The sequence below is a fragment of the Bactrocera oleae genome, chromosome 3 (genome assembly GCF_042242935.1).
Source record: "Bactrocera oleae isolate idBacOlea1 chromosome 3, idBacOlea1, whole genome shotgun sequence".
In the NCBI taxonomy this organism is placed as follows: Eukaryota; Metazoa; Arthropoda; class Insecta; order Diptera; family Tephritidae; genus Bactrocera; species Bactrocera oleae.
Window position 1 is genome coordinate 32,893,007 of NC_091537.1, and position 128,382 is coordinate 33,021,388.

At 35.9% G+C, this 128,382-nt stretch overlaps 2 protein-coding genes and 1 long non-coding RNA gene across 4 annotated transcripts; 1 reads left to right on the plus strand and 2 right to left on the minus strand.

The window, feature by feature from the left end:
• The first annotated feature begins 14,612 nt into the window (after positions 1-14,612).
• On the plus strand, positions 14,613-120,563 carry ChLD3 (Chitin and LDLR binding deacetylase 3). Of its 2 annotated transcripts, XM_070106380.1 has the most exons (7): positions 14,613-14,847; positions 79,781-80,026; positions 80,318-80,454; positions 80,521-80,674; positions 119,269-119,449; positions 119,515-120,031; positions 120,085-120,563. In XM_070106380.1, exons 1-7 carry the CDS (start codon positions 14,613-14,615, stop codon positions 120,361-120,363), a joined length of 1,749 nt encoding a protein of 582 aa, XP_069962481.1. In that variant the 3' UTR covers positions 120,364-120,563. The 2 variants fall into 2 exon arrangements, with proteins under 2 accessions (XP_069962481.1, XP_069962482.1); XM_070106381.1 differs by lacking the exons at positions 80,318-80,454; positions 80,521-80,674.
• Positions 34,246-35,594, minus strand: LOC118680963 (uncharacterized). Its single transcript, XR_004976606.2, has 2 exons — positions 35,296-35,594; positions 34,246-35,170 (listed from the first exon to the last, which is right to left on the minus strand). It is a non-coding gene; the product is annotated as an uncharacterized lncRNA (long non-coding RNA).
• On the minus strand, positions 120,451-121,100 carry LSm7 (U6 snRNA-associated Sm-like protein LSm7). Its single transcript, XM_014245632.3, has 2 exons — positions 120,940-121,100; positions 120,451-120,877 (listed from the first exon to the last, which is right to left on the minus strand). The coding sequence occupies exons 1-2, from the start codon at positions 120,955-120,957 to the stop codon at positions 120,557-120,559; spliced, it is 339 nt and encodes a 112-aa protein (XP_014101107.1). The 5' UTR covers positions 120,958-121,100; the 3' UTR covers positions 120,451-120,556.
• Between the last annotated feature and the right edge of the window lie 7,282 nt (positions 121,101-128,382).

A 128,382-nucleotide genomic window follows, 5' to 3' on the forward strand; every position in this document is an offset into this window, starting at 1 on the left:
ATAAGATACCAAATGTGCCTCTCCCCTCTTTCGGGGGTTCACTTCTTCAACCTGCTGAGAAAGTGAAATACCTAGGGCTCATCCTCGACAGAAAACTTTCCTGGAGGCCAAATATTGAGGAGAGAGCTAAGAAGGCTTCGGTCGCCTTTTACTGCTGCAAAGTGGCTATTGGGAAAAGGTGGGGACTCTAACCTAAGGTGGTGTTCTGGCTCTACGAAACCGTAGTTAAGCCAATAATGTTCTATGGTGTGTTCGTCTGGTGGAGGGCGCTCGAGAGGTCCACACTGGCTAAAAAGCTTGAAAGGGTCCAAAGAGCGGCGCTCATCGGAATCTCCGGTGCACTGCGGACCACACCGAAACTAGCTCTTAATGCTATTTTAAACATAGCACCTGTGGGCATTGCCGGTAGGTGCATTGCCGCGAAGTGTGCTCTAAGGCTCAGAGAAGCTGGGCTTTTGAAGAGTTCCGAACAAGGGCACTCCGAAATTCTTTCCTCCTTCAGCGGCATCCCGGAAAATATAGATCACTGCGTCACTGAAGCCACTCGAGGCGGTTCCTTCTCCGCTCATATTCCAACGAGGGACATGTGGATGGGAAGAAGCCGTTGGAAAAGAGGCGCGGTGAGCTTTTTCACGGATGGATCGAGGCTAGGAGGGAAGGTTGGAGGGGGGGTTTTCTGCAAGGGGCTCTCCGTCAGTCTTAGCTTCAGGCTACCGGATCACTGTAGTGTTTTTCAGGCGGAAGTGGCTGCTATCAAGGCGGCGGTAGAAGTACTGCTGTGTAGTGCAGCCTCGTTTGTAGAAGTGAGCATTCACTCTGATAGTAGGGCAGCAATACTAGCTTTGAGCGCGCGTACCGTGCAATCAATGCTAGTGAAGGAGTGTCTGTCCTCTTTAGAGATAGCGTCTGGCTATTTCAACATCAGACTCGTTTGGGTGCCTGGTCACAGCGGAATCGCTGGAAACTGCAAAGCCGATGAGCTAGCCAGGGGGGGCACCTTTGCCCCGCTCACATCGGAATGGGATCGGGTTGGATCTCCGTTAGCGTCTTGCGCTCTAACGTTAGATCAATGGACCTCGCGTGCACTCAGCAGACGCTGGTCGACGACTAGGTCCTGTGCGACCGCGAGATCCTTCTGGCCAAGAGTGGATCGCAGGAGGTCGGCGGAACTTCTCGCCCTGAGCAAAGTGCATCTCGCCGCTATTGTAGGAGTTCTCACTGGACACTGTCCAATGGGCACTCATGCGGTACGGCTTGGTGTACTACCCGATGCCAGTTGACAAAGTTGTATGGAGGAGGGCGAGGTGGAATCATCCCAGCACTTTCTCCTCCAATGTCCGGCATTCGCTAGGCTGCGATTGAAATATCTCGGAAATCACACGTTTCGCGGACCTGAATACTTATCCGAAATGGATATTGGCCGTCTTAACAAGTTTGTAGTCAGCACAAGACGTCTTGTCGACTTGTAAGGGTCTTTTGATCCGGATTATAGGAGTTTGTAGGTATCACAACGGACTGGCGTCTTAAGCTGTCCAAGTGTGTTCCCTTCTGGGATCGACCTCCTAACCTAACCTAACCTACTTTAATTTTTGTTTATGCGCATACCAAAGAACATCTGTGCGTATGTATGTAAACACATTTTGTTTATAGAGTGGTGTAGTTCGTTGCGTAAATTGATAGGTGTGGTGACATTTTATTTTCGAGCTTGCGCGTTTTCGATGTTCCCTCATCATAATTAACATTTTAGTACAGCTAACATTTGCTCCTTCGCTATTCATTGACGTTCTTTGCTTACATAGTTATTAACAAACTCGGCATCACAGCCTCTATTCCAATTGGATCTTCTCCAGAGCAAATAAAAATATTCACTAGGTTACGTCTACGACACACAACAGTCACACATCAACATCTCCTAAGTGGCCCTGCTGCTCCATCTTGCCAAGCATGCAATTGTCCTCTGACAATCAACCACATCCTTGATGCATGCAGAAAGTACTCAAACGAGAGGAACAGCATATTCCAGAACAAAACACCATCGAATCAGCTAACAGAATTTTCTTTAGATAATTTAAAATATTTGCATAAGTTTATATACCAAACTGGATGACTGTATTATATTTAAGCTATATGTATCATACTGACAGACAACTTGTAACTCAAGGACTTTCCTTTTAGATCTTTATCTTTTTATTTTACCTAGTTAATTACCGAATATATTATTATTGTCAGGCCGGTAGCCTTCGTTGCTAGTGCCTTTAAACTGTAATACAATTATTTATAATTATGTTTCTGGTAAATAAATAAATAAATATTACATTATATGCTTTCGGTTTTGACATATGTACAAGTATTTAAATTATTATACACGTTTTGTGTTGAAACGATTACACTTAAAACACGTTCTGCCTTTGTCCTTTTTGACCACAGTTGTAACAGCTTATCTCTTTTTTCTCATTTTTTTGTACATAATTCTTTGTTGTTGTTATACCAAGTTTATTCTCATTACGTTTAAGCATATTTCGTAGCACTTCAATTATTCTTCAAAATTTTTTAGATTTTTTCGTTCGTTCGTTTTTTAGATCGTTTTGTTTACACTCAATTTTGCGACATTTCCTTACGAGGCGATTTCTTTCATAGCATAGAAATATTTTTAAATACTTTTATTATCACGTATTTTCCGTTCACATAGTCGCTTATGTAACACTGCACTATTTGTTGTTGATTTGAATTCACTCATCAATGTGCCTTTGTGATCTCTTCTCTTCTACTAACTGTTTTCGCTTTAACCCTTTCACTCCCACGTATATATATGTATATAACTGCGGTAAATATGTACTTAATGACCCCCACTTTGTAGGGGGTTGGGGTTGTAAGGGGTGACACAATTAAGTGTCCTTTTTATGAATTCGAAGGAATTATCCGTCGGTCACCCCTTAAAAAAAAGTTATGTAGATTACAAATCCGTGAGCGGAAAGTGAATTTTTTCAATAATTTATGTAAATTTTTCAATATTTATTTACACACTTTGCACATATCACATATTCAAGTCACTTAGTTGTTGCTGTTGTTGTAGCGGCAAAATTTTGTAGAATTCAGATCTCTTAGCTGTAATTACCAGTTCAGTGTGTTAAACATTTTCTTAAGAAAAAAATATACTGAAGAAATGTAATAGTCAAAATTTCTTTTGTGCCGCGTTTTTAAGGAATGAATGAATATCGGGAATCGTCGAACTCCTTTTCGCACTGGCGGCCTTCGGCCGCGCTTCAAAAAAATAACCCTGGTCGGTCCAAAACCGGGGTGTTCATAATTCAATTGCGTCAAACTCCTTTCTGCACAAACAGCAGCGAAAAGGATTTTGACCCTAAGAGTGCAGAAAGGAGTTTGACGCGATTGAATTATGAACACCCCGGTTTTTGACCGACCAGGGTTGAATTTGGGATTCTGCTGTATTCACGAAATTTTAACCCTTCATATAATTTTTTTGAAGGGTGGCCGACGGCTATATTCACTGAAATTGTATTTCACAGACTCCCTTCACATACCATCTGCAACCCCAACCCCCTCCGAAGTGGGGGTCATTAAGTACATAATTACCAAAAATATAACCGATATAACACCATTTTCAACTGTATCTGATTCTTTCACTTTCCACTATTCATATCAAGCAACAATGATTATATCGGGGTAAAACTTTGCGTGAATAATACGTTTAAAGTATGTCACCTTGTGACCAAAAATTGTCTAAATTGAACCAAAACTGTTCAAGCCCCTAAGTACTAAATATGTGGACCCCAGTGCATATAGTTGACCTTCTACCGAAAATATCAGTCAATCCACAAAGAAATCTCAAACGAGTATACCATTTGACTTTGCGAGAGTATAAAATGTTCGGTTACATCCGAACTTAGCCCTTCCTTACTTGTTAGCTTTTGCCATTGTAGCAAAAAGACGATTGTTTAAAAACACTTTGTTGTGCTGTTGATGTTGATTGTAGTTTTGCGGGTGACATATTTACATGTGTACACATATACATACTAATGGAAGTTGGTTTGTGTATGCATTATTTGATCGGCAATGTTATATATACTTACATACATATATATGGGGACATATAAATCAATGCGCGCACATATAGTGTATTGATAAGTGCTAAAATTATGATTTAAATTTCTGAATACGTACATTCAAATGCGCACGTCCAGATATACCTACTTATGTACATATGACTACATAAGATTAATATTATAAAAGATATATGTATATGTTTTAATAAATAAACCCACTATAAATAACAAAGATAATACAAAATATTTATTAGGAATGCATATTATGTAAAAACTAAATAAAATTGTTAAATGTCCAAAATGATTCTAAATATTATTTTGAAAATTTCATAATTTAATTAGAGTCTATCAGTTTTCATGCATGCATAAAAATTCGAATAATGAAAATCATATCAATATATACGATTGCATATAAACGTATAAATATATAAGCCAAAAGGCTAACATTCGGCTGTAATATCAATGCAAACTTCTGAGCATAATTTACATTCAATGCTCAGCTCAGTTCACACGCCACTGTTAAAATTTCTCCTTCCGAGCTAGCTGTGGTGAAATCCACTCATTGAATCTTGTTAATTTGTGACAATTCACACGCTGGTCCGCAATTGAACCTTTTCTATAATATACGTTCTCTGTTTAAAGTTTACTTTCTTAAAAAGTTATTTTGTGTATTTTTGTATTTACAATGGATAAAATTCCTGATATAATGAAATTACATAGTGATAATGAGAATTTGGATGACCGTGCTCGATATGAATGATATTTTCTTTAATATCGTAGAACACACTTTTGTTTTATTATCAATAGTTTTCGCAGCGCATGAGACGAAAGATTTTTAAGGGTTTTAGGTTTATTCATTACTTACACACACACACAAATATTTTCTCTTTATAATAGTAGTGTAGATTATCATTGTTTTTGTTAAAAAATGTCTATATGGTAATATAGTAACTCTTAGGATAACAATGTAGGATAACTTAACCCTTAGCTATAAAAATGGCGACTTTTGCTTGGCAAAGCGTAAAAAGATGATAGCTGCCCAACATTTTGCTTGGCTTCGCGTCGAAAACTTTTTATGTAAACGTACTCATACAAAAGCGTAGATCGAACTTTTTTGTCAAAACAAATGTCTGACTCAAAGCGAAACAAAAATTTTTTGTGACTTGGCCTTAAGTGTTAAATGAATGTGTATTGCTTGCATAGATTTCTTTTGTGTTTGTTTATGCTTATATCTTTAGGCCCTGCCCCAATGCTGGCTGGCTTTACTTGTTTTGCTGTGAGAACTGTCAAAATTGAAGAGAACTCTACTAGAACATACATATGAAGAGAGACCAAATGTAACTTTGCTTCAAGCACATGAAGCAAGGATGCGATGATGCGAGACTCTCTCATTTTTTCTAATTTTTCTGTTATTCTCTTTCCCTGATTATTAAGATTAGGGAATTTTGAACAGCTGATATCAAAAAAGGCGGGATGCCAGAAATAAACCCGCTAAAAATAGCTAAAAAAGTAGTGCGAAACGAAATTTCAAGGAACGTGCAACTAAAGTTTTTTTGCTAATATAATTTAAAACGTTAATCATAAAACCATGATATTTTATTATGACTTGTATTGTTTCTAATGTTATAATCTATGTTCTATTTGCCAGCGCTTTTGACAGTAGGTATTGTATGTTAACCATGGTTGCCAGATGGGCGAAATGTTCCAATTAATGTATTTTTTGTTGCTCCATCTGCACACAAAATTTTATGAAATATATTTATTGCTAGTAAGAATGGTAAATAGGTATAATATTTAAAATATTTGATATCTATATGCAGAACATTGACAAATTGTGAATAAAATATTTAATAATAAATTCAGAGAATGTAGATTATAGAGAAAGTTCACAGTGCGGCCATTGTCAAAATATTTCTCTTTTCGCAGGAGAACTGAAAACGATGAGCGTGTTTCACCACTTTTGGGAGGGGTACTGCAAACGATGAGCGTGTTTCACCAAATGGCCACAATTAACATCAGGGGACTGAAAAATAGCAGAATTGAGCATTTTCAATGATTGAGAAAAGTAATGCTAATCTCAATGTTAAGAAATGTACGCTTACAGATTCGTATATTTACAATGCGCAAACGACTTTCAATATAATTTGAAGATATTCTGCCTATACAGGGTGGCTAACGAATCGTGCTACAAAATTATACCGTAATAAGTTTCTTTTTAGTTAATGCATTACATTTTTTTTATTGCATATAAAATTTTATTTTATTTAAACAATTACTTAGTCTTCCATGCTCAACCACGCATATGCGTCACCTAATTCGGGATTGCCTAAATTATCTATTTAATGGACTGCTTCAGTTCAGTCAGATTTCTGGGTTTGATTTTGTATACCTTTTGCATGACATAACCCGATAAGAAAAGACCAAGCGGTTGCAAATATTCTTATACATAATATATGTATAATTATGTGTGCATGTAAACATATATGAAAGTACCCATTATAATTGTTAATTTGTCTATATGCAACGTATGTACGTAAATATGTACACTCATTGTCGAAATCTTCGTTGCCACGGACAACCAATGACCGAAGCTCACGTTGTTTGTTTTCTTGTCAAAGAGTCACTATGTCGAAGGACTGACGCGGCCAAGGATGAAATGATGCGAGACTCTTTGAATCGAGAGAGAGCTGTCAAAACCCACATTTTTTATAACATTTGCCAACCATGCCACTGTCGAAAGAAAATGGATTGGGTATTATAAAAAAAACTTTTGGGTATTTTGTATTTCAATATTATTTTTAGGTGCTCCGTCCCCGAGTAGGCCTTTATAACGCATATACATCCCTATATACGTATATTTATATTATAAAATTTTTTAAAAATCATATAACATAAAAAAAATTGCATATAAATAAAAAAAAATTATAACAAAGAAACAAAACAAGTCATAATAAAAGATCATGGTTTTATAATGAACGTTTTAAATTAAATTAACAAATACAATTTAGTTGCCCGTTATTCAAATGTATTTGTGTCGTTCCTTGAAATTTTGTTTCGCACTGCTTTTGTTAGCTATTTTTAGCTGGTTTGTTTCTGGCATCCCGCCTTTTTTGACATCAGCTGTTCGAAATTCCCTGATTTTAATAATCAGGGAAAGAGAATAACAGAAAAATCAGCGAAAATGAGAGAGTCTCGTATCATGTCATCCTTGACGCGGCGACAAAGCGTCACAACATTGTGTTGTTGGTAGAAAATCCGGGCTATGCCGAAAATATATAACGAACGGCCGCTGATTATCACCGCTTCCCTTGCCGCTCTAACAACTTTGCCCACAAATCATCGTAAATATGTATGTTTATATATGAGCATGCATACATATTGACGCAGATTTTTGTGAGCCACGAAAAAATATTTTAAAATTGTAAAATATTTAAATCGACAAAAGCTTTGTTGCCGGTTTTGTCGATTTTTTCTGTGTTTTGTGGGTTTGCGGGGTTACAACTTTTCCCTTCTAGAGGGAACATCAGAAATTTGTTCAATTTATGATTTTTAGCTTTTGCCATCGTCGCGAAAAGGCGCTTGTATGCAAACGCATGCTCGGGGAGATGAGAGGGTGTCTGTTTTTATGAATGAAGCGAGGTTGCTTGTTGAAGGTACGCCTGCGTTCATGAATGAAAATGTGTTGTCACAACAATGTTGTTTTTGTAGAACAATGTAGTTTTTGCGGGTGACATATTTACATGTGTACGGATATTCATATGTATTGTATGTAGGTTGGTTTGTGTATGCATTATTTGTTCAGCAATGTTATGTATACATACATAGGTATATATATTGACATATAAATCAATGCGCGCACATATAGTGTATTGATAAGTGATAACATTATGATTTGAATTTCTGAATCCGTACATTCAAATGCGCTTGTGCAGATATACATACATATGATTATATAAGATTGATATCATAAAAGATGTATGTAGGCATATGTTTTAATAAATTTAATCACTATTAGTAACAATTATACAAAATATTTATTAGGAATGCATATTATGTAAAAACTATATAATATTATTAAAGCCCAAACTGACCATAAATATTATTTTTAAAATTACATAATTTAATAAAGTTTTATCAATTTTGCATGTCCAAACTGACCATAAATATTATTTTTAAAATTACATAATTTAATAAAGTGGGTTATCCATGTTAAGGTAACCAGAAAAAATGTTAAAATTTCAGTTGTTGACATTTTTTATCCAACAGTACATCCTTAGCCTTCTCGGCGTAGCGCGCCGCACCGGCAGTAAGGAATACAGTTACCGACAGCGTTTTGGCTTGTCGCAGATATTAATGATTTCTTTTAAACGCGGCATACCCAATGTTACGTTGTTCAACGACACACCAGTAATATGGAAAGTGTTGAGTGTCATATAAAAACACATAAAATTGTGTCTTGTTTATTAATAAGTAGTTAATTTAAGCATTACCTAGTGAGTAAAGTGATCCGCTAACGTTATTTAAGAGTTGTTCTATAGGCAATTGTGGCCAAGAATCAGGTGATTCTGTTATCCAACAGGGGCCGGGGTATTTGTGACGTGCGATTTGGTATGTAAGTTTTTCATTTATGTGGTGGGTAGAAACAACGTATTATTTGTGGTATGAGGTTTCTGCCTAATAGAATATCCTTTTGAGCGAGGGTATCGCAGTTATAAGCAGATTTTATTCAAACTTCGGACTTCTTTTCTGCCCATTCCCTTAATTTCATTATTGGCATGTGTTATTGGCAATTTTAACGTAATTTGTGCCTTGGGCGCTATAAAAGATCATTGTGTTCCTTGGTCTATTAAGACTCTACATTTGAACAGTTCTCCTCTGTGTTCCATGGAGACGACTGCAGCGGATAATAATACACTACCTTGAATTTCGATGTGTAGCCTTTGTGTTTTTAATGCTAAATAACCATTGAATTTGTTAAATTTGGTTTCACTCACCGTTAATAATACAGTAAGTTGATGCAAACGAATCGAGTTTTAGTGAAGGCGGTAAGCGAATCGATGCTAAAAAGCGTACGGGATCCTTCGTCAGTCTCTTTTATATCCATTGTCAGGGATAATGGGATGCCCAACTCTTTCCAGTGTGAGAGCGCCTCAAAATTAGCGTTTTTTATAACATTTTCCATTGTAGCCAGATGGTACAAAATAATAATTTTTGGGAATTTAAATTAAAATACCCATCATTTATTAAGATTAAATATTATTATACATGTATCCGTTAAACATATGCAGAAACTTTTTATACTCTTTTTTTTGTGATTTTGTGATTTATTAAACGATTGATCTTTGAACTTTCAATACGGAATCAAAAGAATAAATGTATTAGCTCTCAATTAATAAATGTTTTTAAAAATTTTCAATTGAAAATCAATACCACTTAGCATGACATCACAAAAGATATCATCACATACATTTCAATTTCGCGTTTTCTTTCATTTTCATTGTTTTCTAATTTTTGTTAGTGATCTTCAACAGCAGCACAAATCTCTCTGTTTACATATTTTTCTGTAGGATTTTAATCTGGCCGTCCCTCTTTTTCCAATTGCTAAACGTCAGACCTACTGAACTTTGACAGTTGCTTGAGTTCAGTAGGTTTTGACGTTTATCAATTGCGCTCTCATTTCCAGTGAGAGACGAGTTGGGCATCTCCTTATCTCTGTCCATTGTGATGTCTTCATGGTGGTGTGATCGTGGTGGTGTTGTATTTGTGTGAGTGTTGGTGCATGGTGTAGTGATGTGGAATGTATGGTAAATTATTTATTATTATGTAAGATTGAATAATGTCTTTTGTAGCAATACATGCAATTGAATTTGCTTTCGCAATCTTTAAGAGTATGCGCGTGTGACAAACAATTTGTACAAAGTATTTCTATTCAGACTAAATTGTTTCTTTTATTAATATTTCATTTTTTAAACTTTTTACAAAAACTTGTTATAGGTCATCAGTAATTAATGCATTTGTTATCCAATAGGCATAGTTGCAAAATAAGTGCTTTAAGCACAAGATTTTTGCTATAACAACTTTTACAAATTAAAAAGCCAAAAAACAAAAGTGGTTTAATGCCTTGTGCCTTTTTAAGTGTTTTTTTCTGAACTCATAGATGGTAAATAACATAAGATAATTCGAAATATTTAAAACCGTTGCATGAGCGAGTACTGACTGCGGTGGGTGGAGCAATATTAATTTAATTCAATATGGATTCCTTTTGAAATTTGGCAAAATTTTAATTTTGTCATGAGTTCTTGTTATTAAAATACTCAAATGGCGCATGTTTAGCGCAATGTATACTTTTAGAAAAAATATTCGAAGGCGTTTGTTCCTTCCTTCTGTTAATGCATTGATACACATAAATAACGGTTCAAAAAGAGAAAACTGTTGTTGAGACAATTATAATAAATTCTTTGGCCACAATTTGAAACAGATGAGGAAATAAACTTTGATATTTATTTGTGAGATACATAACTTTATATTTTTAATGTATAATATTAAAGGCTAATTTTTATATAACTTGCTATGAACAAATAAATTGGTTAATGTAGTATATCAGTAAGAAGTTTTTAACAAAATGAACTTGTGTTAAATAAAACTGTTATGAAAACAAATTATTTGTTTTAAAAAAATTTACTGCATTTTTTCCAAAAAACGTTCTTTTTTCCAAGTAATGGGCAACAATGAATACAAGTTCGTGAGAGTTCACTTCGGGCTGACAAATGCACTGTTAACCTTTCAGTGGTTTATACTGTATGAGTCATACAAAAATTATTCTCAGAAATGATAAGAGGTTGGTTTTGGTTTTTTGATTGGGAAAATATTATATATGTATGGGTTGAGTTTATATCACAATGTATATCTCATTTGAGTTAACTATGTTGAATATATATATCTCGTACACAAAGCAAAAAGTAGTAATGAAACTAATGGGCCTACGACTTATAATATTCAGAAGCATATACAGTGTATCACAAAAATAAGTATGCAGCGTGTTTATCTGTTTTGTCTTGCGAAAAATAGCCGTAACACTAATATTATTAACCAATTTTTTTTTATATTTTCAATTATTTCATATATTTATATGTCTGCAATAACAAAAAAGAATAATTTTCCTAATAACAGAAAAGAATGTTCCAATAGCCTAAAATTACGTTACTAAAGTATGTATGCACTAAAAATAAATTGCGAAAAAAAAGTTCTAACGAGTTTATTTTTGAGCTTTGATGGACGGTTAATATTTCGTTGGATAGCCTTTGGATTTTTTAATTGCACTCAACCTGGATGGCATGGACTTCACCAGCTTTTGGGTTACTGAAGGTGGAATCTATCTATATTCTTTGATTAACGCAGCTTTCAAAGATTCTTTGCTGGTTATTTGGTGATTTTTCTTTCTAAATTATCCCACAAATTCTCGATAGGGTTGACATCAGGAGATTGGTCTGGTGTTTTTAATTGTTTGGGTGTTTTGTAAAGAAGCCATTCCTTAACAATGCGAGCGGTGTGTTTTGGATCATTGTCGTGTTGGAATACAAATGATCCTTTAAGTCCCAATCTAGCCGCACTTTCGCTCAAATTTGCTTTTAAAATGTTAAGGTAATCATATTTGTTCATTGTATGCTCAATGAACACAAGATTACCACACCGATGCTGCCATACATAACCACACCATGAGCGACCCACCACCATGTTTTAACGTGGCAGTCATATATACTGTATTTACTTTCGTCCGAGAAAATAACAGAATTCCCAAAATGTTCGTCTTTATTTCCATGCTCTTTCACAAACTTCAATATTTTTTATTTGTTAATGTTGTTTATGAATGGGTTTTACGGACACTACGACCATGGTAGCCAGCATCATACAGTTTGGGGATTGCCGGTTTTACCAATCTCGTTTTCAATATCTGTACTCACTTTTGGTGCACTCTTCTTTGGGTTCACCTGTATCTTGCGTGTTATACTACGCCGCTCGTTTGCCTCAAATATTTTTGGCCGCCTATATCTTTCCTTATTTTGTGTATTTCCCTCTTTTTTTTATATTTTTCTATTATTTTTTGAATAGTAGAACTACTTTTGTTTGTTATTTTTCCAATTTGCCTCTGACTTTTTTTTCCTTTATGTAGTTTTATTATAACATCTTTTAAATCTTATAATAGTTCGCTTCCGCGCGGCGCAATGATCAAAATTTAAATTAATTTACGGTTGAAATATTATTAAAACTTGGAAATCTTTATATCTTAAACAAAAAATAACTATTTATTGATTTTGAAGGGGACAAATACTGTGTACCAGCCGAAAACCTACTGAAATGGTGAATTGCATACATACTTATGTGACATGATTTTTGGTTTTTACTGAGAAAATCCAACGGTTCTTAATAACGGAAAATGTGAATGAAATCGATCTATCATACTCAAGAAGGCGATATTATGTGTAATTTTTATTGTAAAAAACACGAAAAGTTTTATTTTTTTTTTGCAAATGATATGACTTTTTTTACGCATATACAGAGTGCATACTTATTTTTGTGATACACTGTAAGTTACCAAATCTGATTGTAACACATTAATAATTTCGTAGAATAGCGAATACCATATTAAATTCTTATGCAACATGTATGTTTGTATCACCTAAAACTAATTGAGATAGATATGGATAAACGATCTGGATGACGAGACGAGTTGAATTCCAAGTGACTGTCTGCCCATCCGGACGTGTCGAGGATGACATGAAGCGAGACTCTTTCATTTTCCCTAATTTCTCTGTCATTCTCTCCCCCTGATTATGAGATTAGGGAATTTTGAATAGCTGATATCAAAAAAGTGCAGAAATAAAAGAAATTTCAAGGAACGACACAAATATTTTTGAATAACGTGCAACTAAAGTTTTTTTGGTAATATAATTTAAAACGTTAATGCTAGATCATGATATTTTATTATGACTTGTATTGTTTCTTTGTTTATAGTTTATTTTATTATATATTATTTTATTATGTTATATGATTTTTTAAAATTGTATAATATGAATACACGTATTTAGGGATGTATATGCGTTATATAGATTAAAAAATGTTGCGAAAGAATTAAACATCCATTATTCGATTAAAATTAGAGAAAGGGATGGGCTGATTGAATTAATTTTTACATTGCTCAGGTATATTTGAGAATATATTTTGAAGCAATTTTATATATAATATAAATATTACTCACTGACCGACATATTCGGCATAAAACTTGTTAGAATAACGAAAATCATTATAAGTAGTATAAAATAGTTGGGGGTAGTGTTGGCCTGATTTTATAAATTTTTGCCAATACTACTACTAACATGCCAGAGACTAATAAAATGCTCCCAGTGTTTCATTAAGGTACCTCACATACCATCACCAATCAGGATATAAGGATATACCGATATACGCAGTGTAAAGTCACCCGGAAGTTCAAAAAACCTTATTTAGCTTGAATTGTTTGGGAAATATTTACATCAAACTTGTTAGAGGGCGGGGTCACGCCCATTTTTTTTAAATTTTGATGCTAACTACTGCGAACCCTTGTCTTAAATAACAGTTCTATATCTTAATTTAGTGTTTAGTTATGGCTATTTATAGGTGTTCGTTTAATGGCGTTTTGTGGGCGTGGCAGTGGTCCGATTTCGCTCATGTACGAACTCGCCAAGGAACACGTGTACGAAGTTTCATTACGATATCTCAATTCTTACTCAAGGATTTAATTTTTTATTCGGACTTCAACTCGTCTAGTCATGCTGATCATTTATATATATGTATATGTTTAACCTATATTTATCTCGATTCGTTTTGGGTGATACACACAACTGTTAGGTGAACAAAACTATTATACTCCGTAACAACAAGTTGCAAAAGTATAAAAATATTATTATACAATAGTTAAATGAATATTATGAAATTAATATCAATATATTTGCTAATCTGATTTCTAAAAGTTGCTTATAAACAAAATCTGTATACATATATGAACATTTATCAGTTGTCAAAATCTTATTTTTTTTTGAACTGGTAAAATTCTGATGTTCATATTTATCTCCAAAAATGATGATGTCAGAGAAATTATTACTTGTTAAATAGCAACATTGTCCTGATGCGACCATGCAAACTTGACAATATCGCTCTTCGTTTTTCAATGAAAGCAGAAGTGAATTTTATTCACTCTTTCAATTATTTAACACGATAGACCATAGAGAAATTGTGAAAGCTTGATTCACTTACCAATCGAGTAGTTGCTTTCCGAAGGCACATATATAAATATCTAATCGCTGTAACATGCAAGTTTAGTTGTCGCGAGCATCTGTAAGAGATTGGTGTAAATATATTACGCGTCTTCATATACATATGTATATGTTAACATATATGTAATAGTGTCCGGAAGTAACAATTACGGACTTTACCTATTTTTGCCAAAAGTGCTCAAGTTATGCACGAAACAGGCTTAAAATATTGTTTTATTATGGTGGCGCCTTCGTAAAAATGGTGAAACAAAAAAGTTTAACAAATGACAACACAACCAAGGTCGAATTTAACAATAGTGTACAAACCATTGACAAGTCAATTTGTGACGATGTGAATGACACTGTGATAGCTAATGGCATGCATTTGCGACATACAATGCTTACTCTAAATTCCTTCAGGTTCACTACGCAACTGCTGCGTTCATTGTTGATGGGGTTTATTTTGCTAACCAGTTTAAATACCAAACAATTGGGTAATTTCTCCACTACTATAAAATTTGAGGAATCATATCCAATTGCAAAAATTCAAAAGTGTACATACGTGTGTATGATTGTATGCATTCGGTTGGTTCCCCATAATTGCGATCATAATTTAAATGCATTTTGTTTGCATTGACACGAAATACTAATATACATACATATGGTACATACATACAAATGTACGTCTTCAGTTTCATTGCTAATATTATTATTTTTGTATTCTTTTGGGATATTTTTGTTTGCTAGTTTATGTTTGATTTGTTGTTACTTTTATGCAATATGATTTCGTTCATCACTTTGTTCACTAAATACCTACTGTGGTTACCAAATTGTGCAAGTAATTTATTTTTTATTTTCCTAGACCCGACCACACGCTGCTGTGGCTAAGGTACATATTATATTTTATTATTATAAATTATTCAATATAGTAAATGGTATTATGAATAAATACGAAAACATTATAGGCGGTACAATACGTGACAACATGACCATTTTTCCATTAATATTTGCCGTCATAATGGTTGCTTCAATAAATTTCCTATAATCTCTTTAATTATCAAACGTATACCGTTGAATATTTGAGTTGGACTCAAATTACTCTAAATAATAATAGGTGAACCAATTTTCAACCAAGGATTATATGATTACGGGTATATCTTGAGAATTTAGAAACAAAATTTTACATTTTATATATAATTTTCGTTCTCGTTTCCGTCAACGAAATTAGCGATTGTGCGATATACCTATAACATCGCCTCGCAACAACTGTTGTATCTAGAAATAAATGTCGCTAACATCTATGTACGTTTGTGGCCGCTATTGTAGCCCGATTACTGAGCCTATGATCCAAGTAATTAACTTTTATTTCCAAGAAATACTTTTAATAAATAAATTTTAGTCGTGAACAGCAGTGCAGAAATTGTCTGGATATTTTATGCATTGAGTATTTGGTCGCAGTTCTATTATACCATTCCCCATTTCTTTCAATTGTTCGGAATATATTGGTGCTGATTAATTAATTTGCAAATGCATTTATGGTAAATCAAACCGTCTCAATACTGTACAATAAGAACGATTGTTTAAACTTTTGTTAATCTTGAATTAAGAAAAGCGAAGAATGACCGATCTGTCGGAAATCACCAGACAGTAGTAATTTCAACATTGCCGTTTAAATCTTGCATTGTTTTGTGCAATGCTTTGAGAATATTGGTGAGCCATTATGCACTGTTCTCATATTATGATTGAACTTTTTCTCAACACTGGAGCTATTCCGGAAAATTTTTATGTTACACGAGTTTGAGATATTCACATTAAAACCTACAATTCTAACATAATACTATTATTTAACAGAAATTATATACTAACATATGTTAATAAATTTACTAATCCAACTTTAAGAGTAACTATTATATTATTAAACATATATGAAAATGTAACATTCTCAATTTCGAACTGTAATATTTTTTCGGCTTCTTGTGCTGTTCTGATTTCTCGTTCGTTCGTTTCTATAATTCGAGCACATTTTCATTGCAGTACCAGTACGGTTTAAATAATTAACATACTTTTATTCTATCATCAATAGTTTCCGCAGCGCATGCGCCGAAAGACGTTTTAGGACACTTTTTTTACACCTTGGATTACTTTACTTAATTTGTAGGATCCCTAATATTTTCTAACAATTCATATAGCTTATGTGAATGTAGCTTTCAAATGGTGAAGAGATTTTTCAAATCGGCACAGTAGTTTTTGAGTTTATTCATTACAAATATACACCAATCTTCCCTCTTTATAGTAAAATGAAGTAGTTTTCTACTCATTAAATCAGTTTGTGTATCTATTCAAGTTATAACGTATTTAGTCATTTATGTCCATGAGTATTTTTACGTACCTAATTCCGTTGTTGGGAAATTAGAAACTACCAAAATTCTAACACAACTTAAATCAACTGACAATTACTATGCCTAAACCCACCACTTCAATGTGAAAAGTTAACTATGCTTAATAAGAAAAAAAGTTGATTAAGCTAAGAGTCTTACAACAAAAATACATTATTAGCTTTACCAGTTTTACTTTGAAAATTTAGATTTCTATAAAAAAAAGTTTTTGCCGAAATTGCACTATTGCAAATTTTGTAAAAAAGCGCGTAGTTTTACAACTCTTTAAACACATGGAGTTTGGTATCACGCCATCTTTCCTATAAGTAAACACCAAATTAACTTCTGCCTGCCAGAAAGCGTGTAACCAGTAAAATTAGTCCACAACGTTTCTAGAAGTAGATAAGCATAATACTTCTAGTTTTTTTATACTCTCTCAACTTGTTGCTACAGAGTATAATAGTTTTGTTCACCTAACGGTTGTTTGTATCACCTAAAACTAATCGAGTTAGACACACATGTTTCTTGGTACCCTAAGACGGTTGGTATTGCAGATGGGCGTAATCGGACCACTGCCACGCCCACAAAATGCCATTAATCACAAACAAATAAATTGGCATAACCTAAGCTCCGCAATAATATACAAGACTGTTATTTGGTACACGGGAGGTACATCAAGGAGGGGCATCTGTAGTTAAATATTTTTTTTAAGTGGGCGTGGTCCCGCCGCTAAAAGGTTTAATGTGCATATCTCCTAAACTGCTAAAGCTATAATAACAAAATTCACTGGAAGCAAATGTTTTTAGCTCTCTACCTACAGTGTGAAAAGGGGTGAAATCGGGTGACACTCCCCCCACTTCCCATGTAACGGTACTGATAAAAAAATACTAAACCAAGCACTAAACAAGTCAGAGACATTAAATTTTATCTCTAGGATGGTATGAGATGACTTTATAGGAACCACGTTCAAAATTAGACAGTGGGCGTGGCACCGCCCACTTTTAGGTGAAAACCTATATCTTGGGATCCGCTTAACCGATTTAACCAAATTCGGTACATAACATTCTGTTCGTATTTCTATGTTATAGTGCGAAATCGAACTACAACCACGCCTATTTCTCATATAACATCATTTTAAATTCCGTTTTATTCTTTCACTTTCCAGTATGCAAATCAAGCAACAATGATTGTATCGGGATAAAACTTTGCGTGAATAATGCGTTTAAAGTATGCCACCTTGTGACCAACAATTCTTTAAACTGTTCAAGCACCTAGGTACTGAATATGCGGACCCCAGTGCCTATAGTTGACTTTTTACCGAAAATAACGGTCAATGTATATATAATATAATTGAAATTCATATAATAAAATTCTCGATAATGGTATGTTTTTGTGTCAAAAATGGTTTGAATCGGATCAATACTTCCTATAGCCCTCATATACCTAATATAAAGATTTTTGAACTTCCGGGTGACTTTATACCGCGTATATCGGCCAGTATGTGAGTTATCTCTATGAAAATGAGAGAGCGTGTTTTGCTCATAACAAGATATCTTTGTGTCTAAAATGGATCAAATCGGGTGAAAATCTTACCTAGCCCCCATGTAACAAATATCAGGATTTTCGAACATTCGTCTAACTTTACTCCATTTGATTGGTGATGGTATGTGAGGTACCTTAATGAAACAGTGGGAGCATTGTATTAGTCTGTGGCATGTTAGTAGTATGTGGTATTGGAAAAAATTAATAAAATCTGGTTAATACTACCCTCAAATTCCATATACTACTTATAATGCTTTTCGTTATTCTAACCAGTTTTATGCCGAATATGTCGGTCAGTGAGCACTAATATTTTTTTTTATATATATAATATATAAAATTGCTTCAAAATATGTTCTCGAGTATAGCTGAGCAATGTCAAAACTAATATATTTCTCTATCCCCAATATATATATGATTTCCGTCTTTCCACCTGACTTTACACCTTTGCGGCTAATCAACGTGATATTTTAACGAAATTAAGTGGAAAAGATTTCTTAAAAATTATGTGGTTTGACGCTGAATTAGAATGAAATTAGTATATACTAAGTCTAAACCTCACACCTTTATATAATGAATTCCGATTCTCTGGTTGACGTTTGCCACTTAAGCTTATAATATAAAATTTAGCCACTTTGAGGAGGAGGTGGAGTTAATATCACATTCATACTTATGTATATCTCACTTCAAGCAATAAAACTGAGACTAAGTTTATGGCCTTTAATATAAGTCAAGAAGATACCAAATTTGATTGTAATTTAATCACGATATCATTTAATAATGGATGTTTAATTCAATATTTTTTAATATACGGTTTGGAGGAATTTGGTTTGATTTTCCCAGCTCACATGTACTACTTATGGTATAATTTTTTCGTCAATTTGATAATTTAATGAAATTAAATGGACAGTTTTTCTTAAAAATAATGTATATCGCTGCATATGAATGAAATTAGTCTAGACTTTGTTTAATCCTTATAACCCTAATATACTGATTTCCGCTCCTCTGGTACAACAGCAACCTCATATACCCCACATATTAAATCTAACCCCTTTGGTTCAGCTTATATCACATATACCATGTTTGAGTTAAATAGCTTCTTTTTATAAAAGTTACCATTTCGGAGAAAAAAATAGTATTGACACTAAATAAACAAATGATCAATAAGATACCAAACAATAATCGAGTAATGAATGTTGAATTCTTTCGCAACATTTTTATACTTTCGCAACATGTTGCAACAGAGTATAGTTTTGTTCACTAAAGAGTTGTTTGCATCACCTAAAGTGATAGATATAGATTTCTATATAGATATATTTCTTCTAATATTTGGTGATAATCAGTGGTTAGGTATATTTTCTCAGCCATCATGTTGAACTTATTATAAAATATACCAGACAACAATGCTAAAAAAGTTTCTTACAGTGCTGGACTTTGTATAGAGCAAAAAAATCTTTCTAGAAAAAATTCATGAAATAAATACTAGTAATATAGTATCAAAAGGGCTAAAGACCCTTTTTATGTGGTTATAGATAAACTGCGACCCCATCGGTTTACATGCTACTGTCTATGATTTCAGTTTTGCGACACATTTTAATATGAAGGTCATGAGGTGAACTGTAAACTCAAGAAAATTACATTTTTACCTAGCGCCGTTGGCAGCTTATGAAAGGTTTAGATATTAAGACAGAAAGAAGAAAATCTACATACATACATAATTATATGTAAGTTATTGTTAATTTAGCCTTCATGGGTAGACCCTTCAAAATAGGTACCATAGATCCCCCTGTTCTAGAAAGCGTTTAACAAAAGTAATTTACGGAGGGGTTTTCCGAGAACTTAATTTCAATATAATGAAATAAACTACTAATTTCTAAAATATAAATATAACTAAATATTATGTTTTATTATGTTAGTGAATACCTAAGTAATATATAGGTATACAAAAGTACGTAAGCTGCACCAACATGTTGCAAGAGTATAATAAATATCAGTACACTGTGTTTGTAGTTTCAGTTTCACTAGATGGCTTTACCAGCAAAGTGCTTTATTCAAACTAATTTTAGTGTATTAGTTATATAGTGTTTAAAGTATTATTATATACAGTGACGAGCAAAACCGTATTATACACAGTGGCGAGGAAACACATATACATATATGCACCAATATACCATAGTACCTATACACGGAACAGGAAAGGAGTCATAGCAAGGACTTACAAGGAATTACAGTGAAAGAGAGCAGCACCTAGGATCCAACTTTTAACACCCGGACGGACTGAATTATAGAAGTATTATCTATAAGTATTTTATATGTTAATCCATTTATTATTAATTAATTATGCCTAGATTAAGTAGAAAATCTATATTACTAAGTCGTCTTCAGAATAGAAGACGTATGAGAGTTCTTGGTGCAAACTTTTTATATGGAGATAGTGAGCAGTCACAAAATACTGTAAGTCACGCTAATCGTAGATTAGATTCCGATGTACATCTGTCCGAACAAATTATCAATACAAATCAACATAGAACCCGGCGGGAAAATCTCGAGGTACGGTCTTTTGAACAAAATTTAAATACTGTCCAACATAGAACAAAGCGGCAAGATCCGCAAATTCGCTCTGAAGAGAAAATAAGAGATACTCGAGGTCATAGGTATCGGCGTGAAGACCCCGAGGTTCGACCTGTTGAGCAAGTTCCAAATACTGTTCAACATAGAACAAAGCGGCAAGATCCGCAAATTCGCTCTGAAGAGCAAATAAGATATACTCGAGGTCATAGGGTTTGGCGTGAAGACCCCGAGGTTCGATCTGTTGAGCAAGTTGTAAATACTGTTCAATATAGAACAAGGCGGCATGATCCCCAAATTCGCTCTGAAGAGCAAATAAGAAATACTCGTGGTCATAGGTCTCGGCGTGAAGACCCCGAGGTTCGATCTGTTGAGCAAATTGCAAATACTGTTCAACATAGAACAAGGCGGCAAGATCCCCAAATTCGCTCTGAAGAGCAAATAAGAAATACTCGAAGTCATAGGTCTCGGCGTGAAGACCCCGAGGTTCGATCTGTTGAACAAGTTGCAAATACTGTTCAACATAGAACAAGGCGGCAAGATCCCCAAATTCGCTCTGAAGAGCAAATAAGAAATACTCGAAGTCATAGGTCTCGGCGTGAAGACCCCGAGGTTCGATCTGTTGAGCAAATTGCAAATACTGTTCAACATAGGACAAGGCGGCAAGATCCCCAAATTCGAACTGAAGAGCAAATAAGAGATACTCGAGGTCATAGATCTCGGCGTGAAGACCCCGAGTTTCGATTTGTTGAGCAAGTTGCAAATACTGTTCAAGATAGAACAAGGCGGCAAGATCCACAAATTCGCTCTGAAGAGCAAATAAGAAATACTCGAGGTCATAGATCTCGTCGAGAAAATCCTGAGGTACGTTATGGTGAACAAAGTAGGAACACAGAGAACTTCGCGCAAGAAATCCTGAGTATTGGAATTTAGAGCGCATTCGTGATCAAATGCAAAGGGAACATGCAAGAAGAAATCCTGAAATAAGGAGAGAGGAGCGTGATAGAGAAACACAACGTCGACAGCTTAGTAGGAGGGGTATGAGGGAAGAAATTTTGAATCAGAGACGTCTTAGACAAGGTCAAGTTCGGCTTCGTAGAGATAACCCACTCAATAGACAAATTGAAAACCAAAAGCAGTCCCAACGAATCCGATTAACGAGAGAAAATAATGTTATAGAAACTGATAATAGTGGCAATTTAACAGATTTCATAAACATTTATTTTCAAAATATAAATAAGGGCCCTACTAAAATATGTTTTTGCTGCAGCGGCTTATGGTTTTCACACCAAGTTCGCAAATTAAATTTCGAAACTATTATGCAAGGTCACCCGAATGCTGCATCCGCCTTCTTTTTAATGCAAAAATTTCCTTCAGAAGATGGAAATTACAATTTTTGTGCTACTTGCAAAAATGCGATTGTTAAAAACAACGTTCCAAAAATATGTTTAGCTAACGGTCTAGACTTTCCTGAAATACCGGGTTGTTTGAAAGGTTTAACCCCAATTGAAGAACGTCTCATAATGCCTAGATTGCCTTTTATGACAATCCGTCCGTTAGGATATCAAGGTCAGAGTTTGCTTAAAGGTGCTGTTGTTAATATACCAATTTCTGTAAACAATATTGTGACATCTCTACCAAGGTCCTTTGATGAGGCTCATGTTATACAAATTCACTTAAGAAGGTGTTTGGAATACAGTCATGATTACATGATCGATACCATACGCCCCGCAAAGATATTGGAAGCTTTGCAGTTCTTAGTGAATACCCCTCTGTATCGTGAGCACAATATACATATTAATGAAAACTGGATTTCAGAATTTAATAACCAAGAAGAAGTTCCGTTTGTTGCATCTGCAGAGGATTCCCGATTGGTTCAATCTTTTCATGCGGCACAAACTTCTCATGATAACCCCTCAGGTAATAATATTCCCACGGGTCTTTTACCTTCAGAGCTAAGTCCACGCGGTCAAGAAACTCTTTTGGACAATATTCCTGTAGAAAACTTAGACTATAACCGTTTAGTTATAGCGCTAGGTGAAGGACAAAGACCAATTGACATAATTCAAGATAATAATTCAGAAGAGTTGTCATTTGGAACAATATACGTTGGCCAGAAGCGTACATGCTCTGAAACGTATAGCAAGATAATACGTTCTGAAATTCGCCGTTTTGACAGAAGAGCGTGTTCCATTCCAAAGTTGCTACAAATTAAGAATAGTACATCCATTTGTCTTAGAAAGTTTTCAGGTCGCAACCGAGTTACGGCCCAAAATCTATTAAACGAAAACTTTGTTCAAAACTTGATTCAACACGATGATGGTTAAAAGGTTTTGAAAGGCGTTAGATCCTCACCTGCACACTGGGAAGCTGAGAAGAAAAAGGCAATCGCTATGATTCGCCAATTTGGGCTTCCAACCTTCTTTATCACTTTATCGGCTGCAGAATCTCAGTGGGTTGAGCTTTTGGTCATCCTCTCTAAAACTGTTGATTCTGAAGATATTTCGGAAGAGGAAGCCAACAGTTTAACAACCCAAGATAGATATCGCTTAATTCGGTCAGACGCGGTTACTTGTGCTAGATATTTTGACTACCGCTATCGACAAATTCTTAAGGTTTTTAAAGATAACGCCGGCATTTTTGGAGAGCATTTTGTAACAAATTTCTACTGGAGAGTGGAGTTTCAACAGAGAGGTTCCCCGCATGTACATGGCATGTATTGGCTTAATAATGCTTCCAGGATCAACCCTCAAGATCCTCAGACATTCCCTGATGTCATTAGTTTTATTGACAATTATATTTCTACCGATATTTCGATCAGCCACTTAGAAAATTATTTGGGTTAAAGCATAACCACAGTCGGTCTTGTACTACGGAAATAAGAGGACAACAGTTTTGTCGTTTTGGTATACCATATCCACCAATGCCTTCAACGCAAATACTGTTACCTCTTACAGAAACAAGTCAAAATTCAGAAAGACACAAGGAAAACTTTTTCAAAATTCAAAACGATTTAAATTCAAATATGACTACAGAAGACATTTCTAATTTAAACGATTTTGAACACTTCCTGTCTGATAGTAGAATAAATATGTCTTTTGATGACTATTTGTTAGCCCTTAGGTCAAGTTTAACAAAACCCAAAATTTTTCTAAAAAGAAAATTACAGGATCCATAGAGCAAATATGGATCTTCAATATATACTGGATGCATATGCTTGCTGTTCATATATAATTAATTATATTAACAAGTCTAACAAGGGAATTTCTAGGCTCTTAAATGAAGCTATATCAGAGGTAAATGCTGGAAATTATACTATTAAGCAAAAACTTAAACATATAGGTCATACATTGATATCAGGCACAGAAATATCTGCGCAAGAAGCAGTATATTGCTGCATTGGGCTCCATCTTTCGGAAGCAAGTAATAATATTTATAAATACCTCTCGACCTGAGGAACGTGTTCGAATGGTAAAACCTAGAGCGGAACTTCAGAACCTTCCTTTAGGTTAGACTGAAATATTCGTAGCCGGTATTTTAGACCCTTATGTTCACAGATCCGATCAGTTAGAAACTTTTTGTATAAATATTTTAAATCTAGTAGAAGAGCACAAGATAGTGATCATGAAGAAGAAGAGAGGGAAGACGATAATTTACCAGAAAGCGGGGTTGGCATGCCTCTTAAAGACGGTAGCGGTTTTGTAAAAAACGTACCAAACCTTGTATTATTCGGTATAGAATGGGTTTAACCCAGATTTGGCCAGAGTTGAGTATTTCCGCGAAATGTTAATGCTTTACTATCCATGGCGGAATGAACAGCAAGATCTCATTGAAAACGATAATGAGACAGACTTGCATAACACATCGTATTAGAATGGAGGAAAATCAAAAAAAATATGATGTTTTTGAGCAAAGAGAACTTGAAAATGTTCTATAAAGTCTTAATAATGAAAGAGATTTGGAGAAGGGTGCTCAAAATGAACTAACTATCGTGGAAAATGAGTTGAGAGTGTTGGCACTTCCAGAAATAAACCCAAATATAAATTTGCTGGACTTGCATGGCGAAGATTCAACAGATAATGGCACTGAATCTGATTGCAATATTAGACTTATTAAACTACCCCCTTTAATTCTAGTTGAGGAATTATTTTCTTTAGTTCAAAGTCTAAATACTAAGCAAAGAACCTATTTGACACATTTGATGCATCACCTAAAAACAAATCTCCCATTTTATGGGTTCATTGGCGGCGGTGCAGGTGTAGGAAAAAATCGTTTGATATCTGCAATATATCAAGCTCTTAACCATCGTTACAATTCTACACCTGGATCCAATCCAAGTTCCTTAAAAGTTCTTCTTTGCGCACCTACGGTTAAAGCAGCATTCGGAATAGGTGGAATGACCCTTCATTCAATATTCTCTTTACCTGTTAATCAGTTGAATAGAGAGTTGAGGCCACTTAGCAAAGACACAGTTAATTTATTGTATTCCAGACTTATCGATTTAAAATTAATCATAATTGATGAAATATCGATGGTAGGTGCTCGTATGTTTAGCTCTGTTGATGCGAGATTAAAACAAATTTTCAAAACAGACAGCCCCTTCGGTGGTATACCTATCATAGTGTTTGGTGATTTGAAGCAACTCTCACCTGTTGGAGATAGGTGGATATTCTCTCCTAATCCCAATGATGCATACAGCACTTTAGTTGGTTCCCCTTTGTGGGAGTTATTTAAATACTTTGAATTAACAGAGATAATGAGACAACGGGAGGATCAGGTCTTTGCAATTGCATTAAATCATATGGCATCTGGTACTATGACAAATGAGGACATATCACTCATTGAAACTCGAGTAGTTAATTTGGAAGAAGTTCCCGATGATGCCATACATTTATTTTAGTCCAATGAAGTGATAAATAATTTCAATGCCCTTAAGCTCAGTCGAATCCCAACAGAAGCTTTCCTTTCAACTGCAAAAGACTCAGTTAAAGGAATTGGTATAAATGAAAATGATAATATTTTGGAAAGAGTTAAACTTTTCAAAACTTCTGAAACGCAGGGACTGCCCTATGAATGTACACTAGAAACCTCCGCCAAATATAATATATGATTACAGTGAATATAAACACGTGTGATGGCTTGGTTAATGGGGCAGCTGTACAACTTATGCAAATTGATTTCCATTGTTCTTTTCCAACAATTCTGTGGATTAAATTTTTGGAACCTTCTGTTGGTTTGATAGCACGATCAAATAAGCCTCATCCTCTAGAAAGTTCTTAGACACCAATTGAAAAAGTTCTAAAATTTTTTCAGTATAAAAGAAGTGAACAAATTTCAATTGAAAGAAATCAGTTTTCAGTTGTTCCGGCTGAGGGAATAACTATTCATAAAAGTTAGGGTGCCACATATAATAAAGTTGTAGTTCATACTCGACCCAGAATGCCTAGAGCTTCAATATATTATATGTCGCTTGTAGTCAAGCTACTTCTGCAGAAGGTCCATTCATCGTAGGAAATTTTATTCCTCCTAACAAATTTTCTGAATCGGATTCTGTATTTAGGGAACTGAGGGAATTGAACACAAATAAAGAACAAGTTTCAATTTTATGATGTCCCGAACATCAGGACATCAAATTTTATTCCATAATGTTCAGAGTCTTCACGCTCACATTAATGATATAAAAAGCGACTGTTTGATTCTATCTTCAGATATTTTATGTTTTATAGAAACTTGGAGTTATCCGTGCGAAAGTTTTGATATACCAGGTTTTACTCCAATTAACGACCTGAGAATAGAGGACACGGAAACAAGCAAGAGAAATAAACGGGGCATTATAATATATGCAAAGCATAGTATTGCTTGCTCTATAGAATCAAAGGCTGTAAAGAAAATTTATTCAGGCCGCAAAGTTTTGGAAGCGGTTTTGTTTAAATGTTTCAATATTAATATTCTGGTTCTATACAGAAATTCAGCTTTCTCTGTCAGACATTTAATTGTAAAACTTCAGGAAGTCCTTACTTCTGAATTAGGCAATCAAAATGTGCTATTGTAATTGTTGGAGATTTTAACATTTGTTAATTGTCTACAGGGACTGCAATAAGAAAGCTGCTCCAAGAAAAAAACTTTAGTTCCCTGCTTGGTGCAGAATATTCAACTGCACCTGCCGGTACACAAATTGATTGGGCATTTTCAAACCCGTGTTAATGCAATTACTTTTGACACAGTAAACAGCTATCATGACAGTATTTGTGTCTCTATTTCGAACTAAAATTTTCAGACTTATTGCAATAGTTCTTCATTTTTTTCCAAATATAATCGAATTAGAATGGTATAGGAATTTTGATAGAAGTTTTTAAGACAATTTTAAGAAAATTATGTAAATAATCTAATTAAGAAAATTTAAATTATATGTACAATTTGTTATTATAGAAGACATTATTGTAAAGATATATGATAGAAATTAAATAGTATAAGGAGAAAAGAAATATAATTTGGATATATGTATAAGAATCTCTATAAAAATTTATGTTTAATATTGCGAATATTATATACAAATTAATATAATAATATAATTTTTAAAGTTTTTAATATTTATCATTTTTAAGCTAAACATGTATATCGATATAATAAATAAAAAATGTTTTTCATTGTCCAAAAACGATTTCTTTTCATACTTCTCAATACAGTTGTAATGCATTCTATATAAAATCAATTATAAGCATATACAAAAAACACAAGAACGATTTCTCATAATTTAAGTAAATTTAGTGTACAAATTGCTCTAATTATTTTCACTGTGAGTGAAAAGTAAATAACTAAGTCAACAGTTCCTACTTCTAATAACATATAAAGAAATCTCAAACGAGTATACCATTTAACTTTACGAGAGTATAAAATGTTCGGTTTCATACGAACTTAGCCCTTCCTTGCTTGTTTTAATATATTTTTATCTAATGAAAGACTTTTTTCGCTGTCCTCCGGCAATCAAGTCATGTGCACGTAGCATCCATATCACAGTTTCACAGCATTGTATAATTCCTCTAAGGTTGTTTTAAGGTCCGATAGTTTGAAAATTTCTTTTATTTTTTACAAAATAAATCCGTTGTCATTCTTATTGCACTTCAATCTTTATAATATGTTCGTTTTTCTCGATCTAAATGTTAATACCGCTAATTGTGCGACCGGCGGTTGCCACAACGAATACAAACTTTATTAAACCATTAAAATAATTCCCCTTTACAGCTTAGAAATCCATTACATTTTAGTTGAAGTTTTGAAATTCGGTATTATGAATACCTACTCAATCTGTCCAGAAAAGTATATCTTCAACTTCACGTTTTAGTGGTGTTACCGTTTACAAAATTGCCTGTGCGGTTATCTATAATATCAACATTCGACAACTTATACTTACCATATAAATTGTACTGTGGCGTACACGGATGCCAGAACACAATCGAATCAACGATAAATTGCCAGAATTAACCATACGCGAAGTTCGTAGTTGCCAGAATGATCGAGTGGCGATGTTTTAGCAACGAGACTACTATATAAGCACTGCCGGATTGTGCAGCAGACCCAGTTCTAATGCTTCAAACAGTCACCGACATTCCTCCCTCCCGTACTTAAGTAAGCCCGTCTATAAATATTCGACTGTGATTTTGAATTATTTTAAGACTATTTTAAATATGTTCAAGTTTATTTTTAATTACTACAAAATATCGAGACTGGCCACCCTGCATTGCAAGAGGTCGCTCTCTCAATCTCAGCTCACTCGTTTCTACACCAAAAATCCAATTTTCGCGAATATCCTGCCCTGCGGTCTGTGGAAGCGGACGATAGAAGCGGTGGTGAGTGTTCATTTATATTGCGCTCTCATAAGATAGGTCGTATCAGCTGATTCGGTCCACGGTTTTGCGTCGGTGACTGTTTGAAGCATAATTATAGTGCTGCTTAGTAAAGAGCTTTAAGCAGTAAATTGCAAACTCGAATAACGAGTAATATAATAGGTTAGATATAAAGATACGTGTATATCTATTAAATTGGGACTTTTATTTAACAATCCAGTGATCGAACTCCAGACTGAGTTACAAGGTAGACGATTTATCGAGAAGACCGTTACAGTATTGTACAAACTGTATTTCGTACAAATTTACAGAAGAAAAGGTTATAAAATATTAAAAAAATCTATTCGACTCATGGGAAAAATCACGAAAATGGACATTTGGAAGGAGTAAAACTAAAATTAAGAGATTGTGGGAAATGTTTCGAACATAAAGAGTCGATAAAATCTTCTATTTCTGGGAAATCACATTATAAAAAATATTTAAATTTTGAAGCGTTATCTCTTGCTCCTCGTTAGTCATTTGGATTATCAAATTATCAATTATGTATGTCATAGGATGAGTCTACAACACACATTATTAAAAGTTCAGTTGTTACTACAACTTTTGCTTACTTGATGTTTGAAAGTAAACACGAAGTCTTTTTCGTATAATCCGAATGTTACATTGCTTTAAAGTGGCAATATCTTCTTTTTGAACTTGAACGCCATCTTGATATCAATTTTTTTATTGAAGCTTATAGTGCAGAACAAGTAAAGTTGAAAAACAAAATTTAGATTTTGAATATACTCTATAGTTGCTTTCGTACAACGAAATCGCCTTTCTCAACTCATCTCTTTCTTCCCATTCCATCTGTTTCCATGACGATGGCATCTTGAAACTACTATTGATTATGAAATTGCTTGCGGCCTACGTCACGGATGTCAATTTAAATCAATTTTGACAAGTAGTTTGTATAGTCAACTTGAAAGCAAATTCTTAATCGTGTAACTGCAGCGTAGATCAAAACTAATCAATCTTAATACTTATGTACTCTTTCGCATAAAGTAACTTAATTGTATTGTTTTAATTTGAAATACTCTGTCAAACTGCAAATGAAATTATTTGTAATTGATAAAGCTAAACCAGATTTTAGTTATTCTGAATTAGAATTATTTTAACTTTAATTAGATCGAATCAAGTAATATTGCATACATTTCAGTCAATTGTTTTGTCAAATTAAACAGAAAATAAATGAAATGTTCCTGAAAAATGCCATCCTTAAATACACCAGCAAAAATGCAGTGAAAATGATTTTAGCATTGGCGCAATGTAAAAAGGTTCAATAATAGCATTTTGTTCAAAAAGGAAATTCCCGGAACTAAATATTGCATCGACTTATTTTAACATTTCACACAATTCCTTAGTTTGTTTTACTGTTTCTAACTTTTTAGTTTCGGAGTTTTTATCCCCGTTTACAACAAGTTTTTCAATTTATTTTTTTGTTGTAACCTTGTTTTTTTTATGTATTTGTACAAAATAATTTATTATAAATATGTAGATTAAAATTATTAAAAATATTTTATTTTTTTAAATTTTTTATTAATATTTTTTTCGAAATAAACTGTTCGCATGTTCAAATCAAAAATTATGGAATTAGAGATTACACGTCTTTACCGTTACCTTTTGAAGTTTTGGCCGTGACCGATATGACTTCATAGTTTTTGAAGAAAATGCGAGCAAAACAATGAAACCAGAAAAACTGGTCGAAACGTACGAGTTTTTTTATTATAATTACAAGTGACAAATAAATTGAAGACATTTGCAGTGTTGTAAACTGCGCAATATGCATTATGCAACCAATTCGAAAAGGTAAATCCGCCATATTTATCAAAATAAAAAGTTCGAAAATGCAACTGTGTCACAGCTTCTGAACAAAAACGTGCAGAAAGCAAGAAAAAAGCGGTTACTGAAAAAATTACGTAAGTAAAATTCAATTTGGAAGAGCTGCTATGTCATTTTAGGTAATTATTTTTTTATACTGTCACGAAACTATTTTTTATGTAAATTGTACTTTTTTAAAATTTCTCAGAATAGACGACGAAGAAGTTGTGTCAAACACGCTTGCTTGTCCGAGTCCGCCTAGACATAGAAGTTGAATTTAGTGCTGACCGAAAAAAAGTCATTTCAATGGGGTCAGGTACATACATACATACTATAAGAAATAAAAAATGTTCAACTCGAGTTCATCCAAACAAGGGAAAATATTTCCGTGAAGTTTTTAGATTTTCTGACTATTTATAAGAAAATAAAACAGAAATAATTTGACTCCGAGCAACACAACTGCTTGGTCACTCTATGTCCAATTCGACGAGATATACGATTTATAAGAAGCAGGCATGTCATGAGGAAGTTATGGAACTTAAACACCAAAAAATCGAAATTGAGCAGCAACGAATTCAAATGACAATCGATTTAAAATTAGTTTTACAAACTAAAAATAACTAAACTTTTCACCCAATTTTAAGATTTGCAAAAAATGCACATGTACAAAAACAATACAAACTTTGAAATATTGATCTCCAAGCTTAATAATTGTACTTATGAATTGTTTTTTTTATATATACAAGGTGGGTTCCAAAGTAAAGAGGACTTTAAAAAAAAAAGACAGAACAAATGATTTTATCGGCAAAATCAATTAATTTTATTCAAAATAATCTCTTTCTGCTTTAATACAGCTTTTTGCATGGTCCAAAAGCATGTCGAACGAGTGTTTTAGCTCGTTGCCCGGTATGGCCGCCAGTATGTCGGTGCAAGCCTCCACGTCTGCATAACGCTTTCCTTTCATCGGCAAATGCATTTTTCCGAAAAGGTAGAAGTGGCACGGTGCCGTATCAGGTGAATACGGGGAGTGGTTGATTGTTAAAATGTGATTTTTGGTCAAATAATCGGCCACAAGCGTCGATCGATGAGACGGCGCATTATCGTGCAACAAACGCCAACTTCCATCTTCGCGATATTCGGGCCGAACACGTCGAATACGGCACACCAAACGCTTCAAAACTCAAAGGTAGAATACCGCATTAAAGTTTTGGCCGGCTGGGTCAAATTCTTTGTGGACAATACACTTGGAATCAAAACAAAAAAAAAATCAGCATTGTCTTCACTTTTGACTTCTCCAGGCGCGATTTTTTGGGTTCATGTTCATCGTCATTTATGTCCTCACGACCACTTTGAAAACGTTGAAACCACTCGTGCACTCTGCTACTGGATACTTGTTTCATCAATTGAAACGTTTCGGTAAAAGTTGTACCAATTTTAAAACAAAATTTAATGTTGGCTCTTTGTTCGAAGCTCATTTTCGCACCGATGACAAAAACATACTGACACTTAAAACGCAATAACTTCACTTTCAATAAATGATATGTCATGGAATTTTTGCTGGAAGGCGATAAAGGATAGCAGACTCCAACGCACTAGTCGACATATAGATGGCGCCACTAGAGTTTACTTTGTTACTTTTTTACTGTTTACTTAGAACGCACCTTATAGTATATAAAAGAGACGTCATCCGGGTAATTTTGTACGATTTTGAAGTAGTTCGCTACTTTTGGAAACAACAACAGCCATCAATAACTTTCTCACTTTTAAACGTTTAATCCTCTTTTCGTGACTCCGTGCCATGAAGCGTTCGCTTTGGTTTTCCAGCTTTTCAACAATTCCACTGATTGCACGTTCGTTAATGAAAAATTTTCAAAGCGCAACATTTAATTAGTTTTATTTAAGAGCATCACCCAATTTAACATTAGCAGTGACCACTGCACATAATTGCCAGAATTGTCTGTATTACTGAAAATTTGGTTGATAAAGCTTGAGTGGTTTGGGAGATACACGCAATAAAATATTTAGGGGGCGGGACCACGCCCACTTTTTCAAATATTTTCAAACCAGATGCCCATCCTTAATACGAATCGTTGCGCCCAAATACAGTTTTGTATCTTAATTTTCGTCTTAGTTATGGCACTTCATAGGTTTTCGATTAATGAGGTTTTCTCTTCTTATTGTGTCAAAGAATATGTCTCGTCATCCTGATCATTTGCATATACATAACTCTATATCTATCTCGATTAGTTTTAGGATTTACCAAAAACTATTACTCTGTAGCAGCATGTTGTAGTTTAAAAACACTAAAAAAACACGCTTTAAAGCACTTCAAATTAAAAATGAAAAATAATATCTGACATAAACTGACAGTAATGTTGATCGCAAAAAAAAACAAGAAAAAACGTTAACTTCGGTTGCGCCGAAGCTATAATACCCTTCACAAAAACAAAGGCCCCTTACAAGAACTTGATTCCGAACGTTCAATTTGTATGACAGCTATATGATATAGTGATCTGATCTGACCAATTTCTGTGGAGAATAATTTGTTGCCTTAAGCAATAACTCGTGCCTAATTTCGTGAAGATATCTCGTCAAATAAAAAAATGTTCCATGCAAGCACTTTACTCCGATCGTTCAGTTAATATGGCAGCTATATGCTATAGTCATCCGATCCATACAATTTCTTCGGAGATTAGATTAATGCTTTAAATAATAATACATGCCAAATTTCACACAAGCACAAAGCACCCCACGTTTTTTTCACAATAATACAAGTATTCTCCGGTCAATATTTTATACTGATTGAATCCCGAATTTCAAAACTTCGACTAAAATGCAATTGAGTTGTAAACACTAATAGGGACATTAAACTAGAAATATGGAAATTGAATGCAACTAAATCTGATCATATTTTTCCAAAATTGTTGATTAAAATAATAATAAAATCATTATTATTAATTATGTGTACAAATATTTGTATATAATAAAAGAAATTACTGCTGTATGCATCGCAATCACAATCCCTCTCTTCATTCACTTCATTGGCAATTATGTTGTCAATAGATAAAAGTTTTTTTTTTAATTACTCAAGTATTTTCTCGTAATATTGTTCTATTCATCTAACTAAATTTTTTTCACCAAAAACTAATGAGTTAAGTTTGTTTTACGTTTTTGTTTACAATTTGTATGAAATACCTCCTATGCTTCTGTTCAGCATTATCTAGAGCTCGACGCAAAAATCTAGGAGCTTCGCAGTTCAAGAGACTAGATGAAGTATTAGAATTAGGTATAAAGTCGCTCTTAAGGTTCGCAAAAAGCGTTGACGTCCCATCGTACAGGATTATATAGCATCATAGCCACCCTATTTTTCGCAGAAATCAATTAATGCAGGAAATGTCTAATGTTAATAAGATCCATTCAAGCCATCTATCGGTTAAATCAACGGTTAATTGCCTTCAGCCTTACCAGAGGGTTCTGTCAAAGTTTCTAATAGTTTCTTTTTCATTCATTTAATTCAATTCAATGGTCAAGTTCAAGTGTATAAAGAATCAGTTAGTCTAAATCATTTTGAAAATTTTGCCAAATTTCCCCATTCGTTTAATAAGAACACACTGTTTTTGTGACAATTATAACATTCATTTTCGTGCCTCAATCACATTTTTCAGCTCTAGTAATAGCTCATAAGAAGAATACACACACAAGAATATACACATTTTTTAACATATTAATTTATTCGGAAATTATACATCAATAAGTACGTAAAATTAATTAAATGAAAAGAAAATACTTTGCGTGCTAAAATAATTTAAAGATTTCTTATTACAATAATTGAGAATGTAGGCAACGTGCTAGGCTACTAAGACGCTACAAGTCGGTCCACATATGTACGATCACAATAATATCTTCATATATATATAAATACAATTACATCGAGATCTTTTAATCAACTACAAAACTATTATTTTTACTTAATTCTTTGACCTTAATTTTTGTTTGCAATATTTCTGCAAAATAAGAAAAATACAAAACGAGCCAAGAACTTTCGTTATTTAGAGTATAACTTCTTTATTGAATGGAATAAATAATAACTTAAACAAATGAATAATTACGAATTAGTAACATATTTTATAACATACTTATTATGTATGCAGCGGTTCTTTTAAATTCGTTTATTCATATATATGTTGTCAAAATTTTTTAATTTATTTAATATTGACTGAAGTTGAAAAAAAGCAAAAAAATTGGATTTTGAATATACTCTAAAGTTGTTTTCGTACAACGAGTTTGCCTTTCTCAACTCATCTCTATCTTCCCATTCCTGTTGCCGACTATAGATGTGGACAGAGCTGCTCCAAACCAAACATTTTTTTTGTACAAGTAAGCCAGTGTTATATTTATAACAGATGATATAACTTTCACCATAGATAACAAAAACTTTTATTATTACTCGAAATATAACTTCAAGTAAAGTTTATGGGCAAAACTTAAAACTGATGAGAAAATAGAGATTAAAATTAATGTGACATATTCATTTCAAACGTATAAATTCTAATTTTTTTACAGAAAACATATAGCTGAACTGCTTTAATGTCCCTAGTCGTCAGCTGATGCAGGGTTGCATTTTCAGATTCCTAATTTTAAATAAATATTTTAAAAATTTTTAAATTTGAAATGATTTATTTATTACATATATTTTAATTTATATAATAATTGATTTCCTTTAAATTCTAAACAAAATGTGTAATGTACAACTTACATAATGAGTTTATTTAATTTAAGTTTTCATATAATTTTATTGCACTTTTTACACTTCCAATGCTCTATCAGAGAATGTAGATTATAGAGAAGGTTCACAGTGTGGCCATTATCAAAATATTTCACTTTTCGCAGGGGAACTGAAAACGATGAGCGTGTTTCACCACAGAAAATTATTGGCTTGTTTCGCCACAATTAACATCAGGGGACCGAAAAATAGCAGAATTGAGCATTTTCAGTGTTAATTGAAAAAAATTATGCTAATTCCAATGTTAAGAAATGTACGCTTGCAGGTACATGTCCATTGTCCATAAGTGTATGTATGTAATTAATAGACAATTGTTATCAAAGGACATAAGTATATACATGTGTACATGTGTTTAAATTGACCTATTTCATGAATCATGATCAATTCCATAAAATCTTTCGAAATGTACATACATATGTACATATAATAAAGTAAGGATTGCATTATTACTTTAATATTTAATTATTATAAATAGGTTTTATAAATAATATATTTATTTGCTTTAGTCATTTAAAGTTTTGATAACTTTTGAAAAGACCATGCAGTCGCACATATCCTCATACATATATAATTATGTGTGCATGTAAAGAAATAAGTTTGAAAGAATCATACGCATAATGTTTGTTAATTTGTTTACATACAATTTTGTAGAAATGAAAATGCGACAGTTCGGAGTAATTTTAATGTTAATATTAATGTTAGTGTAAATGTTAATGTTAATTCTCTCATTATTCTCTCTAAATTGCCAAAGTAGACTTGACGGACACAGCAGTACAACGAGCGAATATTTTATTATTGTCGGAAACATGGATAAACAATGAAGAAGTTGTGGATGTGCCGAACTTCGATTGTGTCATCCATTTCAAACGTCCCAATGTAAGACCTGGTGGGGTAGCTGTCTACCATAACTCTACTAGCAGAATAAATATTGTCCCTCCACATATGGATATGAATTTACAATAAAAAAGAACTGGTTGGCTGTGAATGCTGCTGCAGTTGGCGATATTTGTGCGACCGAATGTGCCATAGAAAGCGGACAGAGTGTGGCAATGATTGTTCTCTACATCACTCCGAATCAGAGAATTAACGATATAATAAAACTCATACGTAGAGCATTATTGGCATATACTCGCTCTAGTCCAGCAGAATTAGGAAAAGATCATTTACAATTTTACAATTTACAATCACGAGATTTCATTTCATATTTTTCATACCACAAACGAAATGGAATCTTTTCTTGAACATGAAAGTATGAAAATGATGAATAGATTTTTTATAAATGGAGGAAAACATCAACTATCTTTTTCCATTAACCTAACACCCTTAAAAATTTCAGAATAGTGAATAGTGGCTTCTGTTATCGGGGAAATACTTCTATCTTATAACACTTGCTGGCTAGGGTGAGTATTTTCATTTCAAGTGCCCATCGAGATCCATGAAGTTTCACTTCTATCGCCAAGCTTTCTAGGCTGTTTGGTTTTTTTAAATACTGCTTATGTTAGATATTATGATATGCTTTCATATAAGTATATATATTATATTTACACTATATACATAAGTATATAACATACTATCATATCCTAAAAATCTTAACATATTAAAATAGTAATATATGTAAATCACACCTTTCATCATTTGAAGCTTACATTCACATCTATCAAGTAATGCATACAAATGTATGTATGTAAGTAGAGTTCATACGGTGTTTCGACATACACTTGAGGATTAGCTTCATTCCAAATGCGGCAGTTTTGTTTGTTGATGTAGCCATTCAACCAGAAGTGCGCTTCATCATAAAGTGAACGTAGTGCGCGATACGTATTCCGCACGGAACCATTATTTTCGAAATAAAATTGCACTATTTGCAAGTGTTTTTCAGGCTTCAGTCTATTCATGATGAATTTCCAAATCAAATTGAGAATAAATTACTTGACAGCTGTTAATAGCTGCCATCTTGAACAGTAATGCCAACTTAAAATTCTATACCTCGAAAAAAACACCCGTTATAAACATACATATTTACGATGGTTTATAGGCAAAGCTGTTAGAGCGGAAAGGGAAGCGATTACAATCAGCGGCTCTTCGTTAGTTTTTGTTCGGAACATCTCGGATTTTCTACTGAGAACACAATGTTGAGCCGCTTTGTCGTCGCGTCAGTCCTTCGACACAGTGACTCTTTGACATGAAAGTAAAAAACATGAGCTTCGGCCATTAGTATGTAAACAAGTAAACAAATATTATGCGTATGGTTCTTTCGGTGTTTTTGACAAACGGTCACTGACTCTGAGCACTGAAACTGTTACTCCGTTAAGATGCTATGCGAAATACGAAGAACAGCGGTTGATAACGATATTGATAACATTTCCCTCGTTGCTGCTTTTGCTACACTTGAGGTTGATTCCATTTCGTCCTTCCATGTCGTGGATTTTAATGTTAGCTTCCTTCTTGCTGACAGGTCATTCCGACGATTTTTCCATTAGAAAATCTGGGCTAGAGGACCAAATTTAACCTAAAAGATCTTGAGCGCTGCATCTACGTGAAGCAATGTCTGCAGGATTTTGCGTACTTGGTTCAAGTTTCCAGTTAATGCCAGCTGAAATTACCTGAATTTCAGAGACTTGATTGGCAACAAAGCAATTTAATGTGGCCGAATGAGTGTTGAGCCACTTCAGCACTATTTCTGAGTCAGTCCAAATATATATGTTAGTTAATAACATTCATACGCGCGCGTTGATGCGTCTGCGAAACCATGAAATTCAGAATTTGAATTGAATGTTGTTTGTACATGGCGGGGAACTTCGCTTATATTAATGAACTTTAAATCGGCTTTAATCTGCACCCAAATGTTATGTAGATCGAGTGGAAGATATCCAATATTTTGGAGATAATAATTAAAGCAGATCGCTTAGTGACTGACTGCATATCTGGTAACCCATAGCGATAACAAAGGGTGTCAGCTAAAGGATTCCACGACGTAACTAAAGCTTTGGTAGTATTGTTTTAATTATGACTACATTATAAGATGCGTCAGATAATTGTGTAGATTTCGAGTACCATTTAGTAAGAGAAAGACCATGAGAACGAAGAACCTCTATAAGTGCACCAGTTAACTAATCATCAACATAAAAGCTTTGACGAATAGCAGACGATGCTAGTGAAAAGGTAAATATGAAATAAACTGCGAATGGCGCGGAATGTGAGTAATATTGTAGACGAAACCTTAAATGGTAACCGAACTTGTACACGTCCATCACTTCTTACTTGAACGTTTTGAATGAAATGTTGTTCGCCCAAATGTTCCTCTTCGGACAATGTTGCTGTCTTTACAGTGAAATTTTCAGTTTTCCAGAAGCATTGAAGATTCGAATCGATAGTACTTGGAGATAGATTTGAGTTTAGTTTGACATTACAAATAAATGGGCGGGAATTTGAAAGCGTTTCAAAATTACTACCTACAATCCAACCTAGTTTGCTGTTACGAAGGCGTGGCAAACCTTTACGAAATTAAATTAAGCCTTCTTGAATTTTGATCTATATGTTGCGGTTTGTAGAAGTATGGTGCATAAGGTTTTCCGGAATATCCCATTTAGAAGTATTGATAAAACTACTAGGAATTTGTCTTGTCATCTGTTTAGTTAAAGCGAATTGCAACACGAAAGAAAAATATAATACAAGATTTGAATTTCGCATTTACTGCATACTTTGAATTAGAATGAATATCTGAAATACCTGAAATTTCCTGATGAGAGAAAATCCCTTTAAGCGGCAACCGTCTCCCTCTAGGTTCTAACTTTTGTGCAAATGGATAATTCGTAGCTCCAACGGTGGCGAAATGTAGGTGAGAGTGGTGCGATTAATGACATACTTATATGGCAACGAGATTTCAATGGGCATTTAAATACTGTGTGTCCTTTGCGTAAGCAATTGCCTCACCCAATCAAAACGCATCTTAGCTGATAATTGTAGAAATGAAGGGCAATTGGTTAGGCTATGTTCTGCATTATTGCAATGTACACATCGAGTTAACGAATGAATTTGCATTTTTCCTACCGAGTAGCTTACTATCTGGCTGTTTTACCTTTGAGGTTTCCCCGTTTGAACAAATTTTTAAATACTGACAGTGCCGATTTAAACCCACGATGGGTGGTAGTCAACCTCTTGTTTTTGATCATATGCCCATTTTGAATCAGAATCAATTTTAATTAAGACGACATGAACTAGCATTGAATTCATCAAGTCGCTTTCTGAGCCGAACGAGAGTAACGAACCTCGCAGCGCTGCAACAGTGTCGATAATATTGCGTAGTCTTACTGCGTTAGATCTTTTCATAACTGGAGTGTTTAATTCTATACACAATTTGCGTAGGAGCACACACCAGTGATTCAACACTAACACTCGATTCAATATAAAATAAAAGTAAGTGGCTCGGTAAATCAATAATTTTAGTTAATTCCGCATTTACCAACAATATATTTTACATAAACGAAATTAAATATATAATACTTGTATAATAATTTGAGGATGGAATCGAACGCAGTGGGGGTCGTATTGAATTGATGCGGTAGCGAGCAGTCACTGTTGTCTGAACGAATTATTTTAGCGAATGTTATAATGTGGCGCTCAGCCCCGTGGACGATAAGCGAAATGAAGTTGTGAGGGCGATGATCCCGTCCTTTTTGTTAAGTGTACAGGTGCCGTGTTATGGTGTGTTGTGTTGTCCTGTGTGGTGTGGTTTCATCGAGTGGTGAGAACCTGTGAATGTTCTCTGGTGTGGTGTGTTGCATTAGGGTGCGCCAGTTGTTACCGGAGAGAGTGGTGGTACTGAGGCTTAGCATAAGGAGCAAGGCTCGAGGCGGTTGCCAAATCGGATCTCCCGATGCGGCCTCGGGCTCGGGTCTGGCTTCCGGCCGAACCTTCTACCCCGACCGAAATTGAGGAAATGTTGCGGTACTGCGACCCATCTCTCCCCACCCAAGACTGGAGGGTGATCAGGCTGGAGAGGACCGAGGCACCATACCGGCAAGCGCTGATACTCCTAAACAAGGAGTCCCTCCCTCCTCTCAGTGTCACAAAGGGGCCCATAAGCCATGGCTTCGAGAGGGTCGTTCTCAAGACGCTCCCAACAGAAGCCAGGGCGGATGGCCCGCTGCCTCCTGCGGGGGCGGAAGAGAGTGGGAAAGTTCCCCTCTCGAAAATGGATGTCGACCCTGTCCTCTCGGACGCGGTGAGCACGGGGGCCGGATCGTCAGGTGATGATGAATCCGTCTTCAGTCTCGAGCATCTGTTCGAGGAGGCTGGCTTCGATGTTATGGACGATGGTGCGGAACTCGCACTGCTGGAGAGGAGTTTGGGGGATGAAGATCCTCCAAATTAACCTCCAGCACTCAAAGCCGGCCTCCGCCGATCTAGTGCTTCGTCTAGGTAGGGACGAAGCCGACGTTGTCCTTATCCAGGAACCGTGGCTGAGTAGCTATGGGATATCTGGACTAAGGACAAAAACCCATAAGCTCCTGGCGGCAAGCAGCACAGGTAGAACCAGAGCCTGCCTGTTGGTCAGAAATGAACTTAACGTTTTTCTTTTACCTAATTTCAGCAACGAGGACGTCTTCACCGCTAGGCTGGAGGACAGTGTTAGGGAAATCTGGCTTGTCTCAGCCTACATGCCGCACGACGACGAGGTGGAACCACCTCCGAACTTGCTGAGGATGGCTCTGGCAGAGGCCAGGCGAAAAGGGGCGCGGTTATAATAGGCTCGGATGCCAACTCAAGGCACACCGTCTGGGGGAGCTCGGACACAAACGCAAGAGGTGAGTCACTTTTTGGTTTTATTTGCGATTTAGACCTTTTTATCTATAATAGGGGAAACTGCCCTACTTTTGTGACAGCTAGCAGGGCGGAAGTCCTTGACGTCACGCTAGCCTCTAGGGAAATTGCTCCCTTGATCTCGAAATGGAGCGTTCTAGACGACCACTCCTTTTCTGATCATAAATATATTGGGTTCAGCTTGGACGCCTCGCGCCCGAAGCATAGAACCTACAGAAACTTCAGGAATACCAATTGGGTCCTGTATTGCAGAAAGCTTCGATCAGCTCTTCCAACCGCGCCTGGCAGGGATTCGATCCTATCTGCGGACGCGATTGAGGAGCTCGTCGAGGTTTTCAGCTCTGTTAGCAGATCTACTCTTGAAAGCTCCTGTCCTCTGAAAACTAAGAAAAGTAAAGGGAAACCCCCTTGGTGGATTTCGGAGCTAACGGAGTTCAGATCTTCGAGTAGAAGACTCTTCAACAAAGCGTAAAAGTGGCTCTAGCGGCGACTGGGCGTTGTACAAGGCCGGATTGGCCATTTACAAGTCCGACTTGAAGAAAGCCAAGAGGGCTTCGTGAAAAGCCTTCTGCGGCAGTGTAGAGGGTTGTCACGAGTCCTCAAGGTTTAGACGCATTCTTACAAAAAATCCTACTCCGGTGGGGTATCTAAGAAATGCAGATAGCGGGTGGACTACGAGTAGTGAGGAGTCGCTGAGGCTACTCCTAGATGCTCATTTTCCACTAAATCGCTTTGCTGAAGAAGTGCCACTGGGGGAGCTTCAGGAAGGCTGTACAGCCTTCTTGGACCTTCTGGATGAGCGTCACCTTACCTGTGCGCTGAAATCTTTTAAGCCCTTTAAGTCCCCGGGTCCTCATGGCATCATACCGGCGCAACTACAGCGAACGGTTAAGATGTCATATAGCTGGCTGGCCCCTATCTACGCGAACTGTGTTAGATTGGGCCACGTCCCGAAGGCCTGGAGACAGGTTAAGGTTGCGTTTATTCCGAAGGCCGGCAAAAGCTCTCATGTCGGTGCAAAAGATTTCAGACCCATCAGCCTATCCTCGTTTCTGTTGAAAACGCTGGAGAGACTTATGGATCTGTACATTAGGTGCAGAATACCGAGGGGTAAACTATTACGGGCGCAGCATGCCTATATCAAGGGCAGGTCGGTCGACACTGCTTTGCATGATGTAGTGTGGTGGCTGGAGACAGTGCTGATGCACAAGGAATTTGCAGTGGGCACCTTTCTCGACATCGAGGGGGCCTTCAATAACGTGCGGGCAGAGGCAGTGGTTAAAGCCCTCGAAAAGTTTGAGGTCGAACCTCAAACACCTCATTTTCAGTCCTCTTTGCGACAGAACTGTCGTAGCGGAGGCAGTTGTCAAAGCTGTATGGAATAGGGTGAAGTGGAAACATCCCTATTTTGATGACTGGTTATTATAGCAAAGGTATAAACGTTTTTGTGTTTATTATTTTAATTGGCGGTTATTTTAAATTTAATTATTATGGCTTAGTAAGGATAGCGACTTCCCGCCTGGCTCAGATATGGCCAGAATGGGTGCTCCTTTCAAACTTTTGAAGAGGGATCTTGCGAGAGTACAGTGATTAGCCGTAAATGGATAATGGCTTTTTTCGAGTTAGTAATGTGTTAAATTCAATATATTTATGTTTGAAATATCCAGCTACTTTTTTGAAGTAGGATTTGATGCTTTTTATAGCTGATTCCTATTAACCACCCATATGAGGAGCGCTTACATCGATGCGATAACTGTGACCTTTGCTTTCTGTAAGTCTAGGTGCGTCAATGTATCACATTGGGAGTATGGTGATCCCTTACCTTTATTTTATAATTGTTTCATAATTATGAAAATTTAGGCAACTATAAGTGACTATAGTAAGATAGGTGTCGATTTTTCGACTTTATGGGACAACTATGCTGCGAATGATATTATGTATGGACGTGGGCGATTGTGGTCACGAATCGGGAGATTCGAACATCGTTTAGATTGTTTGAGAATTGTGACCAGGATTTTCGCTTGTATCATAATTGGCGAGAGCCAACCCGCGGAGTCAAAAATGTTATTGCGGATAATACGGATATTGACTTAGTAGGATATGAAAGCTGATCAGATATCGCATTCCGTTGGATCCCCTGTATTTTTATGTTGTACTGCCCTTTTTAAATTTAAGGAAATTAGTGTACAACAAATTTTCTTTTCGAATATTTAGTAATATATCTCGATGATTTGGTTGAATCATATTACATATATTTGTGTTTTTAACACTGGGGTTGTCAGAAGAAGCTCTTACATGGTTTTTTGTGCCAATTTGTAGAGTATTGGAAGATTGTGGCTTTGGTGGTAGTCGTACGACGTACCGGCCATTATTTGATCGAGTAGTTGTGTCTTCACAATACTGATCTTCTGGGGTTGTTATGAGGGGGCGTTTTTCTAACTTCCGAAAAAGAAGATTTATTTGAGGGGGAGTGTTGCAGTTGGGATCTGCTAGCTTTAGGTGTGAAACCTTTTGTGATAGCTTGGAAGCATATTTGTAAGTTGCGGTAAGACTATAGCTTCTGCTTTAATTCTCTTATCCGCTTGTGGGGAAATTAAGGCAATGGGACAGATTTTATTAGAGTTTTGCACTACTCTTCCGCCCATTCCTGTAATTTCAAAGTTGGCTTGTTTTGTTGGCAGTTGTAGCCTATTTTGTGCCCTAGACGCTATGATAGATCGTTGTGATCCTTAGTCTATTAAGGCCCTAAGTTTAAACAGCTCTCCTCGGTGTTCGATGGAGATGACTGCTGTGGGTAGTAATACCTTATTTTGTAGTTCGCTGTGTAGCGTTTGAGTTTTTTGTGCTATTGAGCAACATGGTGTCTTTTGGCAATTTTCGGGATTTTGGTTCTTAAGAGTTGTTGTTACAACTAAACCTGTGTTTCTTTTTGTATAAGCGCTTCTTTGGGGTGATATAGGAAATTTACTGTAATGAAGCATTGAGTGCTGTCTTTTGTGGCAATATAAGCAATTTAATTTGCTTTTGCAATTTTTATACTTATGCGCATGTGACAAGCAATTTGTACAAAGTCTTTTTGAACTGACCAAATTATTTCGTTCGTTAACTTTTAAGTTTTTAAACTTCTTGCAAGATTGTAGTTTATATCCTCTTGTGCATAGTTCGCATGACGTATGTTTATTTTGTTCGGATGTGAACGATTGCGTTTTGTAAAAGTTTCTGTTTAATTTGTTTTTGCTACTAGCTTGGGGTCTATTGAAGCTTCTTTTTAGGTCGTGTTGTGCAATTTTTTTTTAAATTAGCTTTTTGGCTACCCTTTCAGCGATTTCGTACTGGGTAGTAAGAAAGTCTTTCATTTGTTGCCACGTGGGGCATTATAGTGCGGTGTATTATAGTGCAAGTTTATTAGTGTCGTTACTTGTTTATCGACCAATATATTTTCATTTTCATATTTTCCCAAGCCAAATTGAAATTGTCGTCATTAAGTGCGAACTGTTTGACTATTACGCCTGCTTGACCTTCTGTTTTGTGTCGGAGGTGATACAATTTTTGTGCTTGTGATAATTTTGGATGGTTGATGTATACGGCTGTAAACATGTCCCGGAAGAACGGCTATTCTTCATAACCTCCATAAAATGTTTCTGTGTCAAATGCGGGCACCTCGAGATGGATGCCTGACGTTGAATTTGTGGCAGCTCTACTCTCGGATGTGAAGTAGGTGCAATCGCTTTTATTAGCTTTAATTGGTCAGAAATCATAGCTTTTGTTTCTTCGTACTGGTCTAAGTAGTTTTCGTATAGTGCGTAAGCCGATGATTTAAAATCGTGTGGTAGATCTGAATTGTCATAATCTACTATGGCGTCATGAGCTGTTTGGAGACGAGTCCAAAAATTGTCAATATTTTGTTTTTTTATTTCCAATAACGATTCAGAGATGTCTTGAATCGGTGAAGATGAAAATCGAGTGCAGTATCATGTTAATCTGTCACTCTCAGAAATGAATTTGGCAACCTATTTTGAGCGTGTAGCTCCTACAGGTGTAGTTTGACTTTTGTCGCCATTAACCATTTTTGTTATGTTATTTATGTAATGTTTCAATGAATTATTAATATATAACCTTTTATTTATTTTCTCAGTGTAAACTGATTTATGTATAATATATGAAGCGATAAATGATAATTTTTGCCGAATACTCTTTTAGGTGAATAAGAGTTTGATATTTCGGATTATAGTTTAAAAACGTGTATTTAGTATTAATAATATCGTTTGTATGTACTTGCGTATATTTTTATTATTTATCCCGATGATAAATTATATTTTCTTTATTTAATTATTAAGAACCGCACATTTAATTGAACAATACTTTTTATGTCCTTATGTTGAGGTATTTTGGTACACCCTAATATACGGACTTGTATGTATATATTTATGTGCTTGTGCAATTGAGAGCTCGTTGAAGAGATCAATGTGCTTTTTTTTTTGGTATGCAATCCTGCTTGTTTGTTACAAGGGGTATTGCCGGATAATTGCCTATGAGGACTTTAAATATATGTAAAATTGTAAATATATATGTAACATACGGAAAAAATGTTTTTTTTTTGTATTTTGTTTTTAATAATTTTAATTTTTAATAAATTCGTTTATCATATATTTGTTTTATCGCCGTTTGATAATATTCGAAATTTATAATAATTGTTTCTTTTTTGAAATGGATATTAAATAACTTTATTAGGTCCCAAAGTAGGGTATAAAGTTACAGATATATTAATCGCCGTTTGTGTATATAAATGTGTATATATACGTATGTATGTAGGCTCGCACAGCGAAGAGAGCACGAAAGCGAAGTGAATAATATGCAGGTCCCTTATGCACTTTGTAAATATATTTTTGTATATATTATATATATATATATATGTTTAATAAAAATATATATTTATCGGTATATATAGATGTAATATGTAAGCGTTAATTCGATATGCATATATGTATGTTGGTTTGTTGTGTTTTTATTTCTTTCTCTGTTTGTTTTATGTTTGATATTTTGCCTTTGCTTACTTATTGAATGCAATCCTGCTTATTGCTTTATTAAGCATAAGGGATATTGCTGGATTAATGTGCAAGTATATACTTGAATTGGTTTTTTGTTTCTTGATGATGTGTTTGAATACACGAAGGTAAGCTATTAATTGGCAGCTAACTGCTTACAGGTATGTTGTATTGTTGTTTTTTGTTTAAAAACTCGCGCCCGTTTCTTCTTATTTATGTTTTGTGCTTCGGTTTCGCGCCCGGTTGTGTGGATTTTTGTTTGTTTAAAATGCTTATTTGTTTGTTGATATATAATGTATATAAGCACTGTAACTTTGGTGAGTTTTGTGTGTTCTCTACATTTTTACATTTATATATTTGTATATAAGTATATATATATTTTGTTTTTATATCAATGTATACTTTTATTTCACTGCACTGGGCCTATATGCATTTATTGTATGTTGTTATTCTTTAATAATTTATATACATATGTATATATGTAAATATATTTATATATATTCACTTTTTTTTTTCTTTTTGAGTCACTGCACCATTTTTGAAATTTTTTGCCTTAGTGCAAAATTTTGTTACTTTTTAGTTGTACCACTGCACTGCACTTTGTTGTTATATGCATATCTTTTGTTAACTCAATTTGTTTTTTTTAACTTCCCGCTAAGAAAATTGAAAATTTTCTAAAAACCGGGAAGATATTGGTTTCACCCCATTTTGCAAAAATCGAGTTCTCAACAGATCTCGACGTTTTGAGGGTCGAGGAAGCTTCCCCGAACATTTCTACGATGATGTCCGTATGTCTGTATGTATGTGTGGATGTATGTGTGTGTGTGTGGATGTATGTGACCCTTTTATAACTTTTAAACGGCTCAACCGATTTGAATAAACTAAACGGCATTCCAAAGGGTTTCATTGCACTTTAATTTCGTGTGAGTTTGGACCCAATCGGACCAGTAGATTTTGAGAAATCTCAAAAATAAAAATTTTGAAAAAACGTTTTTTTTGAAAAAACACATCGTTTGCCGCAAACCGGGTCAAAATCGGTTGATTTACTTGCGAGATATCGAAAACGAAAAAAGCGAAATTTGAACGTTAGCGTATGAAATTAGCGGGAAGTTGCAGGGATGGCCCTTGAGGCCAACCGTTTTCCACATTTTTTTTTGTGTGTTTCTGTTTCTTTGTCACCACTATAAGTATCTTAACACAGTTTTTTGTAAAAATCCGCTGATATTCCTGTAGCTTTTGTTGTTTATATTTTTGTGGATAAATTTGTTCGCGCCCGAATATGTGTTTTTGTTGTATGGTGCTTTAGTTTCGCGCTCAATTTATGTATGCTTTTAGTTTATTGTTTTTTATACTCTCGCAACCTGTTGCTACAGAGTATAATAGTTTTGTTCACCGAACGGTTGTTTGTATCACCTAAACTAATCGAGTTAGATATAGGGTTATATATAAGTTATATTTTTATTATCTTTAAACTGTTCCTTTATTCGGTAGCGACGGTGTTGTCGACTACCACGAACTATTTAAATAATAGTTATTTTTTTATTATCACTACTTTTACTATAAGTAGTTTGAATATTTATGTGTGTTGTGATTGGTAGCGACGGTGTTGTCGACTACCCACTAACTATTTAAATAATATTTCCGATTATGCGATAGCGACGGTGTTGTCGACTACCACGGAATTATGTTATTTTAAATAAACACAAGTTGAGTTCCGTTCTTAAACTGTTTTATTAAAATTACATTTCTCTTATTTATAACCTACTATTACTATCGCGGCTACTGCCATTGACGCTGCTTTTCTAAGTTTCTGCTGACACCTAAGCCTGTGTAAGGCATTGCGTTACATCCGCCGGTCGCACGGTCGGTGGCTACTGCAAGGTGTTGAATTGCGGCTGTCGGTCATTCAGAAATCCAAACTGCATAGGTTGCAATTTTGGCCGCTCAAGAGACTGACTTAGTTAACTATTGTTAACTACTCCCTCTTCCAAAACATGGGCGTCCTCGGTCATACCCAACCTTTCCAGTACTCGCCGCACAGCCTCCGAAGTTTCATTTCGTCGCCGAAGCATCAATAAAACGATTAATCCAATTGTGGTTACGGAGATGATGGCATAGATTACGGCGGAAGCGACTGGTGTAGCAATTCTTCGTATGCGTAGTTCGAAGATGCGTTGCAAGTTCTTTTCACTCAACTTGTGAAAGAATGGTATGCTTAGCAGGGCATGATGGTAGGTTACGTTGAGTCGCCAGTTGGGGACTCTCTCTTATCTCTTCGGATAGTCATTGAAGTTGACATATTTTGTACTATTGATAAAGGCGGTGCGTTTAAACGTAACAAGGTAAGTGCCGTTCACAAACACTTCAGGGCCATTATCTATGCTAACCTCGACCAGCGCATCAGCGGGGGCTAAATCAGTGGACCTGGTGGCACAGTGGGCTACGATAACAGAGTGCATCTCTACAGAACGTTATCATTGGCTTGTCAACGCAAGAAGTAACAGCGGTGATGCTACCTTCACAGTCAGCTATGATGTTATCTAACAAGTGCAATATACGGCCAGCATGCGATACGGGAAAAAAATAGTAATATGTTTACATAATAACTTAAGTCTAGGGAAGCTGATTACAAAAATTATTATTTCTTTATTCGCTAAAACCTTAACTCTAGCTATCCTAAGCAATTGGGTTATTGTAACTCTCGTAATACCCTCCTTCATAACCGCCTCTGTAATAACTGTGTCAAACTAACTGTATCGGAAGTTTTCATTTGAGGTTGTCCTTGTGAACCACCCTCCCCTTAATAAGAACGGTTGTTCCTAAATCAGCGTCAACCTTCTCTTCAATATACAATGGGATGACCTTATCGCCCAACCTCTTGTTTGATTTTTCTCCCACTTCGAAGACCATATTCTGGCGATAAGCGTTGCTCCGATCTATTTGCCTCGCAGCAATATTCGAGAAAATATGTGAACTGGCATGGAGGATCCCAATCGCCTTCTCCGCTAACAAATTAAGAGTATCTGTTTCATAGCCGGCTACATTTTCAGCTTCTATTTCTGCCGCTGCATCGTAAACAGCTTGATCGTATTGATTTTTGTATTGGGATACATCATTTTTTTCTTGTGTCAAATAATTTACGCTCTGGCGTCTGTAATCAGACATTCTTTGAGATGCTGCCTCCCGCCAGGACACATATAGTTCCTGTGAGCCATCGAACTCTGGGACCGACTTAACTGCATCCAGCCCTTCATGACATTCGACACCGTCTATAATTTTTATTGGCTCGTAGGCCTTGATTTCGAGGGCTGTCACAGTTGTGAATTGGTTTTTAAGCTGCTCTATACTGGCTTCGAATTCTTTTCTTTGAACCTGCAGTGCGGCACTAACGGCCGCATAGATAATACCTTGCAACTGCTGTTCATTCATATCTTGCCCGCGTTTGATTCGTTAGTTTAAGTCGACAGTTACAAAGTCATACAGTTACAGTCAATACAAATACTACTAAAGAGTCGATATATGGCGGATATGAAAAGGGGTTTCACTTACATAATTATATTGAGATTTTCTTTCTTCTACGTTGATTGTGATCTTCTTTCTTCCTCCTTGGTTCCGATCTTCCTTCTTGCACGTTGCTTGTAATCTTTCTTCCACGTTGGAATGGCAATTTGCGGATTAAATTCAGTACTTTTCTCGTAACGACGAATTTCATGTACCGCGAAAATGACGATGGGGTTTTGTTATTATTATTTTTTTTTTTTGACAGCACTTTTCACGAGCCCCACGTTGGGCGCCAGTTATATTTTTATTATCTTTAAACTGTTCCTTTATTCGGTAGCGACGGTGTTGTCGACTACCACGAACTATTTAAATAATAGTTATTTATTTATTATCACTACTTTTACTATAAGTAGTTTGAATATTTATGTGTGTTGTGATTGGTAGCGACGGTGTTGTCGACTACCACGGAATTATGTTATTTTAAATAAACACAAGTTGAGTTCTGTTCTTAAACTGTTTTATTAAAATTACATTTCCCTTATTTATAACCTACTATTACTATCGCGGCTACTGCCATTGACGCTGCTTTTCTAAGTTTCTGTTGATACCTAAGCTTGTGTAAGGCATTGCGTTACATCCGCCGGTCACACGGTCGGTGGCTACTGCAAGGTGTTGAATTGCGGCTGTCGGTCATTCAGAAATCCAAACTGCATAGGTTGCAATTTTGGCAGCTCAAGAGACTGACTTAGTTAACTATTGTTAATTTATATATAAATGGTCAGGATGAAGAGACGAATTGAAATCCGGGTGACTGTCTGTCCGTCCGTCCGTGTAAGCTGTAACTTGAGTAAAAATTGAGATATCTTTATGAAACTTGGTAGACATATTTCTTGATACCATGAGACGGCTGGTATTGCAGATGGGCGTAATCGAAACACTGGCACGCCCACAAAACGCCATTAATCAAAAACAAATAAATTGCCATAACTAAGCTCCGCAATAAGATACAAGACTGTTATTTGGTACACAGGATCACATTAGGGAGTGGCATCTGCAGTTAAAACCTTTTTTTAAAAAGTGGGCGTGGTCCCGCCTCTAATAGGTTTAATGTGCATATCTCCTAAACCGCTAATGCTATAATAACAAAATTCACTGGAAGCAAATGCCTTTAGCACTTCTATTGACGGTGTGAAAATAGTTGAAGTCGGGTGGCAACTCCGCCCACTCCCCATATAACGGTACTGTTAAAAACTACTAAAAGCGCGATAAATCAAGCACTAAACACGCCAGAGACATTAAATTTTATCTCTGGGATGGTATGAGATGAATTTATGGGAACCGCGTTCAAAATTAGACAGTGGGTGTGGCACAGCCCACTTTTAGGTGAAAACCCATATCTTGAGATCTACTTAACCAATTTCAACAAAATTCGGTACATAACGTTATTTTCATATTTCTCTGTTATAGCGAAAATGGGCGAAATCGGACTACAACCACGCCTATTTCCCATATAACACCATTTTCAGTTCCATCTGATTCTTTCACTTTCCACTATGCATATCAAGCAACAATGATTATATCGGGGTAAAACTTTGCGTGAATAATACGTTTAAAGTATGCCACCTTATGACCAAAAATTGTCTAAACCGAACCAAAACTGTTCAAGCCCCTAAGTACTAAATGTGTGGACCCCAGTGCCTATAGTTGACCTTCTACCGAAAATATCAGTCAATCCACAAAGAAATCTCAAACGAGTGTACCATTTGACTTTGCGAATGTTCGGTTACATCCGAACTTAGCACTTCCTTACTTGTTTAATTTTTGTTTTAGGTTCCGCACCCGCTTGTGTGGGTTTTTGTTTGTTTTTATTACATATCCATATTTATGTAACATATAATGGTAGGTTTGTATTATTTTTGTATTTCTTTTCACAATTTAAACTTTTTGTTCTAGCTCTTCTCTAGTGCCTTTGCTCTTTTTTAGTTTTGACTTATTTTTGGTAATTTTGGTTACATGTATGTATGTGTGAATATTAGACTGCTTTTTTTTTTGAACTATTTTTTTTTTCGATCCCATGGTGAAATTTTGTTGGAAATACCATAACAAAAATTCCCTAAAAATTTGGGACTTTAATTTTAATATTAAGTACTAGACCAAGGCCTGTAAAGATTTCCCATACAAAATACACGTAAAACTTGATTTTTTTTCTTATTAATTTTATAACTCAGCGGCAGTTGATGGGATTATCTCACCCGTCATTAGGTATTCCTCAGAATTGAACGCTCTACAAAAGTCTCCATTGCGGTAAAGTTATAACTTGCACCTGGGGGTAGTACGGGCCCCCAAACCTAATTTTTCCATGAAATTCGCGTTTTTTTGGAATTATCTCGTAAACAACACTAGATACAGAAAAATTGTTAATAACAAAATTGTAGGAAATTTAATTTCTTACAAAAAAGTCTTTGGCACGAAATCGATAATATTAATACTCTTTGAGATACAGAGATTTTAAGTTGAAGTTGTATGGAATTTTTATGGATTTCTGAAACTCAGGTGAGGTTTTCTGTATCTAGTGTTGTTTACGAGATAATTCCAAAAAAACGCGAATTTCATGGAAAAATTAGGTTTGGGGGCCCGTACTACCCCGCAGGTGCAAGTTATAACTTTACCGCAATGGAGACTTTTGTAGAGCGTTCAATTCTGAGGAATACCTAATGATGGGTGAGATAATCCCATCAACTGCCGCTGAGTTATAAAACTAAAAAGAAAAAAAAATCAAATTTTACGTGTATTTTATATGGGAAATCTTTACAGGCCTAGGTCTAGTACTTAATATTAAAATTAAAGTCCCAAATTTTTAGGGAATTTTTTTTATGGTATTTCCAACAAAATTTCACCATGGGATCGCAAAAAAAAATTAGTTAAAAAAAAAGCAGTCTAGTGAATATATTATATTTTTCGAGCCACTGCACTTTCTTTGTTTTTAACTCCACTGCACTCTTTTGGGGTTTTTTTCACAAAAGTGTTTTAATTTTTTCCTAGGACGTAAAATTATAGTGCCTTTCGTTTAGGCTCGAAGGACCATGTTTAATTCTAAACACAATTTGCGTAGGAGCACACACCAGTGATCCAACACTAACACTCGATTCAATATAAAATAAAAGTAAGTGGATCGGTAAATCAATAATTTTAGTTTATTCCGCATTTACCAACAATATATTTTACATAAACGAATTTAAATATATAATATAATAATTTGAGGATGGAATCGAACGCAGTGGAGGTCGTATTGAATTGATGCGGTAGCGAGCAGGAACTGTTGTCTGAACGAATTATTTTAGCGAATGTTATGATGTGGCGCTCAGCCCCGTGGACGATAAGCCAAATGAAGGTCTTTTTGTTCGGTGTACAGGTGTCGTGTTATGGTGTGTTGTGTTGTCCTGTGTTGTGCGGTTTCATCGAGTGGTGTGGTTTCATCGAGTGGTTAGAACCTGTGAAAGTTCTCTGGTGTGGTGTGTTGCATTAGGGTGCGCCAGTTGTTACCGGAGAGAGTGGTGGTACTGAGGCTTAGCTCATTTAAACATGGAGTATTAAAAAGCGATATAATGTGATTTAAAAAATTACGATTACGTTAAGGGCTAGTCCTAAATGACAGTTTAAAAGATATTTACATTTATCCACTTTTGGCATTGGCCTAACCACGTGCACCACGATTATGATAACTAATATTTCCAAATGCCGTTGCGGTTAAAATGCTGATGTTCAACTCAGAAACGCGGTTTTTGGGGTTGATAAGCGAAAGTATTTTATATTTTGTTGAAATATATGTACATTTTTTCAATTTCTGCTCTCCATTAGTCTGATGAAGAAAGAGCTTCAATATTATTTTGGACGTCGCAAATATGTTCAAAATATGACTCAACAATTTCTAATCGACATTCGAAAGCATACGCTCCACATAAATGCTGTTCTAAATGTAACAACACGACAACCCTTACGTTTTGTTGAAAAGGATGAACTACGGCGAGTGCCGTTGCCGTGTAACTTTCAACCAATTGCGACTCAATAATTTTAATTTTTTCTTTTTTGTTTTAAATAGTAACATAACTTTGCTATTGTGACAGTTGAGAAATGAAATCGTTCTACTACGCCTTCGTTGTGAATTAGTGAAATAAATTGAACTTATATGAAATTTAGTTGTTTTGCGATTTATTGTTTAAAAAAATGCTTAATAAAGAAGTCATAACGACTCTAATGGGCGCGTAGTCATCGTACGTAACCACACTTTGGTGAGATTTCAGCGAACTTCTGGGCTAGTGGACATACGCTTTGTCGCTTAGCTAAACGAGTCGAATTCAAATTTGTAGATTCGCATCGTTACCTTTTTATTTATTTATTTACATAAGTATCTTCTTTTACCACATTTGAAGATTTTACGAACAGAATAATTTATCTGTTTGTTACTCGATTCCATACAACTATTCCCTGAAATACTGTACTTAAAATAATATGAACCTAGAAAAAAGATGTCAAGTACAAAGTTTGAAAGAATAAAGAAATTCCAACAAAGATTAAAAAGTAATACTTGTATAACGAAACTGTCAGTGAAAATGGCCGTGACGAAACAATAATACAACGTTTTCTCTTGAGAAAACAATTGAGAGTCTAGGTAACATGCATACACAAACAAATACGCGACAAAAAAACAATGTGCAAATAATGTTCCTGTCGAACTTTCAACCAACGTCTACGTCATCAGCCGGGCAGACAATGTATAAATTAGGTTATCTTCTACTAAAACCCGTAAAAAAATATAAAGGTATATTTTTTTAGTGGAGCATAACTTTATTGGTTTTAATAATTTACACTCGATCTTAATTCTATTTTTACTTAACATTAAGCTTAACTTCTAAAGCAGAGCTGCCGCTGTTGTTTACGGGAAACGGTTGACATTCCGTTCCCGCAGGAAACAAGTGTTCGCTCAGCACTTTTTAATTGCGCGTGCAATATAGCCTTCAGGTGAAGAGTCGTATTGCACTTTACGTTTAGTTTGCGAGTTTGATATTATTAGGGAGGGATAGCTTATTTGGTGCTAACTCCTCCGCCCTTAAATTCGAACGTCCTCGTTCGACGCTCTTACAAAAAATCTTGACAAATTTTTTGTATTGGTTTCAGTTATATTAGAATTATTTTTAATTTTCATTTTTTTGAACATTAATATTATTAAAATTAATATTACAAACATTGATAATATATTTATCGAGAAAAATACATTATTTTGTTTTTTTAATAGATTCAAATGTATAGTTTCGTTAGTTTGAAATTTTTTTTATTGATTCTAATGACAATATTTTTTCTAAATTATTATATTTAGATAGTGGCTGTAATATTGCTGGTAATGGCTTTTTTCCTGTTATCATATTTGAGTTGTACAATATTCCATCTATTTCTAAGCTAGCATTATGATATTTTATTAAATATAAGGTTGTCAAATATCTCCCTTCCGCTTTTTTGCTCTTCATTCAATGCTTTATAAAAAGTGTTACAGTGATCGGATTTAGTTAAAATATGCGCCGTTTTGTTCGATGATCTGTTTCCATCTAGACGGCAAATTCATAATTCCTTACTCGTAGAAGCCCCCCTCCTTATTTGCGAAGAATTCGGACAGCCACTTTTCACAAGCCTCTTTTGAGTTCAACTTCACACCACCAAGGGCATTCGCCATGGACAGGAGCAGGTGGTAATCACTTGGCGCTACGTCCCGGCTATATGGTGGATGCGATAAAACCTCCCATCCGAGCTCCCGTAGCTTCTGACGAGTCATCAACGAAGTGTGTGGTCTGGCGTTGTCCTGGTGGAACACTACACCCTTCCTGTTGGCCAATTCTGGACGCTTCTGGTCGATCGCCTGCTTCAAGCGGTCCAGTTGTTCGCAGTAGATGGTAGAATTAAGCGTCTGGCCATATGGGAGCAGCTCATAGTGGAGGATCCCTTCCAATCCCACCAAACACACAGCAAAACCTTCCTGGCCGTCAATCCCGGCTTGGCCACTGTTTGGGACGATTCACCGGCCTTCGACCACGACCGTTTTCGCTTGATATTGTCGTATGTGATCCATTTTTCGTCGCCAGTCACCATCCGCTTCAAGAATGGGACGAGTTCGTTCCGTTTCAGCAGCATATCGCAGGCGTTGATTCGGTCCAGAAGATTTTTTTGCGTCAAATTATGCGGCACCCAAACATCAACCTTTTTTTTGTATCCAGCCTTCTGCAGATGGTTCAAAATCGTTTGGTGACTAACTCCCATCTCCTGGGCGATGTCACGAGATGCCATATGCCGGTCTAACTCGATGTATTCCATGATTTGATCGGTATTTGTCGTCACAGGTCTTCCGCCGGCTGGCTTATCCATGGTGTCGTTTTCACCGGCTCTGAATCGTCGAAACCATTCCTCCGCAGTTCGAAGTGATAGAGTACCATCTTCCAAAACACCATTAATCTCACGGAACGTTTCTCTAGCGGATTGGCCTTTAACGAAGGAAAACTTTAAAATAGCGCGAATTTTGGCGTTAGTGAACTCCATGTTTACACGTCTATAACTGTTGAACGCAATATCCAAACTAATCATGCATAGCGTTGTTTTGTAGGTTATGTCAAGACCTTTCAAATTATGTATAGTGTTGCCAGATACGAGCTCTGTAGCGCTTTGTACATAGCCGCGAAATTCAAAAGGCAAAAAAGCGGAAGGGAGATATTTGACAACCTTTATGTGCCATTTATCATTAAACTTTCATTATTAATTTTTATTACATCATTAAATTAATTTAAAAATATTAAGTCGCTTGAAATTTCTTCGACCGATTTTATATGTTCGTTATTTATTTTCGTACAATTTTTCGTTTTACTATTTAATAAATGTGTGATACATGCATCATCCGATATATCTTTTACTGCGTTTTTAGCGCAAATTGATATGCTGTTATATGATTTACAATTGGTATATATGCCATAAACTTTGTTTGGACATAATAATATTAGTTTAATCATTATTTTATTTATTACTTCGTTTTTCTTTATTGGTCGTATTTCTGTAGACCTACATTCTTCAGTTCCCGTTGTCGGTAAACTTATTATATAAATTAAGCAATTTTCGTTTGCTGCTAATTTGACTTCAGCGAATTCTAACGCTTCGTCTATATTAAAACATGGTATATTTTCATTTTCTATAAATTTTTTTGTTATATTCATTTCTTTATCTGACAATATAAATGAATTTACTATATTGGCTTTGGCCCAATGAATTGCGTAAGCCGTATTGATTAATTCTTCTATTATAATTTCTAATTTGAATTTGATGGTTAGAACTAAGTCATATTCCACCTTTTTGTCTTCTTTAATTGTTTTTGTTAATTTATTTATGATATTAATTAATTAATTTATTTTATTATTCATTAATTTATTTATAATAACTTGTTGGTTATTATTTTCTAAAACATTATTCATTTTGTTAGTTAAGATGTTATCGTCGCTGTGGTCAGGGTTTCCTGCTATCCATTTCCACGCGGTACCTATAAAATCTAGTGATCTATTTTGTAATTATACTCTCGCAACCTGTTGCTACAGAGTATAATAGTTTTGTTCACCTAACGGTTGTTTGTATCACCTAAAACTAATCGAGTTAGGTATAGGGTTATATATATATAAATGATCAGGATGAAGAGACGAGTTGAAATCCGGGTGACTGTCTGTCCGTCCGTCCGTCTGTCCGTCCGTCCGTCCGTGCAAGCTCTAACTTGAGTAAAAATTGAGATATCTTTATGAAACTTGGTAGACATGTTTCTTGGTACCGTGAGACGGTTGGTATTGCAGATGGGCGTAATCGGACCACTGCCACGCCCACAAAACGCCATTAATCAAAAACAAATAACTTGCCATAACTAAGCTCCGCAATAAGATACAAGACTGTTATTTGGTACACAGGATCACATTAGGGAGGGGCATCTGCAGTTAGAACTTTTTTTTAAAAAGTGGGCGTGGTCCCGCCTCTAATAGGTTTAATGTGCATATCTCCTAAACCGCTAATGCTATAACAACAAAATTCACTAGAAGCAAATGTTTTTATCACTTCTATTGACGGTGTGAAAATAGTTGAAATCGGGTGGCAACTCCGCCCACTCCCCATATAACGGTACTGTTAAAAACTACTAAAAGCGCGATAAATCAAGCACTAAACACGCCAGAGACATTAAATTTTATCTCTGAGATGGTATAAATTGGCTTTATAGGAACCGCGTTCCAAATTAGACAGTGGGCGTGGCACAGCCCACTTTAAGGTGAAAACCCATATCTTGAGATCTGCTCAACCGATTTCAACCAAATTAGGTGCATAACGTTCTTTTCATGTTTCTATGTCATAGTGCGAAAATGGGTGAAATCGGATTACAACCACGCCTATTTTCTATATGACACCATTTTAAATACCACTTGATTCTTTCACTTTCCACTATGCAAATCAACCAACAATGATTATATCGGCGTAAAACTTTGCGTGAATAATACGTTTAAAGTATGCCACCTTGTGACCAAAAGTTTTCTAAATCGAACCAAAACTGTTCAAGCCCCTAAGTACTAAATATGTGGACCCCAGTGCCTATAGTTGACCTTCTACCGAATATATCAGTCAATCCACAAAGAAATCTCAAACGAGTATACTATTTGACTTTGCGAGAGTATAAAATGTTCGGTTACATCCGAACTTAGCCCTTCCTTACTTGTTTTTTATTAATTTTAATTGAATTTAAGTAGGTTTTGGATTGGTTTAGCAGGGATGATAAAATGGGATGAAGAGGGTGTGCCATTAATTATACTCTCGCAACCTGTTGCTACAGAGTATAATAGTTTTGTTCACCTAACGGTTGTTTGTATCACCTAAAACTAATCGAGTGAGATATAGGGTTATATATATATAAATGATCAGGATGAAGAGACGAGTTGAAATCCGGGTGACTGTCTGTCCGTCCGTCCGTCTGTCCGTCCGTCCGTCTGTCCGTCCGTCCGTCCGTCCGTGCAAGCTCTAACTTGAGTAAAAATTGAGATATATTTATGAAACTTGGTAGACATGTTTCTTGGTACCGTGAAACGGTTGGTATTGCAGATGGGCGTAATCGGACCACTGCCACGCCCACAAAACGCCATTAATCAAAAACAAATAACTTGCCATAACTAAGCTCCGCAATAAGATACAAGACTGTTATTTGGTACACGGGATCACATTAGGGAGGGGCATCTGCAGTTAAAGCTTTTTTTTTAAAAGTGGGCGTGGTTCCGCCTCTAATAGGTTTAATGTGCATATCTCCTAAACCGCTAATGCTATAATAACAAAATTCACTAGAAGCAAATGTTTTTAGCACTTCTATTGACGGTGTGAAAATAGTTGAAATCGGGTGGCAACTCCGCCCACTCCCCATATAACGGTACTGTTAAAAACTACTAAAAGCGTGATAAATCAAGCACTAAACACGCCAGAGACATTAAATTTTATCTCTGAGATGGTATAAATTGGCTTTATAGGAACCGCGTTCAAAATTAGACAGTGGGCGTGGCACAGCCCACTTTTAGGTGAAAACCCATATCTTGAGATCTGCTTAACCGATTTCAACCAAATTCGGTGCATAATGTTCTTTCGAAAATGGGCGAAATCGGACTACAACCACGCCTACTTCCCATATAACACCATTTTAAATTCCATCTGATTCTTTCACTTTCCACTATGCAAATCAGGCAACAATGACTGTATCGGGGTAAAACTTTGCGTGAATAATGCAATCAAAGTATGCCACCTTGCGGCCAGAAATTGTCTAAATCGAACCAAAACTGTTCAAACCCCTAAGTACTAAATATGTGGACCCAAGTGCCTGTAGTTGACCTTCTACCGAAAATATCAGTCAATCCACAAAGAAATCTCAAACGAGTATACCATTTGACTTTGCGAGAGTATAAAATGTTCGGTTACATCCGAACTTAGCCCTTCCTTACTTGTTTTTCCATTACTATTGTTTCAAGAGTATTAATTATATTTTCGTACTGTTCTGTCTCTATAATATGAATAATTTTGAAATTCTCTGTTTGCAATTTTGCTGGTCCGTTGTCTATTGTTATCAATTGGGAAGAACTGTAATCTAGAATTTGCACATTTCCTGTAGTTACCGCAGCAAAAAATCTGGAAAGGAGAGGATAAGGGCTTTATTTTTCAAAATAGTAGTTTTTATTTTTTTTTTTATTATTATTCTTTATCCTTTTATAAGGCTTTTGTGGACTATTTTGCCGGACTGTGTTGTAACTGTGGAGTTATGATTTTCTTTTACTATTTCTTTTTTATATTTTGAAGTCAGTTTATTGCCGTATCTTTTATTAATTTTGATATAGATTGTTTGTCCAATGTTATAGTTATTAAATGGTTTTCTGTTTTTATTGTGAAGAGTTAAATCTTGTTCCTGTTTCTGTCTCAGTCTCTGTATATTATTTTGTCTTGCCTTTTCATACTGTAGTTGAATGTATGGAATAATTGTATTCGTAAACTGATCTATCTAGAAGTTCTGGAAAGGATCTTTCTATATTCTCTGATTTTAAACATCTTATTATTTCTGATAAAGTGGAGTGGAAACGTTCAACTTGTCCATTAGCTGTGCTGGTGTGTGGAGGTATTCTATGTATATTAATCCTAAGTTGGTCTTTTACCATAAAAATTATTGAGTTGGCATTTAAAGATTTTTCGTTGTCTATTATAATATTCTGCGGTACCCCAAAATTTAAAATGATTTGTCTAAGTGGTTCTCGTATATCTTCTGAAGATCTTGATTCTATTAGTTTTGCTTGTGCGTATTTGGAAAATTTGTCAACTGCTGTTAATATTAAATTTTTGTCGGCTATGTATATATCTATATGCACTATTTGTCCTGGATATTCTGGAATTGGAGTTGCTTGAATTTCTGGATTATTAGGGTGTTTATCGTATTTGTTTACTGCGCAAATGCTGCATTGTTTAACTATTACTTTGATTTTTTGTAACATTTTTGGAAAATAAAATTTTTCTAAAATTTGTTTTTTATTTTCTATTGCATTTCGATGAGCTCTTTTATGTTCTATTAATATTTGGTTTTCCTGTTCTTCATTCGATTCTAGGTCTTTAACTTTTGTTTGTGTGTGTCTAACTTTGTAATTAAATTTCTTGAATTCTGCCGATTATTTCTTCTGAAGTAAATATGTCATTTATTACTGAAGGGTTAAGTCTTCTTTTTAAAATTGCTAACAAATCTTCTGTTGAGTAATTTGGTTTGATTATTATATGTCTATGGTAAGTTGGGAAGGGTAATTTAAATTGATAGCTATTTTCTTGTCCTATTAATAGGAAGATTTGGTTTTTGAAAACATTAATTGGGGCTTCTACTGAGGGAATTAGATTATGAGATGAGCTGTCATCTGAGTTTGTAGCTATTGATAATGAGTTTATTTGAAATGGTCTAGAGAGTGCATCCGCTACTATGTTGGATTTTCCAGGCTTATATAATATTTTAATTCATAATTATATTCTTCTAGAATTGATTTCCATCGCTTTAGTTTTGAAATGTTGTTTTTGTTACTAAGTGAATAGGTTAGTGGTTGATGATCAGTATGTATTATAATTTTGGCTTGACCATACAGATAATTTCTAAGAGAATTGAGTGCCCAGATGGCAAGCATTTCTTTTTCGTTAACTGCATAGTTTTCTTCTGTTCTGTTTAAGGTTCTAGAAATAAAAGTAATGGGTTTACCGTTTTGTTCTAGTACTGCGCCTATTGCGTATTTTGAAGCGTCTGTTGTAAGATTAAATTCTACATTATAATTAGGATATTGAAGTATGACGTCTTTTGAAATGAGAGCGGATTTAATTTTGTCAAATGCGTCTTTGGATTCTTCTGTTAATTGAATATTAATTTTTTTTGAAATATTTTTCGAAATTCTGCCTTCTTCACCACGAAGTAAGTTCGTAAGTGGTTTTGCTAATTTTGCGTAGTCTCTTATGAAGCGTCTATAGTATCCTGAGAGTCCTAAAAATGATCTAAGGTCTTTGAGTGTTTTGGGATATGGGACATTTCTATGGCTTTTACTTTAGATGGGTTTGTGGAAATTCCAGCAGATGATATTATAAATCCCAAGAATTATACTTGATCTTTATAGAATTCGCATTTGTCTGCTTGAACTTTAATATCAGCTTTACGGAGTGTATCGAAAATTGTGTCTATATGTTCTGAGTGTGATTTTGCGTCTTTGCTAAATATTATTATGTCATCTATATAGACATAACATATTTTTCCAATGTGTTGTCTGAGTATATCATCTAATGTCCTTTGGAATATGGATGGGGAATTCTTTAGTCCGAATGGTAGTCTAGTGAACTCATATTTTCCGTTGTTCACCGAAAAAGCTGTTTTCTCCACGTCAGATTTCTTAAGAGGAATTTGATGGAAACCACTTTTTAAATCGATTACCGAAAATACTCGATTTTCCCCTAATTATGACAGTACTTCGTTTATCTCTGGTATGGGTTATCTGTCTGCAATAGTAACCGTATTTAGTTTTCTGTAATCAATAACCAGTCTGAATTTTTTCTCGCCTGATGCGTAGTCTTTTTTGGGTACAACCCATATGGGTGAGTTATATGGTGATCTGGATTTCCTAATAATACCGTCTTCTAGTAATTTATTTATTTGTTTTTCTACTTCTTGTTTTAAACTAATCGGATATGGGTAAGATTTTGAATAAATAGGTGTGTCTGAATTTGTTCTGATTTCTGCTACTACTTTTGTTGTATAAGTTAATTTTTCGTTGGGTTCTGAAAATAAGTGTTTGTGTTTTTGTATAAGTTTTTTAATTTCGTTCTTTTCTGAAGATTTCATGTGCTCATCACGGATTTGGATTGAATTAACATCTTGAGCCTTATATTGATGGAGTTAAATTTTCCGTCTATTTGCTACAATCATAAAATTTTCTCTAGTATGTATTACTGCTGATAATTCTTTTAGACTATCATTTCCAAGTATTGCATGAAAGGTTGAAAGAGCTGGTAATACGAAGAATTTTAATTTGCATTCTTCTATGTTAAATAAATTTAAAAAAGTGTGATGTATAATTTTTATTTTACCGCCAACAGAATTTGCATAAAAATGGTTATCATTTCTTTTAGGATTCGGTACTAAATCTGATTGGATATAATATTGGAGCCTGTGTCTACTAATATTTTTAAAATTTGTCCGCTCTTCGTTTTGCATTTGAAATAAGGCAACGAAGAGCTATTTAACCTAAAAAATGTACATCTGTCAGATCTAGGAATGATTCATTCTCATACCTCTGTGTTGTATCGGAAGGATTGTAATTGTAGTCACTATTTAAGTAGTCGTTATTTTGGCAGTCATTGTCGTATTGATAATTGTGTTCATTGTTCGGTTCGAATTCTGAGTTTACATGGAAGTTTCTTTGATATTTCGGTTGTGGGTGGTTAGTTATAGATGTCGGATATGGTCTTTTGCCGAAATTTTGAGCTGGTGGTCGGTTTGTATAGTTTATAGCGTTTGTTCTTAAACTAACATCTACATCCATTGGCTGAGGAGGTTTTGGTGGTCTTGGAGGGGGAGATCTTTGTTGTTGTTGGTTGAATAAATTGTTATTTTGAAAACGGTTGTAAGGATTGAAATTTTGATTTGGTGGTGGAATGTGAGCTAGTTCGGGATGGAATTTATTTTGGAGGAATTTTTGGTTTGTTGTTTGGGTATATTTTGGTTGGAAAAATTTTGACTGATCGAATTGTTGTTGTCGAGAGGGCTGTGGGTAATTGTATTTTTGGTTATTGGCATATTGTGCTCTGAAACTCTGATTCTCGAGTTTCAAACAAAGATGTAGGGCGTCGGGAAGACTGTTTGGTTCTCTAATTCCAAGAAGTCTGGAGAGATCGCCTGAGAGTCCTCTAATAAAGGTATCTAGTGCTTTAGCACGATAATTTTCTGTCAGTAGATGTACTGCTTCATCTCCTACCTCCATGCATCCTATCTTGTTAAGAATTAAAGATAGATGCGAATATACTTTTTGGTAGAATTCGTTGATGGATAATCTACCTTGAACAAGACAGGTCATTTGGTATTCTAATGTACCTATGTCTCGTTTGTCAGCATAGTGGGTTGTTAGGCAACGAGATATTGTCGTCCAGTCTAGAGGTGTGTTGTACGATTCTAGTGCTATGTCTGCTTTCCCTATTATCTTGTTTCTAATAACATTTAGTATACCAAAATATCGGGGCGTTCCTTTTGTAGGTTCATATATCCTAAGGATACGTTCTACGCTTTTTTTCCAGGAACTGAATTCTGAAGCGTTCCCTGAAAAATCTCTTAATGAACGTACCACGTCGGGAATTTTATCCATGTCACTCATGTCATTCCTAAATCGTTCGTCTATCGTCTGGTCTGTAATATTTTGGTTTTGATTATTATTTAAAAAGGAGTTTATTATATTTTGTCCGTCTGTTTGGAGAATTTGAGTCACCATGTTTTTTATTAGATTATTCAATTCGGGTGATACTTGGGGAACAGGATTAGGAGTGGTTGTTTGAGTGGGTGTAGGGTTATTGCTTAGCAATGAGGGTCTAATTATATTATTTGGGTTAGTAATTTTGAATTAATGTTCGTTAATAATCTCTGGAAAGTCCCGTTTTTGGTGAATCGCAGAGATATTGTTTTGTTATAAATGTTTTTTTTTCTTTAAATATTATAGACTGTACAAATCTTTGTTTATAAGTATATATTTTTTCCTTTATTTATTTGTTAATAATCTCTGGAGGGTCCCGTTTTTGGTGAATCGCAGAGTTATTTTTTTGTTATAAATGTTTTTTTCCTTTCAATATTATAGACTGTACAAGTCTTTGTTTATAAGTATATATTTTTTTTTATTTATTTGTTAATAATCTCTGGAGGGTCCCGTTTTATGAGCGATTTCCATGTATGATTCCAAGCTATCTTGAACGAAACAACTTCAAACATTTATCATCGTGCGACATATTGTGAATGGTGTAAACAACAACGATTTGAATCGTACAATATCTAAGGAATACAATCGCTGGCAAGACTTATTAAAAGGTATTGTGCCGAACACAACCGCTGGAACCAACTAGATAGCGAAGTTTTTTAAGAAGTCTACTATACAAGAGCTGCCGGATTGTGCAGCAAACACAGTTCTAGATAGAGTATTGCTGTGTAAAGAGCAAATGAGCTATACGCAATAAGTTATAAACTGGAATAACGAGCAATAAGTGTTAAGATGTTCAAATTAGAAATAAAGAAAAGTGTATAGCTTTAAATTGGGACTTTTATTTAACAATCCAGTGACCGAACTCAAGAGTGAGTTACAAGGTAGATGCTTTATCAAGCAATCCGTTACAATTGTTGTCAGAAGCGGGATTAACAAATAAATTTTTTTTAAAATGGCAAAGTTTAATGATCTGAAAATTCCACAACTGAAAAAAAAGAAGGAGCAACTAATTGGATTAAAAACTGAATTACAATCACGTTTGAGAAAGGTCATGGAGGCGGAAAACATGAATGCGGGGAATATGTCTTTCAATTAAAATTATAGGAAGAGGCAACAAAGATAGAAGAAAAGGAAGAGACGAGCGTAATCAAACGCTATGTACATAAACATAATTTTAACTGCAATGTCGCCCAAATGTCCCAGATGTCAACGGAGATGTCAACGCAAATATCGGCACAGTTTAAGGAGCAGCATGCACGTATAACCCTACAAATTTCGCAGTTAGAAACGCGATTGTAAACGCAGTTCGCAGCGCAAGATGCACGTATATCAGCAGAAGTGTCCTCACATATTTCGGAAGAGCGAGACACAATTAAAACTGAAGTGGATGAATTGAAAGATCGTCTCCGCAAGCTACAATTAAATCGGTAAATTATGTCAACAGAAAAGTAACGTGCGAGATCGTAATTACAAGGAATCGAAATCGACATGGAGGACAGGATTATGACCTATATAAATATGGAAGTGACATTTATGCTCGGTTACGATAATAAGTACAACGTTAGATAAGTAATAACAACAGAGAATCAGCAGATGCCACCAAAATCAGAAGCAGTAATTTGGGCAGAAATAGATTGAGACTATGGGCCAAACAAGTTGTGCATTGTTGAGGACACAAAAGAATCTTTTACTAACTTACTTATAGGCAAAACCCTGGCTAGGAAAATACAAGATAAACGTGTTCCAGTAAGAGCATTCATCGAGTGCAAGTTACCAATCAAACTCTCCAAAGGAGCCAAGAGATTGAGGCCGTGATATAGGTCTTGAGGAAGATTTCCGCCCGTTTTTATCCCGTCTGGTGCCTATTTTCTTATTACTTATGTATGTAAGCATGTGGCACAGGCGTAGGTATGGAAGTCTGTATTTTTGTGTAAATGTACCTGCTTCCAAAGTGCAAAGCGAAAAATAAGAAACTAAAAAATGCAAGTATGAACAAATCATAGAAAACCGTAATATACATATGAACGAGTATATGGATGTTAGAATTTGTGTTCATATGCAATGACGGTGCTCACAGAGGTGAATAGCCTAATTCATGGTCACGGTCATCCGATTTCGCACAATGTCATACTTCTGACCAAACAGAGTTCATGTTGCCTTAATCTCATCAACGATTTTATTGGAATGTTTGTATGCCTGGAAGTAAACTACACTTTTACACAAAATATTTCTTATTTTAATTATTTGAAATACATACATATACTAACTGAATTAATCCACTGTATACTCTTCAAGTTTCTGTAATTGACAGGCATCCACTATAAATACGTTAATTTTTATTCTAGAAAAAGTAAAAAAAAATATTTAGATACAAATTTTTAGAACTCCACAAAATTTTGTCATCTTACTTTAGTCCTTTCGGAATTGGATAAAAAAGCAATATCCCAAAAGTGTGCGTTGGTGTAAGTGATTGAAGAGCAAACGTGTAATTGTGTTGAAACTTCTGGGGAAAGTGTCTAGCCATGGCTGGCAAGGTCTATGTTATGTGATGTGAATTTTTTCTTATAGTAGGGGGAAGCATTGAAAGCCGAAGTGCGGAACTTTAATCCGCTAAACTTAGCATATTCCCAACTCATGTCTCTTCCATGGAACCACCGGGTTAAGTATTACTCATGGGAGAGAAAAGTACATTTAAGTCTTCTCTACGGTACGGACTGACTGACTCCTAATCTGTTATAGGTATCTTAGTTTTGTCATAATTAGAGCTGTCGCTTGGCTAACGGCTTTCCATTTATCAGACTGACACATATGTGCTGTCAAAGTTTCCACCGTTAAGATTGAGTGTTATTTTAATCTTTCCCTAATAAAAAATATGGACAAACGTCATGATGAATTTGGAATAGATACTTTCTAAACCAACCATGCCCACTCAGTATTTGGGTTAGGTGGAAATTTAGGTCCTCATGTCATCTGTCTATCCACGAATCAATGTCCGGAATTAGTCTGTGGGTCCATCTTCTTTTAGATGAGGTCACCGTTGCTGCCACATTGTTAGTCTCTTGGTTCTCTCCTCTTTTTTTACTCCTGTAGACGGCTCTAAAAGCTGGATGTCACTAGGCGGCACGCTACCTCAGCAGCATCACTTGATATCGTTCGGAAAGCACTTATTACTCGATGTTTAAATGAGCTAAGCCTCAGTAAATAAACTCACCACTCTACTCGAAAAAACTGGCGCACCCTCATACTGCTCATCACATAATCACCAATACACCACAAATTGAAAAACACCATAGTCAATGACACCACACTCACACACAACACAATACACCGTACCTGTACACTACCCCACTCAACAAAAAGGATGGACAACAGGACAGCCGCTTTCTTTCGCAAAAACAAACTCAATGACTCAACATTCAACACGCCACCAATACCGTGCGCTACGGACATATGATTCCTGCGAACGACATCACTCCGCAACCTTATTCGATTCAGCAGCGCGACACGGAGACGCAATTTTTCGATCCTCACGTCACCTCGCTTCATCTGGACACGGACTCGTCCGCTTGGCGTTGAACCCACACGCATCGAGTGCATCTTTTTTTTTGACATATTTTATTTTGTTATAAAATAAGAAATAATAACCTTTTAAATTAAAGCTTAAATTACAAGTGCAGTTTTTTCTTAATATAATATACATGTTAAAATTGTGGTAGTGAGTGAATTCTTAAAATTTACAAAGTTTGTACGAAATGAAACTCTCGGAGTGCAGAAAACCTATGCACTGCGTTTAATGGTCTAGCATATTATTCTATGCCTAGCGCTTGTATTCATATTGGTGCTGCATATAATATTATATATTATATAATGATATCAAACGGTAAAATTTTGGGAATGCAATTGGATTTGCAGAATCACACGAGGATTTGACTCACCACAATAGCGCCGATTTAGTTTGATTACGAAGTCATTAATCCAGAAATGGGCCTCATCTAAGAGTATTATTTTTGGATAAAAAAAAAGTAGGCACCGATGAACGTGATTTTGCGTAATAGTCTTGAAGAATTTCCAAGCGGTGTATCAAAGGGAAACATGACATGATGAAATGGGTATATATGTATGTGTTTTGAACTGTCTCAGCATTTTCGAAGATAAGCATGTTCAAAGATTGCCGAAAAAAAGATATTATTATTTAAATTAATTTAAGCAAATATATACATGTATAAATCCGTGTTCAAAGATATTTGAACAAGAGGAAAATATTTTATATAAGTGAACCTTATATGTATGATATGTTTGTTTTAAACTGAACTCTCGTTAATTTATGCTTCTTTTACTTGTAATACCGATCTGATCCATACATTCTTTACTTCTGTCTTATGGAGGTTTTTAGCCATCTTCTGCTGTTATACTACCATCGTCGGAGACTTTAAATTCCACATCGTCATTTGGCCCTCCATGAGGATCTGACAACATAATCAGCCGGTCGTCGTTCCTTATTCTTACTGCGTGAAAGTTTCTTTCTCAATTTACTCTCAGTATCTTCACCCTGTGTTTTCAAGTTCAAAGCATTTGGTATAAAATCCTTTGTGTCAATGGACAATGTCAGACATATTATATATTCGTCAATTTATCAGCTATTGTTTGTTTATTGATAATTTTGGAAGAGCTGATTAGATCTCCTTGCTGGTACAGACGTGACAATGGTTTTCATCAACATGATTCTCTATATTAGTACTCGCCTTCGCCTACATAATCTTCTTTTACTTTTCCCGTGAGATTTGGATTTTACTTAGCTAAAACATCTTTGCGTGTTGGTTAGTGCAAAACCTTTTTTTGACCTTCCTCTTACTCTTTATATGCTTCATCTTCGTCTTCTAAAATAAAATGAGATAAATGCCAAGTTACTTTTTCAGTAGCAAAAACATCTTTAAACTTAGACACTTTTTTTCTCTCATTCAGAACTATTCAATTTTTCTTGTTTGTTTAAAATCTCAGCCTCAATATTATTAACTTTAGTTGCATCGGTGGAAGTTTTCTCCCTAAATGTTTTTTGTGTCTCCAAAATATGAGGCGATTCTTGTTCTTGTATTTTTAATGCCCATATTCAGGGCATTGTTTACTTAATTTTTTATTTAATTTACTGAAATTGATTGAGTTACAACTCGATATATTCGTGCATTAAAAGTGATTATTAAAATTTTTTCTAGATTTGTTACCACTGTTATTTATTATTTTTATTATTTTATTTATATTTAAATATACAAAGTAGTATTAAACCAAATTTTTTTAAATAAAAAAATCTAAGATACAAACAAAACATAGAATTATATTTTATTTTGTAGGTAACAATCGGTTATAAGGTTTTAAATACTCATAATATTTGTAAACGAAGGAATTTTGTACCAGTTCTTGATAAATTGGATAAAAGTTGTGCTTTTGCCTAATACTCGCCAAAGCTGAGCGTTCGTTGAAGATGTGGTGAAGAGAAAACGGTCTTTTGCAGAAAGGGCATGATGGTTTTACTTTGTCCAATCTTTAGGCGTGGGAAAATGGTAGCTTGTGGTTTGTTCAAAAAACCGAGCTGAGTGGTCTGCATGTTCATTTCCCATAATACCAACCTGTCCTGGTACCCAGAGTAGTGCGACTTTATGACTGTATTTAATGAACAGGTCACGGATATTCGAAATAAATGTAGCAGTGTTGCGGATGTTACAAACAGCAGATAAACAAGAAAAACTGTCCGAGCAAATAACAAACTTGCCTTTGTTATGTATCGCATATTATAGAATATAACACGGAAGAATCCCACCTGTTATAAATTCTCAGTTTGGTTTGGTGAGAGTAAAAGCTGTGTTTGTCGCTTTAGACCCGTCTGTATAAATTGCAGTCTAATTGTTTTCTTCATAGGTTTAATTAACTCTAAAAAATGTTTCTGCAGTACTACATTGCTGGTGTGGCTTTTTTGAAGGTGTAAAGCGTCATAATGACAGTTTCTTTTTTTAACAACCACTCCGGCTGTTTGTTGACTTCTTTGCAATTTGATACAGCGTCGTAAAGTGGATTTTAGCCTGAAGTTCCGTTTATGTCGTGACGTGTGAATTACTGTTTTATGTAAGCTGGCATTTGGAGAGTATATCAGTTTTAAAATTAGTTGCATCTTTGTTTCGGAGACCCTTTCCTCTATTGTTGGTAGGCCATATTCCGCCAAAATACACTTAATGAGTATGACGACGTAGGAAAAGGATTTATACTCCGACAGCTCGCTGATTGATAAGGAGGTTCTAACAACTTCAGGTTAGAGTTTGCACACCATACAAAAATGCTTAAACCATAGTTGATTTTAGCGAGTATTATGGCTCTTGTAGCATTTATTACATATACACCTAAAATTTGTAAACTGCTTACTAATTCTATTACAATATTTTCAAAAATTAACTGTCTATATTCACATTTGGTCTTTTTGCAAATATGTAGTAATTTACATTTTGGAATGGAAATTGTTGCACCAAATTTCATCCCCCATTTCTTAAATTGAGTTAGTATTTTCTTAAAAATATTGTTAGCAGTTTGGGGATTATTTATATTACAATAAATAATAGCATCGTTCGCGTATACTGTGAGTTTAATGCCTTTAGTATTAAGACATAATTCAGTTAGCTTATCAAAAGCGATAATAAATAGCACCACCGGTAGTGGTGAGCCTTGCGGTATACCATTTTTAAGAGGATGCAAACATTGTTTATACGGACCTGAAATTTCCTTAGGGTCATAAAAGCTTTAACTAGCTATAATTTTTTCGAAAGTTTTACCTTAGTATGATAGCAAGGAAATAGGTTTATAAGAACTTGTCAGATTCATTAGTTTTTTTGGTTTAATAATTGGGACAATTCGCCAGTTATGTGGGTATCATCCTTGTGTTGTACAGGCAGAGTAGTCTTTTTTTGGCAGCTGTAGGTAGGTTTGCCAGCATCGATTAGGATATCATATCGATGTCTAGTGTTTTGCTTTTAGAATGTTTTAAAGCGGACTATAATTCGGAGAAAATAATTTCGCACTCTAAACTGTTTGCTGATGCGGAGAGATTCGGTGCTGTATATGTGGCAGATAACCAATGTTGTTTTTCTGCGATGTATTCTACAGAAAAACTACTATCCTGCGAATATGTAGACCAAAGATTGGCGAAAGAAGAAGACTTTGGTTTTTACAATGATTTTAATAGGGATGTATTTTTGGTAGTCGATGCAGGGGATGTTGTTGATGGGAGTAGCTATGTGTTTCTTTGATACAAATATTAACATCTGAAGTTTGCTCTTTTATGCGTAATAAGTGTAGGGCTACAAAGCTTTTTTTGTAGCCACGCAAATATCGAAAAAGCGAAATATTTAAGCGAAGTTGTAACAGCGATAAAATACAAAGGGCCCAGTAATGATGCTATGTGTGGTCAGTTATTAGACTTACTTTATTTGCAAAATTCTTCTCCTTAAATAATATTCTAAGCAATATTGCAATACCGTTCAATACATAATTTCCGCTTAGTACATAGTTTCGTTTTCTATTAGTGCATATATACATAAGTATGTAAGTTATATAAAAACAGTTCATAAATAGAGAATAATCCAAGTACATACTTTACTCTATTGCTCCTTCGTATATAATGTAGTTATTAACAAAAGAGAAATATAAAAAAATGGGAACGCAGCATTGAAAGAGGCTGCTTACATATTAAGCTTAGTACATGTTAAATGGGACTAGCTAATGTGCACAAACAAATATCCATATAATTGCGTGGATGAAAACATAGCGGTAGCATAAGTGTACAAAGCAAGCGCAAGCAAGCAATAAATATGTAAGTATGTACACAATGCAAATACAATTATTAACTGCATTGAGGTGACTGACTTCTAATGCTTGCCCTTGACTATTAGGCAAATAAGTAGAGAGCAAGAAATAGCAAAAATATATAGAACATATGACCGTATAATGCATTGGTTCTCAATCGGTGACCCAACATCCCGGCCCCGTTGAAAGGCATTTCAAACAGGTAGAAGGCCTATCTTGTGAATTGGTCGCCGAATGATTCCCTTCGTTATTCGAATGTCCACCACACGCACTTTAGAGTCCTTTCCTGTAATACAGTTTATAACTCTTCCAATATGCCATTTTTGTGGTGGTAAGTTGTCTTCATGGATGATAACCATTAAGTTGTTGTTGATGTTTGGTCGCTCTGTAAAGCACCTTGATCGTACTTAAAGTTCGTTTATGTATTAATTTGACCACCTGTTCCAAAACATCTGTTTAATTCCGGGTCCCTGATTCCATTGTTATACGTTGTTGATGTTAGCTGACAATCTCCGATCTGGGAGTGCCCTAAGTGAACTACCAAAAATAAAATGCCCCGGAGTTAATACTTCATAATCATTTGGATCCGATGACATTTGTGCTATTGGACGAGAATTTAATACAGCTTCTATCTCAACCAGGACTGTTGTTAATTGCTCAGCTGTGAGTCTTGCATTTTTGATGGTGCGGTAGAGGTGACCCTTTATGATTAGATCCTAATGTATGCTTTATAAGGTGTTTTGCCTCGAATACGCAAATATATGTTGACTGGTCCGCAGAAATCAATACCGCACCGTGCAAAAGGACGAGATGGAGTTATACGCTCGACAGGTAACTGTCCCATTACATGGTTCATCAGCTTTGGCTTGTAGCGTATACAATGTGTGCATGATCTGACGATATGTCTTGCTAAATCGCGCGCATTGACTATCCAAATCTGAAGTCTTATCAGTGCTACGAGTGCCTTTGGTCCTGTATGGTAGTGTTTCCGATGTAGATGACGAACGTAATGCACAACAAATTCGCATTTGTTTGGCAACAGCATTGGGCGTTTCCTTTCTTCGGGAATATCTGCTGATTCCAATCGACCTCCAACCTTAAGTATTTAAAATCCTTCGATATATTCGAGAAAAGGATTTAAATAACGTAACGGGCCATTTATCGTAAGCTCTTTCTGTAAAAGATGAATTTCATTAGCGAAATGTATGTGCTGAATATTCCAAATTATGCAAAGAAAGGCGTGATGTAACTCTTGTGGTGAAAGTGTTAATCAGTCATTAAGATTAGCTCCATGTCGAAATTTATTGATGAAGCGAAACATCCAAGCTATTAATCGAAGGCTGCTAGTGTAGTTACTCCGCTGATTCCCAATTTCCAAAATGTAATTTGTGCTAACAATTGTATTGAATGCTGATTTTCGTTTCTCCCTATCGACAACTTCCATGTCGATATCATCGCAGCTGTTCTTTGGCCATTTATCTGAGTTTTCGTATAGAAACTTTGGTCCGGTGTACCATATTGAATTAACAAGTTCCTTTACAGTACATCCTCTAGAGGCAACATCCGCCGGATTACAATGCGTTTGTACATGTCTCCAATGGGCGCCTTTGGTTAAATTTTTAAATCCGAAATTCGATTACCAACAAAAGTCGAAAGTGTTGCAGAATGCATCTTAAGCCAATGTAATACTATTTGTGAGTCTGTCCAAAGAAAAATGTTAAAAGATTTGTTAGAAATTGTTGGTTTAATTTTAGCTAAAAGACGAGCAAGAAGAAGAGCGCCGCAAAGTTCTAATTTGGGAAACGATTGTTTTTTGGTGGGTGCCACTCTGGACTTCGCAGTGAGTAGGCGAATGGTAGTAGTACATTTGTTGAGAACGCGAGTATATATTGCGCAGCCATATGCACGAATCGATGCGTCACAAAATCCATGTATCTGAAGAGATTCCACATCTGTCGAAAAACAGTGCCTCGGCACTTTAATTTGTGAAAGATCCGATAAGCAGTTAAGACATTTTTTCCAAGCAAATTCGATGTTCTGTGGCACAGATTCATCCCAATCCAACTTTAGTAGCCATATATCTTGCAACAAAATTTTTTATGTTATAATAACAGGAAACTAAAAGTCCAAGTGGGTCGTAAAGTGATGATGCAACAGAAAGGATGGAACGTTTTGTAAGTCGACCAGTCAGTGCTAGTTTTGCTTCGAATGAAAAAATAAAACAATCAAGATTTTGGTTCCATTTTAGTCCAAGAGTAGTGATGGATGTATCTACGTTTAGATCCTTTATAGAGTCGTCTTCTCTGAATTGATGATAATTGGAATGCCACTTCGTTAATTTAAACTGTCCTAATTCTAACAGTTGTATTACCTCTTGCTTTATCTGTGCAAGTTCGGTTAGAGTATCAGCACCACAGAGTAGATTGTCTACCTAGAATGATGACTTCACGATTTTTGCGTCAATTGTAAATTGTTCTGAATGCTGCTCAGCTAGATAGAACAAACTCCGTATAGCAAGATATGGTGCAGCAGCCATTCCATACGTTACAGTATTTAGTTGATACGTGCGAATATCTTCAGTTTGTGAACTTCTCCACAGAATATACTGGAACTTTCGATCATCTTCGTGCATTAATACTTGGCGATACATCTTGACTATGTCGGCAGTGAGTGCAAACCTGTGGAATCGAAAACGAATAAGAAGAAGAAAAAGTTCGCATTGAATTGTAGGGCCAACCATCTGAACATCGTTCAATGATTTTTGGGATGTGGTTTGACAGGAAGCGTCAAATACAACTCGAAGCTTTGTTGTTGTACTTGTTGGCTTTAGCACACAATGATGTGGTATATAATAATGCGGTTCGCTGAGATTTGGATTTTTTACAACGCTCATATGACCCAAACTCTCGTAGTCGCTCATAAATTCAACGTAGTGTGCTTTCAATTGTGGTGATTTGGCTAATCGACATGCTTGTGCATTGAATCGTCTCAATGCCATATGACTCGCCCAAACATGTCGGATCATCCTTGAAAGGTAATTTGACAACTATTCTGCCGCAAGATCTTCAGGACACCGTTGAATTGTATATGTGATCGCAACTCTGTTGTTCACGAGTCCAAGGCTCTGGTATGGTAGTGATTTCTTCCAATTTCCACAACTTTTCCAATTTGACATCTAAAGATTCATTGGCTAAAAATAAACAAGATGGTTTGGATATGTTGTTACTGCCCGTCTTATAACGTCCCGAAACAATCCAGCCTAAGAGTGTTTTTTGCAAGATTGGTAAATTAGATCCAAGATTGATTTGTCCTACGGACAGAAGACTGAAGAACATTTGTGTACCCAGCAACATGTCGATTTTCTTTGGTATATAAAATTCATCATCGGCGAGCGTTATATTGTGTGGAATATTCCATGTTGAAATATTGATTTCAGGATCTGGTTGATAAGCAATGTGCGATGTAATGCAAAAAGTCAATGGAAGTTCGAAACCAGTGACTTGCGACTTGATATTAGTTGAGGTTTTGAGTTTAATATTTGTTGACGATGAACCGATGACGATGTTTTGAATCTGTATGTTTTGCCTACTTCTTGGCAGAAGCAACTTTTGCGAAAAATCATCTGTGATAAAATTTACCTGTGAACAGGAATCTAGCAGTGCTGTACCCAATCTGTAGCTCCCCGATGCATCACGAAGGTAAATTTTTGCTGTGATGAATTATTCCTGTGTGTATGCGCGACTGCCTCTTGTGATGTAAATACCTGAGTAGGTGTTTGTAGGATTGGAGTAAAACCGCGGTGGCAATTGGCTACTCGATGTCCCTTTGATAAGCAATTGATGCAAAGTCCAATTTTCTTTGCATGCTCGAAACTTTGAGTAATGTTCAGTGAGTTAAAGCGTTCGCAATTAAAAACCTGATGGTTGTTACTGGAAAAGAAATTACACGATATATTGGAGCAGGAAAATGTATAGCCTCTTGGTTGATTCCTTGATTTCGAAGAGGAGTATTTGTTAGCACCTTGATTTGACGACGTACTAACATGCTTGTTATCCAGTGATTCCAGGTATTGGCAGTGTCTTTCCAAATCTGCGATGCCATTCTCCCATGACGGCAGCGTTCTGAAATCTAGCGACTACTTCCACTTTTTGTTGGTCTGTTCATCAGACTTTATGAAAAAAAGTAAAAGACAAAATTAAATGAATAAGTATAGCTTGCGATTTTTGGCTGTCGGTACCTAGCGATGTCAAGGAACCATAAATAGCTGAAGCTTTATCAATTAAACTTCTTAATTAGTGTTTTGTTATCATACCGTACCTTCAACCGTTCTAACGCCTTCTGATATTTTTCATTTGTCACTTGAAACGCATTTACAGTTTCTAAGGCTTGACCTTGGAGACAATTTGGCAAATGGTTGAACTTTTCAATATTAGTTAAATTGAATTCACGATCAATTATTTGCTTGAACGAGGTGATAAAATTTTCATAATTTGATTGTACCATGCAAGTTGTGTCCGAAAGTGAAACTTTATTATCTTCTGTCAGTTGCGATTGGATAACCAATTTAGTTGTGATGTAAAGTTCTTCCAGGTCAGCACGTCCTACATCATCAGCATCCAATCTTTCGATGTCAGTTTGAATTGAGAGAATCTGCTTAAAATAAGAATCCAGGATGCCCAAACGGCATTTGTATTCCGCAGCTGAAAGAGCCTTTTCACCTGGTCAGAAACTGGCGTCGACGATATTTTTAATGCGCGTAATATTTTTCTTGGTGCTGGCGCGTTGTTGTCTTAGCTCGTCCAAAGACATTGCAATGCTGGTGACTCGAATGGTAAAGATTTCTCACGGTGACTAAGTTTAATGATGACAAAGTCCAATGTCGGTAATTTCCAATGACGATAATGTCCAATGACGATAATGTCCAGCGACGATAATGTCCAACGATAATATCCAATGACGATAATGTCCAACGATGCAGTCTAATACTAACCACACTCCGAAATGATTTGCGAAAGAACAAAAAAAACTCACTCGTGCCCCACGTTGGGCGCCAAAAAATGTAGGGCTTAGTACATGTTACAAATATTCATATAATTGCGTGGACGAAAACATAGCGGTAGCATAAGTGTACAAAGCAAGTGCAAGCAAGCAATAAATATGTAAGTATGTACACAATGCAAATACAATTATTAACTGCATTGAGGTGACTGACTTCTAATGCTTGCCCTTGAATATTAGGCAAATAAGTAGAGAGCAAGAAATAGCAAAAATATATAGAACATATGACCGTATAATGCAGTGGTTCTCAATCGGTGACCCAACAATAACAGTTCATCGTAATTGTTGTTGTACCCGTTTATGTCCCACCGAACAATTTTTAGCGTTTGTTATTTGTGTGTCTGTATATGTTTAGATGTTGTGTGTATTAAATTTCATCTTCGGATGTAATTAGTTCTTGAGTGTAGAAAAGTACTTTTGAAAGGGATGGGAGATGTTCGAAAGGTGGGAGTGAGTCCAAGGGAGATATCAGAGGTTATGGAGTGGAACGAGAGTTTAGTTCCGTTGGTTTTTGGTGTCGTTAAGATTTTTCTAACTAATGCTTCGGACTCCATTATGGGCGGTTCAGAATATTGGTTTGCTTTAAAGAAGGAGTGTTTCTAAATGTTTATGTATTTTTGAGAATTTGTTTTTTGAGTGTTGCTAGGGGGATTAATGTTGTTGGTGCTTATAGTGGTGGGAGAGTCAACGTTTGTGTTTGTTGTTTCTATATTTTTGCTGTAACTAATAACGCATGAATTGGATGCAATTAAAAAATATAAGTTGCGGGATAAACAAGCTGATATTGTTTGTTGCTTATGAACTTTTATTATTTCAGGCATTGAACATTTGTTTATTGTTTAAATTTTTATAATTCCTTTCGCTTGGAAGATTTTGGTACAGTCTTTAGAGGATGCTGCATGTTGTTGGAAGCAGTTGATGCAAAACATGTTTGCAATCGGCTGGGGCATAAGGAGGAAGGGAACAATTCGCGCAAAGAGGGGAACGGTTACAACGTTTTTTTGAGCAAGAAGTTGGCAGTTTTAGCAACGCATTGGCGAAGGAATAAATTGACGTATCAAAAGTTTAAACCAGCCAACGTCAATTAACTCGGTAATTTGTAACGGTAGTTGAAAGTTAGTAGCAAAACCCCCGAGGGGTGCGGTTTACTTCCAATAAATTACTAAGTTTAAACACTGACACAACGCTTTGCGAGTTGAGCTCATTTAGTGTTTTCTCCTCTGATACGTTATTTAGAAATGGAGCAAATACCGTTGCGAGTTTCGTGTAGTGTGGCTGATATGGAACATATGTTCAACAAAAGGGTTTGGCCGTGTCAATAGCTTCAATCACTACGAATTTGAACTAGTCACTAGTCGTCAACTTTAACTCAGGAAGCTCTGAAAATCCATAAGCGAAACAATTTTACCAGTTTTCCGTTTCTTTTTACCAGGTCCGGTATCGAATACGGGGCCATTTTGCACGTGGAAACTGTTGCGCAATGTATTCAAAAAGCTTTCCGCTAGCGAACAGTAGAAAAAAAGTTAGACAGAACGGATTAAACGTATAGCAAAAGTCCGAAAAAGAAAAAAAAATTCCGAAAACTAAATGTAACTAAACTCGAAAAAAATTTGGAATGCTGCTAATCGATGATTGCTAATATTTTAAACTCTTGGATATATTGGATGTATTCCAATGTTATATCATAGAATATTTCAACAGATTCTTCATTGAAACACTTTGACATTTCTTTTGTATACAGATTTTGAATGGCAAAGAATAGCGCTTCCAAATATTTTAATTGTTCGCTATTGACTACTGTCTTAAAACTTAGAATGTTCATTGCTGTTTTGATTCAGAGAAGCTGAGTTTCTATAACAGTTAGTACACTGCGTTTATTTTCTTACAAATACGGCTTATGTGATAAATTTAAAATGCGGGTTGTCACTTTTCCCTTCTAGAGGGAACATAAAAAAGTTGTTCAATTTATGATTTCTAGCTTTTGCCATCGTCGCGAAAAGACGCTTGTAGGCAAGCGCATGCTCGGAGAAATGTGTAAAGCGTTTGCTTTTATGAATGAAACGACTTAGCTTATTGCATGTGCGGCAGCGTTCATGAATGAAAATGTTGTTGTTGTACAAATTTAGGATTTGCCAATTTGGCTGCCATATTGATTTCTGACGCTGCTCATGCTATTTGAGAGAATTGTTGTTTTTGTATAACAACGTTTGTATTTTTTCTATTCTTCTTTGGGAATGTTTAGAGAGCTATACGTGTACAGATTCACCGCTGTTATAAAAGCGAGAAATGTTATTTGTTTCTACTGCGAGTGAGGTGAACTCCCCGATAAAATTTTACAAATGTTCGCTGTCGAACCTGCACCTTCTCGTTCTTCTAAGTTCTCTGGTTGAACGATGTGGGTGATGTTTGAGATGCATTTATTTGTCGTTGTCTAATGCTCAAAGATGTTAAAGATGGAATCCATATATTGAAATATTTAAAAATCGTATTTATTATTTAACAAAAAGGCATGTGAGGACATTAAATGTCATTCCTGTATTAATAAACTTTTCTGATACGATATTAAATAAAACACTCAAACTTCAAAAACAATTTCACATCAAATGTCTTTATCATTAATCTTTAATTTTTTCTTAGCACAATCTTCTAATTTGTTTAACCGTAACACACGACCCAGTATTGAATGCTTGAAAAATGATCGTTTCTACCGCGATCCGAATCGACCCGTACATAAGATTTGGACCAACATTGAATGTTCGAAGTATTTCCTTTGTTTAGATGGTGACGTTTTTGAATTCAAATGCTCGGAGGGCTTATTATTTGATGTTGTCAGACAAATTTGTGATTTTAAACAGAATGTGGATAACTGTGATATCACTGCAGGTGAGAAAATATTTCTTTAAATTGTTATACAAATTTTATAGTTTTTATTTTTACGAAATATTGCCACCTTCTTAAGTTTTGTAGAATTATAATTTTTTGGCATACCCCGGGTATACTTTTTGATGAAAAAGTAACATATAAGCATATATGAAATATTCTATTATTTCTTTCCTTTTGATCTTAAACATTCCGACGGACATAAAATGTTTTTTACTACTTTTCCTCGTACCTATCTAGTTTATAATATTTCTACTCTAATATGGATGTATGTAAATATTTGTTTTGTTAAAGAGAAACAAATCCCAAAACCACTATTGGAAAAAGGTGGATGCAAAGACAAAACACATTTAGGTTGCGGCGACGGCACTTGTCTACCAAATGAATATTTTTGTGATGGATCCGTTGATTGCCCAGATGAATCCGATGAGGTAAAATATATTGTAAATGTTTAATACAGGCTTTAGAGCAAATAATATTATTAAAACTTATATAAGGGTTGGTGCGATATGGATAACGATCCCAATGCTGCTGTTTCTTGTGACATGCGTAAATGCCAGTTACCCGACTGCTTCTGCTCCAAAGATGGCACACAAATACCAGGACGATTAAGCCCAAGTATGGTCCCACAAATGATAATGTTAACGTTTGGTAAGAAGTGAAAGCAGTACTAAGAACACAAAAGTAAATATATAACAAATTCGGAAGTTTACTTCCGTTTCAGTTACCTTACGCTGATACGCGTTAACTGCGTACACATGTGTAAGTTATGGCGATTTCATTCAATATTTAATATTTTGAAAACCGGATCGCGCGATAAATATTGAACGCATTTTGTATATAAATGGGCTATATAACGAAACAAAGAATTGAAAAATATTTAAAATCGTGTGATTTTTTTTTTGAAAATGTATTATTTATTCATTGTATACACAAATTTTGGCGTTTTATTATCTTATTAGTGCCCAAGTTGACTTTGACACGAAAGCGATCCATTGCACTATAGAATTCAATAGTCCTAGTAGTAGAATTCAAATAGTCGATCCCCAGCACCCGCAAGTCATTTCGCGTAGTTTGATTCTCAACGCTCCGCTCATCTACAATACATTTTTTTATTAATTTGCATACACTTTATTATTATAATTATACTCTAGCAACCTGTTGCTGCAAAGTATAACAGTTTTGTTCACCTAACGTTTGTTTGTATCACTTAAAACTAATCAAATTAGATATAGGGTTATGTATATAAATGATCAGGATGAAAAGACGAGTTAAAATCCGGATGACTGTCTGTCCTTCCTTCCCTCCAAGCTGTAACTTGAGTAAAAATTGAGATATCTTTATGAAACTTAGTACAACTGTTTCTTCGTACCGTAAGACAGTTGGTATTGCAGATGGGTGTAATCGAACCACCGCCACTCCCACAAAACGCCATTAATCAAAAGAAATAAATTGCCATAACTAAGCTCCACAATAAGATACAATACTGTTATTTGACACACAGGACCACATTAGGGAGAGGCATCTGCAGTTTAAAGTTTTTTAAAAGATGGGCGTGGTCCCTACTAAGTTTAATGTGCATCTCTCCTAAACCACTTAAGCTGCAATTTAACAACAGAAAATTCACTGAAAACAAATGCTTTTAGCACCTTTATCAACAGTGTGAAAATGGGTGAAATCGGGTGACAACCCCGCCCACTCCCCATACAACGGTACTGTTAAAAACTATTAAAAGCGCAGTAAATGAAGCACTAAACAGTCCAGAGACATTAAATTTTATCTCTGGGATGGTATGAGATGACTTTATAGGAACCGCGTTCAAAATTAGATAGAGGGGGTGGCGCCGCCCACTTCTAAGTGAAAATCCATATCTTGGGATTTCAACCAAATTCGGTACAAAACATTCATCTCATACTTCTATGTTATGGAGCGAAAATGGGCGAAATCGGATTCCAGCCACACCCATTTCCCATATAACACCATTTTAAATTCCATTTGATTCTTTCACTTTCCACTATGCAAATCAGACAACAATGATTGTATCGAGTTAAGCCTTTGCGTGAACAATGCGTTTAAAGTATGCCACCTTGCGACCAAAAATTGTCTAAATCGAACTAAAACTGTTCAAGCCCCCAGGTACTGAACATGTGGACCCCAGTGCCTATATTTTACTTTCTACCGAAAATATCAGTCAATGTGTAAGATATGTATATAATTTAAATTATATTGTTATTTTCGTGGATACGTTCAACTTGCGCGTTTGTTTTTGAATGATACACTGGGGTGCCTGTATATTGTATTTATAGTAGGTTGTATACGGACTTTGCTACATTACTGATACAAATATTTTCATTGTCGGTCATTAAATGTTTAGCGTTTGGGTATATTTGTGCCAATATTTCTTCTATATATTCATGACAATTTAATTTATTTTCTAGTTTTCGTAGATAGCAGTATTTGGAGTATTTGCATATGGAGCTAATGTATATTTGGTTGTTCATGTGGAATGTGTCCACTTGCACATATTCACCCACATGTGTTGGTATTGGTGTTTTACCGATAGACTGTTTATTAAGGTGTCTTTCATATTTGTTTTGTAAACAAATTCCGTAGTTTATTGATTCTTTTTCAAAAAATACTGAGTAGAGTACTGCGTTGTGGATTGGTATAATTTGCTTGTGAAAGAGTTTAAGGGCTGTTTGGCCTTTTTTAATTGTTATACAGGTGAGTTTTCTGCTGAGTGGTCTGAACAATCCGTGGTCGTGTTTATTTGCTGTCTTGATAGAGCATCACCGACTATATTCTGACGTCCTGGTTTATATACCAATCTCGCACCATATTCTTTTATTAAATTCTTCCATCTTTTTTATTTACTATTTGGGTTCTTTTCAGATATGAAGTAGATCTGTAGGTCTGTATATATTGTTAGATTTGCTTTTCCATATAAATAATTTTTTAATTTCTGTAGCGCTCATACAATAGCTAGTAGTTATTTTTCATTGGTGCTGTAGTTTTGTTCAGTTTCATTGAGTGTTCTTGATATAAAAGCAATAGGTTGTCTATTTTGTGACAGTACTGCACCTATGGCGAAATTGCTGACCTCTGTAGTCAGATCAAAGGGTTTCGTGAAGTCAGGTTGATTAAGTTCTACTTGAGCCTGGAGAGCATTCTAGATAGTTTCTATAGCTGCTTCATCTAAGTTAACTTCTACTCTTGCACTTTTGTGATTGCTGCAAAGTTTTGAACAAACTTCCTGTATTATTGTTTCAATTTTCTTGGGGTCTACAGTTACCTTATTGTGTTTAATTATGTGTCCTAAGTATTCTACTGAGCTTTGAAAGAAATGTGATGTTTATTAATACGCCATCAATATAAACATATGCAAATTTTCCAATATAGTCACGCAAAATATCGTCAACACATCGCTGAAATATTGCCGGTGCATTTTGTAACCCAAAAGGCAATATAAGAAAGTCATATTTTGCTCCATTCACTGAAAATGCCGTCTTCTCTCTGTCTTTTTCTTTAATTAAAATTTGGTGGAATCCTGATTCCAAATTTATCGTCGAAAATATTTTTGCTCATTTCGATCAGTTATTGCTTGTGTTTTAATCTTCTGAAAATTTACAACCATTCTTCTTTTGGGTTTCCCTTTTTTATTATATATTAGTATTATATGGACTTTTACTTGATTGAATTATCTGATTAGCAAGAAGTTTTTGGATTTCCATTTTCACTAAGTCATTATCTGACATGGGATATGGGCACTGTTTGATATAAATAGGTTCTTCATTATTTTTCTTAATTGTAGCTTGAAAAGTTTCTCTAATTTCCTCATTTCTTTTCATTATCTCTCTAATATTTTCCTCATATTTTAAATTATTTATAGTATAGTTAAGTTTTTGTTCAATTTTCTCTGTCCTCACAATTTTCTTTTGATATTCCAAACTGTAGTCGAATACACTTATTTAAGCTTTCGAAATTCTAAGCCCTTGTTCACCTAATATCATAAAATCTTGTAGCTCATCAATCTCAAAAAACCGTTTTAACGCTAAACCTAACCTACTCCCAACTCAAGACTCTCCCACGGAACCACCTGATTAAGTATTACTTCGTGGGAGTGATAAGACATTTAAGTCTCCTCTCTAGTACGGACTGACGGACGCCTAATCTGTTCCATATGTCTTAGTTTTGTCATGATTGAGGCTGCCGCTTCCTGACAGCTTTCCAATTCTCACCGGACTGACACATAAGTGTCGTCAAGTTTTCCACCATAAAACTACTACCGAGTGAAGTTTTAAGTTTTTCCCTTGTACTCGAAAAGCGAGGACAATAAAAGAATACATGCTCAGAGTCTTCTATGCACTCTGTACACATCGGACAGTTCGGACTAACATGATGATGGAATCTATACAGGTAGCACCCATGTCCACTTAGTATTTGGGTAAGGTGGAAATCCAGGTCCCCATGTCGTCTGTCTATCCACGGGTGGATGTCCGGTATAAGTCTGTGGGTCCACTGTCCTTTGAGTGAGATTTTCCACCGCTGCTGCCATATTGATAAGCTTTTGACTCTCTCTGCTCTTTTGGCTCCTATAGACGACTCAGATAACTTGTATACTCGCGCGAATTCGTCACCCTGGATGTCAATGGGCATCATACTGGCTATTACTTCCGCAGCCTCGCTGGATATCGTTCGGGAAGCACTGATTACTCTTAGTGTCGACAGCCGGTGCACTATGTTTATTTGTTTGGCATATGCTTTAACGTTTAACGCCCGGATCCATATTGGGGCCGAATATAATACAACCGATCTCATTACCTTTGCGAGTAAAAATCGTCGGCTGGAACGCACGCAGCCTTTATTTGCCATCATTCTTGATAAGGCGTTGAGGATTTTGCTTGCTTTACCAGAGGTGTATTCTAGGTGCTCCTTAAATTTAAGCTTTGAGTCTATTATTACTCCCAGATACTTTAGTTGTGGCTGTGATTGAATCTCACACTCCCCTATGGTGAGAGATATTGGTTCCTCCACTTTCCTAGTACTTACTAGCAAGACTTCTGTCTTGTGCTCAGCCAGAACTAAATTCCTTGAGGAGAACCATTGCCGCAAACTATTGACACATTCATTGCATTTGCTCTGGAGGTCATCTGCTGTTTAGCCACTGCTACCACTATAAGATCATCCGCGTATGCGATTAATTTCCCGGCTTCTGGTTGGTTTATTCTTAGCACCCCATCATACATCACGTTCCATAGAAGGGGGCCTAAAACCGAGCCTTGCGGTACTCCACTCGAAATAGCGTAGCTCTTGGTGTCTTCATCAGTGTCAAATATTAGTTGCCTGTTTTCTAAATTATTTATAATAATGTTTACAAGATATTGAGGAGCGCGTATTTCATACAGAGCCTTGATTATGTTTGCCCATTTTGCTGAGTTGAAGGCATTCTTCACATCCAGGGTGATCAGGGCGCAGTATTTTTTAGTCCCGCCTTTCCATCTTTTTCCACTTACTGCGCTTTTCGCAGTGTCAACGACATTGTTTAGTGCGTCAATAGTAGACCTCTTTTTCATAAAGCCGTATTGTCTTTCTGATAATCCGCCGGCTTTCTGGATTGCTAACTCCAAGTGGTTGCTTACTATGCTTTCGTACACTTTGCCAATCGTGTCAAGCATGCACAGAGGTCGATATGATGAGGCTTCCTCCGGAGGCTGATTTGGTTTAGGTAGTAGAACCAATCGTCGGGGAATATTTCTTCTTTTAAGCATGCATTGTACATTTTTACGAACACATTTGGTTTTAAACTCATGGCTTCCTTTAAGGCTCTGTTTGGTATGCCATCTATACGATGCGCTTTTGGGTTGTAGTGTCTTATTCTTGAATTTTGACATGCATATTTTGTACGCCGTACCCCAGGGGTCTACGTTTGCTTCCTCACAAATCTTTTCAAAACTGTTCCTTTTGCTGCGGGCATTGGCCGACTTTAGAAGCTTCTTTTGTCTATTAAAAATTTCCCTGAGACCGTTGAGAGAGTCTAGCTGCATTTCAGAGCTTTCTGAGCGTTGCTATTTCTTCATTCCACCAAGAGACGGGCTTTCGTTTGTTGTGGTGTACTGTTCTGCGCATAGTTGCGTCGCATACTGTGACCAGTTCTTTCCGCACTGCAGACACTAAGTCGGTGGCGTTCTCACCTGGTGTATTTGCAGAGCTCCAGACTATCTCAAAAAGGTCAGCATCAAACTCCTTTTGTTTCCAGCTTCGTTTTTGGCAGGTGTCCTTGCTGCGGTGTTCCGTCTCTCCAAAAAACGAAACATCAGCAATAATAGCCATGTGGTCACTATTTGTGAATATATCGGATACCTTCCACTTAATGTGCCTGCTTAGAGCATCGTTTGCAAACATGAGATCGATTATGGAGCCTTTGTTTCCTTTTTGAAAGGCGCTGGAGTTGCCTCAGGGCGCGGTACATTGATGGCGGACCTCACAGCTGGCGTTGGTGTTGCTGCCATATCTACATCCATATTTATCTGTGCCACTGTATGTGGCAGGAATGAATCGTCAACTTGATCGATCATTGCGGTTAGAACGGTTAGCATTTACCAGGGATTAATCATTTGCGTTGCGGTAATATCGGCGGATTGTTCGTAATTTGCGGTTTCGTCATTAGATGCGGTTGGCAGAAAACATAATTTCACGAGTGGTCTTGTTAGCGTTCCGCTTTGAGTATGGAGATCAACTACTCGTATATGACCGTCGGAACCGTAATATAGTTTTTCTATGTGGCCAAGCCACCGTTCTGTGGGGGTAGACAATCATCGTGTATGCTGACAGAGTCTCCAAGCTTTGGTGCCTTTTCTGGAGTTTTAAACCGGTACCTTTTATGAAGGTCCTTGATGTACTCTTCCTTCCATCGGCGGCTGAAATCATGATGGAGAATTTTGATTCTTTCCGATCGATTCAATAAGGATAGCGACCCCACGCCAGACTCAGGTATGGCCAGAATGGGTGCTCCTTTGAGAAAATGAACTGGAGTTAGGGCTGTGAAGTCGGAGGGATTTTGCGAGAGTGTTGTGAGTGGCCGTGAATTGAGAACGGCTTCAATTCGGATTAATAAGGTAGTGAATTCTTCATAATTCAATCTATAATTTCCAGCTACCTTTTTGAAATGGGATTTGAAGCTTTTTACAGCTGATTCCCATAAAGCGCCCAAAGAGGAGTGCTTGGGGGGATAAACTGCTAATGAATGCCTTGGGGAGCATACTTCTGAACAATTTCAGGTAATTTAATAAAATCCACAAACTGTTTTTCAGTGGCTCTTTGGGCTCCAATGAAGGTAAGCCGCGACGTAATATTAACATAAAGGCGACTACTCTGACGGCTCGGGAGAACGACGAAAATCGCTCAAGGATGTCAGTATCCTCCACTGCTGTGTGAAAGGAGTCGATTTTTCGACTTTATGAGGCAATTATATTGCGCATGGGCGATTGTGGCCAAGAATCGGGAGATTCTGTTAACCATCGGAGACCATTCCACCAGAGGGTGGTGGTGGTAAGGTGCTGCGGTTTCCACCCTCTTCTACCTAGATCGGCAGGAAGATCAGCACTGGCTACATGTCGCCAAGTGGCTGATCCCACTAGGTCAAATATTTGAGACGTTCGACGTCTTCCATGCATGTGGTGGTTTTTCTAACCAGGCTAGAACAATTTAAGAATCGGACCAGAGATACAATCTATGTTTCTTCATGTTTAAATGGGTCTGCACCATGGAAGCTAATTTTGCGGGTAGTAGCGCGCCACAGAGCTCAAGTTGAGGTAGACTTAGCGTTTCTAAAGAAGCCCACTTTGCTTTTGCTACTAATAAGTGGCTTGTGGTCGCAGTATCGCTTTGTGTGCGCACATAGATAGTGGCACAGTATGCTTTCTCAGAGGCATCACAGAAGCCGTGTAATTCGACTTTGTGTTCGGGAAAATAGTTTACCCATCGTGGGATTTTTTCTCTGGGAAATATCTTTCAGATTGTTTGCGAACTGGTAACATTTTTCTAAGCGAAGAGGTTTCACTTGTCCATCCCAGTCGGTTCCGTCTAGCCATACTTTTGTATCAAGATTTTCGCTGGTACCATAATTGGCGAAAGCTATTCTGCGGGGTCGAAAAGTTTTGCCACAGAGGATAAAATTTGGCGTTTTGTTATGGCGGATAATGTTGATATTGACTGCATATATAGTGTATGAAAACTGGTCAGGTATCGCATTCCATTGGATCCCCAGAGTTTTTGTTGTACTTTCCTTTTCGAATTTAAGGAAATTAGTGTCCAACAGATTTTCTTTAGGTATGTCCTTTAAGATATTAGGGTGGTTCGCCGTTATCTTTTTTAACGAAAACCCTGCGGTTTTGAGGGCTTGTATCACTTGGGCTAGTGACTCGTATGCTTGTGAAAGAATGTGACTTCCAGACAGGATATCGTCTACATACGTTTGAGTTTTTAACACTTCGGTTGCCAGAGGAAATTCTGACTTTGTGTTTTCTGCCATTTCGTGGAGTGTTCGAATGGCTAAATATGGAGCACAGTTGACGCCAAACGTAGCTGTTTTTAGTTTATAGTCGCGTAGTGGACTATTGGAGATTTTCGGAAAATAATTCGCTGAAAGTCTTGGTCGTCTTTATATACGACTATTTGTCGATACATTTTCTCAACGTCACCATTGACTACATATTTGAATATACGCCCATTTAATATGAGGTGCATTAAATCTGGTTGGAGTGTGGGTCCCGTAAATAGAATATCATTTAAGGAATTTCTTGAGCTAGTGGGTCTTGAGGCATTGAAAACCACACTGCCTTTTGTTGATTTTTTATCTGGCTTTACTACTGCGTGATGAGGCAAGTAAAATGAGTAACATTTGCCATTTATGATTTTTTCGTCTGCGCTTACTTTCTCCATGTGGTCTAAATACCTCCATTCTTCTAACACGAAATCAAATTCTGGCTTAAGCTCACCTTTTTTAATTAAATTTTTTTTATACTTAAAAACTGCTGTATTGCAGAGGTGCGAGAGTGACCTAAGGCGAGTGTGTTAGGAAATTGTTGTTTTAGTGGTAGTCGTACGACGTACCGACCATTATCTAATATAGTAATTGTGGCTTTGTACAAGTCTTCACAATACTGATCTTCTGGGGTTGTAATTGATATAGGGGGAGCTCTTCTAACTCCCAAAATTTCTTTAATTGTGAATTGAGGTATTCGTTTGAGATTTCCTCAACCTGAGTGGGCGTGGTTGTACCTGGTTCGTAACTAGTCCACTTAGGATCCATCCAAAAATAGTATTTTGTGACAGAAGTATATTTGACGTTTTCTTAATACCTTCGAGCATGATCTGTGGTATGAGATCGCTGCCTAAGAGAAGATCTATTTGAGCGGGAGTGTTGCAGTTGGAATCTGCTAGCTTTAGACTATAGCTCCTGCTTGTATGTGCTTATCCGCTTCGGGGGAAATTAGGGTAATGGGGCAGATTTTGTTTGATTTTTGGACCACTCTTCTGCCCATTCCCATTATTTTAAAATTGGCTAGTTTTGTTGGTAGTTGTAGCCTCTTTTGTACCCTAGACGCTATGAAAGATCGTTGTGATCCTTGATCTATTAAGGCCCTAAATTTAAACAGTTCTCCTCGATGTTCGACGGAGACGACTGCTGTGGGTAGTAGTACTCTACTTTTATTTTCGCTGTGTAGCGTTTGGGGTTTTAATGCCTTTGAGCAACATGGGGCTTCTTGGCAATTTTCGGGATTTTGCACTTCGGAATTTGCTGTTGCAACTAAACCCGTGGCTCTTTTCATATTTGCGCTATAGGGGGGTGAGCTGGAAAATGTGATGTAATTCAGCATTGAATGATGTCGATTATGACAATAAACGCAATTAAATTTGCTTTCGCACTCTTTAAGTGTATGCCCATGTGACGGACAGTTTTTACAAAATTATTTCGGTTTTGAAGATTTGAGCAAGATTTGAACTTATGCTCTCCTGTACACAGTTCGCATGTCGTTTATTTGTATTGTTCGGAGGTGAACGATTGATTTTTAAAAAAGCTTCTATTTAAATTGTTGTTGCTACTGGCTTGGGGTCTATTGAAGCTTCTGTTGAGGTCGTTTTGATCGTTTTTAGTTCTAACTAGTTTTTTGTCTACCCTTTCTGCTTTTATAATTGACCGCGGGTATTCCCGTAAAATTTATGTATATATGTATGTATATCACGTAATATATTTGGGAGGAATATATGTACGCAGTGCGAAAAGATAGCGAAAAGGAGAATAAGTTGCCATAGGTATTCTCGTAAAATTTATGTATATATAGCAATTATTATATATAGCAATTATTAGTAATATATATATGTTTGTGTGTTTTCATATATATTGTGGCGAACACGGGTACCAGAACAAATCAGAATTGACGATAAACTGCCACAAGCAACTAGACAGCGAATTCGTAGTTGCCAAGATGTTCTAGTAGCGAACTTTTGTTAAAAATTTACTATATAAGGGCTGCCGGATTGTGCAGCAGACACAGTTCTAATTAGAGTGTTGCCGTGTAAAGAGCAATTAAGCTATAAGCAATAAGTTGTAAGTTCGAATAGCGAGCAATAAGTGTTAAGTTGTTGGAATTGGAAATAAAGATAAGTGTATAGCATTAAATTGGGACTTTAATTTAACAATCCAGTGATCGAGCTCAAGAGTGAGTTATAGTTAGACGATTTATCGAGACATCCGTTACAATTGGTGTCAGAAGTTGGATTGTCAAATAAATTCGCAAAGAGATAATTATTTGTAAATGGCCAAGTTTAACGATCTGAAGATTCCACAGCTGAAAAAGGAGCTGGAGCAACGGGGTTTGCCGACAAATGGATTAAAAACTGAATTACAATCAAGGTTGAGAGAGGCCATGGAGGCGGAAAACATTAATGTTGAGGAATATGTCTTTCACATGGAATTAGAAGAAGAGACAACAAAGATAGAAGAAAAGGGAGAGGCTCAATGCTCGTCAAAGATTGTGGACATAAACATGGTTTTTGACGCAATATCGCAAATGTCAACGCAAATATCAACACAAATTAAAGAGCAGAATACAATCGACACAATTTTAAGAGCAGAATGCACTTTTAACCCAACAAATAGCAGAGGTGTCATCCCAAATGTTGACACAACAATCCCAATTGTCCTTGTTAGAAACGCGGTTGGAAGAGCCGTTCACAGCGTTAGATGCACGTATATCATCGCAGGTGACCTCCCAAATAGCAGAAGTGTCCTCAAAAGATTTCAGAAGAGCGGGATAGAATTAAAACTGAAGTGGATGAATTGAGAGATCGTCTCCGAGTCTGCCAAGGTAAAACCTCCATCCTTTGATGGCACTGTTCCGTTCCAAGTTTTTAAGCTTCAATTCGAAAAGACGGCATCGTCAAATAATTGAAACGCTGAAGATAAAGTAGCTGCGTTGTTCGTTGCATTAAAAGGATCTGCAGCGGAAATATTACAGACCATTCCAAACTGCGAGGCGAGTAGTTATGAAAAGTTGATGGGTGCATTACAAATACGGTATGGTAGTGAGCACAGGAAGCAGATCTTTCAAATCGAGTTGCGAAATCGCCGCCAGAAAGCCAATGAGACTCTGCAGGAGTTTGCTACAGAGATTGAGAGGTTAGCTCACTTAGCTTATGCACATAATTCCATGGAATACATTGAGGACGCGAAAATTCAGACTTTCATCAATGGAATACGAGATAACACTACACGATTCGCTGCATTAGCATGTCCAAAATTGACCTTTGCAGAAACCGTTTCGTATGCTCTGACACAGGCAACTGGAGAAGATACCCTAGTTATCGGAAAGGTAACGTGCGATACACAATTTTATAGTGGCAGATATCATTGACGAAGTCATAATTGGAGTAGACTTTCTAGCGAATCATGGAATCAAAATTGACATGAAAAACAGGATTATATCCTATAGAAATATGGAAGTGCCACTTATGTTCAGTTACGATAATAAGTACAACGTTAAACGAGTGATAACAACAGAGATTCCAGCAGATTCCACCAACATCAGAAGCAGTTATTTGGGCAGAAATATATAGAGACTATGGGCCAAACAAGTGGTGGATTGTTGGGGCCACAAAAGAATCTACACCAAACTTACTTATAGGCAAAACCCTGGCTATGACAAGACAAGATAAACGTGTTCCAGTAGGAGTACTTAATAAGTGCAAGTTACCAATCGAACTCTCCAGAGGAGCTATATTAGAGCAGTGTCAAGAGATTGAGGCCGTGATAAATTACGAAATACGTCTTGAGAATGATTCCATGGACAAAAAACGATATTTAGAGTGAAATTATCACATGGACTGAGGAACTAGAGGCAAACCATCAAACTATGGCTAAACAACTTCTTCTCAGATACTCATCCATATTTGATAAAGACGATGCGAAACCAGGAAGAACCAAAGTTTCGAAACATTTTATTAACACAGGTGATGCAAGACCAATCCGACAGGCTCCTCGAAGCGTTCCTTTAGCAAAACGTGAAATTGTAAGCCACACCATACGTTAAATGAGCGAAAGCGGCGTAATCGAACCATCAGAGAGTCCGTGGAGCTCACCTGTAGTACTTGTAAAGAAGAAAGATGGCACCATGAGATTTTGTGTGGACTATAGAAGGTTAAATGATGTAACGAAGGAAGACAGTTATCCACTACCTAGAATCGATGATACACTGGACTCGTTAACAGGCACAAAATGGTTCTCAACACTTGATTTGAAAAGTGGTTATTGGCAAGTGGAGGTAAACGAGGAAGACAAAGAAAAGACGGCTTTCAGCGTTGGAGATGGTCTATGGCAATTTACTGTAATGCCCTTTGGATTATGTAACGCTCCTGCTACTTTTGAGAGACTTATGGACCAGGTACTTAAAGGATTACACTGAAAGACCTGTTTGGTATACCTCGACGATATCGTCGTGCTGGGTAAAAGCTTCGGTGAACACCTTAAGAACTTGGAAGAGGTTTTCCAACGGATAGCTAGCGCTGGTCTGAAGCTGAGTCCAAAGAAGTGTTCCCTTTTCAAAAAGGAAGTAAGCTACTTAGGACACAAAGTGACAACGGAGGCCATTTGCACAGCGAATGAAAAGATGGAAGCAGTAAGAGATTGGCCCACTCCTAAAAATGTACATGAATTGCGGAGTTTCCTTGGACTATGTACTTATTATTGACGATTCGTTCCAAATTTTGACAGCGTAGCTAGTAGCCTCCATGAACTCACGAAAAAGAACAGAGTTTTTGAATGGAATAAAGAACAGGAAGTGGCTTTCCAAACTCTGAAGAAACGGTTAAGTACTGCGCCAATGTTAGCATACCCGGTCCTAGGATCAGCGTTTATTTTGGATACGGATGCTAGTGGATTTGCAGTGGGAGGCGTTCTATCACAAGTCATTGATGAGAAAATGGTTGCATATTACAGCCAGACCAGACCAAGCCAGAGAGAAAATATTGTGTTACTCGGAGGGAATTACTGGCGTTGGTGAAGTGCATCAAACATTTTCATAAGTACCTTTATGGCCAGCGATTTCTGGTGAGGACAGATCATGCAGCATTAAAATGGCTTCTGCAATTTAGGAACCCAGTTGGCACGGAGGATTGAGAGACTCAAAAGTTACGACTTCTCTATAGAACATTGCAAAGGTAGTAGTCATGGCAATGCTGATGCCATGTCCCGCCGTCCCTGTAACCTGGAATGCAGACATTGGTCAAAAGCTGAGGCCAAAGAAGACATTATAGATGTCCGATTAATGACTATAACATCAGACTGCAATTCGGAGGAGCTACGGAAATGTCAGCAAGAGGATCCAGATTTGAAAAGTGTAATACACGGATTGGAGATGAATAAACGTCCAACGAGAGAAGAAATAGCTGCAGAAAGCCCAGTCGCAAAGGCTTATTGGGCACAATGGAATAGTTTGAAGTTAGTGTCTGGCTGCTTGCATCGCGTATGGGAAAGCGAAGATGGGCAAAGTTCACGAGCTCTGATTATTGTTCCAAAAGTAAGAATTCCTGAAGTTCTCAACGAGCTGCACAACGGTCCATGTGGAGCACACATGGGTATCAATAAAACCTTGTAGAAATTAAAAAAAAAGATTTTATTGGGTTGGTTGACGTCAATCAGAGATGGAGTGGATCACCAATTGTGTCGAGTGCATTGCTGCTAAAGGGCCGCGGTTCAGGAGTCATGGTCAGATAAGGCAGTACAATTCAGGTGCGTCGTTTGAGCAAGTAGCCATGAATGTAGCTGGTCCATTTCCTATCAGTAAATTAGGAAACAGATATGTTTTGGTAGTCATGGACTATTTCAGCAAATGGCCAGAGGTATACGCAATTCCTAACCAAGAGGCAGGAACAGTAGCGGATATATTCATCAACAATTGGGTATCGAGATATGGTGTTTCAATAGAATTACATACAGTTCTAAATAGAGTTTGCCGTGTAAAGAGCAATTAAGCTATAAACAATAAGTTGTAAGTTCGAATAGCGAACAATAAGTGTTAAGTTGTTGGAATCGGAAATAGAGATAAGTGTATAGCATTAAATTGGGACTTTAATTTAACAATCCAGTGATCGAGCTCAAGAGTGAGCTGTAGTTAGACGATTTATCGAGAAATCCGTTACAATATATTAATACTGCAAACGGTGGTTTTCTCCTAACATACTGTAGTATAAATATATTTATTTATGTTAAATATAATATGTATATGAACATATATATCATAAATTGGATTGGCCTTTATGTATGTATGTTTAAATTTATCTTGTAAGTTTTCGTTCTTTTTTTTCTTTGCTTATTTTACATGGTGTGCCGATTGTCAAAATGTTCCTCTTGACGGAGAGTTACTCGCCAACTTAAGAGGATCTCACCTCAAACAAATTATAAGCGGATTTCACCAGAATTTTACCCCTGCGGAGCGCAAAATAGCAGAATTGAGCATTTTGAATGTTAAATGAGAAAAATAATGCTAAATTCAATGTTAAGAAATGTACGCTTACAGATTCGTATATTTACAATGCGCAAACGACTTTGCATATAATTTTAAGATATTCTGCATATACAGGTCGGGTCACGAATCGTGCTACAAAAATTAACCGTAATAAGTTTCTTTTTATCAATCTTTTTTGTATTGTATAAAAAATTTTAATTTTATTTTATACAATTAATTATTCTTCCATGCTCAGCCATGCATATTGGACACCTAATTAGAAAATTAATGCGGGCTGGAGGGTTCAAGTCGGGATTGTCTCAAATATCTATTTAATGGACTGCTTCAGTTCAGGCAGATTTCTGGGTTTGATTTTGTACTCCTCTTGCTTGACATAACCTCATAAGAAAAGACCAAGCGGTCGCAAATATTCTTATACATATATATGTAAGTATATGTATAATTATGTGTGCATATAAACAAATATGAAAGCACCCATTATAATTGTTAATTTGTATATATGCAACGTATGAATGCAAATAGGTACACTCATTGTTTCATGGGAAATCAGAACCATACACACTTTTACAAACATACATCGCATATGGCAAGTGCAAAATCAACCCTTATTCATATACAACGTGGCATGCGTAAATGGAAACAAAGTCAACAAGTCATGTGCATATATATGGGCAGATGTGTGTACAAAAAATTCGAATATTTACATACGCACGTTCTTTGACAAATACAGTCAATTCCGGTTAAGTGCCAAAACCAAAGATGCAAATTTTTTGTGCTTTGAAACATAAGCGATAGTGGTACTTAAGCGAGTGGTACCAAAAAAATAATTTCTGTTTTTAAAAAAAAAATTACCTTTTTCCTTAAAAAATTAAAAAAAAAACCTGAGATGCAGCAAGACACAGGCAGATAAGAGGGATTGGAGTATTGATACTTAACCGGGGTTTACTGTATACATAAATCAGAGGAATATTGAATATTTTCTTTAAAAAGTTTCTTGAATTGTAAATCGACAAATATACTATGTTGTCACTTTTATTCTAAAATATTTTAATACTCATATTTGAGGGGTTGTCACTTTTCCCTTCTAGAGGGAATATCAGAAATTTGTTCAATTTATGATTTTTAGCTTTTGCCATCGTCGTGAAAAGAAGCATGTAGGCAAACGCATGCTCGGGGAGATGAGAGGGTGTCTGTTTTTATGAATGAAGCGAGGTTGCTTGTTAAAAGTACGCCTGCGTTCATGAATGAAAATGTTGTTGTTGTGCAATTTACTATAAATTTGGGCTTCGCCTATTTGGCTGACATATTACTTGTGACGATTGTTGTTTTTGTAGAACAATGTTCGTAGTTTTTGCGGGTGACATATTTACATGTGTACGTACACACATATGTAGGTAGGTTTGTGTATGCATTATTTGTTCGGCAATTTTATGTAGATATTGCGTGTACATATAAATCCATGCGCGCACATATAGTGTATTGATAAGTGATAAAATCATGATTTGACTTTTCTGAATGCGTACATTCAAATACATACGTTCATACATATGACTATATAAGATTAATATGATGAAAGATGTACATACATACATATATTGTAATAAATTTAATCTCTATTATTATAATATTAAATATTTATTAGGAATGTATATTAGGTAAAAACCAAATAAAATTATTAAATGCCCAAATTTACTATAAATATTATTTCGAAATTTCATAATTTAAAAGATCTTATCAGTTTTCCATGCATTCATAAAAATTCGCAAAATGATATTCATATCAATAAATATGATTGCATATAAACGTATAAAAATATAAGCCAAAAGGCTAACATGTAGCTGTAATATCAAAGCAAGTCTCTGAGCATAATTTTTATACAATGCTCAGCTCTGTTTACGCGCCACTGTTAAAATTTCTCCTTCCGAGCCAGATGTGGTGAAATCCACTATTAAAATCTTGTTAGGTTTTGACAATTCACACGCTGGTCCGCAATTGAACCTTTTCTATGATATACGTTCTCTGCTTATACTTGATAAAGTATAAGGGGTATTGCAGGAAATAGGTGCAAGTAAATACTTTTGTTGTAGAGATATTTTTGTGTGTTTGAACACAACGGTAAGCAATTAGGCAATCAAGAGTTCGTTATATATTTGGATATATATTTTTTACCAAACTGTTTTATCTTTTAGCGGTATTTCGGTTTTTACCGGAAAATAAACTGAAATATTAAAACAGTTTGGTAACCGTTCTTTTTATACTCTCGCAACCTGTTGCTACAGAGTATAATAGTTTTGTTCACCTAACGGTTGTTTGTATCACCTAAAATTAATCGAGTTAGATATAGGGTTATATATATATAAATGATCAGGATGAAGAGACGAGTTGAAATCCGGGTGACTGTCTGTCCGTCCGTCCGTCTGTCCGTGCAAGCTCTAACTTGAGTAAAAATTGAGATATCTTTATGAAACTTGGTAGACATGTTTCTTGATACCATGAGACGGTTGGTATTGCAGATGGGCGTAATCGGAACACTGGCACGCCCACAAAACGCCATTAATCAAAAACAAATAAATTGCCATAACTAAGCTCCGCAATAAGATACAAGACTGTTATTTGGTACACAGGATCACATTAGGGAGTGGCATCTGTAGTTAAAACCTTTTTTTAAAAAATGGGCGTGGTCCCGCCTCTAATAGGTTTAATGTGCATATCTCCTAAACCGCTAATGCTATAATAACAAAATTCACTGGAAGCAAATGCCTTTAGCACTTCTATTGACGGTGTGAAAATAGTTGAAGTCGGGTGGCAACTCCGCCCACTCCCCATATAACGGTACTGTTAAAAACTACTAAAAGCGCGATAAATCAAGCACTAAACACGCCAGAGACATAAAATTTTATCTCTGAGATGGTATAAGATGACTTTATAGGAACCGCGTTCAAAATTAGACAGTGGGCGTGGCACAGCCCACTTTTAGGTGAAAACCCATATCTTGAGATCTGCTTAACCGATTTCAACCAAATTCGGTGCGTAACGTTCTTTTCATGTTTCTATGTCATAGTGCGAAAATGGGCGAAATCGGATTACAACCACGCCTATTTTCCATATGACACCATTTTAAATACCACTTGATTCTTTCACTTTCCACTATGCAAATCAAGCAACAATGACTGTATCGGCCAACAATGACTTTGCGTGAATAATGCGATTAAAGTATGCCACCTTGTGGCCAAAAATTGTCTAAATCGAACCAAAACTGTTTAAGCCCCTAAGTACTAAATATGTGGACCCCAGTGCCTATAGTTGACCTTCTACCGAAAATATCAGTTAATCCACAAAGAAATCTCAAACGAGTATACTATTTGACTTTGCGAGCGTATAAAATGTTCGGTTACACCCGAACTTAGCTCTTCCTTACTTGTTTGTTATTGTTTTTATTAAGACGGATTTATGTAATAAATAAACCGCAAAAGCATAAATTTTAACATACATATGTATATTAGAAAATATACAATACTAAGAGGAATCGATACGACTCCCTTTGGGGTCCGCCAAGGGGTTTTGGGGACAATATTATATATGTGCTTGTGCATGTGCCTTTCGATCTGTTGCCCAGTCCTTTGTTGCTTAGCTGCGGTGGGTGACTTTGGTGAGCTGGTGTGGTTGATGTTGTTTGCTGTTGAGGTTTTTGTTTTAATTCGCGCCCGTTCTGTATGGTTATGTATGTATTTTGTTATTTTTTGTTGAAATTCACGCCCGTACGTAATTAGGTATTATTTCGCGCAAGTTATTGGTTTTCTCTTGCTTCTTTTATGTATGTATATATATATACATAATATATATGTTTGTGTCACTCCACACTTCACTCACTTTCTTCTGTTTTTTTTTCCGTTGAAAATAACTCTTTTTTTCTGTTTTTTTTTTTTGTTTTCTATGTGCATATGTATGTCAGTCCACTGCACAGCACTTTTCAGTCACTTGTATATATATCTATACATATATATATATATTTTTTTTTTTTGTGTCCACTGGCACTGCACAGCACGTATATCTTTGTTTTTTTTTTCATTTGTGTCTTTATTAAATGTTAGATACTTCACAGAACTTTTCTTTTTTCGTTTCAAAGGTTTTTTTTCACTCAATAGGTCGCTGGTTCAAATCCGGCTCGAAGGACCATGAATATTACACTCGTTTGCACTCATTGTTTTAAATGCCTTTGGTGCAAGCACATAAAATTAAAATAGATTCGAAATCTAATGTAGGTTATCCGGCGGTATCCGCTTTGTTTATTAAAACAAATGTAAAAAAAATATAGATCACAAAATCCCAATGAATATCTGGATACTCGGGCGAAAAATTACTACGGTCGGCGTACGTCGGAACGGCTCGAGTTGCGAACGAAAAAAGGGGCTCTGGTCCTGTGTTAGTCCCTTTTGAGTGTTGGGTTGTGTAGAGTTGTGATGTGATGTGATGTGTATGTGTGGGTGGTCTGAGTGGTGTGATGTCTGCAGGGGTGATATGTGTTTGTGTGTGTTAGTGGGTGGAGTCTTCTTGTATATTGTGTTGATGTGGTGTGTTTGCGCTCAGTGGCGTGTATAGAGGGGGGAGGCGTAACTCATCTAGCCAATAATTATATAAAGTTATTATTTGTTTGGATTTCAACAATGAATATCCATGAGTAGTTTTAGTTTTTATGGGTTTTATAGGCACGGGCTTACCACCAATATTAAGCTTAGGCTAATATAATTATTTGTGGATCCCGTATCAATTAGGATTGTAACGGGAGTACCTGTGATCCCGCATCTAGTTTGTATGCAAGGTAGCCCGTTTATTAGCCTAAAAAAGTACTTCCAATTTCGTATTGTTGTTCAAAGTGAGGGCGGTAGATTCTACTTCGACTTGATGTGACTGGTTGTTCCTTTGTTGCTTACGGTGTCGTTGTTGGGGTTGATTAGGGCGTATAAACTGTCTAGAACTGCCGACTTCCATAAGTACTGGTTTATTTGCACGTTCATTGTATGGGGTGAAGCTGTTGTGTTGCACTTGTGTCGCTGGATTGTAAATGGGGCGATCATTTTGTAGAGAGAAGCATTTTTCTAATTGGTGACTTCTTGATTGTTGTTGAAAATACCTTGGTTGCACTTCAAATTGTTGATTGTAATTGTCGTGATAAATTGTACTGGCAATAGCATAAGCATGCTCCAGATCTCTTGGGTTTTGGCTATATAAGATCCGGCTTGTGTATTGCGTATGTCTTCATGGCTTCATCGTTTTGTTCACGGGACATTTCGATTTTCGAAAGCGCAAGTTTGAATGCCTTATTGATTTCGCCGTGGTATTCGTAGAGGTTCTTTCTACCTGAAGCACGTACAATGGTCTTGACCGATGTTTTGATATATTTGGTTTGTTTGTTAGAGGTAAGGAGGAGATTTGTTTTATGGTTTTGATGTTTTGAAACATTTAGGTATAGATAGGAATACATTTCTTAGCTCGTGCGAAAGCTACAAGCAAAATATACATAAATACAAAAAAAAAGAAACGGGCGCGAATTTAAAAAACAGCAACACTCACAAGAACCCATAAGCAGCTCGAAGCTTTCAAGAAAAGAGAAGAGGAATTGGGACAAAACGCACAAGGCATATATTCGTAAGGCATATACTTATATTATCGTATATACAAACAGAACTCTACCTCTGCAGAACCAAAATAATATAAAAAAAAAACACTTATTGTACATATATGCATATTTGCTTAATGCTTAAATACTTCTCTTTCGCGCTCTCTTCGTAGTGCTAACATACATATACATATTATATATATGTACATACATACGGCATATAATCAGCCTACGTTTATATAACCAATATACATTGGGTCAATTTGATATGGAAATTTTACCAAATAATTGAAAAAATTACATATTATTTCGAATATAAATAGACGGTGAAATTAAAACTATTACATATTATTAAAAATAAATAAATAATTTATGAAAAAACCAACATACAAAAAGCGGTGTTAAAAATAAACTGTTAATTTGAACAATAAACGTACATAAATATTGAAGCATATACTGTAGTATATCTATTTACTCCGCAATACCGCCCTTGCAACAAAGATTGCGTACGAAAAAAACGCATTGATCTCTTCAACGAGCTCTTAATTGCATATGAACATAAACACATATATACAAGTCCTTGTTATTAACATAGGGTGTACCTATATACCTCAACATAAGGACATAAAAAGTATTGATAAATTAAAAGTTCGGTTCTTAATAATTAAATTTAGAAAATAAAATTTACAACCAGAACAAATATTAAAAATTAAATACAAATTTAAAAATGTATTCCGCAAGAAAATATTAATCTAATCCAATATAAAAAACTCTTATTTACCCAATAAAGTATTCGGTTTTAATTCTAATTTATCGCTTTACTAAAATCAACTTACACTAAGAACAATTTAATTCCTTTCGACCCATATTTGAACACATAAACAAAAAGTGATGAATGTTGATAAAAAGCAAAATACACTAGCAGCGGATAGTTCGCTCAAAAAAGGTTGCCAAGTTCATTTCTGAGAGTGACAGTCTAATACGATACTGTACTCGATTTTCATCTTCGCCGATTCAAGACAACTCTGAATCGGTATTAGAAATCAAAAAGGAAATCTTGGCAATTTTTAAAAACGTCTCCATAACGCAATAATGGAATCTAGCGACTCGGATCTATCACATAATTTTAAATCCTCGGCTTACGTAAACTGTGAAGGCTTAGAGCAATGTAAAGAAACTAAAGCGATGATTTCGGATCAGTTAAAACTAATAAAAGCAGTTGCACCTACTTCACATCTGAGAGTAAAGCTGCCATAAATTCAAAGTCAAGAGGCAAGTTCAGGCATCCATCTCAAGGTGAATGCATGTGACACAGAAATATTTCATGGAGGTTTTTGAACAACACCTTCCGGGACACGTTTACAGCCGTTTATGACGATAATTTCAATTTGTCTTGGGAAGCTTTAAGATCTAGATATGAAAAAGTGAGAATTTTGGTCGATAAACAAATAACGTTACTAATAAACTTGTCAAAAATTCAAAAGGAAACAAGTGAAGAAATTATCAAACTTCAATCCACTGTTTCCAATTTTTTGTCGGTTTTATCGACACAAAACATTCCCACAGACAGCTGGGACCTTATACTGGTAAACATATGCACCGCCGCATTACCAGAAAAATCGTTAGTTCTATGGGAGCAATCGGTCTCATCACGAAAGAAGTGCCCAACGTGGAAACAATTGAAAGATTTCTCTAGATCATAAAGACTTTGTATAAATTGCTTTTCACATGAGCATACATATAAAAATTGCAAAAACCATTTCAATTGCCTTTATTGTCATAAAAGACATCACTCAATGCTTCATTACATAAAATTTCCCATTTCCCAAGCAGCAACACATATATGCAAGATAAAAGGATGTCCAAGTTTTTCCAGTGTGAGAGCGCCTCAAAATTAGCGTTTTTTATAACATTTTCCATTGTAGCCAGATCGGAAAAAACATTTTTTTGGGGAATTTATGGAATTTGGGAACATATGCAGAACTATTTAAATCCATTTTTGTGATATTGTGATATATTAAAACAATTGATTTCTGAACTTTCAATACTTAATCAAAAGAATAAATGTATTAGCTCTCAATTAATAAATGATTTAATAATGTATTATAATTTTCAATTGAAAATTAATACCACTAAGCATTGCATCACAGAAGATTTCATCACATACATTTCAATTTCGCGTTTTCTTTCATTTTCATTGTTTTCAAATTTTTGTTAGTGATCTTCAACAGCAGCAAGTGAGCTCTGCTCACATATTTTTTTGGCCGTCCCTCTCTTTCCAATTGCTAAAAATCAGACCTCCTGAACTTTGACAGTTGCCCGAGCTCAGGAGGTTTTGACGTTTAGCAATTGCGCTCTCATTTCCAATGACAGATCAGTTGGGCATCTCTTTATTTCTGAACACATTGAAGCAATTCGGTTGAAAAGTGAGTAGTGCTTACCTAGAAATAGCACTACAGCATTCTGTCAGTTAATTCTTTGTTTACAAGCCATTTGAAATTGACGTGTCAGAGTATTTTTTTAATATGGAATAAATTCAATATCGCGCAGTGATACAAATTTTTGTTTTGAAAGGTTTTAAAGCAAAGGAAATTTATGATATTGTTGAATTGTTAGAAGTGTGGTCCTTACCTTTCAAAAAGCACCGTTGAATTTTGGGTTGGTGAATTTAAACGTGGTCGTACTAGGCTTGAAGACGATCCACGCGAAGGACGACAAAAAAACGCAAACACAAGAAGTAATTGAGCAAGTTTATAATATTGTTAGTGAAGATCCATGTTTGACTAAGCGTGAAATTGCTATTGCCATAGACATCTCAGACGAACGAGTACTTCATATTTGACATGGATAATTACATATGTAAAAGCTGTTTGGAAAGTTAATGCCCCACACTTTAATGATTAAACAACAAGATGAATGAAACAATTCTTGAGAAAAGATCTGGTTTGCAGCACAAAAAAATCATTTTTCATCAAGACAATGCGCCTGCTCACAAAGGTCTTTAAACAATGACAAAATTAAACGAATTAAAGTACGAATTGCTTCTTCGTCGAATGAAGAAGATATTACAGCCGTAGACCAGCACAAAAACTTTTTAACCAACCGTACATACATTTTGATACATATGCTTGATTAATTCATTTCGCAGGCTTCTACCTACATATTGCACATACATATAAAAAAACGTAAAATTATTCACAGCTCTAACAAATCGAACGTTATTTTACCAACAGAAGCATAAAATAGCTGATATATCATTTGTAATAACAATTGAAAAGTTTCACTTTGAACAAAATATTTAAACTTCAATGAAGTGAAGGGTTTTAGTACGGCTGTTTGATATGCCGCTGCCGTCTTCAAAATGTTCAAGAAGCTGGTTTCAAGACATCTGTCGACTTTTCGAATTTCGCTATCGTGCGTATCAAAAGAAATTTCAAAAGTTATGCCCGTAGTGACAACGTAGAAATCAGTTGTTCTCTTTTGTTTTCATTTGAGCAATGTTGCCATTGCTCAATTTATGTTTTGCACATACATATTTAGCTTTTCAGTTATAAAACAGATCAAAACTAAAATCCAACTAATTAAAACAGTCTACCCATTTATAAATAATTGCATTCGACGGTGATATTGAGTTAGTTTAAGAAAATTTCAAATATATTCAAGTTTATTTTTCAATTACCACAAAAATCGAGACTGGCAACTTTGCGTTGTAAGAGAACAATCTGCTGACTCGTTTTTATGGGAAAAAACCAATTTTCGCGGATATCCTACTTTACGGACGGTAGCAGCGGTGGTGAGTGTTCATTTACATTGCACTCTCATAAGACAGATCATATCAGCTGATACGGTCTACGGTTTTCCGTCGGTCCCTAACTGAAACATTAGAGTACAGAAGGTTATGACAACAGCATCCGTTATCATATCAAGAATGATAAAATACAAGATTGCGCCAACCGCAATTGTGACGGAATTCTTTTTAGTTAAGATGCATGTAAGTTGTACACAAACCATAAACACTTTTGTTAATTCGTGAAATATACCTAATTTATTAGTGTATAGTGAACAATTTTTAGTGCAGTGAATAGAATAATGTTGCGGGAAAATATTTAAGTAATTTTTCAATAAATACTTTTATCTAACGGCAACATAATTGCCAATTATGTAAATGATTAAAAGGGACTAAAACTAGTGTCGAAGGATTATGGATAAATACAACAAATGACGACTTACGTTCTTACCATGGCCAGAGAGCTGCAACAACAAAGACATATTTACAAGATGAATTTCGAAGACTATCGTTGAATTGTTTGAAAACTGTTGATAAATCGATCTGATATATAATATTATAATGAACGCGCTTCATTAAACATTGACTCTCCATTGACTTATACCACATCTTATTTTTTCCGATTATCCCGATATAACTCTCTCTCTCTCTCTCTCTCTCTCTCGTTCTTTCTCTTTCTCTTACTCTCAATTAATCCGTAAGGAAGAATTCCCTGCTCTCAGATATACTATGTTGCACACGACTTTTTTTTATTATTTCTTTCGAAAACATACTTTCGTATGTACTTATAGTCTAAGAGCCAGTAAACGGCAGACTGTATGTATTTTATCAAAGTTGATATTTTGCTTAAGGATTCTCCTATACCTACCTTACATGAAATCGGGAACCACTAAGCACAGAGAAGGTAACTATGACGTCACTAAGGTATTTCATGTATGAAAATTATGAGTATTTCGAAAGTATTTTAACAAAGCTGCCGTTTGGACATATTAAAGAGTACATGCATCGTTCAAAATTAATGGCAGACCAATTTGTTGGTTATTACCTCGTAGCAGACGTTTTAAAAATTAAAAGAAAAAAATGTTTCAAAAGTATTTAAAAAAATCTGATATTTAGATATATTATTTTTAATACTTTTTACCTTTCCCCGGGACCGCTTTCGCATTACTTCAGAGCAAGGTTTCCCAGATGGACCCATATCGGGTCAGTTTCTACTCTCTCTGCGTCCAGGGATGCCTACTGGTTTGTAGCCAGCATCAGGCTGACTATCTTCTATTGAGTGGGATTCTTCGGAGGGTCCGCGTCCATGTCCCTTTTCTTGATGCGTAGTACATGTTTGACATATGAGGCAATTTGTTTCCAGTTTTCGCCGCTAGCTATCATTTTCGCTATTAGGTTTTCCGTGTTTAGTTCTCCAACTTTGTTCTCTAGAGTTCTCCGAGCTTCATTCCATCGATGGCACTTAAAGAAGGTATGGTTTGCATCATCGAGTGGTTCGTCTCCGTAAATACATGCGGGGCTCTCGGCTTTACCCATGTTATACAGGTATTTTCGAAAATATCCGTGACCGGAGAGCATCTATGTTAATTAGTAGTTCACCTCGCCGTGTTTTCTACTGTGCCATGTCTCTATATCTTTGATCAAATTGGCGGTCCATCTCCCTTTGCGCTCCCTTGTCCACCGATCTTGCCAAAATTCGAGTGTTTGCTTCCTTGCTTGTTGTCTTGTTTGCATGTGTATTTCCGTTCCATTTTTCTTCCATAACCAGAGTTGTCTTCTCTCCTTTGCGAGTAGATCTATTGGGATTACGCAGCTTATCACTAGCACTGCGGATTCGGATACAGTGCGGTAAGCCGAGGCGACTCTCAGAGCTGCTGTTCTCTGCACCTTAGCAACTACTTTCCGTCTATGTTTCACATTTAATGTATCGGCCCACAGTTCACTAATTTTGAACGATGCATGTACTCTTTAATATGTCCAAATGGCAGCTTTGTTAAAAACCTTTCGAAATACTCATAATTTTCATACCTGTATTACCTTAGTGATGTCATAGCTACCTTCGCTGTGCTTAGTGGTTCCCGATTTCATGTAAGGTAGGTATAGGAGAATCTTTAAGCAAAATATCAACTTTGATAAAATACATACAGTCTGTCGTCCACGGGCTCTTAGTCTATTATGTACATATTAATACATAAAAATTCAGAGTCCGTGTGTATGTTCCAAATGAACTCAGACACGAGTCAACTGATATTCATGAAAGTTGGCATATACATACACTAGGTAGAAAAAGTCTCCGCTCACTGGGTACAAAATCTTTTGAACTAAAATAACTGGTTGTCCAACTGACCAATTAAGAATTTTTTTTTGTGTTATTAAATCATATCTTAAAAAAATGTTCTTTTAAAAAAATTTTTTTCAAATTATTCAATGAACAAAAGCCACAGAGTTCATTTTCATTTTAAAAACAATTAACTTGAACAGAAAAAGTCTCCGCTCATTTCTCGTATCTTAGGCTGACATTTTACTCCATTCGTCCAATATAACGGGCTTGAGCATTTCTTTGCTGCTAATCGTATGTGTGCGGATTCTGCGCTCCAATAGAGCCCATAAATGCTCAATTGGATTGAGGTCAGGTGACTGTAGAGGTGAAAAGTTCCGCTGTATGCTTAGGATCATTGTCCTGTTGAAAACAAAACACTTTTGACAATCCTAATTTGTCAGCACTTTGCTTCATTTGTCGTTTTAAAATATTTAGATAAACACATTTATTCATTATATTTTCGATAAACTCAATGCCACCAACTCTACTTGCTGCCATACACCCAATCAATTGAACTCCACCCCCACCATGCTTTACGGTTGAAGTAGGATTTCGCGCTTCAAAGGCCGTACCAGTTTTTCGCCACACCATCTGTCTTTCTTTTTTTCCAAATATTAGGAAATTCCTAAATTAAGGAAATGAATGGTTTTTTGCGTGCCACTCGCCCATGATATCCAACCCTTTTTAATATTTTTCTTGCTGTGTCGCTGCATATTATTTTTAAATCGTATTTTTGCTATTTGGGAAGCTGTTAAACGCAGATCAACCTTTACAAGACATACAACTTTGCGTGTTTCCCGATCAGTCGGACGTCCAGATCAAGGCTTTTTAGTAATAATTCCCGTTTTTTTTGAAAGTCTGGATGACGTATCACACTGATGAATCCGTTCTGTTGACAACTCGTCCAATTTCACGAAAGCTTTTACCGTCCTCCCTTAATTTTAATATTATTTTCCGCTCATCAACACTTATTTATTTGCCTTTTGCACTCATTTCGATTAAAGCTGAATAATTCGAAAAATTTACTCACAAATCGCAGGTTTTTCCTTCGATTATCTAAATCTGAATTATTGACAACAACGCACAAAAAATTATCAGGTCTTAAACGCGTAGAAACAACAATAAACTAATGTAATAAGCAGTGAGCGGATACTTTTTCTGCTTATTTTCCATTAGTAGACAGATGGTGTGTGCTCATGAGATCCTAAACAGTTTTGAACTCGCCCCTGCTGGTCTTACCCTGAGGCGAAATAGATTACTAAAAACATCGAAATCCAAGAAAAATTATGTTATCCATGGTCCTCAGAATAGAGTGCTAATTTAGTAAATTCACTTCAAGGTGAAATTGATTTCTATGGAGGAACATACGCTGCTTTTACCGAAAACACCAAGAGACACCTGCTCGTCTGAATTACATCTAAATCTAGTCTGAATTACATATTAACTTACAATTATTTAAATATTTTCCAGATATTACACTAATATACCCTAGCTACTTTTGTATAATACTTTAATTCTTTATTATATCTATGTATATTGCCGATTGGCGTTTAAATAAATAAATAAAAAACAAGAGAAAACGTTATCTTCGGCTGCGCCGAAGCTATAATACCCTTCACAGGTGCATTTCTTTTAGTAACTACTATATGTATGACTACATTTGAAAACGTGACTTGCCAACGGTTTGCATCCAACGGAAAGCATTTTGCCAGTTCTTTCTAGCCAGGTTCTTTGCTATAAACAATCTTCTATTCGAATTAAAGTTAGTTATTGAGGTAAATAGATCTTTCAGACATTTACATAAATTTTAATTTTTTAAGCTGATTGATTATTCACATTAAATTAATGGAAAACAAAACAAATTATAATATTTATAGAAATTAGAAAATATATAACATATAATAATATTTATTATTCTATAATACTATTTTATATGATATATAAATTACAATAATTACATCTATGACTTACACTTTATATTATAATACAAACTTAAATTTAATAATATTAAATCTAACATATATCTATATATATAATATATCTATTTTCTAAAGCTTAAAAATATTCCGTCATGGTCACTATATGGTGTTTCATATGTGATACATGAGGTCATTGCAGAATCCATGTTTGTCCATACCCAATCTATTGCTGTTTCCTGTTTTGTTGTGGCGACCTTAGCCAATGAAGATTGAAATCCTAACTGTTGCAATCGAGCCTCCAAATCATCAGTTGCTGTTAGGCGACATATGTTAAAGTCACCAAGGACTACTTACGGTCCATTATACTGTTCAGTTATCTGACGAATATTATTTTCCACTTGGTTTCTAAATTCCGGAAGTCTATAGCGGGGGTTCCTGTACACAAGTGATATGAAAATTGTTGAATTGTTTACGTTTAACAGTTGGTAAACGTTTGTTGAACCGGTGTCGTTTCTTGAAAATGATCCTTCTGATAGACCTGGGCACCTATCTTGCTTGTGGTATATTATAAGGCCGTTGGCAGGGCGTCGTCGGGATGATCTTGTTTCTCCATCGAGGCGTGCAATAACACTGTAGCCTTCTATTGGGAATTCTTCTTGAGGTAAGGCCCTTGTCTCTTCAAAGCACAGAATATCAGCAGAACAAATCAGCTTGTCTGATCTGATATCTTCAATATGCTTGTTTAGGCTCCTTACATTTTGATAATAAATATCTAGACGTTGTTCCGATTTTTCAGTCAAAAATCTGTAGCATGTCGTCAATGCTCCTTCTGTCTTCAACCTATTAAGTTGAGTTTTAATTGGATCCTGCGGTCCAAATGGGTTCGGGGGAGAAACTGTCCCGACTATATACAACCCATTGGCACTTGTGGCTCTGCTACATCCTACATATAAAGCTGATCTGCTTACTCTACCCTCTAGATGAACAGCAACTTGTGTGTATGTTCCACCTTGACTTTTATGTATCGTGATGGCTTCAGCTGGAATGACCGGAAACTGTCTGCGTTCTATGGTTATTTGCTCATTTCTCTTGTATTGGAATGATCGGACCACGCTCATGATTGGTGTCCAATCTGCATTGCGACTGTGAGGCTGCTTGGAACGTGCAAAGCTTCCAACTCTTGATTTTGCGAATTTTATTCATAGTCGCACCACTGAACTTTCAGATCTATGTGATTCGGAATCAACCTGCATTAGTTCCCCCGTAGCACCATTGACGAGACCATCACTTATGCTTATGTTGACTGTCACCATATATTTTATCGAAGTCTTGAGCTGCAATGTATAAAGCATTCCTTGTGTTTCCGATGGCTTAAAAGACTTCACAGCTTCTAAAATGTTTGCCCTGCTGCGTTCTGTTAGGGAACTTGACTTAATTGTATCCTTCGCAGTCGAAATGAACTCCTCGGTCATCGTGTTCGCCAGTTTAGTTAAATTAAAATCATTTGCTCCAGCATTTGAATAAAAGAGATGGATGGCTTCGTTCGGTATCTCATTAGAGGTCTTTTTCCTGCTTTTGATTAATTGGATGTCAGCGTGTGTCATATTTCCCTCTGACATGTTATTTAAAGCGATAGCAAATGCTTGATCTTCACGCTGGCGCATTATTTCAGTGAGCTCAAAGTACCGAAATTGATCCCAAAGCGGTGTTCCTGTAATTGTACTGTAATGATCATTCCTATTCGGCGCAAATATCCATCGATCTCCTACTGGCGGCAGCTGCTTTAAGTCACCAAACACGATAATTGGTATGCCTCCAAAGTAAGCAGTGCTCCTGAAAATTTGCTTTAGCCTGCAATCTAAATATGGAAACATCTTTGCTCCAACCATTGAAATTTCGTCAATTATAATAAGCCTAATATCTATGAGATTGGCATGAATTGTGTTTAATGTGTCTCTATTTAGTGGCCGAAGATCGCCGGAAGACTGGTTGACGGGGAGTGAAAAAACCGAATGAAGGGTTAGGCCCCCAATTCCAAATGCTGCTTTGCCAGTGGGTGCGCAGAGTAACACCTTGGCTGTTTCGGGTTTGGTTCCTGGTACACTATTAGCTCGCAATGTCAACGATTGATATATAGTTGTTATAAGCCGACTCTTGCCCACTCCAGCACCGCTTCCGACATATTCGAAGAAGATTTCCCTTTTACTGACATTGTGCATAACATGAGCAAAATATTCCCTCTGTTTACTGTTAAGTGACTGCACCATTGCCAGTAAATGGTCTTCTAATATTAGAGGTGGGAGTTTAATTAATCGAACCGCCTCTTCCTCTTCCTCTGTATTGTTGTGCTCTTGAAAAACATTAATGTCTCCTGTTTGCTCTGGAACGGCTAGAGCTCTAAATTCGGGATCTAAAAGTTGTGAGGCAGCTCGATCATCAGCTGTTTCTTCCGCTGTGACATGAAGGTTTTCCAAAATCCGTTCTAGTTCGTTCGATGAAAATTTGTCATATTTGAGCTTATTCAGCTCAATTTGCTCCTTGTGTGAATTGCAAATACTCTCGACGTCATTATTTATTAAGTCTGTTTCCTCATTTCTCCATGGGTGAAACATCATGGCGGTTTCTCTGAAGAAATCGGCTCTTGAACTTTCAACGCTAAAACGTTTCCAACGCAGAATAAGGGCTTGCTTCCTTTTCCTTAAAAATCCTGATCCATCCTTTAATGCCATTGGAAGTGCAGCTGTCGTGTCATCCTCGTTCTCTACTTCGTTGTATTCTTCGTTATTATCAGAAACATTTCTGCTTGTTTTGCAAAATCTGAACCAAACCTGAACCTGCAAAATCTGCTAAGCATAGTTCTTCCAATTGATCGGCCCTTTGAGAGTAGTGCTCCAGTACACTCGGCACATATATGTCCGTAGAGTCCTCCTGTAAAGCATTCAATTCAAGTCGGGGCTTTATCATCCTTACTCGGTTGTTTGGATGTATTTATAAATATTTCCCCATTACTGGCTTCTGATAGGTGCAGTCCCAAAATATTATAAGCTGCTTCTTGAGCCGATATTTCCGATCCATTTACAAATTTGTTTCCGATGTGCTGCAGTTTTCTTTTAATGGAGAAATTCCCTGCATTTATTTCCTCCATGGCTTGTCTCAATAATGTTGATACTCCTCTATTGGATTTATTTATATAATTAATGATATAGCTGCAGCAAGCGTATGCGTCCAGAATGAATTGAATGTCTATATTTGCTCTATGCAATTTAAGGATATTTTTATTATAGGAATTTAGAAGCCTGTCTGAAATTTTTCTCTTTAGGAAAATGTGTGGCTTTTTTACAGATGAGCGAAGAGCAAGCTTGTATCCTTCATAGTCAATGTTGATTCGCTCATCCGTCAAAAAATTTTCGAAGCAGTTCAACCGTATTATTTCTTCCTCTGGGAGATCCGTTAGAGTTAATAGTTCCTGTATATTTTGGAATTGAGCTTTGTGTTGTCAATACCTTCCTCATTCTCCAGAGGGAAAAGTATTTCTGTCCGTGGCATCGGCGGATATGGCATGTTGAATCGGCACACTTGTTTTCCATGTAGGTCTCTTAGGCAAGCTCGACCATGTCTGTGTTTTTGATACTGAATGAATTCCAGTAAGTCCAAATCATCCCCATCGGTGATGGGGATGTGATGTGTCGATCGATGAATGTTTCAACATCATTTGTGTTGGTGATTCCATCACTTTCCAATTGTGGTGCGTTACTTAGCCAGTACATGCCATGACAATGTGGTGATCCCCTATGCTGGAATTAAATTCTGTAGTAGTAACGGACTACTAAATTCTCTCCAAATAGCCCGTTTTGTAATAATTTTAGCATTTGGCAGAATCGATTGTCGAAATACCTGGAACATGTAACTGGATCTGTCCTTATCAGTCTCGCCTTTTCAGAGCTTGATAGATCAGTAGCTTCCTCTTCCGAAATGTCTACTTTATCCACCAGTTTCTTCAATATGACTAACAACTCAGGCCATTTTGTTTCTGCAGCAGACATTGTGATAAAAAATGTTGGCAAACCAAACTGGCGGATCATGGCTAAAACTTTCTTCTTTTTAGCCTCCCAATGTGCAGGTGAGGATCGAAGTCCTTTGAGTACATGATAGCCTTCATCATGCTGGATAAGGTTGCTGACAAAATTTTCATCCCCACATTTGCAGCAGTTATATTCCTCGATCCAGACATTTTACGCAGGCAAATGGAAATTGCATTTTGAATGCGTTCTAACTCGTAGAACTTATAATTGCAATTGTGCAATTTTACTATAAGTGGTTGTAGATGTCCTCTTTTTTCCGCAGTAAATCGTTGGATACGACAATTCATGAGCATCGTCGTCGGTTGTAACGTCCCTTGGCCATCTACCTTGTCCTGGTGCCATTGCAACCCGTTCAATGGATCGATTTTCAACGGGTTCATTGTCCATTAAAGTCTCCTGACCACCTGGATTTAAATCCTCTTCCATTTCAAGCGGCACATTTTCCTGACGGGCATTAAGAAGGTCACTTACTTCTGCCTCATCTGCAAGATCCGCAATAAATGGCACAGTTTCCTCGTTTCCAGCATTTGCCAGCCAAACACTTGACATTTGGATATTATGCTTGACGTAGAGCTCTGTACCCAGCAGATAGTTTAGTGCCTCCAATATTTTTGCTGGTCGCACTGTCTCCGTCATAAAATTTTGTTCATATTCCAATCGACATTTCAAGTGCACTTGAATAATGTGGCTGTTATCAAATCTTCGTGGAATCATGGTGACTGTCTCTACAACTGAAATGGGGATATTTACAACTGCTCCACGAATAGCACATTGTCGTTCATATCCTAAGGAGATGATGCGCATAAATGGGATCCTCGGTGATATCAGTCTTTCTTCTAGACACGTTAAATCCTGAAGGCATTCCGGAATATCAGGAAACTCCAATCCTTCCGATAGGCAGATATTTGGTATCTTGCCCTTCCTAACAATACGATAGCATGTGTTGCAAAAGTTGTACTTTTGGTTCGAAGACGGAAATTTTGATGACAGATAAAACACTTTTCTAGCATCTTCTGAGCGCGCAAATTTTGTTGAAGTCTGACATTTTTCTAGTTTTTTCACTTGATGAGGGAACCAAGTGCCACCGCAACAGACGCATATTTCAGTGAGTCCTTTCTTTATCAACAATGCGTACATATCAAAGATATTGGCAGCTCGACGTTGACGTTGACGTTCTTGTTTTTCTAGCTGTGCATCAGGAGAAAGTTCACGACGTCTTCTTATATTCCTCCTGGTTTGCCTTTCGCTTTCTAACTGACGATTTGCGGGATTCGATCTATGCAATTGTACTCTTTCCAACGTTGATTCCTGCTCGTTTGCTAGTTGTTGCCTGGTTTGCTGGCGGGTCACTCTTCTTTGAGAAGAATTTAAAATTTGCTCACGACGTCTTCTTATTGGATCTTCTCGACGACTTCTCCTCAATGCTGCATCTCGTTGCCTCTCTTCTTCTCTTATTATTGCATTCTGGCGCCGTACAGAACGTTCCATTGTGTCGCGCTCCTGCTCCGCTGCTCTATATTCCGGATCCAAGCGCCTGTTTGAATGACCCATTGTTTTGCGCTCCTGCTCCGCTGTTCTATATTCCGGATTGGTTCTCCTATTTAAATGTTCCGCGGTGTTGCGTTCCTGCTCTTCAGTTCTATATTCCGGATCCAAGCGCCTGACCGAATGTCCTATTGTGTCGCGCTCCTGCTCCGCTGCTCTATATTCCGGATCCAAGCGCCTGTTTGAATGACCCATTGTGTTGCGCTCCTGCTCCGCTGCTCTATATTAAGGATTGGTTCTCCTATTTAAATGTTCCGCGGTGTTGCGTTCCTGCTCTTCAGTTCTATATTCCGGATCCAAGCGCCTGACCGAATGTCCTATTGTGTCGCGCTCCTACTCCGCTGCTCTATATTCCGGATCCAAGCGCCTGTTTGAATGACCCATTGTGTTGCGCTCCTGCTCCGCTGCTCTATATTCTGGATTCAAACGTCTATTTGAATGACCTACTGTATTACGCTGCTGCTCTTCAGCTCTGTGAAGTAGGTTCTGTTGTCTAGTGGAACGTGCAGAAGTATTACGAGTTCTCTCCTCATTGCGGTACTCCAAATTTGAGCTGCGTAATTCTGCAATATAGTCAGCGTTCCTTTGTCTATTAGTTTCCAAATTTTGACTATATTGTCGTCGGCTTCGATTTAGAGCATTGCGACATCTTTGTTCCTGCGATTGCCTAGATACTCTTGGCATTTTCAAAAATTATTAAAAAATATTATACAAATAAAAAATATACTAAAATATTAATAAATTAAGTAATAATAATATAATTAAAAGAATGCGTATTATTTAAAAAAAGGATTTTTTCGTTGATTTTGAAAGTTATTTGCGTTGTTGAAAGTTTAAGCTGCTCGCGTAAACTGAAGTGATCCGATGCGTTGAGTCCTATTTATTGAATGTTTTAGAGCCCGACTACACATCTGTAAACTCTTTTGCCCTTCTTGGTATCATCAAGCAACTTTCGTAGGAATACTAATGTGTTAATTACAGAAAGTTCATTGTAGAGGTTTTTTTTACCTAGGTTATACTTTCTACCTAACTTGCAAACTATGTTTACTTCCTACCTACTCTTCTACCTAGGTTTTGTTTTGTACCTAGCCATCAGTTAATTAGGGTTTTAAAACTGAATAATTATCTTTAGATAGTTCTCTATTATTATTAATAAATAATAATATATCTTGAATAATTAGGGTTTTATTTATTTTATGGGTAATTAAATAATATTTTTGCTCCTTACTCTTATGTATATATTCTTAACATAATTTTCTACTTTACAAATTTATTTAGATCGATCAGTTTGTACGGCAACTATGTGATACAGTAGTCAGATCAGAAAAGTTTCTTAGGATATTTTATTGTTACCGTGGCCAATAATCCATGCCAAATTTGATCAAGTAATTTTAGTTAAAATATTAAGGCGTTGACTACAAAAGGGGCATTATCGAGGTTTTTTTTTACCTAGGTTATGTTTTCTACCTACGTTTCGAACTATTTATTTCCTACCTATTATTCTACCTAGATTTGGTTTGTACCTATCCATCAGTTAATTAGGGTTTTAAAACTGAATAATTATCTTTAGATAGTTCTCTATTATTATTAATAAATAATAATATATCTTGAATAATTAGGGATTTGTTTATTTTATGGTTAATTAAATAATATTTTTGCTCCTTACTCTTATGTATCTATTCTTAACACATTTTTCAACTTATTGTCCCAATTAGCTACATGTCACACCTTACTTTTGGCACAAGCAAAACAGTTTTTGGCAGATATAAGATAATTTTTATTGAAAGCTCAAATTGGACAGTATAAATAATTAATTAATCTGATTTGTTTATAATATATTATTTGTAAAGTGGTTAAATCTGACAGCTGTATGCTATAGTGGTCCGATCTTAACAATTCGTTCGAAGATTGAAGTCACATCTTAAGAATAATCCATACTAAAAACTTCCATACAAAAATTTATTTTGATCGGTCAGTTTCTATGATAGCTGTTTAATATAGTGGTCTGATATAAACAATTCGTTCGAAAATTGTAGCGATATCTTGGACAATCATCATCCATGCCATATTTCGTGAAGATAACTTGTCATAAACAATTTTTTCATATAAGAACTTTATTTAGATTGTCAGTTTGTATGGCAGCTATATGCCATTGAGAGAAATCAATGCCGGATTTCGTGAAGATATTTTATCTAATGAACAATTTTTCCATGCAAGAACTTGATTCTGATCGTTCCGTTTATATGGCAGCTATATGCTATAGTAATCCGATGTGAAAAATTTCTTCGGAGATTGCATTACTTCTTCTAGCAAAAACTCATGCCAAATATTGTGAACATACCTCGTCAAATGAAAGAGTTTTCCATGCGAGCACTTGACTCCGATCGTTCAGTTTGTATGGCAGATATATGCTATAGTGATCCGATCTGAACAATTTCTTCGGAGATTGCATTACTTCTTCTAGCAAAAACTCATGTCAAATATTGTGAACATACCTCGTCGAATGAAAAAGTTTTCCATGCGATTACTTGATTCCGATAGTTCAGTTTGTATGGCAGATATATGCTATAGTGATCCGATCTGAACAATTTCTTCGGAGATTGCATTACTTCTTCTAGCAAAAACTCATGCCAAATATTGTGTCAAATGAAAACGTTTTCCATGCAAGTACTTGATTCCGATCGTTTAGTTTGTATGGCAGATATATGCCATAGTGATCCGATCTGAACAATTTCTTCGGAGATTGCATTACTTCTTCTGCCAAATATTGTGAACATACCTCGTCAAATGAAAAAGTTTTCCATACAAACACTTGATTCCGATTGTTCAGTTTACATGGCAGCTATATGCTATAGTGATCCGATATCGGCGGTTCCGACAAATGAGCAGCTTCTTTGTGAGAAAAGGACAGGTGCAAAATTTCAGATCGATATCTCAAAAACTGAGGGACTAGTTCGCGTATAAAGACGGACGGACAGACTGACGGACATGGCTAAATCAACTCAGCTCGTCACGGTGATCATTTATATATATACTTTATATGGTCTCCGACGTTTCCTTCTGGGTGTTACAAACTTCGTGGCAAAATTAATATACCCTGTTCAGGGTATAAAAACTTCGTGGCAAAATTAATATACCCTATTCAGGGTATAATTAGTAGAATTCAAAAAAGCCCTTAACTTTGCAAATGCACATAGGAATTCCATTAAATTTGGCGACTGTAATGCTATTAGCATGCGCATCTCATATTCTGGAAAGAACTTCAAAAACGCTTATATTTTAATAATATTTTCATTGAAACACATTCCACGGATTGGTGAGCGGAGACTTTTTCTACCTAGTGTATATGTAAATTGGTCCAACTTAAATGATAAGATTGTTATTATTTAAATTATATATATAAATAATTAATAATAAACTGATCATCATCGTTGATTGTTGTTATATACAGCTGTGTTCATAAAAATATATATCAAAAAGTAAATGAATGTTCACAGATTTGTGAACTTTGTGATTATTTTAAACAAAAACAAATCAATTTATTATTCAAAATGTTGTTAATTTTTTTTACATTATTAATTTTAACAAAAAAGTGCTGTTTACAGCTGTTCATAAAAATAGCAGTGAGTAATGAGCATCTATATAAAATAGAAAGTTTGAACGAATGTTCCTTATAAACTCCGAAACGGCTGGACCGATTTCGGGAAAGCTTCAGATTGGCCAGCGAGAGATCCTGTAAGGTTTAATGGCGATCGGAATTTAAAAAAAAAAACTTTATTCTTTAATTTCAATAACATTTTCTTTTACTGCTGATATGTATTGTTTTTATTACATCTGTTCACATGTGGGTCGTGTATATTTATGTTATTTAATTAAGTATATTAGAGTATAATGAATGATATTGAAGTATAAACCATATAACCATGTAATTTAACTAAAATTATCGCGAAGAGTGAGCTATTACTAACAGATGAACAAAATACTATTTACAATCGGATAAGGCTAATTGCCTAGTTTCAGCACTATTGTACACGGAAAAAAATAATTAATTGGCAGTATTTTCCCAGACAAACAAAATATATGATTTGCTTAAATCAAAACTGGCTGTGTAATCGGGCTATATTGACAGCAAAAAATGTCGAAATTAATTCCGTGTTCCTTGGCACCCAAAGAAGGTCGGTATTGCAGATGGGTGGAATCGGACTATTTCCATGCCCACAAAACGCCATTAATCGCAAGCATATAAAGGGCCATAATTAAGCTCCACAATAAGGTATAATGTACATAATGTATTAGTACAACGAATTTATGAACGAGGTGTGTCTTTGTTTGAAAAAAAAAATTGTTTTTAATATTTCCTTAACCATTCAAGATTTAATAAAACTCGCTAAGGAATATGGATGATGGACGTGGCACCGCCTACATTTTAATGAAACCCCATATCTCGAGTGCTACTCGACCGGTTTCATCCGAATTCGGTACATAACATTATCGTGACATTTCTACGTTAAAGTGCGAAAATGGCCGAAATTAAACAAAAATATTTTAAATTCCATCTTATTCTTTCACTTTCCAGTATACAAATAAAGAACTAATCCATATATCCCGATAAAAGTTTTCACAATTAGAATGTTGGACCAAAAATTGTCCTAGTCGGACCAAAACTATACAAGCCCCAAATACCGAATATGTGGACGCCAGTTCCTATTGCGAACTTTTTACAGAAAATGTCGGTCAATCTGTCAGATTTTGTTATGAGAATTCTAAAGTATAAAATGTCCGGTTACACCCGAACTTATCTTGTTTTATATACAATTTTATTACTTGGTGTATGTACATAACTCAACGACATATTACCAAATTCGTAAAATATTTTAGAACAGTATCTAATTTTTTAGTCAATTAACTGCGGCATTACCAGTTGGTTCATGGTCCAAATTTCTATTTTTCAGACGATGCAGTAAATTTTGAGAACTTCGATTTATATACCCAAATTTTGTTTAGTCCAAATAACCGTAATCCAAATGGCTGCCCAATTAAAGGCACATTTTTTGTTTCACATCAGTATACAAATTATCAATTTGTGCAGAAACTATGGAACGACGGCCACGAAATTTCTGTACACTCTGTAACGTATGTTCATATATTCTTAAAACCTATTTAAATAAATAAATTCCAATTTTAAATAAATTTTACAGACATCGCGGTCCGGAGATATGGTGGTCAAAAAATGCCACTATTGAAGACTGGTTCGATGAAATGGTTGGTCAAGCAAACATTCTAAATCGTTTTGCGAATATACGAATGGAAGATATTCGAGGGATGCGTGTACCATTTCTTCGTATTGGTTGGAATAGACAATTTTTAATGATGAAAGAGTTTGGTTTTGTATACGATGCTTCGATGGTGGCCCCATTTAGTAATCCCCCACTTTGGCCATATACGCTGGACTTTAAAATGCCTCACACTTGCACAGGTCAGAATTGCCCGTCTAGAAGCTATCCAGGCATTTGGGAGATTGTGATAAATCAGTTAGAAGTAGGCGATTTCACATGTGGTATGATAGATAGCTGCCCATCTCAACTGAATGGCGACGATGTGTATCGCATGCTAAGCCACAACTTTAAACGACATTATTTGTCGAATCGTGCTCCATTCGGATTATATTTCCACGCCACATGGTTCAATAATAATAATTACTTGGAGGCATTTCTGGTAAAACAAAGCAATAAGCTAAAATATAAATTAATAAACATATCTGTTTATAGCGTTTTATGGATGACCTGCAAAAACTTTCAGATGTATATTTTGTAACACAACAGCAAGTTATACAATGGATGCGTCGACCAAAAATTACTCCACACTTAAATACATTTGATCCATGGGGTTGTAAACCACGTCAGTGGGAATCTCCGGAAGTAGCTTGCAGTATCCCAAATACTTGTAAACTACGAAGTCGGGTCTTGCAGCAAGATAGATATTTATATACTTGTAACGAATGCCCAACACAATATCCTTGGATACGTAATGAATTTGGTTTAGATTAGTATTCTTTGCTATTTTCTTTAGTATATTTTTATATTATACAAATATTACTTTATATATGAAATTACTTTTAAGTTTCCTTAAATTAGTTCTTTTTAATAATTCATATTTTATTTAAAAAAACATAAAAAAGATTAAATGTTGTAACATATGAAACTTAAGTTTTGATATGGAACTATTAATAAATTTTAATAATTATGCATCTTGTGTAATAAATGGATTAGGTATGGATTCCATACCATCTTGAGGACAAATGAGCACTAACGCAGTGCCTCGGCATACAACTAAACCTAAACTACGTGTTTCTTCAGCTAACTTAAATGGTTCGTCTACGTCCCTTAGGTACTCAACGGTATTATCTAGGACTAAGTTAAGTAATGCATCATATCCTTTTAATATGCCTGCTGCTTCGCGCCCGCCTGCAAATTTAACTCGAATTTGTTTTTCCAAATATTTCGAAAGATCCAAGATTGATTCTTTGCGTCGCTTTTCCTTCCCATCGTTTCCACTGCTTGTCTGCTTATTAAATATACTTATTGAACTTGCAAGTTTTTAATTGTAAAATCCAATTTACTCACCTTTGGTTTTTCTGTCATTTTATTAGAATAATTGAATTAATATGTACTTAACACCACTTAAAAGCGGGGAATAACATGCATCATATTTGTTTACGTGAGGTTATAATAGGGATAGGAAAGTCGACTCTGACTTTGGTCAGGAATCGATCTTTAACTTAAAATAATCGACTTTTTAGAATCGAGTTTGAATGCTTCAAGTCGATTAAAATCGATTCTCACTAATTGACTTCGACTTTTCTGTCAACAGTTATAACATTCGATGGTATTACAGTTTGTATCGTTTTCATGTACCGACTCTTATATATTTTTTATACTTTATCGTTAAACTAACCTCTTTCTCATTGGACATACATAAATATCATCGCTGGTATTCTTGGTAACCGTTTTAAATAAGCATAGTATAACATAACTGACCGAAATATAATTGTTTAATTTTTAAAAAAGTCGACTTGAGAGTCGACTTTTAGCAATGATTAATCGACTTTAAGAGTCATAGAATTCTAAGTCGAATCTAGAATCGAAAGTCGACTTTTCGCGCGCTGTTACCATCCCTAGGCTATAATTGTCATAATTGTCAAACGAACTAATGGATTACGCCGCATCTCCACAGTCAATGAAAATTGCTAACCACCTATCAAATAAATTGCGTTTGAGGTTGACTATGTTCTTGTGTATTGTGTGGATATTTGCTATCATGAAATATTCATTCTCAAAATGGACTACTGTCGAGCTGTTATGACGCATGTTTAAGCTTTTTAACCGTTTAAAAATTTGATGAGGAAAACAAAAATTTATGTGGAGATTAAAATAAGGGAAAACTTTGGTATACCGTCCCAGGCTTTCGGGGATAAAATAGGCATGAGAAGATAGAGGAGATCCTCCAGATCAAGAATATATGTAGAAACTGTGTAGCCGCGGGAAACTTATAGTTTTCGAGATATTTACGTTTAAAGTTGAAAATTTCAACTATATAAATTACGCATTATTTCGATTTCAAATAAATTATACACTTATATTTTTCACTTTTATATCCACTAACACTTCACTCATTCGTTTGTACACATTTATTTTACATTATATAGTGCAAAAATAGTTTAATTTAATATATAAACTATTGTTAAATTCTATTAATTCTGGCAATAACAAAAGGGTTGCAAAATGTCAAATAACCAGTGTTACCTTATCGACATCTTTTGAAAATGAACTGAAAGAGATGAAAACAGATAATACCCCAAATACAGGAATCCAAAACCTAGAAAAATAAACTATTAGAGAGCATTGATGTTGTACCCTCTATGACAATATTACTTTTTCTTCTAGAACTTCTTTTTGCGTTGCCTTCGGCCGCCCTTAAAAAAATAACCCTGGTCGGTCCAACACCTGGGTGTACTAAAGTCTTTTCGCGTAGAACTTCTTTTTGCGTTGGCGGCCTTCGGCCGCGCTTCAAAGAAAAATCACCCTGGTCGGTCCTACACCGAGGTGTACCAAAGACTTTTCGCGTAGAACTTTTTGCGAGGAGAACCTCCAGATCAAGAATATATATAGATATAGCCGCGGAAAAATTATAGTTTTCGAGATACTTACGTTTAAAGTTGAAAATTTCAACTATTCAAATTACGCATTTTTTCGATTACAAATAAATTATACACTTATATTTTTCACTTTTATATCCACTAACACTTCACTAATTCGTTTGTACACATTTATTTTACATTATATAGTACAAAAATAGTTTAATTCACTGTTTGAATTATTGTTAAATTGTATTAATTCTGACAATAACAAAAGGGTTGCAAAATGTCAAATAACCAGTGTTACCTTATCAACATCTTTTGTAATTGAACTGAAAGAAATGTCAATATATAATACCCTAAATACAGCAATCCAAAACCTAGAAAAATAAACTATTAGGGAGCATTGATGCTAAGTATTATGTTATACACTCTATGATAATATTACTTTTTCTTGTAGAAACCGAAGTTTTTTTGTACAGAACTTTTTTTTGCGTTGTACAGAACTTTTTTCCCTTCAAAAAACTAATCCTGGTCGGTCCAACACCGGGATGTACCAAGGTTTTTTCGCGCAGATATTATTTTTGCGTTCGGGGCTTTCGGCCGCGTTTCATAAAAAATTACCCTGGTCAGCTCAACACCGGGATTTATCAAGTGAATAAAACTAAAAAAATTATTAGTGTCCATCAACCATTATGGTTCTAGGGTATAATCTCTACCTTTTCATACTCTCGCAACTTGTTGCTACAGAGTATAATAGTTTGGTTCACCTAACGGTTGTTTGTATATATATAAATGATCACGATAAAGAGACGAGTTGAAATCCGGCTGACTGTCTGTCCGTCCGTCCGTCCGTCTGTGCAAGCTGTAACTTGAGTAAAAATTGAAATATCTATATGAAACTTGGTACACATGTTTCTTGGTACCGTAAGACGGATAGTATTTCAGATGGGCGTAATCGGACCACTGCCACGCCCACAAAACGCCATTAAACAAAATCAAATAAATTGCCAAAACTAAGCTCCACAATAAGATACAAGACTCATAGTTGGCATACATGATAAATTTGGGAGGGGCATCTACAGTTGAATTTTTTTTTAATTGGACGTGATCGCGCCCCGTTATAAATTAAATGTGCATATCTCCTATACCACTAAATCTATAATAACAAAATTTACTGGGAACAAATGTTTTTAGTATCTCTATCGACGGTGTGAAAATGGGTGAAATTGGCGGAGAAGCCCGCCCACTTCCCATATAACGGTACTGTTTAAAACTACTAAAAGGGCGATATATCAAGCACTAAACAAGCCAGAGACATTAAATATTATCTTTGGGATGGTATAAGATGATTTTATAGGAACCACGGTTAAAATTAGATAGTGGGCATGGCACCGCCCACTTTTAGGTAAAAACCCAAATCTTGGGATCTGCTTAACCGATTTCAAAAAAATTCGGTACATAACGTTATTTTCATATTTCTATGTTATAGTGCGAAAATGGGCGGAATCGGATTACAACCACTCCTATTTCCCATATAACATCATTTTAAATTCCATCTGATTTTTTCACTTTCCAGTATACAAATCAAGCAACAATTATTATATCGGCTTAAAACTTTGCGTGAATAATACGCTTAAAGTATGCCACCTTGTGACCAAAAATTATCTAAATTGAACCAAAACTGTTCAAGCCCCTAGGTACTGAATATGTGAACCCCAGTGCCTATAGTTGACTTTTTACCGAATATGTCGGGTCACATAGAATAAGGCCGTAAGATCCATTTAACTTTGCTAGAGAACTTAGTTCTTTCTTACTTGTTTATTTTATTTCGCTTCGTTTCTTCGCAAAATATATTAATATGGCAACACTGGTTTTTTGACATTTACAACCCTTTTGTTATTGTCAAAATTAATAAAATTGATGAATGATTTAAATATTGAAATAAAGCTATTTTTGCAGCATATAATATAAAAAAAGTGTATAAAAACGAATTAGTGAAGTGTTAGGGATATAAAAGTGAAAAATATAAGTGTGTAAACGTACTTAAAATAGTTAAAATTTTCAACTTTAAACATAAATATCTCGAAAACTTCAAGTTTCCCGCGTTTATATATTCTTGATCTGGAGGCTCTCCTCTATCCGTTCATACCTATTTTATTCCCTTGGGACGGTATACTAAAGCCGACCCGAAAAAAGTAAAAACTTACATATAATATTTCGATAAATGTATTTTCTGGAAAAATAAGATTTTATGTTTTTAAACTTAAATAATTTATGCATACAGTTTATTTACCAATTCACTAATTAAATATGATGATAAATATTTACATATGCTAACTATTTAATATTTAAAATATTAACAATACATATACATACATATGTATCTATTTAATAAATATTTTCCATGTTTTGTTAAAATTTGTGTTTTGAATATTACTTTGTAAAATTTCAGTTTACGCAACAGAACATAAAACATTGGCATCTTTGTTGTGATCATGCCACCGAAGCTACGCATGTACCTGGCCTTACCTTGTTGCTTCTCTAAATTTGTTTGCAAATGAAAACTGCTCTGTCAAACCACCAGAATGACAGGATACTGCAATGTATGGCGTGAAATGTAATTAGACATCAATAGCTAAACATTCGCTACATACTACATAAAGGCGATGTCCCAATGCTGGCTGGCTTTACTTGCTCTGCTGTCTGAACTGTCAAAACGGAATAAAACTATAAAAGAACATATGAATCATTGTAAAAGACTTCAAGTAATTAAAGAATCAGCTGTTTTCCTATGTGTGTGAAACAGCTATGATCACCTGATAGAATCTGCCTTTTTGTGACACAGAGATGTAAATAAAAGGAATGTATTGTAGTTTAACAACTTGTTTGTGAACATGTTTTTGTAATGAAGAATATTAATGAAAACTTTGGAGAATATTTTCGAAACGAAAGATTATTATATATTTATTGCTTTTCCTCCCCACCTCTGAGGTTGCAATATAGGCGCGTTACCGATCTTTTTTGGGTGTTCGGTTCCTCAGGAGGCCTATATTCATCCATATAATATATACAGTTCTAAAACAATCTACTTTTCATAACAATTATAACTCGAAAAGATATATACATATAATCATGTACATGAATCAGGTTCATGAATATTAATTACGTTAACAATATAAGTGTAAATATTCAACTTGATTTAAACAAAAACGAAAATAAATATATTAAAATCAGGTACAATTCAATTGTATTCATGAACAAATATAAGTGAAAACAATCTACTTGTATTAATTTTAACAAAAAAAAAGATATATAAAAAATGAGGTACAATTCAGGAACAATAACAATAATCAAAACAATCCATTAAGTAATAAATAATATTAACAAAATATTCTAAATCGCCCACAGCGAAATACTAAATAAAAAAAACCCTATCAAAGGAATAGTGGTGGAGAGAAGGGTTTTATACTTGGTACACGATATACTTAGGAAACAAAAAAATATTTAATAATAGGCGTACAAACCTAATCACAAAAATTCTCATTTCAAAATCATAGATCCAGGTAACTATGGACATTTCGACTTCTGGTCGGGTTCTACACCGGACATTGCAGGCTTAACAAGCATTTATTTAACATGGGCTTGGTCTCCTCTGCAAACTGCCGGTTCTGCGACATGGAGTCGGAAACCCCAGAACACCTACTAATGGACTGCACAGCTGTCTGCAGACGTAGAGTCAAGGCCCTGGGATCCATGTTTCCAAACATGGATCGCATCGCCTCATTGGCGCCTAGCAGTATATTGGAGTTCATCAATACGCTAGGGCTAGATGAGTCGCTGTGACTTAGGGGAGGGCACAATAGCTATGGAAATGCGGCCTTCGGATAAACATTTTGACAATTATAAAGCAATGAAGACTGACAGACACATATATAAATTCCGACACATATAGCCAGACAAACGGACGTGATGACTAGTTATGTGAAACACACAAGAACTTAACGGTTTTGAAATCACTTTGTTTCACTTTTTTGTTAAAAGCATTTTCTTTTATTTTTAGGAATCAAAACAACCGAAAAATATTATATAAAATATATGTAATAAAAACATTCTTGAAGTTATAAATTTTAAAACATAACACGGCAACACATTATGGCGAATTTGTGTCATTTGGACGTTTAGTAATAGAATATTGGTTGGCAGCTCGTACCAAGTGTGATTTTAGTGAAAATCTTAGGATTGGTTACTTGTCGAATTATAAAATGATATGAAGAGAAACTGAAAGCAGCTTTGCTTCAAGGGCTTGAAATTTCAAAAAATACTGTGTTCGCACCGACACAAAAATTCGTGTTTTCATAGGCAAAAGAGGTTTTCACGCGAAAACTTGTGTTTTCATCCATACAAAATCTGTCAAACGAAAACACAGTTTTCACTGAAAACCCCTTGAAAACTTACATTCCACTCATTATAATCGGTGCCTGCTTTAGGTTAATTGATATTATTATAATGCATATTGTGGCGAATACGAGTACCAGAACAAATCAGAATTGACGATAAACTGCCAGAAGCAGCCAGACAGCGAATTCGTAGTTGCCAGAATGTTCTAGTAGCGAACTTTTGTTAAAAATTTACTATATAAGGGCTGCTGAATTGTGCAGCAGGGACAGTTCTAATTAGAGTGTTGCTGTGTAAAGAGCAATTAAGCTATAAGCAATAAGTTGTAAGTTCGAATAGCGAGCAATAAGTGTTAGTAGTTGGAATTGGAAATAAAGATAAGTGTATAGCATTAAATTGGGACTTTAATTTAACAATCCAGTGATCGAGCTCAAGAGTGAGTTATAGTTAGACGATTTATCGAGGAATTCGTTACAATTGGTGTCAGAAGTGGGATTGTAAATTAATTCCCAAGGACATAATTATTTCAAAATGGCCAAGTTTAACGATATAAAGATTCCACAACTGAAAACGGAGCTGGAGCAACGTAGTTTGGCGACAAATGGATTAAAAACTGAATTACAATCACGGTTGAGAGAGGCCATGGAGACGGAAAACATTAATGTTGAGGAATATGTCTTTCACATGGAATTAGAGGAAGAGACAACAAAGATAGAAAAAATGGAAGAGACTCAATGCTCGTCAAAGATTGTGGACATAAACATGATTTTTGCTGCAATATCGCAGATGGGGAAAGAGATGTGAACGCAAATGTCGACACAATTTTAAGAGCAGGATGTACGTATGTCTCAAATGTCAACGCTAATGTCGACACAATTTAAGAGCAGGATACACGTATGTCTTAAATGGAAACGCGATTGTCAACGCATTTGGAAGAGCACTTCGCAGCGCAAGATGCACGTATATCATCGCAGGTGACCTCCCAAATAGCAGAAGTGTCCTCAAAAGATTTCGGAAGAGCGGGATAAAATTAAAACTGAAGTGGATGAATTGAGAGATCGTCTCCGTGAGCTACAATTAAATCGGCCAATTATGTCGTCAGCTTCTGCCAAGGTAAAATCTCCATCCTTTGATGGCACTGTTCCGTTCCACGTTTTTAAGCTTCAATTCGAAAAGACGGCATCTTCAAATACAACAGGAAGCAGATCTTTCAAATCGAGTTGCGAAATGGCCGCCAGAAAGCCAATGAGTCTCTGCAGGAGTTTTCTACAGAGATTGAGAGGTTAGCTCACTTAGCTTATGCACATAAATCCATGGAATACATTGAGGACACGAAAATTCAGACTTTCGTCAATGGAATACGAGATAACACTACACGATCGCTGCATTAGTATGTTCAAAATTAACGTTTGCAGAAACCGTTTCGTATTCTCTGACACAGGAAACTGCATCTCTGCTTTGCAATCAAAATTTAAAGCTCACAGACTAGAAATAGAGGAACACACTTGGGTGAACCAATAACTTGAAAAAATGG

Coding starts and splice junctions, on each gene's coding strand:
- ChLD3 (XM_070106380.1), top strand. CDS start 14,613: ATGGTGAAACAAAAAAGTTTAACAAATGACAACACAACCAAGGTCGAA. Junction 80,455..80,520: donor GCCCAGATGAATCCGATGAG/GTAAAATATATT, acceptor AACTTATATAAG/GGTTGGTGCGATATGGATAA. Junction 119,450..119,514: donor ATTTCTGTACACTCTGTAAC/GTATGTTCATAT, acceptor TAAATTTTACAG/ACATCGCGGTCCGGAGATAT.